The sequence below is a fragment of the Loxodonta africana genome, chromosome 11, assembly GCF_030014295.1.
Source record: "Loxodonta africana isolate mLoxAfr1 chromosome 11, mLoxAfr1.hap2, whole genome shotgun sequence".
In the NCBI taxonomy this organism is placed as follows: Eukaryota; Metazoa; Chordata; class Mammalia; order Proboscidea; family Elephantidae; genus Loxodonta; species Loxodonta africana.
In genome coordinates, this window is record NC_087352.1 from 67,390,425 (window position 1) to 67,534,603 (window position 144,179).

The window sequence follows — 144,179 nt, forward strand, 5'->3', positions numbered from 1 at the left end:
TCTGCTATTTATAAGGTGCCTTGGGTCATGTTATATGGCATAAGACTAAAAGCAGAATGACTTAAACAACCCAAGAAGTGCAATAATCCCTAACAAATGTACAGCCGGGAGTGTCTTATTGCTGTTATGGAATGAAATTCATACATTAAGCTAAGAAAAATGGTCAGACCCAGAGCATTTATTGGGAATAATAAACATGTCTGTCTACCCATTGATACATTTTTTTCAGCCTGTAGGAATAGGAAGTGATTGTCCCAGCCCCATGGATTATCTACTGTGTCTTAGATACAAACTGCATCAGTCTTGCTGGTTTCAGACTTCTCTAGTCATTGCAAAAAGGACCCATTACACCAACACGTCTTAAGTCGGTAGGTTACTTTCCCTAACATTTTCCTTGTTTCCACTATGTTTGATTTTAAGAATGATCCATCTAGAGTTGAGAAAAACAGCAGATTCAGTATGTAATGAAAATGTATTTGCAAAATATAGTCCAAATTGACTTGGGAAAGAATATAGTTACATTGACTGCTTGGCTCATGGCAAACTGAGAGCAATGATGAATTGAAATGCGTGCTACTTGCGAAAGACATTGAATGACAGGATCAGTAGTTACTTAATACCTTTGCTAATGACCAGGAAGAGACAAGGGTCACACACAAATGAAAACATCAAGCAACATTAAATTGAAAGGTGTGGCAAGTGCTATGAGGACAGAAAATAATACAAATCTCATTAAAGAGCTTATAAATGTCAAGAAAAAGATAACCAACTTAAATTCAGCTTGTTAATGTATAGACACTCAATGGGAAACATAACAACCAAGCCATGTCTATATGAAAATTCAGGTCTTGCCCACATTGAATTCATAAGTGTTACCAAATGCCTAGTTTTGCTTTTTTTTTTTTTCTTTTGGGAATCTTTGTGCTATAATATTAAGAGTCTGTGACTCCACTTTTGGTAATTGATTATTTATTTGGAATATATACAATAGTATTTTTTTTTTTTTTGCCCAGTGCCATCAGTGACGAATTTTATTCTGATGTCAAGATGTTATTCAATGTCAAGGTGGTATAAATATCACACTGAAAAAGAAATTTTCATTCCTGGGCAACAGTAGCTATACAGAAAGAAATGGAGTATAAGAAACAATATATACATATGGCTTCAAAAGACCCAAAATATATATGTAAGGACTAAAAACATTCATTCACATGGATTCAGATTGTAAAGAATATATATTTATTAGTAGTATTTTATTTTATCATGTGCGTGTGAGAGAGAGAATGTGGATGTATGTGTATACAAACGTTTTCACTCCAGGCATCATTTAAAAAGCAAGTTTCCCTCAAGTATGCTTAATATTTCATGCGACCTCTTACTACTCTCTCATTTCCAAAATACAAGAGAAGATTTTGGAATCATTCAGAACCAGTGTTTGGTTGCAGTGAGATGTACTCTTCTTCTCTCATAGAGAGCAAAGCCTCTCTTGCATGCAGAAAGCAGTACTCTGTTTTCTTGTTTCAGCTATCATACTAGAAACAAGTGTTTTGTGTTTTTTTGTTTTGTTTCTTTTTTGCTGCTTATTTAGTGTCTTTTTTTTTGCATATTTGTGCTTTTTTTTTTGGCAATTTCACTGTTTAAAATGGCCTGCAGGCATAGTTTATAGTGTTTCTAAAAGCAAGAAGGCTCTGATGTGCTTTATGGAGAAAACATATCTGTTAAACTTTATTCAGGTATGAGTTATAGTGCTATTGGCTATGAGCTCAAGGTTAAGGAATCAACCATATATATTAAATAAGATGATTTTAAACAGAAAAACACATGAAAATATTATGTATTGATCAATTAATGGGAATGTTGTGACCAGAAGCTTACACAAATCTAACCCTGTATTTCCCCCAGGAGCAATGAATGACTGAGTATTCACTAACTCAGGATATATGGTGACTTTGTAGAACTTAACTACCACCAAAATCTGAAAAAAACAAACCCGGTGCCGTTGAGTCTATTCCGACTCATAGTGACCCTATAGTACAGAGTAGAACTGTCCCACAGGGTTTCCAGGACCTGCCTGGTGGATTCGAACTGCCGACCCCTTGGCCAGCAACCATAGCTCTTAACCACTACGCTGCCAGGTTTGCCTTTACTACAACAGATAATGAGAATTGACTATAGTCAGCTCAACATATCCTTGGACAACCAAATACTACCCCAAAGGTTTTAGTACATTCTCTGGAGTTTTTGTTTTTATTTTGTTGCATAATCACCAGAACCTCCAGAAAACTGCTTGTATATTCTCTCTACACGTACTAGCCCCATTGCTAAACAAGCACTTGACAGTGTTGTAGTCTTTGCTGAAGGAATTTTTTGGAAACAGGGATAAGAAAGGAGAAGAGAAAGAGTTTGTACTAAAATAAAGCAAAGAACTACAAATTCAATCATGTACATCCTTATTTGTAAAATTTACTTGTCCAAAAATCAGGAACTTCCTTCCCTGTCTTTATTATTCCTTTTCAGCCCCCTATTTTCCTGTATTTCCCAATATCTGAGGAGCAAAATTACCTATTCCTTTTCTTTTTCTTTCTTTCTTTTTGTATTTTTTCTATGCAGAACGGCTTAACCAGCTGCTTAATTGCTTAGGATTCTAGGAACATACGTGTCCCCATGTCTCCCTATGGACCCAAAGTAATTTAAAAATATTTTCTTTCAAAAAGATAGTTTATTCCCTAAGGGGTGGGGGAGGAATTCTGGTAGCACTTTGTAAAATAGTGTACTTTCCACTTCTGTCCCATATGTGTGATTATAAACTCTACCAGTAAAGAGATATGAAGGACAAGATATAAAAAAAAAAAAAAAGAAGCCTAAAAAGTCAGCTGACTTTTCCAGTGTCACACAAGTTTGTGACAAAACCCAGGTCTACCATCCAGTATTTTTCTCCTAATCAAAGCTGTTTCCCCAACATACTGGTATTGGGAAATCAGATGCAGCCTGCACACACAACTGATCTAACCATTTAAATGAAATCAACCAGAAGTTCCATTAATCAATTGTCTTCAGTAAACAAACGAGTAGACTTAGTATCCAAATATATTTATTGATTAAATTCACCAATTCACTAAGCAGATTTGGCAATTTCATCTAAAGGAGTCAAGTGAGTAGAGTATGTGTCAACAGTTATTAACTGGAGAGCACTGTTATACACCATACCATAGAGTTATATATTTTTAAAATCTGCTTCAGGCTGTGAAACAAATTGTTGGACATTCACAGAAATGTTGTTGCAAAACGAACGAATTTGTCACCAAACAAGAAACACATAATCAGACTGGCTGAATGCACCCTAATTAGATCTCAGCCTTGGGTTGACACTGACACATGTGTTGCACCACATTTTCAGGGAGCTGAAGTCTCATTATATGGGTGGTCAGAGCTCTTGCTATTCTATTATAATTTTACCTCATTTTTTGAAGTGTGCTTCATGTTTCTTTTCTTTAACTTCAGCCTGAGTAAATGAGATGGAATTGTAAGTAATTCATAGAAATGTATAATATTCAAAAACTTTGAAATGCACTGCAGTGATGCAATGTGGTTACAATGTTGTACAAACAACCACATAAGCCGACTAGTAACAAGACAAAGATTGACATTCTAAAACTAAAACAAAGACCCCCATTAAATTGCCTAGCTTTGTGTCTGGCTTACCAATTGATTTAGGTGTCATGAAGTGCAGTGGAGTTACCAGATATAAAGAAAATTCAATGTGTGCCAGGGCAATAGACAGCTCAAGTCTTTAGTCAAAAATTTTCCATACATGTAGAACAAATCCAAGCATTCTTTGGACAAGAGTAAGTTAAGACCAAGGAAGAGTTGGATAGTCAAGCAATTTATGGTTGTCCAGAATCTACATATGGTAAAATGTGACGGAAGATGGAGTATGAGCACTACCCAGAAAACTGGAGACCAACAGGTTCAGAAGACCAAGGCAGGAGCAAATGGCATTGCATCTAAAATTAGTGGACCTTGGGAGTCCTTTGTGGAGTAAATGTTCTCAGGTGCAAACAGAAAGGTTGAAGGTTCAAGTCCACCCACAGGCACTTTGGAAGAAAGGCCTGGCAATCTACTTAGGAAAAATCAACCATTGAGAATCCTATGGTACACAGCTCTATTCTGACACAAATGGGGTCACTATGAATTGGAATTGACTCCACAGCAAAAAAAAAAAAAAAATTTGAGGGGAGGTGCATATGATAGCTTGCGTTGGACCAGGATGACTAAGGGTATGCATACCTGTGGAAATCTGTCTCAGAGGATAAGCACTTGATTGAGTAGGGGCACACCAAGTACCAGAAATGAATGGTTTGCTGGATAGTTCTAATTACCCTGGACTGTTTCTAATAAAGCAACACTTAGTCCTAGCAGGATCTCAGATATAACTATGTCATTCTAAAATTTGCTTTTGTTCCACATTAACTATCAAAAATATACAATTATTAGGTCAAATTTTCTTTGTGAGTAAAACTAAAGTTTTGTTTATTTATCTGTCCGCTTAAAGACTGAACGATGGCTGGCACACATATCCAAAGAGGCAAAATGTATTTACTTTTATAGTTTTTCAATATAATTGAATTAATGAGCAGAGGTTATGAAAGGCTAAATTTATACTGAGAAAAAACTAAAGGTCACAGAACAACTAGATTAACACAAGGGAAAATAACAAACAAGGAAATGTTAGAATAAAATATCGTTTAAAAGACATACATTGGTAGAAATTCTGGAGTCCATGAGAATTTAAATTTCTGTTCTAAATATTCCCCCTTTTGATCAAGATTCTTCTAATAGAATCTTTGATCAAAATGTTCAGTAATTGTAGCTAGGCACCATCCAGTTCTTCTGGTCTCATGCAAAAGAAACACTTGTTCATGGAGACATTTAGCCATCCATTCCATTTCCTCCTCCTACTCTTGACTCTCCTTCTTCCCCTGTTGCTTCAGGTGAATAGAGATAATTTTTGTGCCTTGGATGGCCACTTGCAAGCTTTTCAGATCCCAAGAACTAAGCTGGGAGGTAGAACAGAAGCACTAAACATGTTATTAGGCCAATTAACTTGGATGAAACCATGATCTTAAGTACCCAAACCAAGGAACCAAATCCCTCGAGGTGTTTGGGTTGTATGACAGCAGCTACTCTCTCTCTCTTTTTTTTTGTAAATATATCTTTAAATCTTAAACCAAAAATATCCCCTAATGTCTTCTTAAAACCAAACAGTAGTTTAGCTTTACTGGTAAAATATGTCTGCCTTGAGAATTATGCTTTCTATAGAACTATCTATATGGGATCAAATTGACAAGAGCAACTGGAAAGATTAGATAGGAAACTTAGGGGGCAATAAGTTTGAGTTAATGGGTTAGAAACAACTCAGAAAAGGAGGGTGAGAATCTTTGCACAACTTGAAGAATGTAGTCCATGTCACTGAATTGTACAAGCAGGAATTATTGAATTGGTATGTTTCGTATATTCCCAACAACAAAAAATAAGAAAAATTTTGAAAAAAGACAGTACACCTACACTACAAAATGAGAACTAAGAATAAAATCAATACAGACAAAATCACCCCCCATTGCCTCCCCCCCAAAAAGACATACATTGTTTTGGAAATAAAACTTTATTCCATGATCATATTTTTGGTCAATATTGTGGATATATCACTATTGCACTCCACAGATGTCGATCATCTTTGAAAGGATACATGTTGGTCTTCTAGGTACATTGTTCACACATATTATATTTCCTTTTCAAATAATAAAAAGAGAGGTAAAATAGGTAGTAAAATCCAGATCACTGCTTGCAGTGGGGAGTCCCAAATTACCTTCAAGATAGAATTTCCCTAGTGGTACACTCACCTGAGAAATGGCTTCATGCTGTTAATTAAAAGATTCATAAACATCATATATCAAGTACCAGTTCACAGAGGGAGAAAATCAACAGCTACCTGAGATACACAGTATGAGCCTCTTAAACCCACCAGGCTTACAGGTGGTGAAGAAGATATCTAAGTAAGGTAAACTACCTTCTAAATCTAAAGTGGCACTTTGTTAAATGAATAAATGAACAAAGGAAAAACTACAGTCTCATTCCATGTAAAACTAAGAATCCTGCTGCAAATTACTCAGTTTACCTAAAGATTAAGTTGATGCAATGAATACTGTGGGGATATGTATTTTCAATTGCTTTAGAGTCATTGCAAAGAGGGAGAAAAATTCCCACTAAAGTTCTGCTTAGTCAAGAGTTGGGGGGGGCGGGGGCCAAGATGGCGGACTAGGTGGACGCTCCCGCGGATCCCTCTTGCAACAAAGACTCGGAAAAACAAGGGAATCGATCACATACATAACAATCTACGAACTCTGAACAACAAGCACAGACTTAGAGACGGAGGACGAACAAATACGGGCAGACAGCGACTGTTTTCAGAACTAGGAGCCAGCGCACCAGGCAGGTGACCTTCGGAGCTCGATCTGGGGCAGAGCCCAGGGGGGCAGACGGCACAGAAAGGGGGCCCACCCCTTCCCCCCCGAACCCATCCCGGGAGGAAGCCTAGCAGGTTGGCGCGGGCTGCATAGGGGCGCAGCCGGAGGGAGAAGCACCCGGGAGGCAGTGACTGATCTAGGAGGGGGGAGAACAGCGTCCCAGCTGGGGTGCCGTCCCGCCGGGAGTTAGGCGAGAAGCCGACGGGGCGCGAGCGGGGGGGGGGGTCAGCTGTGTTTCCCTGGAGTGACCCCAGGGCGGGGCCCACGCGTTCGTGCGGGAAGACGTGCACCCAGTCCGCGCGTGTGGCACGGCACACCAGAGGGAGAAATCCCCGGAAGTGTCTGGTCTCAAAGCAGGGAAAGCAGCATCCCAGACGGGCAGCCATTCCGCTGGGATCTGGGCGCGCGCGCGCGCGCGCGGGGCATGAGCGCGGGGTCCATTTTTATTACCCTGAATTGACCCAGGGGGCGGGACCACCTGGTCGTGCAAGTGACGCCCTCCCAGTTTGCGCGAGAGGTGTGGCACACCAGAAGGAGAAGTCCCCGGGAGGAACTGATTGGTCCCGAAGCGCAGAAAGTAGCGTCCCAGACAGGGTGCTGTCCTGCCGGGGCTTGGGCGCGCGCGCGGGTGGGGCATGAGCGCGGAGTCCATTTTTATTGCCCCGAATTGACCCAGGGGGCGGGCCCACCTGGCCGTGCAGGTGACGCCAAACCAGTTCGCGCGAGAGGTGTGGCGCTCCGGAAGGAGAAATCCCGGGGAGGAAGTGACTGGTTCCCGAACAGGGAAAGCAGCGTCTCAACCCGGAAGTCATCCCGCTGGGATTTGGGCGCGCGCACACGCGGGGCGTGACCGCAGGACCTAATTATAATCGCCTGAATAGACCCTGGGGGCGGGCCCACCCGTTCGTGCAGGAAACGCCCACCCAGTGCCCACGAGCGGTGCCGCGCACCGGAGGAAGTCCCCAGGAGGAAGTGACTGGTTTCCGAGCAAGGAAAGCAGTGTCCTAGCCAGGGACCCGTCCAGCCCGGATTTTGGTGAACGGGGGCGGAGCGTGAACGTGGTGTTCAGCTCTATATTCTGTGGTGCTACACTCCTAGCTCTCAGATCCCTCCCCCACCCTCCCCAGGCGACCCCATTAACATCCGAATACCCGGAGCCAGAGAGAGAATTCAGATAGGGATCTGACTGCATTTTTTTTTTAGCTGACTACTTGGAAAATCTAGTTTCCCAGTGATGGCTCGGAGACAGCAGTCCATATCAAACCACGTAAAGAAACAAACCATGACAGCTTCTCCAACCCCCCAAACAAAAGAATCAAAATCTTTCCCAAATGAAGATACAATCCTGGAATTATCAGATACAGAATATAAAAAACTAATTTACAGAATGCTTAAAGATATCACAAATGAAATTAGGATAAATGCAGAAAAAGCCAAGGAACACACTGATAAAATTGTTGAAGAACTCAAAAAGATTATTCAAGAACATAGTGGAAAAATTAACAAGTTGCAAGAATCCATAGAGAGACAGCATGTAGAAATCCAAAAGATTAACAATAAAATTACAGAATTTGACAACGCAATAGAAAGTCAGAGGAGCAGACTCGAGCAATTAGAATGTAGACTGGGACTTCTGGAGGACCAGGGAAACAACACCAACATAGCTGAAAAAAAATCAGATAAAAGAATTAAAAAAAATGAAGAAACCCTAAGAATCATGTGGGACTCTATCAAGAAGGATAACTTACGAGTAATTGGAGTCCCAGAACAGGGAGGGGGGACAGAAAACACAGAGAAAATAGTTGAAGAACTCCTGACACAAAACTTCCCTGACATCATGAAAGAAGAAAGGATATCTATCCAAGATGCTCATCGAACCCCATTTAAGATTGATCCAAAAAGAAAAACACCAAGACATATCATCATCAAACTTGCCAAAACCAAAGACAAACAGAAAATTTTAAAAGCAGCCAGGGAAAAAAGAAAGGTTTCCTTCAAGGGAGAATCAATAAGAATAAGTTCAGACTACTCAGCAGAAACCATGCAGGCAAGAAGGGAATGGGACGACATATACAGAGCACTAAACGAGAAAAACTGCCAACCAAGGATCATATATCCAGCAAAACTCTCTCTGAAATATGAAGGAGAAATTAAGATATTTACAGATAAACACAAGTTTAGAGAATTTGCAAAAACTAAACCAAGACTGCAAGAAATGCTAAAGGAGATTGTTTGGCCTGATGACCAATAATATCAGGTACCAGCACAATACAAGGTCACAAAACAGAACGTCCTGATATCAACGCAACTCAAACAGGGAAAGCACAAAAACAAACAAATTAAGACTAATTCTAAAAAATAAATAAATAAACAAAATAATACACACAACAGGAAATCATGGAAATCAATAGATAAACGATCAAAATAATCAAAAAGAGGGACTAAATATAGGAGGCATTGAACTGCCAGATGGAGAGTGATACAAGGCGAAATAGAAGGATACAAGTTAGGTTTTTACTTAGAAAAATAGGGGTAAATAAAAAGGTAACCACAAAAAGGAATATTAATTCCATAACTCAAGAAAAAAGCCAAGAAAAACGTAATGACTCAATAAACACAAAGTTAAACATTATGAAAATGAGGATCTCACAAGCTACTAAGAAAAACGTCTCAGCACAAAAAAGCATGTGGAAAAATGAAATGGCCAACAACACACATGAAAAGGCATCAAAATGACTGCACTAAAAACTTACTTATCTATAATTACGCTGAATGTAAATGGACTAAATGCACCAATAAACAGACAGAGAGTCACGGACTGGATAAAAAAACACGATCCATCTATATGCTGCCTACAAGAGACACACCTTAGACTTAGAGACACAAACAAACTAAAACTCAAAGGATGGAAAAAAATATATCAAGCAAACAATAAGCAAAAAAGAAGAGGAGTAGCAATATTAATTTCTGACAAAATAGACTTTAGACTTAAATCCGCCACAAAGGATAAAGAAGGACACTATATAATGATAAAAGGGACAATTGATCAGGAAGACATAACCGTATTAAATATTTACGCACCTAATGACAGGGCTGCAAGATACATAAATCAAATTTTAACAGAATTGAAAAGTGAGATAGACACCTCCACATATATAGTAGGAGACTTCAACACACCACTTTCGGAGAAGGACAGGACATCCAGTAAGAAGCTCAATAGAGACACGGAAGACCTACTTACAACAATCAACCAACTTGACCTCATTGACTTATACAGAACTCTCCACCCAACTGCTGCAAAATATACTTTTTTTTCTAGCGCACATGGAACATTCTCTAGAATAGACCACATATTAGGGCATAAAACAAATCTTTGCAGAATCCAAAACATCGAAATATTACAAAGCATCTTCTCAGACCACAAGGCAATGAAGCTAGAAATCAATAACAGAAAAACTAGGGAAAAGAAATCAAATACTTGGAAAATGAACAATACCCTCCTGAAAAAAGACTGGGTTATAGAAGACATCAAGGAGGGAATAAGGAAATTCTTAGAAAGCAACGAGAATGAAAATACTTCCTATCAAAACCTCTGGGACACAGCAAAAGCAGTGCTCAGAGGCCAATTTATATCAATAAATGCACACATACAAAAAGAAGAAAGAGCCAAAATCAGAGAACTGTCCCGACAACTTGAGCAAATAGAAAGCGAGCAACAAAAGAATCCATCAGGCACCCGAAGAAAACAAATAATAAAAATTAGAGCTGAACTAAATGAATTAGAGAACAGAAAAACAATTGAAAGAATTAACAAAGCCAAAAGCTGGTTCTTTGAAAAAATTAACAAAATTGATAAACCATTGGCTAGACTGACTAAAGAAATACAGGAAAGGAAACAAATAACCCGAATAAGAAACGAGAAGGACCACATCACAACAGAACCAAATGAAATCAAAAGAATCATATCAGATTACTACATAAAATTGTACTCTAACAAATTTGAAAACCTAGAAGAAATGGATAAATTCTTGGAACAATACTACTTACCTAAACTAACACATTCAGAAGTAGAACAACTAAATAGACCCATAACAAAAAAAGAGATTGAAACGGTAATCAAAAAACTCCCAACAAAAAAAAGTCCTGGCCCAGATGGCTTCACTGCAGAGTTCTACCAAACCTTCAGAGAAGACTTAACACTATTACTATTGAAGGTATTTCAAAGTATAGAAAAAGACGAAATACTACCCAACTCATTCTATGAAGCTACCATCTCCCTGATACCAAAACCAGGTAAAGACATTACAAAAAAAGAAAATTTAAACCTATATCCCTCATGAACATAGATGCAAAAATCCTTAATAAAATTCTAGCCAATAGAATCCAACAACACATCAAAAAAAATAATTCACCCTGATCAAGTGGGATTTATACCAGGTATGCAAGGCTGGTTTAATATCAGAAAAACCATTAATGTAATCCATCACATAAATAAAACAAAAGACAAAAACCACATGATCTTATCAATTGATGCAGAAAAGGCATTTGACAAAGTCCAACACCCATTTATGATAAAAACTCTCACCAAAATAGGAATTGAAGGAAAATTCCTCAACATAATAAAGGGCATATATGCAAAGCCAACGGCCAATATCACTCTAAATGGAGAGAACCTGAAAGCATTTCCCTTGAGAACGGGAACCAGACAAGGATGCCCTTTATCACCGCTCTTATTCAACATCGTACTTGAAGTCCTAGCCAGGGCAATTAGGCTAGACAAAGAAATAAAGGGTATCCAGATTGGTAAGGAGGAAGTAAAGCTATCACTATTTGCAGATGACATGATCGTATACATGGAAAACCCTAAGAAATCCTCCAGAAAACTACTGAAACTAATAGAAGAGTTTGGAAGAGTCTCAGGATATAAAATAAACATACAAAAATCACCTGGATTCCTCTACATCAACAAAAAGAACACCGAAGAGGAAATAACCAAATCAATACCATTCACAGTAGCCCCCAGGAAGAAAAAATACTTAGGAATAAATCTTACCAAGGATGTAAAAGACCTATACAAAGAAAACTATAAAACTCTGCTACAAGAAATTCAAAAGGACACACTTAAATGGAAAAACATACCCTGCTCATGGATAGGAAGACTTAACATAGTAAAAATGTCTATTCTACCAAAAGCCATTTATACATACAACGCACTTCCAATCCAAATACCAATGTCATACTTTAAGGGAATAGAGAAACAAATCACTAATTTCATATGGAAAGGAAAGAACCCCCGGATAAGCAAAACATTACTGAAAAAGAGGAAGAAAGTGGGAGGCCTCACCCTACCTGATTTCAGAACCTATTATATAGCTACAGTAGTCAAAACAGCCTGGTACTGGTACAACAACAGGCACATAGACCAATGGAACAGAATTGAGAATCCAGATATAAATCCATCCACGTATGAGCAGCTGATATTTGATAAAGGACCAGTGTCAGTCAATTGGGGAAATAATAGTCTTTTTAACAAATGGTGCTGGCATACCTGGATATCCATTTGCAAAAGAATGAAACAGGACCCATACCTCACACCATGCACAAAAACTAACTCCAAGTGGATCAAAGCCCTAAACATAAAGACTAAAACGATAAAAATCATGGAAGAAAAAATAGGATCTACCCTAGGAGCCCTAATACAGGGCATAAACAGAATACAAAACATTACCAAAAATGATGAAGAGAAACCAGATAACTGGGAGCTCCTAAAAATCAAACACCTATGCTCATCTAAAGACTTCACCAAAAGAGTAAAAAGACCACCTACAGACTGGGAAAGAATATTCAGCTATGACATCTCAGACCAGCGCCTGATCTCTAAAATCTACATGATTCTGTCAAAACTCAACCACAAAAAGACAAACAACCCAATCAAGAAGTGGGCAAAGGATATGAACACACATTTCACTAAGGAAGATATTCAGGCAGCCAACAGATACATGAGAAAATGCTCTCGATCATTAGTCATTAGAGAAATGCAAATTAAAACTACGATGAGATTCCATCTGACACCAACTAGACTGGCATTAATTCAAAAATCACAAAATAATAAATGTTGGAGAGGCTGCGGAGAGACTGGAACTCTCATACACTGCTGGTGGGATTGTAAAATGGTACAACCACTTTGGAAATCCATCTGGCGTTATCTTAAACAGTTAGAAATAGAACTACCATACAACCCAGAAATCCCACTCCTCGGAATATACCCTAAAAATACAAGAGCCTTCATACAAACAGATATATGCACACCCATGTTTATTGTAGCTCTGTTTACAATAGCAAAAAGCTGGAAGCAACCAAGATGTCCATCAACGGACGAATGGGTAAATAAATTGTGGTATATTCACACAATGGAATACTATGCATCGATAAAGAACAGTGACGAATCTCTGAAACATTTCATAACATGGAGGAATCTGGAAGGCATTATGCTGAGTGAAATGAGTCAGTTGCAAAAGGACAAATATTGTATAAGACCACTATTATAAGATCTTGAGAAATAGAAAAAACGGAAAAGAACACATACTTTTGTGGTTACAAAGGGGGGAGGGAGGGAGGGAGGGAGGGAGGGAGGGAGAGGGCTTTTTATTGATCAATCTGTAGATGGGAACTGCTTTGGGTGAAGGGAAAGACAACACTCAAAACAAGGAAGGTCAGCCTAATTGGACAGGATTAAAAGTAAAGAGGTTTCCGAGATAAAATGAAAGCTTCAAAGGATAGCGAAGCAGGGGCTGGGGTCTGGGGAACTTGGTTTGAGAGGACTTCTAAATCAATGGGCAAAACAATTCTATTTTGAAAACACTCTGCATCCCACTTTGAATTGAGGCACCTGGGGTCCTAAATGCCAACAAGCAGCCATCTAAAATACATTAATAGGTCTCAACCCACCGGGAGCAAAGGCAAAGGAAGAACACCAAGGTCACACGACAACTAAGAACCCAAGAGACAGAAAGGGCCACTTGAACCAGAGACCTACAATATCCTGAGACCAGAAGAACTAGTTGGTGCCCAGCCACAATCGATGTCTGCCCTGTCAGGGAACACAACAGACAACTCCTGAGGGATCGGGAGACCAATGGGATGCAGACCCCAAATTCTCATTAAAAGACCACACCTAATGGTATGATTGCGACTAGAGGAATCCCAGAGACAATGCTCCCCAGAACTTCTGATGGCACAGGACGGGAACCATCCCCGAAGACAAATCATCAGGCATGAAAAGGACTGGTCAGTGGGGGGGAGAGAGATACTGATGAAGAGTGAGCTAATTAAATCAGGTGGACACGGGAGAGTGTGTTGGCAACTCTTGACTGGAGGGGGGATGGGAAGATAGAGAGAGAGGGAAGAAGGTAAAATTGGCACGAAACGAGAGACTGTAAGGGCTGACTCAATAGGGGGAGAGCAAGTGGGAGAAGGGAGTAAGATGTATGTAAACCTATATGTGACAGACTGATTGAAATGGTAAATGTTCACTTGAAGCTTAATAAAAATTAAAAAAAAAAAAAAAAAAGAGTTGGGGGACTATTTCAAGAAAGACCCCTAAGAAATTGTGTGATTTCCATTTGCAAGGCCAATGTTCAATTTATTCAGTGAACTGATTTTTTGGAACAGTAATGCTAAATGGAGAGTATTCAGGATGACAACAAGCAAGGAAGAAGACCCTGAGATGGTCTCAGCTCATGGAGGTTCTTAACTCCGCAAGGGAACTTGGGGGTAATCACTAAGCATGAATTGTCTTATAAGCAAACATCTTAAAAATTTTTAGCAGACACTAACACATATCATTAAAGGTGTATCACCTATTGCATTGTACATTTTCTCCTGATAGAAATGGATATCTGCTCTTTTTTGTTCTTTAAGTGAAAGGTAGTTGCTACTTGACAACTGGCAATCAAGCAATGCATTCGATTCAATTAGTGTTAACCCTGGTTGACATATTTGACAACCCTATGATTTGGGGCAGGTAAACTGAACTCCTCTTTGAGGCTCTGTGTCATCACTTATGAAGCTACTCTTCAGAGAATTTCAAACTCTGCTCTTCAGAGTCCTGGGAATTCTCTAAAGAAATGGGCAAACAGGAAAAACAGAATAGGTCAGTGTGGCTAGTTACCCAGCTGGGATTTATTCTAATTTTAGGCTTCTTTGTTTGTCACTAATAGCAACAGTTTTATACTATTGGGAAACCATTCAAATGATCTTTCATACTCCTTCTAGCTCACATCATTGGGTTTTAGGAACAGAGGGTTTGTGTGACATGATTGGTGCTGTTAGAGAACTCTCAGATGTAATAGATTAAAACAGAAACATAAAAATAGGCAACAGCAGAGTATTTCAGACCATTTAAGAACTAGAGCTGTCTTTAAGGTCAGATGGCAAAGCTTCTAAGGGCTCAGAGATGAACTAGGGAAGGTAGATTTCTGCAAGGATGGACAGGAAGGTCTGGCCCAGGAAAGGAGGAGTGAAGTTGCATGAATGGATACATTGCAAATCAGGAAACAAAATGTAGAGTGTGGAATAGAGGAATGGAAATGGCGTTTGAAAGCTGCAAAGCCTAACCTGAAATATAAATGGGAAGAAACATTGTCCAGAAATTCCTCAGCCAAATGCTAGAGAATGTTAAGCTAGAGAACAAGGAAAATCCTCAGAATCTTGAGAAAGGCTCTGAACAAATTAGTCTGACTGAGCTAATTAGACAGGGTACAAAATGAATGGAGGGGGTATATAGCCGGGAAAACATTTAACAATAAGGCTAGAGGTTGGTGAAGAACAGAGGAAGAACAAAGCACCGTTTTGTTGAGATGGCACCATTGTTTACTGAAGCCCATGGTATGATCATCTAAACTTCTTTGATTTCTTATTTACTGCTGAGCAAGTGATCTTTTACCCACCTTTCTACTCAAAGCAACAGGTCACATATCATGAGCTGTAACTGATATTAGACAAGCTCTTGGAATCTGATGACCAGTGGATAACAAGTCAGTCTAAGACTGGGCTTATATATCATGCCCTCATTCTCACTTTGTTTTCTCTCATATGCAAATCAAAATCATGTCTTAACTCATTTCCACTTTCTGATATATAAATAGATAAATTATAAAGCCTTACCCACGAGAGGATTGCTAGATAGAAAAATCAAAGGAAAAAATGTATAAAATATGTGGCTGATATACTGCTCACCTTAAATGGTAAATATGATTTAGCTAAACCAAAAAAATCCAAACCCAGTGCCATCGAGTCAATTCCAACTCATAGCGACCCTATACGACAGAGTAAAACTGTGCCATAGAGTTTCCAAGGAGGGCCTGGAGGATTTGAACTGCCGACCGTTTGGTTGGCAGCCATAGCGCTTAACCACTACTCCACCAGGGTTTCCATGATTTAGCTAGAGAGTGATAATTACCCAGAAAATCACTGGGGAAAAATAAACATTGAACCTGTTTTTTTACCTTGAAACAAAGAACAGTTTGTCTAACTCGCAAACGAAAAATGTTCAATACTGTATCTGTGGGGGAAGGGCTGTAGAAGGGGCATGGGGAAGCTCTTATATAAGAGTTTTACATTTCAAAATGTGCCCATTTATAAATTGATGTTGGGGAGACTCTTTTGACATGAAAAAGGAAGTATTCTCAGATGACGAAGCTTAGCTTTATAGAGCTGACTCAATTTGTCAAAGGTGGGAATTACCAGTGAGGAAAAGTTTGAACCAGGAATCTTATCAGGCTCTGAAAATGAAGATAGTAGGGAAAATATAATAATTGTGTGAATAATACTAAGCAATAATAGAGGCAGCATTAACTGAATAGTTATTAAGTATTAGAAAATGTTGTCTCACAATGACATGCTTGGGGTTACTGCTATTTTCTTCACTATAAAAAAAACTAACTTTTTTTTAGTTTTTTTTTTTTTTTCTTCACTGTGGATTTTAGAAAAATTAAATGCTTGAGTAGATTTTTAAAAATTGCTCTATTCCAGCTCCAGCTCATTAAGTGGTGGACTCAGGTTTTGGTCCTACGGTTGTCTGACTCCAGAATCTGTATTCTTAACCACATCAAAACCTACAAAGTTTTGTCCAAATAGGATGCCAGAAAGAGACTGTACAAAAGTGGTTCAATTAATGTCTGGGAAAAATAGACACATGTGTGTGTGTGTTTGCACCTGGAAGTATGTGTGTCTGTGTGTGCATGTGAGTGTGTACATATATGTATGTCGTGTGTTGCTTATACTTGGACTTCTGTGCCCTTGGAGTTTCAACAGTCATTTTAGCACTTCTCCTAGTGTGGTGTTAGGGCAAGAAGTGCTTGCTGCAATCAAAGTTTGGTTTCAGAAATTATATTTGTTCTGCTGAGGTTTTTCTACTCTTGTAGTTGGAGTCCAGATCATGTCCCAGAGTCCAGAGAATAGGGTATGTTGCCCAATGTCATGGTTAAAGCTGTGTATCAACTTGGCTGGACCACGATTCTCAGTGGTTTGGCTGTTATGTAATGAAGTAGTTTGACAGTTATATAACAATGCAATTTGGCAGTTATGCTATGACGTAGTCATGCTCCATAATGTGATCAGATGTGAACTCTCAGTCAGTTGCAAGGGGAGTTTCCTTGGGGTTGTGGCCTTCATCAAATACAGACAGAGAGAGAGAGAGATGTTTTCGTAAAGCTGGCTTGTTTGCTCTGAACTCCACATCTGGCTCATCATCGTGGGACCTCCTGTTCTTGGACCTTGAGCCAACTGCCTGCTGTATTGCCTGCCAATCTCATGATTCATCAGAGTTCACAGCTTTTGAGCGCATGGTCTCCAGTGCTCTCTACCAATCTTGGGATTTGTTAGCTGCCACAGCCTGTGAGCCAGCAGCCTGGCATCTTATCTGCTGATCTTGGGTCCGTCAGCCCCTGTAGCTACTTGAGTCAGGAGAAGACTCTAGCCTGATGCCTGATCTGTGGACTTGGGGCTTACCAGCCTCTAAAATCATGTGAGTCATTTCCCTAAGATGAACCTCTCTTTATAGAGAAAGAGATTTACATGTACACTTCACTGGTTTTGCCTCTCTAGAGAACTGGTCTAAGGCATTTGGTACCAGGAGTGGTTCGGAGAAACAAAATCGTAAGGATGAGTTTTCCAAATTGGTTCTTAATTCTGACTACTGTTAAAGGCACTGATGACTGCTTCTAGTAGTGAAGAGGTGCTAATCCATGGCATTAGGTGACAATATAAAAATGCACAAAAATACCACCAGTAGGTCAAGTATTGGCGAGAAATGAGGCTCCTGGTGAGCGCATGTTTGATATTTTTCTATAATTTTATTAGAAAGAAAAATATAAAGAAACTAGTTGGTTGATCTTACTTTCAGTACAAAAAGTGGTAAAAGAAAGAGATGTGCTCAGGGCTTCAGGGTAACAGCTCAAGTGTTGCATAAAAGACCTCAAATTTGTCACTTGTGCCAGGAAAGAAGGCCTTATTTTTTATAGTAATAGAGCTGATATTGCTGAAAATCAAAATCACAGTCTTATTGTAAGAATGGCTGAATTACAATGCCAACTGAATTCCCAACCCTGAGTGGTGTCTGAAGTTACAGTGAGGGCATTCATTTGGAAGAAATGGGATCCTGCAATTTGGGCTGGGTACGTTATGGGCAGACAATCAGGAAGCCCGTAAATTCCATTGAATTATTCCTACCAACATAACCAGCTCACTTACTCTCATCTGAAAAGATTATTCCATCTTTGTCTGCCAAACCACCATCCCCTGTAATACAATTATCCCCTACACCTCCATCTGATGAGATTAACCCAGCTATGTCTGAAGAGCCTTTGTCTGAGCCATCGGCATGAGGTGGCATCTGAGTCATTGCCTGGAGCATTGCTTCGGGTAGATGCCTTACAAAACATTTCTGAATGTTCCCAGGACCCACCCTCATCACACACTTTTGCTTTTAGACCTATAACTGAACTTAAGTTCCACCGAGCCCCAAAAGGTGAAGTACAAAATGTGAACCAGGAGGAGGTACACAACAGTCCAAAAGAACTGCTTGACTTTTCTAATACTTAAAAATAGAACCCTGAGGATATGTGTGGGAATTTCTATTAAGGGTGTGGGAGAATGGCACAAGGAACATAAACTTGAATCAGCCTAAATGTATTGATAAGGTCACAATAAGCACAAATTCTTTATTCAGTGTTTCAGTGCAAGAGGTTAGGAAATGATCTAATAGTTATTTAGTCGGTTTGCCGAAGCATGGATTACACGTTAGCCTACACTAAATCGAGTTGATGTACCAGACCTGCCTTGGTATACTGTAGAAGATGGCATCCAAAGGCTTAGGGAAATGGGCATGTTAAAGTGAATTTATCAGGCTAGACCCACAGACCCACACATGTAGTGCTCAAATGCCACACTGGTCCATTACTTTGATGATCCTATGCTGAATGGACCTAGTAAGGAAGAAGTATCCAAGAGTCTAGACTTATTGCATTTGTGTACTAAAAAAAAAAAAAAAAAAATTTTTTTTTTTTTTTTTGCGTACTAGAGGGTGTGAAATTAACCTCATAAAAATTCAGGCACCTTCTAGCTCAGTAAAATTTCTAGGAGGTCAGTAGTATGGGACATATTCCTTCTAAAATGAGGGATAAATTTTTACATACGCCACCTCCTACAAAAAAAAAGAAGAAACAGTGCCTGGTGAGTTTCTTTGAATTTTAGAGGCAATGTATCCCTCATTTTGGTGTACTATTCCAGCCTATTTATCAAGTCACTTGAAAAGCTGCGAGTTTTGAGTGTGGCCCAGAAGACAAGAAAGGTCTGCAACAGGTTCAGACTACCATGCAAGCCACTCTACCACTTGTGCCATATGACCTTGCTGAACCAGCAATGCATGAAGTGTCAGTGGCAGATAGAGATACTGTTTGGAGTTTGGGCAGGTCGCTATTAGTGAATCACTCCCAAACTCCTGTCAGTCTGTCATACTATGTGGGCTTGGGTGTTGCTGTGATGCTTGAAACTATGCCACTGGTACTTCAAATACCAGCAAGGTCACCCATGGTGAATAAGTTTCAGCTGAGCATTCAGATTAAGATAGACTAGGAAGAAGGACATGGCAGTTTACTTTTGAAAAGAATTAGCCAGTGAAAACCTTACGAATAGCAGCAGAATATTGTTTGATACAGTACAGGAAGATAAGCCCCCCAGGTTGGAACGCACTCAAAAGACAACTGGTAAGAGCTGCCTCCTCAAAGGAAAGTCAACCTTAATGATGTGGATGAAGTCAAGCTTTTGGGACCTTCATTTGCTGATGTGGCTTGACTCAAAATGAGAAGAAACAGCTGCAAACATCCATTAATAGTCAGAACCTGTAATGTGTGAAGTATGAATCTAGGAAAATTGGAAATCTTCAAAAAATGAAATGGAATGCATAACATCAACATCCTAGGCATTAGTGAGCTGAAATGGACTGATACTGATCATCTTGAATCAGACAGTCATGTGGTGGACTACGCTGGAAATGACAAATTGAAGAAGAATGGAGTTGCATTCATTGTCAAAAAACATTTTGAGATCTACTCTGAAGTACAGTGCTGTCAGTGATATGATAATATCCATACACCTACAAGGAAGACCAGTTAATACGACTATTATTCAAATTTAAACACCAATCACTAAGGCGAAACATGAAGAAATAGAAGATTTTTACCAAATTTTGCAGCCTGAAATTAATCAAATATGCAATCAGGATGCATTCCTAATTACTGGTGATTGGAATAAAAAAGTTGAAACAAAGATAAGGATTGGTAGTTTGAAAATACGGCCTTGATGATAGAAACAATGCCGGAGAGCACATAACAGAATTTTGCAAGACCAGTGATGTCTTCATTACAAATACCATTATTCAGCAACATAAATGATGACTATATATGTGGACCTGGACAGATGGAATATATAGGAATCAAATCCACTACATCTGTGGAAAAAAGTTGATGGATAATCACAATATCATCGGTCAGAACAAGGCCAGGGGCCAACTTCAGAACAGACAATCAATTCTTCATGTGTGATTTCAAGTTGAAGCTGAATTAGCACAAGACCTTAACAACCAAAGTACTATCCTGAGTATATCCCACCTGAATTTACAGACCATCTCAAGAATATATTCGACGCACTGAAAACCAAAGACCAGACAAATTTTGGAATGACATCAAGGATACCATACATGAAGAAAGCAAGGGTCATTAAAAAGACAGGAAAGAAAGAAAAGACCAAAATGAATGTCAGAAAAAACTCTGAAACTTGCTCTCGAGTAGCTAATGCAAATGGAAGAAATGATGAAGTAAAAAAGCTGAACAGAAGATTCCAAAGGGTGGCTCAAGAAGATAAAGTGTTATAATGAAATGTGCAAAGACCTGGAGTTAGAAAACCTAAAGGAAAGAATTTGCTCAACATTTCTCAAGCAGAAAGAACTGAAGAAAAATTCAAGCCCCAAGTTGGGGTAGTGGAGGATTCTATAAGCAAAATACTTAAGGAAGCAGGAAGCATCCAAAGAAGATGGAAAGAATACACAGAGTAATTGTACCAAAGGAACTGGTCAGTGTTCAGTCATTTCAGTAGTTAGCATATGATCAAGAAGTCCAAGCTGCACTGAAAACATTGGCAAAAAATAAGGCTCCAGAATTGATAGAATGCCAACTGAAACGTTTCAACTAAAAGATGCAGCACTGGAAGTGCTCACTCATCTATACCGAGAACTTTGGAAGACAGCTACCTGGCCAACGGACTGAAAGAGATCCATATTTATGCCTATTCCAAAGAAAGGTGAGCCAATCGAATGAGGAAATCATCAAAAAATATCATTAATATCACATGCAAGTAAAATTTTGTTGAATATCATTCAAAAGTGGTTGCAGCAGTATGTCAGAGAACTGCCAGAAATTCAAGCTGGATTCAGAAGAGGATATGGAACTAGGGATATCATTGCTGATGTCAGTTGGACCTTGGCTGAAAGTAAAGAATACAAGAAAGATGTTTACCTGTGTTTTATTGACCACGCAAAGGCATTCAACTGTGTGGATTATAACAAATTATGGGTAACATTGTGAAGAATGGGAACTCCAGACCACTTAATTGTCCACATAAGGAAACTGTACATAGACCAAGAGGTGGTCATTGGAACTGAACAAGGGAATACTGCATGATTTAAAGTCAGGAAAGGTGTGTGTCAGGGTTGTATCCTTTTACCATACTTATTCAACCCGTATTCTGAGCAAATAATCTGAGAAGGTATACTATACGAAGAAGAATTGGGCATTAGCATTGGAGGAAGACTCATTAACAACCTGAGTTATGCAGGTAACATGACTTTGCTTGCTGAAAGTGAAGAGGACTTGAAGCACTTACTAATGAAGACCAAAGAGCGCAGCCTTCAGTATGGATTACACCTCAACAAAAAGAAAACAAAAATCCTCACAGCTGGACCAATAAGCAACATCATGATAAATGGAGAAAAGATTGAAGTTGTCAAGAATTTCGTTTTGCTTGGACCGGCAATCACCACCCAAGGAAGCAGCAGTCAAAAAATCAAATGACATGTTGCATTGGGCAAATCTGCTGCAACAGACCTTTTTATAAAGTGTTAAAAAGCAAAGATATCACTTTAAGTACTAAGGTGTGCCTGACTCAAGTCATGGTGTTTTCTATTGGCCCATACGCATGTAAAAGCTGGGCAAAGAATAAGAAGGACTGAAAAATTGCTGCCTTTGAAGTATGATGCTGGTGAAGATTACTGAATATACCCTGGAGTACCAAAAAAATGAATGAATCTGTCTTGCAAGAAGTACAGTCAGAATGCTCCTTAGAAGCAAGGATGGTGAGACTGTATCTTACATACTTTGGACATGTTGTCAGGAGGGATCGGTCCCTGGAGAAGGACATCATGCTTGGCAAAGTATAGGGTCAGCAGAAAAAAGGAAGACCCTCAACAAGATGGATTGACACAGTGGTTGCAACAATGGGCTCAAGTATAATACCAATTATAAGGATAGCACAGGACCGGGCAGTGTTTCTTTCTGTGGTGCATGGGTCACTATGAGTTGGAACCAACTCAATGGCACCTAACAACGACAACAATGTCCTCTGCAGAAAACTACTCTCCTTTTGAGAAATGTCTTTTGACTTGTTACTGGGCCTTAGTAGAGACTGAACACTTAACCATGAACCAAGTCAACATGTGGCCTGAGCTAGCATCATGACCTGGGTGTTGTCTGAACCACAGAGTTATAAAGTCAGACATGCTCAAAAGCACTCCATCATGAAATGTAAGTAGCATATATGAGATCTGGCTCAAGCAGAACCTGAAGACACAAGTAAGTTCCTTGGGGAAGTGGCCCAAATTCCCTCGGTTTCTACTCATGTCACATTGCCTACATTCTCCCACCCTACACTATTGTCTCATGCGGAGTCCCTTATGATCATTTGACTGAGGAAGAGAAAACTTGTGTCTGGATAACAAATGGTTCTGCACATATGCTGGCACCAATCAAAAGTGGCAACACTGCAGCCCGCTTTTCTGGGATCTGCCTAAAAGGATAGTGGTGAAAGAAAATCCTACCAATGGACAGAATTTCAATAGTGAACCTAGTTGTTTACTTTACTTGGAAGGAGAAATAGCCCAATGTGTGATTGTACACTGATTCATGGACTGTGGCCAATGGTTTGGCTGGATGGTCAGGCACTTGGAAGGAACATAGTTGGAGAACTGGTGACAAGGAGGTATGAGGAAGAGGTATATGGATAGACCTGTCTGAATAGATTGAGGAAGTGAATGCTCACCAAAAGGTGCCCTTGTCAGAGGAGGATTTTAACAATCAAGTGGTTAAGATAATGTGTTCTGTGGAAATCAGCATCCTCTTTCCCCAACCACTCCCGACACTGCCAATGGGCTCATGAACGAAATGGCCATGGTGGCAGGGATGGTAATTATGCATGGGCTTAGAACAATGGACTTCAACTCAATGCAACTGACTTGGCTACACCCACTGCTTAAGGACCAATCTACTAGCAGCAAAGACCAACACTGAGTCCCCAATATGACACCACTCCTCAAGATGATTACCCAGGAACCTGGTGGCAGGTTGATTACATCGGATTGCTTTCATCATGGAAAAGGCAGTATTTTGTTCTTGCTGGGATAGACACTCTGGATATGAATTTGCCTTCTCTGCACACTATGCCTCTGCAAAAACTACCATCTATGGGCTCATGGAATGCATCTTCCGCCATCATGGTATCCCACACAGCATTGCATCGGATCAAAGGACTTACTTCACAGCAAATGAAATACAGAAATGGGTTCATGCTCATGGCATTCACTGGTCTTACCATGTTCCCCTTTTGCTTTAGCTACTCGACATTCATGAGCAAGTTTCAGAGTCTCCTCTAACATCCATCTTGGTCTTTTCTTTCTTTCCTGACTTTTCAATGACCTCTTGCTTTCTTCATGTATGATGTCCTTGATGTCATTCCACAACTCGTCTGGTCTTCAGTCACTAGTGTTCAATGCGTCAAATCTGTTCTTGAGATGGTCTCTAAATTCAGGTGGAATATACTCAAGGCCATATTTTCGCTCTCACAGACTTACTCTGCTTTTCTTCAGTTTCAGCTTGAACTTGCATATGAGCAATTGATGGTCTGTTCCACAGTCAGCCCCTGGCCTTGTTCTGACTGATGATATTGAGCATTTCCATCGTCTCTTTCCACAGATGTGGTCAATTTGGTTCCTGTGTGTTCCATCTGGTGAGGTCCAAGTGTATAGTTGCTGTTTATGCTGGTGAAAGAAGGTATTTGCAATGAAGAAGTTGTTGTTCTTGCAAAATTCTATCATTCAATCTCTGGCATTGTTTCTATCACCAAGGCCATATTTTCCAACTGCTGATCCTTCTTCTTTGTTTCCAACTTTTGCATTCCAATCATCAGGGATTATCAATGCATCCTGATTGCATATTTGATCAATTTCAGACTGCAGCAGCTGATAAAAAATCTTCTATTTCTTCATCCTTGACCTTAGTGGTTGGTGCATATATTTGAACAATAGTCGTATTAACTGGTCTTCCTTGTACACATATGGATATTATCCTATCACTGACAGTTTTGTACTACAGGATAGATCTTGAAACGTTCTTTTTGACAATGAATGCAACACCATTCCTCTTCAAGTTGTCATTCCCAGCATAGTAGACTATATTATTATCTGATTCAAAATGGCCAGTACCAGTCCATTTAACCTCACTAATGCCTAGGATATCAATGTTTATGTGGTCATTTAATTTTTGATGATTTCCAGTTTTCCCAGATTCATACTTCACACACTCCAGGTTCTGATTATTAATGGATATTTGCAGCCATTTCTTCTCATTTTGAGTTGTGCAACATCAGCAAATGAAGGTGCCTAAAGCTTTACTCCATTCACGTCAGTAAGGTCAACTGTACTTTGAGGAGGCAGCTCTTCACCAGTTGTGTTTTGAGTGCTTTCCAATCTGGGGCTCATCTTCCAGCATTATATCAGACAGTGTTCCACTGCTATTCATAAGGTTTTCACTGGCTAATGCTTTTCAGAAGTAGATTGCCAGGTGCTTCTTCCTAGTCTGTCTTAGTCTGGAAGCTCAGCTGAAACCTGTCCTTCATGGGTGACCCTGCTGGTATCTGAAAACCAGTGGCATAGCTTCCAGGATCACAGCAACACGCAAGCCCCCAGAGTACGACAAACAGACAAGTGGTCATGAACATTGAGCAGCTAAAGCAAAAGGAAGAAATGACGAAGGAAAAGAACTGAACAGAAGATTTCAAAGGGCAGCTCGAGAAGACAAAGTATTACAATGACGTGTGCAAAGAGCTGGAGATAGAAAACCAAAAGGGAAGAACAAGTTCAGCGTTTCTCAAGCTGAAAGAACTGCAGAAAAAATTTAAGCCTCGAGTTGCAATAGTGAAGAATTCTATAGGGGAAATATTAAACCATGCAGGAAGCATCAAAAGAAGATGGAAGGAATATAAAGAGTCATTATATCAAAAAGAATTAGTCGATGTTCAACCATTTCAAGAGGTAGCATATTATCAGGAACCGATGGTACTGAAGGAAGAAGTCCAATCTGCTCTGAAGGCATTGGTGAAAAATAAGCCTCCAGGAATTGAAGGAATATCAACTGAGATGTCTCAACAAATGGATGTAACCCTGGAGGTGCTCACTCGTCTATCCCAAGAAATGTGGAAGATAGCTTCCTGGCCAAGTAACTGGAAGAGATCCCTATTAATGCCTATTCCCAAGAAAAGTGATCCAACTAAATGTGGAAATTATAGAACAATATCATTAATATCACATGCAAGCAAAATTTTGCCGAAGATCATTCAAAAACAGCTGCACCAGTATATTTACAGGGAACTGCCAGAAATTCAGCCTGGTTTTACAAGAGGATGTGGAAACAGGGATATCATTGCTGATGTCAGATTGATCCTGGCTAAAAGCAGAGTATACCAGAAGGGTGTTTACCTGTGTTTTATTGACTATGCAAAGGCATTCGGCTGTGTGGATCATAACAAATTATGGGTAACATTAGGAAGAATGGGAATTCCAGAACACTTAATTTTGCTTGTGAGGAACCTTTACATAGATCAAGAGGCAGTTGTTCGAACAGAACAAGGAGATACCAATTGGTTTAAATTCAGGAAAGGTGTGTGTCAGGGTTGTGTTCTTCCATCATACCTATTCAATATGTATGCTGAGCAAATAATCCAGGAAGCTGGACTAAATGAGGAAGAACGGGGCATCAGGATTGGAGGAAGACTCATTAACAACCTGAGTTATGCAGATGACACAACCTCGCTCCTTGAAAGTAAAGAGGACTTGAATCACTTGCTAATGAAGGTCAAAGACCACAGCCTTCAGTATGGATTACACCTCAACATAAAGAAAACAAAAATCCTCACAACTGGACCAATGAGGAACATCATGATAAATGGAGAAAAAAATTGAAGTTGCCAAGGATTTCATTTTACTTGGATTCAAAATCAACAGCCATGGAAACAGCAGCCAAGAAATCAAATGATGCATTGCATTAGGTAAATCTGCTGCAAAGGACCTCTTTGAAGTGTTGAAAAGCAAAGATATCACCTTGAAGACTAAGGTGTGTCTGACCCAAGCCATGGTATTTTCAATGGCATCATATGCATGTGAAAGCAGGACAATGAATAAGGAAGACTGAAGAAGAATTGATGCCTTTGAATTGTGGTGTTGGTGAAGAATATTGAATATACCATGGACTGCCAAAAGAACGAGCAAATCTGTCTTAGAAGAAGTGCAATCAGAATGCTCCTTAGAAGCAAGGATGGCAAGACTGCATCTTACATGTTTTGGACATGCCATCAGGAGGGATCAGTCCCTGGAGAAGGGCATCATGCTTGGAAAAGTACAGGGTCAGTGGAAAAGAAGAAAGCCCTTCATGAAGTGGATTGACACAGTGGCTGCAAAAATGGCCTCAAGTGTAAAAATGACCGTAAAGACGGCACAGGATTGGGTGTGTTTCACTCTGCTGTGCATAGGGCTGCTATGAGTCAGAACAAATTCGGTGGCACCTAACAACAACACCATGTCACCCATCATCCTGAATCAGCTGGCTTGATAGAATGACGGGATGGCCTTCTAAAGACACAATTATGGCACCAGCTGGGTGGCGACACTTTGCAGGGTTGGAATAGTGTTCTTCGGGAGGCTGTATATGTGCTAAACCAGCATCAAATACATGGTGCTGTGTCTTCTATAGCCAGGATTCATGGTTCCAGGAATCAAGGGGTGGAGACGGGAGTGGTACCACTCACTGTTACCCTAGGAACCCACTTGCAAAATTTTTGCTTCTTGTCCCCACAACCTTATTCTCTGTAGGTGTAGAGGTCTTAGTTTCAAAGAGAGGAATGCTCCTACCTGGAAAAACAACATGGATTCCATTGAACTAGAAGTTACAAGTGCCACCTGGCCACTTTTAGCTTTTCATGCCTTTAAATCAACACTCAAAAAAGGGAGTTACTTTATTGTCTGGTGTGGTAGACTCTGACTACCATGGGAAAATTGGATTGATATTGCATAAAAGAGGTAGAAAAGAGTATGTCTGGAATACGGGAGATCCCTTATGGCATCTCTTTGTACTAACATGCCCTCTGATTAAAGTTAATGGAAAACTACAGCAACCCAATTCTGACTAATGGCCCAGTATCTTCAGGAATGTAGGTTTGGGTTATTCTGCCAGGCAAAGAACCACGACCAGCTGAGGTGCTTGCTGAAGATATAGAAAATATAGAATGGGTGGTTAAAGGAGGTTGTTCTGAATACCAGTTACAACCATATGGCCAGTTACAGAAATGAGGACGGTAATTGTTGCTTATATGTGTGCATGAAATATTTTTTGTTTTCTTTACTTATAAAATATAAGATGTAAGTAGTGCTAGTACATTTTCAATTGTACACATGATTATTGAATCATGTTAGGCACAAGTATGACTTTGCAATTGGCTTTATTTAGTGGTTGAGCATGGTTTAAGGAGATGTGTACAGCTGCCAAGTTGACAAAGGGTGCGCTGTGATGAGTAAGTTTGTGTGTCAACTTGGCTGGGCCATGATTCTCAGTGGTTTGGCTGTTATGCAATGATGTAATTTGGCAGTTATGTAATGATGTAGTTATTCTCCATGATGTAATCTTATGTGATCAGCCAATTATAGTTGTAAGGGGAGTTTCCTCTTGGTTGTGGTCCACATCCAATATATATATGGACATTTTGCCAAAGTTCCTTGCTTGTTCTGGATCCTGTATCTGGTTCAACATCATCTGACCTCTGATTCTTGGAACTTGAGCCAGCTGCCTGCCATATTGCTTACTGATCTTGGGATTCATCAGCCTCTGCAGGGTGCTCCCTTACCTGTCAATCTTTTATTCATTAACCTCCACAGCCCATGAGCCAGTGGCCTGTCATTTGACTTGCTGATCTCGGGTTCATCAGCCCCCGCAGCTACTTGAGTCCAGAGAAGCTTCCAGCCTGATGCCTATTCCATGGACTTGTGACTTTCTGGTCTCTAAAATCACATCAGCTATTTCCTTGAGATAAATCCCAATGTTTCTCTCTCTCTGTCTCTGTGCGTGTGTGTGTGTGTATATGTATATATACACACACACACATGCTTCACTGGTTTTGCTTCTTTAGAGAACCCAGCCTAAGACACCCAAGGAGAAAGATCCTAATGATTATTGCTTGTCCAACCACTCCCGGTACTGACAACCATTTACCTTATTTGAACCCCACCACTCTCACCTCTCACTCTATGACTTGACCCTTGTCTGAATCTTGACAAACTCTTTCAGTGCGTTAATCCTCTTAAGTCTCAACTCATCCCACATGTTCCACCAACAACTATTCAGTCTGTACTAAATGGTGATAGCTCTAGCTTTGAAAGTTAGACAGTGCTGAGTTTTACACCTATGAGGAAGACACTATTTTACAGACAGAAATCAGAGGCTTAAAGGTTAACTATTTTCCCAAGGTGGCATAGCCAATATATGATAGATCTGAGACTCAAAATTTTGTGTTTTCTATAAGTCCAAACTCCCACAGTGATATTAAAAAAAAAAAAAAAAAATCATTCAGTGCTGGACCTTAAGAAGGACAAAATTTGAATTGTTTGAAAGTGTGAACAAAAACAATATGATTTGAACCCATATGGCTCTGTCGATATCAATCAATCATTTGTGCTAGTCAATTTTCATTCAAATGGAAGAGACCAGCATGTAATTTATTGAACAGTCTACCATTTCTACTAAATACATTAGGACTGTAATAGTGAGTACTACCTGGCTACTTTAGCAAGAATCTGGAAGTTCATTGGCACCAGTTCGAGGTGAAATGTGGTCCTGGTTGATTGGGATAGAAAGCCAGGCCCGTTCAGTGTGGAACCATTTAGTTCCTACCCTCGCCACTTTCTCATCTGCAAATGGTTTTTTTTTTTTTTTTTCTTTTCTCCAGCTGTTATCTGTTTTTCAGCTTGCAGTTTCTCTAATGAGGTATTTGGTGCTTAATCTTTCAGGATAATGAATGAGTCTGTCTCTGTGAAAAGGTGGGGCCTGTCCTGGGAGCACTGTAGTTGCTCGTCAAAATGCCAGGCTATTGTTTGTCAGGATTCTATGAAGCGTGCTTCCAGAAATGTGCCTGACATTGAAATTACATTGCCTCACAGAGATGGGACATTTTGGGAGGTATAGAGTCTTGAAGACAACACCTCACCCAGGGGCCGATTATCCAATGGGCAAGGTAAACATGGTGCTTATCCTGGTTACCAGAGCATCTGTAGTGAACAATTTCACTTTTTTTTTTTTTTTTTACCATATCAAAGATTGTGCTTCTAGGTATGGTTGGCATCTGTCTCTCTCCCAACCCCACAGACCTTCCTACAGAATCAAAGTCTCTTTTCAAATTTACAGTCCCTGACAGGGGTGAATGACCCAGTAAGCAAAGTAAACACGTGTTTACTTGTGCTTACATACTAATGTGTAGTGAACAATTTTACATGGGTTTCACCAAAGATGTGAAATTGTTCACTACACATTAGTAAGTAAGCACAAGTAAACCTGTGTTTACCTTACCTATTGGATGATCTGCCCCTGAGTCCTCACCCCAGAGAATATTCTGGCTTAGAACCATAGGTTAGGGTCTAAGAGAAGTAAAATCCATAACATAGACCATTCTACAAATTAATTATATGAAGAAAAGAATTTTTCAAGTGTCTAAAATATTTACATGTGCATATATATACAATACTCTGAAGCTGTATACTGTAGCCACTAAAAAAAAAAAAAAATTTTTTTCACTAGACATATTTAAATGTAAAAAAAATCTGTAAAATTATAAATTTTGTGTCTTAATTGCACTAGCCACATTTCAAATGTGCGATAGCCACATGTGACTAATGGCTAGTAGGTTAGACAGCACAGAGATAGAACATTTCCATTATTCTATACAGAACTGCTCTGGAAGAATAAACAAATGAATTTATCATTCCCAACTACTACCTTGGCAATTAGATCAAGCACGTAGCAATATAAACAATAAGCAGTTGATACATATTTTATCTAAACAAGGGACAGAAATCCAGCATTATCTACCAAGTATAGGACATTTAAAAATCATACACTTGCTTGCATAGGTCTAGAGGGTAAACAATAAATGCAATTCCCCAGCCTAAATAAACCATTGCATACAACAGAGATAAGGAATTGTCCTTTCCTTAACTGCATTGGCAGAGAAGGAAAAGTCAGTCCTTCCTAGTGGTCTATCTGATGGTATGTTCTCAAGTTCACCTGCATCACAATGAACTGACTGGGGAGTTTAATAATGAAATTAAGGTGGAGCTTTGGAATCCTGCAGATATTCTCAAAAGAAATGACTTCTTGGTCTTCACACTTACTAATTTCTCAAAAGAAGACAGAGCCAGACTGCCTAGCTTGGAATGTTGGCTCATCTACCTGCAATTGTCTTACCTTGGGGAAGTTAGTTTCTGAGGAACTCCCCAGTGAGTGTCTCCTCCAGTTTTGCTGGCCCAGATTGGCTGTGTCATATGCCCTTGACTGAACTCAGAACAGGTAATGAATGGTCATAACTGCCTAGACTAATTTACTTTCTCTTAGGGCAGGTTAAAGAGGTAGAAAGTACATGGTCAGGGAGCACATGGCCGTCTAATACTAAACAACGTTAACGGTCTTTAGCAAGGAGGATATTATTTATCAAGGATGCCTGCTGGGGAGGTAAACAACAGTATCTGACACAAAATCTTCTTACTTGATGCTCAAACAAATGGTGATTGTTGCTAATCCTAAATGACAGATGAGTATAGCAAAATACAACACACTTTAAAACACCCAAGTTTGCACAGCTCGTTGGTTAGAGATTTACAATTGGAGGAACTTTCCTGTCCTCACTGTACCTTCCCCCACAGTCACATAGGTGACTTCATGCTTGTTTTTTCACTTCTGTCATAATCTGCATTTCCTTCTATCTTCCTTTACACACATACACACACACATACACACACACACATGTCCTTGCTACCAGGATCAAAAATTGTCCACTCTTTGTTCTTATCTTTCTTGAAATTTTTCTTTTACTCCCCTTTTAGTAACATTGTGGAATTTTTGAGTTATCCACTTGACCTTAACAATTAACCATATAGAAGGATAATCCTGTGCTGAATTTAGTTATATATATATATATATATACACATTTTCTACCAACAGTGTGAAATGGAAAAGAGACCCCGAAGCTTAGGAAAAGAGACTAAGAGATGCTGTAAATAGGAAGAAATTTGACATCTCTGCACCCTTGATGGGGAAACCAGACTGCAGACTTTTGAAAGTGTGATGGGAGTGCCAAACATGGAAACACATTTCTTTACAAAAGGAGAAGAACCAATGCCAGGAGTTAGAAACCCCCGAGTGCATTACAGTATTCACAACCTTCTGGCAGTGTTTCGAAACCTTGTATTTATGAGCTTACTTTCAGCTTTCCAGCTGTGCCAGGCGATGGCCTAAAAGGGAGATGATAGCTTCAGGTGGGGAATGAGGAGCAGATGGGGATGGTCACTTAAGGCATGGGGCCCTGTTATCATTGCCGTGCATTTGGTTCCTTAATTATTAAGGAATGAGGGTAGAGGAATTAAGGGAATGTAATGAGCATTTTCAAATAGGATGTGTTTTTGCAAAGTGCCCATGAGGAAGCACCTGTTCTTATTAAATTCTTTACTCCAAGAATAAGGTTGGGTTTTTTGTTTGTTTCAGGTTTTGCAGGCATTGTTACCTTTGATCATTTAATTCTGGTAACAAGGATTTCATTTGTTCTTAAAAGGAAAACTGTCCAGTAGCAGCAGCATTGACTGAGCATGTAGCATGATAGGTATTATTGCTGTTGTTGTAAGGTGCTGTCTAGTTGGTTGCAACTCATAGTGACCTTATGTACAAGAGAAGAGTTTACCGCTCAGTGCTATCCTCACAATCGTTGCTATGTTAGAGCCCAGCGTTGCAGCCACTGTGTCAATCTACCTTATTGAGGGTCTTCCTCTTTTTCACTGACCCCATACTTTACCAACTATGATGTCCTTCTCTAGGGATTGGTTCCTTCTGATAACATGTCTAAAATAGGTAAGACAAAGTCTCACTATCCTCGCTCAAAGGAACATTCTGGCTGTACTTCTTCCAAGGCAGATTTGTTCATTTTTCTGGCATCCATGTTGTATTCAATATTTCTTCGTCTACATCATAATTCAAAGGCATTAATTCTTTTTCAGTCTTCCTTATTCATTGTCCAGCTTTCACATGCACACGATAGGTAAAGCCTACAATAAAAGTGGGAATTTTTTCCAATTGTGGTGATTCACCTGCAATTTCTTGGTTTTGATGCATTTAATTGTAAAGCAGAGATAATATCAAGGCTAGTTACATAGCCAAGCTCACTCCTAAAGGTTGAGCAGATTAACTGGGATGATTACTTAATTATATAATGAAATGGGGATTATAGCTTGAACCCTCATGTGAATCAAATGATGTCAAAAGTTGCAAAACAGCACCATAACAACAATCATGACAACCATGCTTGCTGAAAGAGAACTTGAAGCACTTACTGATGAAGATCAAAGGCTACAGCCTTCCTTATGGCTTACTTCTCAACATAAAGAAAAATCCTTGCAACTGAAACAATAAGCAACATCACGATAAATGGAGAAAATATAGAAGTTGTCAAGGATTTCATTTTAGTTGGACCCATATAATCAACACCCATGGAAACAGCAGTCAAGAAATCAAACGACATATTAGATTGGGCAACTCTGTTACAAAAGATCTTTTAAAATGTTAAAAAGCAAAGATGTCACTTTGAAGACTAACATGTGCCTGATGCAAGCCATGGTATTTTCAGTTGCCTCATATGCACGAGAAAGCTGCACAACATATAAAGAAGTCCAAAGAAGAATTGACGCATTTAAATAAGGGTGTTGGCGAAGAATATTGAATATACCATAGACTGCCAGAAGAATGAACAAATCTGTCTTGGAAAAAGTACAGCCTGAACATTCTTTAGAAGTAAGGATGGCAAGACTTCACTTCACATACTTTGGACATGTTATTAGGAGGGACCAGTCTCTGGAGAAGGACATCATGGTTGGTAAAGCACAGGGTCAGTGAAAAAGAGGAAGAGAAGACCTCAAAGAGATGGATTGACACAGTGGCTGCAATAATGAGCTCAGACAGTAATGATGGTGAGGATGGTGCAGGACTGGGCAGTGTTTCATTCTGTTGTGCTGCATGGGGTCCCTATAAGTTGGAATTGGCTCAATAGCACCTAACAATAACATATTGACCTCCAAGTTTAGTCTGATATTCTGTTCAGCCATCTCATAGATGATCAGTTCCCTGCACTAAATTGGTATTATGACTACTATCTTCAGAATTTGCCTTAAAAAAGAAAAAAAAATCAAACCCACTGCCATAGTGTCAATTCCAGCTCATAGCAACCTTAAAGGACAGAGTAGAACTGCTTGGGAAAAGTGATTTAAAATGTGACGCCTTTTTTTTCCAAAGAGCTGCTTATGAGACCAAGTAAAGACACCACCTTGAGACTATGGAGACATAAGAAAGTAGAGTTAGGTTTGAAGTCCTGAAGATAGGAGAGGGCAAGATATAGAAAGAAGTAGCCAATGATGGAAACTAACTGTCACTAGGTGGGGGGGAGGAGGGAGGGGATATGGGACATAGATTAACCTTACAAGATTGAAAAGGATCTAGCTGAAAGAGAAGGATAGACACTAGGTGCGAGACACCTACCATAGAACAGGAGCATGGCCTGAGTAAAAGCCATGTGCATATAGGGTACAGGAAGAAAGCCATTTTTGTAGTAGATGTTCACATTTGGTTATAGTGGTATAATCTCAGAGATGCATTTTAAGGTCCAACTTTTTGTCAGATGAAATGACACTGAACGGCAAAAAAAAAAAAAAAAAAATTCTGGGCTATTTTCTTGGTGTCATTAAAGATATGTGAGGTTTACTGACATCTCTGCACCCTCGATGGGGAAACCATACTGCAGACTTTTGAGAATGTGGTGGGAGCACCAAATGTGGAAATACATTTCTTTACAAAAGGAAAGGAAGCCAATACCAGGAGTTATAAACCAAAACAAAAAAACACATTGCCATTGACTCCATTCTGACTCATAGAAAACCCACCCAGTGCCCAGTGCCGTGAAGTTGATTCCTAGAGATCCTAAAATGTATATTTGTTTGTTTTGTTTTTAACATTACTCTGATGAGGCATTTTTTTATACTAAATTTCAAAGTTGCTGTAAAAAATACTAAATTCGTTAAACTCCTTCAGTTAGTTTATTATAGCTATTTTGAAATTGGAGGCAATAAAAAAGAAACCATTTCCTACCATCTCCTAACACGTATTAACATGCCTTTCAACACCCTATGGACTCAAAAGAACAGGAATTGGCAAACTACAATTCATGGACCAAACCCAGCCTGCTGCCTGTTTTCATAAATACAGTTTTATAAGAACACCGTTATGCCCATTTATTTACATAGTTTCTGTGGGTACTTTGGTGCTAAAACAGCAGGATTGAGTAGTTAAGGCAGAACAAGTGGTTTTCAAAGCTTTAAACATTTACTGTCCACCCTTTACAGAAAAAAAAAAAAAAAAAGTCAATCCCTTCTCTAGATGGCAGCGCGTGCTAGAATTATCAGGAAAGAAAATTGGGCAATTAAATATGAATTAGTCAGGTTTTAAGATAGCTAAATGCCAGAAGGCATTACTCTGTAGGCTGAAATCTCTCTTTCTTCCTTTCTCTGTCACTCTTTTTTCTCTCAGAGGCTACTACTTCTTCCTATTATCTGTTATCCATTAATATACTAAAAGAGAAATAAATTACACAGGTAGAGAATAGAAGACAGTGCTGATGATCACATTTACAAACAGAAAATGTTTAGACACACTTGGGGTGTGAAGTGACTTATGCTGATACAATTGCCAAATGACACACATTTGATTATCAATTTCTAAACATGGTTACTTTTTATAAATTTTAAATATCTTCTGTAATTTTTTTTTTCTTTTATTATGACCTCCACAGGTGTAGCTCAGCCGTTAATTATTGGTGCCATACATGGACAAAGTTCCGTGTTTCAGGGTGAGACAACCTTTAGAAATGAGTTTTCACCCAACCACTTCTTATGTGGCTCTTAGAAAACTCTTAGGCTATCTGGGGGGTAAATGAACATGTAATGGTATAATTATGTTAGTTTTGTTCCTATTTCTTCTGCAATATTGTCCGGCTGTGCCACTGGACAAGGTCACCAAACAGCCATAGACTAAAAATGAAAATAGGCTGATTGGAGAAGCTGCCGAGAACTACCTGCTGTGGACACTTATGTGCAGGCATGAAGCCTCATGAGATGGCCTCCTAAATTAAGATTCCTCTGTAATTTCACCCAACCTTCTCCTAATGTTGTTTTTCTTGTTCTTCATCACTTACTTTTTGGCAGAATGGGAAGTCACCCAAGTAATTTGATTTAAAAGATAGAAGAAAGCCTCTAATTCCAGAAGAAAACTTACCCCACGGCCTGCCCTAGAACTTAAAACTACATTTTTTGTGTATCATTCCTTAGCACTACAAAGCCAGGGTCAGAGTGGGGGGCCAATAAAATTCAGCACCTGGTGACCAACCTTGGGCCACCCCACTATAAACTATCTTCCTCTAAATTATCCCTTTTACCTGATCCATAGTTTCTCCAGATGTGAGGCTGAAATATGAATAATATTTGAAAACTATTTTAAAGATCAAATTAGAGAAAGCATATGAACTGTTCATGATGAATTATGAAGTTATTATGAAGTTATAATTAAGCCCTTATTTCTCTAAGTGTCCTGTTTCAAATCCCAGCTGCCTAATGGAGGCAAGTATCATTCTCACACATCTTGACAGGTTAAGGGCAGACCAGTGAGCGATAATCCTCTAAAGGTGGGGAAGGGAGTAGAGAGAGAAAACTGGCGGTGGGGGTGGGGGGGGGTGGGGCAATACCTCTAAAAAACAGTGGCTGCAACAATAGGCTTAAACATAGCAATGATTGTGAGGATGGTGCAGGACCCGGGCAGTGTTTTGTTTTGTTGTGCACAGGGTGGCTGCGAGTCAGAACCAATCTCATGACACCTAACAACAACAATGCATTTCAAGGGAAAGTATAACAACAGGGTTGAGTAACAAGAAGAAAATACAGGCATAGAATGGTGACTCCACAGCCGATATATACGAATTCCATCTAATTCAAAATTTTACCAAAGAGATGTCCCGATTTCAGCTACTTTTTTGTTGTAGTCAAGCAGAAGAGATGGAGTCTAATTAGGTACAAATTCCTATCCAAATGGTAAGATTTCAGTTTTAAAAAAAATTGATTTCCCAGGGAATGAATGAGCCCTGGGAATATAACTCTGCCCTTGCATAAATCAAAAAGGAAACAGAGTAGAAGGGCAGGCTTGCCAAATGCTTATAAATCAAATGTGCCCCCAAATAAGCTGCATTCCTAATAAAGGCATGACATAGCCCAGGAAAGAGGCGTGCAAATCACTCTGCATGTAAATCACACTAAGTGGGTGCTAATAAATTTCAGCTTGACTGTAATGGCAAAATTTCAGAGGAATTAGTAGAAGGTGGGAATATTTAGAAAGCAGATGGAATACCGTTAATCATTTGACCAAGTACAACTGGACCCTATAAATTATTTTAACACATTTTCTGTATTTTCCACCATTACCAGCGAATCATTCCCACACTAGGTCCCTTTTGTAGGTCTAAATTATACTTTATTTTACATGAATTTCCTCCATATTAAAAGCTTTTCATTCTTACTGTAAAGTCCCCAGTTTGGGATAAAGTCCATTGTTCCGCAGGTGCCTGTAACTAGAATTTCCTTCTTGTTTTTTTCTAACCTTATGGATTCTCCAGGCTAAAACTCCAGGCTACCATTCTGAAAATGGAAACCATTCCATTTTTTCCTTTCCTGAATCATGTATTCTCCTCTCTTCCTGCCTTATCTATTAAGGCATTTATTATTTAACTGAGTAATTGTATAATGTAACTCTGGGGCACATTTAAGGGGGCCTTGAAAGATAAAACTGACATTTGGTTAGGCTTTGCTTCCACCTACTTCAGTAGCATTTATGTGCCTGTGCCTATCTAAATGTCTGCTGATGTCTTCATTCTCTTAAGATTCTGGAGAATAATAATATATGACATGCTCACTGGTATTTGACATGAAGAGCCGTGGAAAAGAGGGCTGAATTCCAAAAGGTTTTAATGGTAATTGATTTATATTAGCTTTGAGTCACACGTGAGTTTGTCTTTTAAACACATTGTTCATGGTTGGAACACATTTCAGGTGGTTGGATGGTTACCTGAAGGAAAATGTGGCTTTGCAGCCATCTTTGATCACCAAAGTCATCTGCCGAATACTACGAACGAGTTTTACTGGCTCAGGCTCAGGCAGACTGAGCTGCTTAATCTGCTGTTCAACTTACTCTGGAAGCAGTGATTTGAAGAAAGAATTGCTTTGTCAAAGGTTCTAAATAGTTTGATTCTCCTAGACATACTATCATACTCTTCTCTCTAGAAGGTACAGTGTCCATTACAAGCCTACAAAGGACAGTGGTTTTATAGAAGGTTGTCTGCTTGCATTTTACACGATTCCTAAGCTGTTCAAATACAGGCAACTCAATTAATTTTGCAGGACATTCGAGAGGAGGTGAGGCACATCTGAAATATGTTCTTCTTCGGCTTCTACTGTGGAAAAATCTCTGTTCTGGGGCAATCGAGAACATGGAGAAGGCTTGACATGGCTGGGAAATGGAGCCTTCTTTGTGTTGCTGGTAGGTGCTGTCAAGTTGGAAAACCCTATATGGCAGTTCAACTGTGTCACATGGGATTATTGGAGCCACTGAATAGGTTTGAACCACCAACCTTTTGGTTAGCAACCAAACACTTAACCATTGCACCACATAGTCTCCTTTGTAACCTCAACTAATTCTGGCCTGTTGGTGTTGTGTGCTGTCTAGTTGATTTCCACCCATAGTGACCCCATGTGACAAAGTAGAACTTCTCCATAGGCTTTCCTATGCTGTAATCTTTACAGGAGCAGATAGCCAGGTCTTTCTCCTGTGGATCTGCTATGGGTTAGAAACACCAACTTTTGGGTTAGCAGCCAAACACTTAACCATTGCATTATCAGGGTTCCTTAATTTTTGCCTAGACCTATTAAAAAAAAAAAAAAAGGCAATGAAAAGAAAAAAAAAAACAAAAAGGTGCCCCACTGTGTTCTGCCTAATCTAAACTTTTTTCCAGCTCCTATGATTTAAAATCTACCCTTTACAAGAAGCACATAATTAGATAATGAATGGCCCTTCTAATGTTCTGCAGTCACATGTATGCTTGTGCACACATGCACTCAATTTGCTCACATGTGCTAAGTATCAGTGCCTCTATATCCAAGAGTGGAGAGAAGAGAAGAATCTCCAATTTCTGAGAAAACTTTAGGCTTTATCTGGGCCTGGGGGGATCGCTTTGGGCAAATCAAAGAAAGGGGATAGGTTCTTGCATGCAGTATGGTCCTTGTATTTGAGTAGAATGTTAAGCTGGAAATGAAATGAATGCAGGCATCTGAGGGGCAATGGGAAGTCATAGCTGTTTGAGACAGAGGCAGACCCAGGTGAACTGTATCTGTGATCAGATGTTTGCAGCACTAGGCTAGATCTAGGAATGTGATGGAATGGAAATAAGCATCCGAATTTGTTTAGACTTGGGAACAGATCTCCTGTTGCTAAGGATTTATTCTTGCACTGAGTCACAGCCCTCCTGAAGTGGCTTGAGGTTTTTCCCTAGCCTCTCTGAAATGTGTGTTCCTACTGACCCTTATGTCCTAAACCAGAGCTATATTTGACATGTTATCCTAAGCTTCTGTTATGGATTGAATTTTGCCCTCAAAAAATATGTATTGAAAATCTTAACCTCTATACCTGTGATTATAATCCCATTTGTGAATGAGTTTTTGTTATGTTGATGAGGCAGGATTAGTGTAGGGTGTGTTTTGAGTCAATCTCTTGCAAGAGCTAAAAGGAGCAATTAGAGTTGGAGGATGAGAGATGCCAAGCCACATGAAGATTACCCAGGAGCAGAAGTTGAAAAAGACAAGGACCTTTCTCCAGAGACTACAGAGGGAGAAAGCCATTCCTATAGAGCCAGCACCCCTGAATTTGGACTTCTAGCCTCCTGAACTGTGAGAAAATAAATTTATGTTTCTTAAAGCCACCCATCTGTGGTATTTCTGTTATAGCAGCACTAGATAACTAAGACAGTATCCCTTGAGTTTCTCATTTATTATTTTAGTAAAAAAAAAAAAGTTGTCATTGAGTCAATTCTGACTCATGATGACTTCCTGTGTGTCAGAGTAGAACAGTGCTCCGTAAGGTTTTCAATAGGTTAATTTTTGGAAGTAGATTGCCAGGCCTTTCTCTGAAGGTACCTCTGGGTAGAACTCAAACTTTCAACCTTTGGGATAACAGCAGAGTATGTTAACCATCTGCAACACTGAAGGACTCCATTGTTTTGGTAAGATTAACTAACTTGATTTGTTAGTTGACACCATGGAGATTAAATACTGGAAAGACGTTTCAGTGAGCACAGGGGTCTGTGTACACACATGAAATGAATATCATGCAATGTTGCATAGTCAAGTGCTACATAGGTTTTATAGACAATGTATTTTGTGTGAATTAGGAAATTTGTGAACGTATAACTCAAGCTTTTGGGAAGAGCCATGGTCAGAGAGACTAGGTCTAATTGACAGATAAAGTGGCAGACCAAATTATAAAAAAGATAAAGGAAAACTAAAGAAAGCCAGCTTTGCTTTCCCCACTCCTCTGGCTGGGCCAGCTGTACTCAGGCTGACAAATCTCCTTGTATTCAAACCTACCTAGTCTTCTCAAAGTAGCCAGTTCCCATCCACCTTGACGGTTTTTCTGATCACCCCATCAAAGACTGTTTCTCTCTTCCATAAAGAGCTCTAGCACTCACTAAGGTTTTACTCCTTTGGCAAATAATGATATGCTTACTACCACGTGATACTCCTTTAGTCTTTAAGTGTTATTTAAAATTTTGTTTTATGCACAGTTATCATCTGTCTCCCACATTAAACATCAAGCTACTTGAGGACAAAGACAAAGATTCACTGTTCTACATTCGTTGAAGCTTCAGAGTACTGGGCACAGTGGATGTCACAGGAAAGGCTAATCATTCAACTTGCTGATCTCCTCTAAGCGTAAAGGAAAATATGAACCTACTCTTTGACATGAAGTCCCAAAGATACAATATTTAATCTCTAGCCCACCTGATATAACTCTGTTCTTGGTTGACCTTCCAGTCCCAGGAAAGGTGTATTTTTTCAGCACGAGCAGTTCAGGTGGCCACGAGGAGGGGCTGGATCATCACCAGTGCATTAGACAGAAACAACCCTGAATTATTTTCACCTGTCTGAGCTGAAACTGTAGCTGAGAATTCTGTAGCCCCATGGGAGAACTTGTCACCCATGGCCAATCTCTTTGACAAGACTAATGTTCTTTTAAAATAAGTTAGAATTCTAAAGTGATATGGTCTATATGTTGACAAAGGAAACTTTTGTTTCTAGGAAGAAAGGCGTTGAACCAAAAGGCTTTGGTTTCTGTATTAAACCAACTAATATCAGCAAATATTTATTGAGCACTTATTAGGTATAGTGTTGTGTTGCGATAAGAAAATATTAATACCCAGTCTTCACTTGGAAATTACTTGGGAGGAGCTGATATACATCTTAATTGAAAGTTCACCCTAGCTAAGCTATGAGCTGATTTTTTGATACAGACATTATCATCATAGGATTTTAGAACTGAGAGAATGACTGTGATAGTGTTTCTAATATAATCACCTATGATGATTATCAAAATTCAGATTCCCAAGCTACACCCCAGCTATAATAAATCAGAATAAATCAGATGACTAGGTATCTGCTGTTTATACATATCTATGTTTAAGAAGCATTATCCTATCAACTAAGATGCAAAGGAGGACATCAAGAAAGAGATAAGATGAAAAAGTCTGAAGACAGACTTCTCACTCTTTCTGTCCCTTTTGTATCCTATGTCCTGTATCACTAATCAGTTGAAAGAAACTGTGGTGGGCTGAGGGGAGAAATGCATAGGTAATTGCCTAGGAATATTTTTGATTTGACGCATTAACTCCATGATGAACATACCAACTAGAAGTCTAATTATTTTCCTCTAAAGTTAACTGCACCTTTCTCTAGAAATGTATTTTACCAGTGAGAATGAAGTTTTATACGAAACATTCTCGTTACAATAGACACAGTGGTCTTATCTCCAAGCACAGCTACAGGAAAGTTGGAGAGAGAAAAATTGGGTACCTGTTGAACCAACTACTATACATTTGACTATGGTTTTTAAACTTCTGACTTAACATTTCTGGACTGAGAGATTAATGAAAATGTCAACTCCTAATTAAATAAACAGCAGTACAGTGAGTGTACATGTGGGTATACATGCACACACAAACACACACACAGGCACACATACACACACGATAGCCCTGATGAGTAGTCTTTATAAACCCAGAGCCAAGTTAAGGCAACAGTTTTTTGTAGCTGTGCGGCATGCATGAGCAGGCACAGCCATGCACATGCTTTGGTTTCCTTTTAATGGTCACAAACTTTAGTCTAATTTCTTAGGTGAGTGAGATGCTAATCAAGCAGTTGAAGACAGAGAGCCTAGTGAAAATAATCAAATGTGAATTTGTCCAGGGGGACTCTCAACATGAAGAGGGAAAGAAGAAATTGTCACGTTGGTTCTACTGGAGACAGCCTTCCTGTTACTAAGCGGCCCCTGGGGATTCGCTACCTGATTTGCTCTTCGTCAGGCTGGCATCTCAGTGACAGGGCAATTGTAATTAGAATGAATAAAATGAGAGATGTGCCAACTCTCTGCTTATAATTCAGGCTGTGACATTAAAGAAACATTGCAGTTTTATTATTTTTAAAATTTTTTTTTTAAGGAGTTACAAACAGATAGTAGGTCTTTGCCTACTGGGATGCCTTCCATAAAACTCAAGAACTGTCTTGCTAAAGAAAAGGAAATATGATGTGCTTGTTGTACTCCAGATGGTTATATCATACCTTTTGGGATTTTAGACAGTCTTTGGAAATTGTCTTATTTTTTCATGCTTGTTCTTGCAGTGCACAGGCAATAAAGACTAGGGGTAAAGAGGAGACGTGAAGGAAGACTCCTGCCATTTTATAAGCTCTAAGCTCATTGCTGATCGAAAACAGTTGGTTGCAGGTAATTTGGGCTGCAATAATAAAAACTATAGCCACTTGAATATGATGATAGATAGATATGCAAAAAGGGTGGTAAAACCTGTCTGATTTGACTTCTCATTTCTTTCTATTGAAGGAAGACTGAGGAATCACTCAGAATTCTGAGGGGATTCCAGGAGATGATTTATCATTTAGAATCTTCAGGACAACTGCAATCTTAAAACGATAAAAAGCCATTACGCTAAAATGCTTAGCTTCTTTCTGTTCTTGTATCTATTATGAACTTTTTAGAGGCAGTGAAGAGCTTCTTATTTGTCCTTCTTTATCATATTTGGAGGTAAAATGTACTATTTTCCATCTTTGAAATAAGATTCCCATTTATCTTAATGGTACTGTGACTTTCCGTTTTCTACTGGTTAATCTATACTGTGAATGTGTGCAAATCTGTTCATGTGTGTGTATTTCTCCTTTCCCGTTTCCCAAATTTAAACTATCTTTAAAGCTCGACTCAGGCCACACCCATTCCAGTTTGCCGCTATAGTCTTTAACTAAATCTCCTGCAGCTGGGAATACTTACGGCATTATCATGGAAGTATTAAAAGACAATGTGGTATTTAAGTACAAATAATGGGACAGATACATGCTTTTTCTAATCCTTCCTAAGCAGTATATGCTTATTCAATAAATATTTACTTAAATAACTACTATGAGCCAGGTACTATTCCAGGAGCTGGGGACAAAGCAGTGAACAAAACAGGTTATCCTCACTTTTCTGTAACTTGCACACTTCTGGGGAAATGCAGACATTAAACACTGCACCTAATATATAAGTAAGTTTTATTGCGTATTATATAGTAAGCTTTGAAAAAAGTTTTTGCAAGATAAAAAAGAATCAAGATACCAGAGATGGGCAGAAACAGAGTTATGGGTTGAATATTTAGATAAGGGTTCAAGTTTGACCTCATTGAGAAGATGCCATTTGGTAAAAAAGAATTTTTGTAGTAACAGTTTTTGTTCACCACGTCCCTCTTTGATAGAGGCTCTCTTAGATGGTGCAGGATTGAACCATGGGCACAAGTGTGAAAATATTGTTCTATGTAGAGAAAATCGCTAGTGCCGATTTCTCAAGTGGGTCTATGTCCTTTCTTGAAGAGCAGCCAGGAAGGCAATGGGGAGTGGATCGGGTTGAACAAAGGGGTACAGAGTAATAGATACGACATAATAGAGGTAAAAAGGTAGGTATGTGTTGGGGGAGGGGATCTCATAAACCAGAGGGCCCTTGTAAAGACTTTGCTTTTATTCTTAGTAAATGGAAGGCCTTCGATGGTTTTGAGCAGAGTAGTGCCACAATCTTACTGACATTTTTAAAGAATCTCTCTGGCTACCATCTTAAGATAGGCTTACAGGTGTCGGGGTTGAGGAGGGATGAAAGCAGAAAATACAGTAAGGAGACAATTCCAGTGATGCAGGTGAGAGAAGGTGGCAGCTCAGGTGACCATAACACTGGAGGAAAAAAAAAAAAACTGGAGGAAGTGGTAAGAAATGAACAGTTTCTGGATATATTTTAAAGATTGAAAGATTATATTGGGATGTTAAAGAGAACAGTCAAAAATGCTTCCACTATGTTTGGTCTGAACAAATAGAAAGATAGACTTACTTGAGAGTTGCGATGGGGAAGACTGATGCTGGAATACATGGAGGGAGGAAGGTCCAAAGCTCAGTTTTAACCATATGTCTGTTGTTGTTGTTAGATGTCATTGAGTCGGTTCCAACGCATAACGACCCTATGCACGACAGAACGAAACACTGCCCGGTCCTGCGCCATCCTTACAATCATTGTTACGCTTGAGCTCATTGTTGCAGCCACTGTGTCAATCCACCTTGTTGAGGGTCTTCCTCTTTTCCGCTGACCCTGAACTTTGCCAAGCATGATGTTCTTTTCCAGGACTGATCCCTCCTGAAAATGTGTCAAAAGTGTGTAAGACACAGTCTCACCATCCTTGCTTCTAAGGAGTATTCTGGTTGCACTTCTTCCAAGATAGATTTGTTCATTCTTTTGACAGTCCGTGGTATATTCAATATTCTTTGTCAACACCACAATTGAAAGGAATTAATTCTTCTTCGGTCTTCCTTATTCATTCCATTTTTCACATGCATGTGATGCGATTGAAGATACCACGGCTTGGGTCAGGCACACCTTAGTCCTCAAGGTGACATCTTTGCTTTTCAACACTTTAAAGAGGTCCTTTGCAGCAGATTTACCCAATACAATGTATCATCTGATTTCTTGACTGTTTTTTCCGTGACTGTTGATTGTGGATCCAATAAAACGAAATCCTTGAAACTTCAGTCTTTTCTCTGTTTATCATGATATTGCTTATTGGTCCAGTTGTGAAGATTTTTGTTTTCTTTATGTTAAGTTGCAATCCCTACTGAAGGCTGTGGTCCCTGATCTTCATTAATAAGTGCTTCAAGTCATACCATATGTCTAGTATATACCAAAACAGGAAATGTTAATTAGGTGGTTGGATGAATATGTCTGAAACTCATGAGAAAAATATGGGCTGGAGAAACCACTTGTTATCACTTACATGATGTTTGAAGTCCTGAGACTGAATAAGATCACCAGGATGAAATGAGGCCTTCTCATATCTGTGATTACTCTATTTCTTCCCTACACTAGGCATTACCAATATTTTTAGGCTCTCCACCACTTTTGAAGGCATATGATCATATGGCCCACCAGCTGCTTGGTTTAAAAGTTTTCAGTTTCATTTCCCCCCTCATGAAACCAATTGCTATTATGACTAAACACCCAGGCAATTAAGTTCAAATATGGCCACACATGGTATAGTGACAGTTTTGGGGCCATCACTTCCCTCTTTAAAAGAACACTCTCTAGCCAACTACTTTTCTTATTGGGGCTTGACATGGATTACTATTTGTAGATGCATTTAATCACTCCATTGAAAGGTGCCTTCACACTGTTACATTTTATCTCTAGGTGTAAGTCAATCATCTGCCACATGGACTCAAAGTCATTTGCCTGCCCAGCTGTAACAAAAGAGATTTTATCAATTTTTTTCACTCCCAGAACACTAAGGTTACTTATAGATTAGATAGATAGATAGACAGACAGACAGACAGATAGATAGATAGATGATTGATAGATAGATGATAGATGATGGTAGATGATGATAGCTAGCTAGCTAGCTAGCTAGATTATATGAAGCCAAAATATAGTTTAATATTTATATTAAGTATTTTGGAGGAATTTTTTTATATATATAAGTAATCTCTCTGCTGTCTTAAATAGATAATTATGAGTATAGTTTTACCTGTTCTTGCTGTCTTGGAGTCCTGGTTATGAACTAGAAATGTGGGTTTAGGTAGTACAACTCTGTAGACTTGTCCCTCCGGTAATGGCCCTGCCTTCTGCACTCTGTGGCTCTTTTATTTCATGTTAACAATTCTGTTTCCTTCCTCTGCAGTCTTCTGTCACCAGCCATGTCTTTTATCAGCATATCTTTACTACTTCTAATTGGCTGCCTTATTTTATACATAATTTTTTGAGTAAGGACCTGAGGAGGTTATACCCCTCTTCCCTGCAACAGAGTTAAGAGCATGGAAATTGTTCCGTTATGGATGAAAACCTTTGCTTTATTAAAAAAGTAACTTTTTACGTACCAACTGTTAAGTGGGCCATTGCTATAACTGACACAAACATAAGCTTTCCCATATTACAAAGGACTTATGTACATGTTATCATATGATATCTGAAACAACCCATGTGCAAGAAAATACATTGTAAAAAACAACTTCCAGTTCAAATAGCATAAATTAAGGAGGTGGCCTAAATATTAATTTTTTTCGCAAAGTCAACTTTCACTTTTGCAAAAGATAGTATCCTACACCTAAGAATTCTCTTTAAAATTTCCCAAGGATTTTTTTTTTTTTTTTAACTAGTTCGGTATGTACCATATGGGCATGAGTTTTAGCTCTCACTTCTTTAGTGTTCCTCAAAATATATGTTTTATTTATCTATTAAATGGATTAGTATTACATGTGAAACATGCTGCAGTGAGTGAGAGTAGCCCTCTGAAGTCAGATGGTGCGGACACTACCGGTGAGCTGTGTAACTTTGGGCACATAATTGATGTCTGTAAGCCTCATAGAAGGACAGTACTAATGCAAACTCATAAAGCTGGTTAATGCAAGAATAAATGACAAATCATTGATAAATACATAACACATCAGACTTTAATATTCTAATCGTCGACTGCTGTCACTTCTTTGTGGGCATAGCTGCCGACCCCATTCACAGAGGAGGGAAAATAACCCAACGGACTCACGGGGCAGGTTGTGTGTCAGAGGCTGTACCATCAGGCCCTGGGCCTCTAATTCTTCCTGGATGATACTAAATGGAAGATCACAAGAAAAAGAAGGAGATAAGCAAAGCAGAGAACAATACCTCCAACTATTTATATTCTATTTAAACCTTGCTTTCCTTAATTATGAACTTTCTCATCAGTATTTCTGAATAATTATAATTGTTTCCCCCCTAAGCAATCAACATGTAAACTTACAGATGGTACTAACCTCTCCAGCGCCTTTTTCATTGCTCTGAACTTCTGGTGCCTCTGGAGGAGTCTGGCTTATGGCTTTGTTTTGCCTCTAATGAGTCTCCTTTCTCGTCTGCAATAAAACTAATTTCTTTCCTGCACCACCCTCCTATCCCATACTCTGAAAGGGTGTGTTAGTTTTGAATAGTAGGTGCCACGCCCTATGAATCCTACACTTGTCCTCAACTGATCATCCTTTGTTAAATCCAGATGATCCCTCAGAGATTTCAGAATCACCTGAGGGAAAACACCGTCACCAGCAAGTTGCAAGTACCTATCAACCTATCCCCCATCACATTCTGAATGCTGAAAGAGTTGGCACGTTAGTTACTCAATCAAACATTTAGTACCTTGTGTATGCTCAGCCTTGCCTGGAAGCTATGAATATGTTCAAGAGATGGCCCCCATATTCAAATAACATCTATTAAGACAGTAAGAATAATAATAAAAAAAAAAAAAACTCACTGTCGATAGATCTCAATAATCAAATGCACAGCTACCTATGAGTTGAATAGTAATATGACAGTGTTACAAATAATAAAGCTAGTAACTAGTTGCCGATTCAGAGTTACCAGATGTTGAACTATGAGTTCAGAGGAGGCAGGTGCCACATGAGTCAGAATTGAAGTGATGGCAGTGGGTTTTTTTTTTGGCGAATGTAGGGAAAAATTAAAGATGAATTAAGCTGAAGTTGAATCTTCAGGTTGACATTAAGTTTAAAATGTCATATAGAATTAATTTAATGTCTCCACTATTAGGGCTTTTGTGACTTTTGTTGTTGCAAGTGTAGTTACCCCAAAAAACCCACTGCTATCGAGTCGATTCTGACTCATAGCGACCCCATAGGGTTTCAAAGGCTATAAATCTCTACAGAAGCAGACTGCCACATCTTTCTCCCGTGGAGATGCTAGTGGTTTCAAACTATTGGACTTTCGGTTAGCAGCCAATCACTTTAACCTCTGAGCCATTAGTTTCATTAATTCTTTCATTTATGTTTCTATAGATGTCATATATTTAACTGTACTTTTAAACACAGTATTTTAATCACAAATAATTAGTAAAATAAAGTGTTACATTATTTTATATACCCAATGCTTCAAACACAAAGAATTGTTCTACTGGCTTTTTCTGTGCATTAGAATACTGTAACTTTTTAAATCCCCTTCCAAACTTGGCAAAGGGCAGATGTGAATCCATGGGATCACTGAGTGGTGGTCAGACACCTCTAGATAAAAAGGCAATGTCTCATGTGTGGGGAAGAAAGCAGGCGAAACTAGTAGGTTTCTCAACTCCCTCAGCAGTAAAATCACTTACAAGACCAAAAAACACAATGCAAGCATAGCCCCTGACTTCAAATTCATTTAAACTAAGCCCTATCTACGGGCATATCTTCCTAATTTCATAACAAAGTTGCACAAAATAAAAGCAAAGATTTTTCAGAATTGTTTTCACAGTAACCAACTTATCTGAGATGATGACTGAGCCCAATAAAGATAACAGGGCCTGCCGTTTTCTTTTTTGACACTATAAGTGACACCATACAGTTAAAGCCATTTCAGTTTATTTGGGAAATTCCAAATTCAAAGATCTGAAAACTCTTGTGCTTTGTTCATTTGCAGAACAAGTTGCTTTAAAACTAGCACTTTTTCAGTTATCTGCTGGTGCCTACCAGGGTGGTAGGGTCAGAGACCAAAACAGAAAATCAAACTTGCATCCTCTGTGTGTCCAGCGGGCCATAGGGGTCTAAGGGCTTATTAGTGATTCTATCACTTCCATCCATCATTTTCCACGCACCATGGCGTGCACACCCGCCAAGAGAACTTTAAAATAAGAAATAAAACTCAATGAACTCACATTCAATTAATATGAGTCATATTATTAATCCTTGCTGGTGCAGGGCTTATCAGGAGATAATTGACCTTGTCAGTGTTCCGAGCCTGCTGCATTGCCGTAGGATCTCTCGCCCCCATCATGCTTAATTAGAATGCAATAAAAGCAAAAGGAAAAAGAATTTTTTTTTCTTTTTTTCTGCTTAGCCATGAAATGCCCACCTCCCTCTTCCACCCCCTCCCCAAGAAGGGAAGGAGAAAAAACTAGTGGCTATCATGGATGTATAATCTTCTCAATTAATAAAGTGAAACGAGTGTCATTGCTCCCCAGGGCATGACAAATGCACCTGTCTGCAGAACCAGACGACTGATGTCCCTTACGTGCCCAGACAGCTCCTTCTTTTTGTGTATGTTTAAAGAAAACAGGATTTTAATTGGACTGTGAAAGAGGCACAGGTGGAGAGGAGGGGGTCTTGTCTATTGACTTTCATGTACAGGGTGATGCTTCATGACACTGATCAACGTGGTATCAGGATTGGGATCATTTCTCTTCTTCCAATTTTCTAAAAGTCAATTGTCCTTCATTCTCCCAGGTTTCTGGGATCTCTTTTCTTTTCCTGTTATTTCACATTTAACACACAGACCTTGAATTTCTACTTTTAAAATTCCGTTGTTCCAGACTCTTTCAGATTACCACTTATCGGACATAGGAAAAATTTCATGTTTCAAGACCAAGGATGGGCAATAGGAACCCTAAGGGCATTTTCAGAAGAGAAAGTTTCTGATTAATTTTGAGAGTGATGAGGGTCCATCTTTTTGGAGTAGACAGATAATAGATCTCCTGCTCAAAGTAGGAACCCAAACATAGGTCTTCAGACAATAGGCAAGCATTCCAAAGATGCTTTTCCTGGCTGATCCTATGCCTCACTCTGGTAGTTGTTTATGAGATACTTCAAAATCCTTTGAGAATATATGACTTAAATAGAACAAGTTCACCTAGGATTTGCCTAATACCATAGCCAAGCTCACGGCATTTTTAAATGTTTTAAACACTGATATAATAGGATAGATATAACGCTTTACATTCTAGAAGAGACATGACATGCCCAGCGAAAAATATCCATCTCTCCACACACACATATATACATACACACACGCACCCACACACACATACAAGCACACATGCACACACACGTACACTTGGCATTGGAATATATGAATAAATGTTTATCTGAGGGTGTACAAGCATGGTATGTTTGTGGTGTGTGATTTCAGCAATAGACAACTAAACCCTTGCTTATATTTTCTTTGATCTTGTATTTTAGTATCCAATTTCCTGATCACACAGACAGTTTCAGTAAAACCTAAAGATAGGTGCCAAGGGGAAGTCCGAATAGTCTTAATTCTCCAATATATGTGTATCTCATATTTACTATCCACAGCCATATAATTGAAAGCTGACTAGAAATGGATAATCCACTTCCTCTGAGTATTAGCTGAAAATAAAGAGAGGTTAATTATAATAATTATTATTACAAGTCTTTTACTTTATATCTTATATGCGTAGGGATTTCTTTCCTGTTATGGATGGTGTGCAAGAAGAGTATGTCATTTATCAGAATTTGTATTTAATGAATATCCCCTTTGTGACCAATCCTATGATATTTTCTCTGGCCTGGCTAATTGTGATTGTTTTGGGTTAAACAGGTGTAAAGTTGGTGCCTTGTATCATCAACACGATACAACACAGAAAAAGGAAAAAAAAAATCACTTAAGCTGTCACAGATTACGTCAGTAGGTAATGGGGTCAATGTCGGGGGCTGAGAAAACAAATGCATTTAGCGCTGTTCTCTGGTAGGTTCAAGGAGAATTCTGTCACATTTAGGCTGAAGACTCTGGGATCAACCTGCTCTGCCCCAGGTAACCTAGCCAACCTCCATGGATTTAAAAGATTTTCTCTGAAAATTGATGAGGTGGACTCTCATAATGATCTGTTTTCTCTGGGAGGGCAACTTTTTTTTCTGTATATTCTTTTGTTCACTCAAAAATATTTACTGAGTACTCCTAAACTCTAGATGCTGTTTCAATTACTAGGGTTACATTATGAATGAAACAAAACTCTGCCCTAATACAACTTGCATTCTAGTGAAGAGAGAAAGAAAATAATTGCATATCAAGTTCTCAAGCCCTTATAATTACCCCACTATTACTTCCTGAAATTGCTCCAGGGCTTTGCTCTTAGGAGGCCACAAGTCACTTGGAGGGAATAAAAAAAATCAAGCAAGCAAGCCAATACTCAAAAAATTCACATACAGAATATATGGGGCGGGGGGGGGAACACACACACACACAGAAATACAACTGAGGCACAAAATAAAGTATCTAAATGTCCAAATGTACCAGTAAGGTAATAAGTACTGAGGGCAGTAAAAAAAAACAGGCAAGGACACTAGGGGTGGAATTATTAGGATAGGTTCCTTGAAGAAGATATGACTAAAACGAAACAAGTTCACACTGGGTTTGCCTTTATGCCATAGCCAAGTTCATGATATTTTTGGATGTTTCAAACCCTGCTATCATGATAATATAGACGGATTGCAGAGCTAATTGGGGCAGGGCAGATTTTTTCACTTCTCCTTATGCTGTTTAATCAGCCCTGATTTCTGAAGCTGCAAACTGACACGACTACTCACCCATATGTATGTACACTCGAAAGTGGTTCTGCCTCACCGGCTGTTCTGGAAGTCCCGTCATGCCGAACACTACAGCATTTCTGGTTCTGCATGCAACTTGCTTTCCCTGCCGGGAACTCATAAAGAGTTCCTGCATCAGTGCCACTGAATTCAGTTATTTTTTATTGCCTAATTATTATTATTATTGGTTATTATGACTTAAAATTTATTGAGTGCAAACAATATGCTGCATGCTATTACAGGCAACATTAGATGACCACGTATTTAACAGTACTGGACAGAACTTTTTGAACATGGTCTCAGACCATGGTTAATTTGGTGCCATCCACATAATTTCCAGGCAGACAACTTGTAGGATCATTCCAGATATATGGTTATTACAAAGATTTGCCCAAGTTGTCACTGCAAGAACGCCGCTGTTTCTTGAGAGGGTCCAGGGGAAGTCAGCCTCAGGCTCTCATTGATCCTATAAGATGGTCAGAAGGAGAAAAGAGGGAAGAGAGAAAATGTTCATGAAGTTTGATATATGTTGTTGAATACATTTTGTTCTAAAATATTTTATTTTTCTGATTGTAAAAGTAATGCTTGTTGACAGGAATTTGGAAATAGAAATCATGTATAGTTATGTCACCCAAAGACAACATGTAAATAGCAAATCCCTTCTGGTTAGGCATTGAAGTTGTCCACAAATTTTCTGCTGTTATATATAAACCTCAGATAAGCATTCTCATCTAGTCTACTTTGACTTTTGATTCCTAGGTTGTATTCCTAGGAGTGAAATAATACGCTGACAATTACTACTATAAGGGAATCCATGTTTAGACCCTCAAGGGGGGTGTGAGTGCACCCTTTTCCCCATAGCCTCATCAGGACTGAGTCATAGAATTTGAAAGCTAGAAAGGGCTATAGAATTCTAACAAATCCACTTCTTTTATTTCAAAGAATTTATAAAAGAAGTGTTAAGACATGTAATGAGGTCAACTGAGCCAGGAATGAGAACATCACTATAGCATTGTGCTTAAGAGCTCCGCTACTTGCCTGGGTTTAAAACCTGGCTCCAATAACTACTCCAGTGTGACCTGAACAAATAACTTCTTTTTGCCTGAGGGTTTTTTTTTTTAAATCATTAATTTCCATTTTATATGTTGTATTGAAAAATAGTACATTAAAAGTTGTAACTATGTAAAAGTTCTAAATGTCAAAGGGTTGATAAAAGGAGTATATTGGTAATGTGATACGGTATTGTCCTTATCAGATAGATAAGACTATCTTTCTACCTGATGTTTCCAAAGCCATATTGAAGCACTGGACTCTGTACACTTAAAACCACTCTTTCATTTTTGGAGATGGTCTCTCTCAATGAATTCATATTTCATTCTCTGCCCGGGCCTCTTTAACAAGTCTGAAATGGCCCTTATATAGAAACTGCTTAGAACAGTCTAAAACATCATAAAGGTTCACAATACCTAGTTATTATTAATATCGATCAAGACGTCTGAACTGTAAGCTGATGTTACACTTGTAAAGGGAACCACAGGAACTAAGGTTTACTGTCTAGAAAGGCCTGTTCTCCTTGGAGGCTATCACATGGAAAGGGCAAGAGTATAGAGCCTAAGGATACTTTTATGGACAACCCAACTGCCTTCCTCTGCTTTTTTCATATTTTACTGACATTTCTTTATCTTTGCATGCTCTTTTTTTTGTGTGTGTGTGCTCTGGCTGCTGCATAAACATTATTGTTATTATTTTTTATTTTTTTATGTTTTGTTTTACTTTGTTTCCTCAGTATCTCTAAAAAACAGAATGATTTATTTTAATTGCTGTCATGTTATTTACTCAAATTTAATCATTTCATGTGTCCAGAAGAAGTCAGGAATGCTGCCTTATATCTTTCCCCAAAAGTAAATCTAGATCATCCTAAATAAATCCACATAAGCCGTATAGGTGTAAATCTTCCCCACTGTCCAGTTAGTACACACATGCATTGCAGGACAGGCCACTAGCTCAGTTAGCACATGAGATGACAGAGACATCTCTGAAAGTCTCACTGTCCCCAGAATATTATACAACACCCCTCTGTGCTGCCTCCCCTAAAACTTCTACCTAGCAATGCCCCATGGTTCAGGCCTTTGCTGGTTTTTCACTTTGTAAATATTCTTCCTGGAGTCTGCCCCACATTATCTAATGGTCCTTCTCTTTCTCAGAGTAAATTTGACTAAATAATTAGTAATACAATATTAATGCCAAATAACATCTGAATTTTAATAAGGAATGCTCATGTCTTAACTGAAGAGAATGTCTAATGATGGACAATTTAGAATTTCGCCAGCCAGATAGGTAAGATGCGCTTGAACAGAGGACCATCTGACTGCTCTCAGATTATGGCCCTTGCTGATTAAGGGTGTGTTGCATAGAACCAGGAAAAAAAAAAAAGTTTGTGTGTCTGTGTGTGTGTGTGTATATATACATATTTTATATATATACATATTTTATATATATATACATATTTTATATATAAATTATATATATCATGTCAGTCTCTCTTAGAGACTTTTGAATTGATGAAACACATGCTTCATCTGGGAAAACTTTTATTCTCCCCTTTTCTGAACAAATGTAAACACAGGTACCAGCTACTCGTGTTAGTCCTTGCTTACCCTAAAATGGTAAGGCCTTCCCTCCATCTCATGGTAAAATAATTTAGACTTCTGGAAAACAGGTTTGAAAAAAACTACCTGTTTATCATATTATTTCAATCCTGTTTTGGAAAGTTCCAGTGTTTAGAGCATTTTTTGCTGTGGAAATTCCCAAGAATTTCAAGAATGTTTGAAAGAATAGTTTTAAAATATGAACCAATTTTGTGAGTATGGTAAAATAATAGCTTCTCTATGCTTTTACTTGCCTTTGACTAGTACTGAGACCCAAGTGCTGTTGAATACATATGGTGTTTCATAATCTTAAAAAATACAAATTACATTTCATTGTGATTCAATGAAATGAAATTGTCAGGCTTCTCTTCATATTTCTTTGTCTTTATTTAGCTTGCTCCCTCTTAAGATAGAAATATAATAAGATGGTAATTATCTACTGAATGATGAATGGTAGATAACTAGATATAAAAAAAGGCAACAAAGCAGGTAACAGATCTGTACGGCAATGTGTAATCTCACATTGAGCGTGGGAATAGTATTGTTGTGCTGTCAAAATGCATTCACTTCAAACACTATCCTCAGGAACTATACAACTGTAAATAAAAGCAAATTGGAGTGATTTAATCATCTTAAAGCTTATTTCCACATATTTCTTTCTTTGTGGAACACGGTCAGGTAAAGGGCACGTCATAGACTCACCATGGAGTCATCCCTGAATCTGAAAGCACTGATCTTCAACCACTTTGACCTGTTAGAGTATTTTTTGCTTGCACTACTTTGCTGTTTCATGAAAAAAAATAGTTACAGTATTTTTTTTTTTTCCATTTTCACAGGACCTAGAAAAGTTCTGGAATTGGAAACACTATTCAATCATTTCTTACATTTTAGTTTCCTGACCCCTTCACCTACAGATATTTTTGGGTGGTTATCAAGAATCCAATGAGATTGGGCCACTGGAAAATTGGAATTTTGATCAAGGACGTAGAGACAGAGCTGATTAATTTGTTTATCCATTTTTATTTCATCACTTCTTAATTCCTTTTGGCCAAGGAACCCAAATCTTCAATATCCTTTCTCTCAAAAGAGAGGAATAAGAAAAAGTAGTAGACTGGCTCCTAAACAAGGTGTACTCGGGAAATGTATACTCCAGATAGGACTGCTGGGTGGTACAAACAGTTAAGCCTTTGGCTACCAACAAAAACTTAGGCAGTTTGAAAGCCTTAGGAGATACCTCAGGAGAAAGTTCTAGTGATCTACTTCCAAAAGATCATAGCCATAGAAAACCCTATGGAGTGCAGTTCTACTCTGACACACATGGGGTTGCCATAAGCTGGAATCACCTGGACAGCAACTGGTTTAAGAAATATAGGATCTCTAGATTATATAATAAGAGGGCTGCCTCAATATAACCTCACCCTAAATAATGCTGTCCCCATCCCAATGGACAAATCATAATGTTATAAGATCTTACACTTTCTATTATTTATAATTTTAAAATACATTCATGTGTTGCTTAATGTCCATAATACATTCTGTGAAATAGGACATTATGCAAACACCATATTATGGATGAAGATCTTTTCCGGAATTTGCTTCCAGAATAAGGAGGTTTTGTCCATAATAAAAATTTCCTGGGGAAAATAACATCCCTCTACAATTAGTTTATCTAAGGTTTCAACAAATTCTTCTGTTGTCTTCCCATCAGCACTCACAGACTCACCACTCAGTTTCACATCATGCAGCGAAAAACGTTTGAAGCTCTTGAACCACCCAGAGCTAGCACTAAACTCAGTATCGAAGTCTGCCCCTGCTTTTTCATTTAGAACCTTGAGCAAGCTTCATGCCTTGGTAGTGATTGTAGACATGCTGAAAAGGATATGCTTCTGTGTTAAGTTCTTTATCCACATCATTAGCAATTTCTCCAGATCCAATATAGGACCCTCTCACATTTTCCTTAGTTTTGCAGCTTTGATTGGAGCCATTCCTTTAACAGCTTGGAGAATTTTTTCTTTGTTTCTGAGGACCGTCTTGACTGTCCAGTGTGACATGCCTAAATCTGCTTTATCCCATTCTCTGATTGGGATTCCTGAACTCTATTATAACATGGAACCAACACGGATGTATGTACTGTTGGATGTTGTCCCAGTGGACATTATGCGGCTCATGACTATATCCTATTAATATGATGTCTATTATCAGAGAGGGGTCATACATCATTGAGGAACACACTAGTAATAATTAATTTTTTCATCATATTTTCCTTAAAATGCAATAAAACTCTTCTGGGGGGAAAGAATCTTTTTTTTTTTGGTTAATTTTTATTGTGCTTTAAGTGAAAGTTTACAAATCAAGTCAGTCTCTCATACAAAAATTTATACACTCTTTGCTATATACTCTTAATTGCTCTCCCCTAATGAGACAATTCCCTCCAGTCTCTCTTTTCTAGTCCATTCAGCCAGCTTCTGACCCTCTGCACACTCCCATCTCCCCTCCAGACAGGAGATGCCAACACAGTCTCTTGTGTCTACTTGATTCAAGAGTCTCACTCTTCACCAGTATCATTTTCTATCCCATTGTCCAGGCCAATCCATGTCTGAAGAGTTGGTTTTGGAAATGGATCCTGTCTTGGGCTAACAGAAGGTCTGGGGACCATGACCATCGGGGTCCTTCTAGTCTTAGTCAGACCATTAAGTCTGGTCTTTTTACTAGACTTTGGGGTCTGCATCGTGCTGCACTCCTGTCCCCTCAGGGGTTCTGTCGTGTTCTCTGTCAGAGCAGTCATTGGTTGTAGACGGGCACCATCTAGTTCTTCTGGTCTCAGGCAGATGTAGTCTCTGGTTTATGTGGTCCTTTCTGTCTCTTGGGCTCATAATTACCTTGTGTCTTTCGTGTACATCATTAATTTTTGAAGGACTCAATTTGGGCAAGAAAAGTTCAAGTATGGATATAAATAAGGTCATGGAGAATAGGTAACCTGTAAGTTATTCATCTAGATAATACCACTGTTGAGTATACGTCTGGTACAGAGTAAGTGTTAAATAAGTATTTATTGAATAAATACATAAATAAATTACCCACACAGGAGTATGAAGTCATTAGTTGCCCAGGTACAGGTATGTTCAAAAAGGAGAAGAGACTAGTGAAGGAGGAATAGAGGATATCCCTCTAATATTTAGCAACTTTATAATTTTGCCTAGAGCTAGAACTGATTTCAAATAATGATAAAAAAAGGATTCTTTCATTATCTGTGAATTTGATTTGTCCAGGTTCACACTGTGGTACAATGAGTCAATGAAAAGTAACTCTATCTGGAGTTCCTATTGTCAGTTTTTATACTACAGGAAATTTCTAAAATCATTCTTTTGGATTCTTATGCTACCCAGACAATCATATATTGTGTTTGCTCATGGCTATGACCAGTTTCATTGTATTCCAGAAAACACAGCACACAAAAAGGAAACCATTTGACTATAAAAGTATATAAATAAATAACAGCCAGGTTTGCTAAGGCATGTGGTATATATTTTTTTTTAATAATGGAATTTTAAGCCTGTAACTCAAATTGAAACATCTCTGTGTTCTTGTCCTTTGATGTGTAAATATATTTAATGCAACAGAAATCAATACGTGTATTTTCTTTGTTTCCTTTAAATTTAGTCTAGTTCTGACAACAGAATGTGCACTGGTGCCCCTGGATATGTGTGTGTCCTCATCATCTGTAGAGCAAACATGAGGTGCAGCACTGCAGGGCACAACGCTCTAAGCAACCCTGGCATAATGGTGCCTCCAGTTTCATGGAGATTCTCCCCTTATATGCATTACATATGACAACTACTGTAGAAACATTCCAGCCTCTGGCCTTTGCATTGTACTTTGGAATTTTTTTTTTTTTTTAATTATTATACTATGGTATCACTAGAAGAATTGAGTTGTAGTTTTCATTAGGTAATGTCAATAGAGTATGTGGCTATTGCAAATACATTAAGGTATTTGGTTGATAATAATCTAATCTCTCCTTTTCTGAAATTCTAATCAAATGAAATTAATTCCCAAAATGTTTCACTTGGTTTAAAACAATGGTTTTCCACCTAGGGTGATTATGATGCCTCCCCCACCAAAACAGTGGTAATTTTATAATATCTGAAGACAGTTTTGGTTGCCTTAATCTGATGGGCGGTGAAACTGACATCTAGTGGATAGAGGCCAGAGATGCTGCTAAACACTCTACGATGCACAGTAGCTCCATTCTCCTGCTGCTGGAAGAATTATTCAGTCCACAAAGACAGTAGTGCCAAAGTTGAGGAACCCTGATTTAATCTGTATGCCCAGGTATTCCCAGCTACAGGGAAACATTGTTTTGTCTCTGTTTCAACCCTAGCCTTCATTCACCTTTCCATTCAATCATGAAGCCAGTATTGTATGAATAATTCTTGGGGTCAAGCACTAAACCAGATGATAGGAAAAAAAAAAAGCATATATATATATATAGATATATAGATATATAGATATATAGATATATAGATATATAGATATATAGATATATAGATATATAGATATATAGATATATAGATATATAGATATATATAGATAGATGCAGGAAGCAACAAAAGAAAATGGAAAGAATACACAGAGTCACTGTACCAAAAAGAATTGGCCAATATTCAACCATTTTAGGAGGTAGCATATGATAAAGAACTGATGGTATTGCAGGAAGAAGACCAAGCTGCACTGAGAAAAGGGCATTAGCAAAAAAACAAGGCTCCAGGAATTAACTGAAGACCAGTTGAGATGTCTAATCAAACAAGTGTGCCTATTCTTCTATGCCAAGAAATTTGGAAGAGAGCTACCTGGCCAAATGACAGGAGGAGGTCCATATTTTATGTCCATTCTAAAGAAAGGTGATCCAATGGGATGTGGAAATTATCGAACAATACCATTAATATCACATGCAAGTAAAATTATGCTGAATATAATTTGAAAAAGGTTTCAGCAGTATATTGACAGGGAACTGCCAAAATTTCAAGCCAGATTCAGAAGAGGAAGTGAAATGAGGAATATCATTGTTGACATTGGATGGATCTTGGCTAAAAACAGAGAATAGCAGAAACATGTTTACCTGTGTTTTATTGACTATGTAAAGGCATTCAACTGTGTGGATCATAACAAATTAGGGATACCATTGAGAAGAATGGGAATTCCAGACCACTGAAGTGCCCTCATGAGGAATCTGTACATAGACCCAAAGGCAGTCATTCAAATGGAACAAGGGGATATTGCATGGTTTAAAATCAGGAAACGTGTATCAGTGTTGTATCCTTTACACGATACTTATTCAATCTGTATGTTGAGCAAATAATCTGAGAAGCTGGACTATATGAAGACAGCATCAGGATTGGAGGAAGACTCACTAACAACCTGCAATATGCAGACATCACAACCTTGCTTTCTGAAAGAGAAAAGGACTTGAATCAAAGACTACAGTCTTTAGTATGGATTACACTTTAACATAAAGAAAATAAAAATCCTCACAACTGGACCAATAAGCAACATCATGATAAATGGAGAAAATACTGAATTTGTCAAGGATTTCATTTTACTTGGATCCATAATCAATGCCCATAGAAGCGGCAGTCAAGAAATCAAATGACACATTGCATTGGGCAAATCTGCTACAAAAGACCTCTTTAAAGCATTCAAAAGCAAAGATGTCACCTTGTAGACTAAGGTGGAGCTGACCCAAGCGATAGTATTTTCAATCACCTCATATGCATGTGAAAGCTAGACAATGAATAAGTAAGACCAAAGAATTAATGCCTTTGAATTATGATGTTGGTGAAGAATATTGAATATATCATGGACTGCCAGAGGACAAAGAAATCTGTCTTGGAGGAAGTACATCTAGAATGCTCCTTGAAAATGAGGATGGTGAGGCTTTGTCTTGCCTACTTTGGACATGTTATCAGGATGTACAATTCCCTGGAGAAGGACATCATGCTTGGTAAAGTAAAGGGTCATCGATAAAGCGGAAGACCCTTGTCTTAGTTATCTAGTGCTGCTATAACAGAAAGACCACAAGCGGAGGCTTTAACAAACAAGTTTATTCTCTCACAGTCTAGTAGGCTTGAAGTCCGAAACCAGGGTGCCAGCTCCACAGGAAGGCTTTGTCTTTCTGTCAGCTCTGGAGGAAGGTCCTTGTCATCAGCCTATGCTGGTCTAGGAGCTTCTCAGCACAAGGATCCTGGGTCCAAAGGACATGCTTCACTCCTGACACTACTTTCTTGGTGGTATGCGGTCCCACTGTCTCTCTGCTTTCTTCTCTCTTTTATATCCCAAAGAGATTGACTTAAGGCACAACCTAATCTTGTAGATTGACTCCTGCCTCATTAACATAACTGCCTCTAATCCTGCCATATTAGCATCATAGAGGTAGGATTTACAACACATAAGAAAATCACAACAGATGACAAAATGGTGGACAATCACAGAATACTGGAAATCATGACCTAGCCAAGTTGACAGATATTTTGTGGGGACACGATTCAATCCATGACAACCCTCAATAAAACAGATTGATACAGTGGCTACAACAGTGAGATCAAAAATAACAATGATTGTGAGGATGGTGGAGGACTGGGCAGTGTTTCATTCTTTGTCCATGGGGTCACTTAGAGTTGGAACCAACTCAATGGTACCTAAAACAATTACAACATATGTATATATAGATATATATATACATCTCCATATATACACACACATACGTATATATACATAAATATATATACACATATACATATATGTATATACACATACATGTATACAAACCCATTGCCATCCAGTCAGTTCCAACTCATAGTGACCCTAAAGGACAGAGTAGAACTGTAGAACTGCCCCGCAGGGTTTCCAAGAGACAAGAGAGCGGTTGGTGGATTTGAATTGCCGATCATTTAATTAGGAGCCATAGCTCTTAACCACTTCACCACCAGGGTGTAATATATAACATATATATTGGAAACCCTGGTGGCGTAGTGGTTAAGAGCTAAGGTTCCTAACCAAAACGTTGGCAGTTTGAATCCACCAGGTGCTCCTTGGAAACTCTATGGAGCAGTTTTACTCTGTCCTTCAGAGTTGCTATGAGTTGGAATGGACATGACGGCAAAGGGTTTGGTTTGGTTTTGGTTTATGTATTACACACAGATATGTTTATGTGTATATGCTTGTGTGTGTGAAAAAGATGGCATTTAGGGAAGTGTCCTTCGTCTTCACGGACTTCCTACTCTATACAATATATACTCAGTCTATTATTCTAATACCTTAGTCTTTCATGCACCCTGTGTGTTCTGTTCTATTAGTAGCCTGACTACATTTTCCTACTTTTCTCTACTACCACACACGTCCTGTTTCCATTTCACTTTGCATACTTTACCTGTGAGCCCCACCAAACCAAACCTTTTGTATGAAAGCCTGTCATGCCCTTGATTAATGCCTGTTTTGAACAGCTCTAGCATTTATGATTACCAGCAAGTATTTGCTACTTCTCTAGTTTTCTTTTATGCATCTAAATTTTAACTCACCAATTAGATTGTATGCTTCTGAAAACAGAAGCTATGCTTTATGGTGTTTGTAACCCTCAGAGTAACTGTCACTTTATTTTAAACAAATTATAGGCTTATTTATTTAATAAAAATAATTATAAAATAATTTATTGAGAATTTTTAAGTCCAAACTGTCCTAATGTTTTATCTACTCTATTCTACTTAATCACCATGACAATTTTGCACAATACTAGTCATACATATCCCCAATTAACACATGGGGAAACTGAAATATAGAGAGAGGGGTACATAATTTGTTCAAGATGACTCAGCTAGTAAGGACTGTGAACTGAGCTCTGTCTAATCACAAAATTCTAAACCATGATGGTCCCTTTAACTACAGCAAAAACAAGAGTAGCTGGAGATGTAGGCTTATAATTGCCCCCAAAAGATATGAGGTCCTAATATCTGAAACCTAAAAATGTTACCTTATTTGAAAAAGGGTCTTTGTGTATATAATTAAGTTAAAGATCTTCAGTTGGAGGATTATACTGGATATTTGGGTATCCCATAAATGCAATCACTCCTGCCTTTGTAAGAGAGAGGCAGAGGGAGATATGACACAGAGACAAATGAGGAGAAGGCAATGTGACTACAATAGAGATAGGAGTTATTCAGGTACAAGCCAAAACATACTAGGACCATAAAGCCTGGAAAAGATAAGAAATGAATTCTCTCCTAGAACCTCCAGAGGGAGCGCAGGCCTGCTGACACCTTGGTTTTGACCAAGTGATACTGATTTTGGCGTTCTAAACCCCAGAACTGTGAAAGAATAAATTTCAGTTGTTTCAAGAAACAGAGTTTGTGGTAAATTGTTACAACAGCCATGGGAAACTAATACAGCTGCTATCTATATGTCCACTTTGTGTCAGTCTAACGAGATCACAGACTGACTGATCATAGAGCACACCATGTAATTTCTCATGTGATCTAGGATGGTTTCTAAAAACTGTGAGTTTATGCTGTAATTGCTCTTGCTTTCTTTTAACTTTAATAGTTAGATAAGGTGCATGAAAATAAGGTGCATGAAAACCTTGCAGAGGATTGGTTATTTTTGTCATTCCACTAGGTTTAAAAACAGCCAATCCCAAAAAGTGAAGGGACCTCACGCTACCGTCAAGAAGAAGAGCCAGGAGTGGAGTGCATCTTTTGAACTCAGGACCCCTATGCTGAGAACCACCTAGACTCAGGAGACAGAGAGTTGTAACACTAGAGAGCAGTAATACTGGAGACAGCATGAGGCAGCACTGTGGGCTTCCCAGCCCATGGAGTGAGGTGGCTACAGTGGACTTGCTGATCCACAGAGCGAGACAGCTGAGCTCCTTTGGGCAGGAAGCTTCCTGTTGAAGTGGGGTGCCTCTGGGCATTTATCAGTGGAACTAAAGAGCTTTGTAACACTTGCCCAAGCAGGGCTGAGGTCAAGAAACATATCCTTTAGACCTGGAGTCCCTGCTCTGAAAAGCTTGCAGAGCAGAGGGAGGTTGATAACAAGAACCTTCTCCAAAACTGAGAGAGAAAGAAAGGCTTCCCTGGGAGTTAGTGCCCTGAGTTCTGACTTCTAGCCTCCTAGAACGTAACAGAATAAATTTCTGTCTGTTTAAGCCATCCACTTGTGGTATTTCCGTTATAGCAGCACTAGATAAATTAGCCCCCCTCCAAAAAAAAATATTGCCATCAATTGCAACCTATGGTGATAACCTATAAGACAGAGTAGAACTGCCCTATAGGGTTTCCAAGGATTGGCTCGCGGATTTGAACTGCTGACCTCTTGGTTAACAGCCAAACAGTTAACCACTGAGCCACCAGGGCTCCAGACATCCCATAAGTATGCTTATGGCCTGTGAGTTCTGTGTGACCATTGCAATAAATTATCAAACCCAGCAGATAAGTAGAGAGTGCCAAGGGAGGGATGATTGGTGTCAGAATTGATAAAAAGAGTTGGAGGGTGGTCTCTACCTTATAGAAATTAGCTTTTGACTTATGCTGATCTTGATTCTCTCTCCTCCTCCTGAAGTTAGGTCAGGCCTGATGCCACACCATTATTATGTTTCCTAAATATGTAAGTTTACCTTTACATCCACTAATCTTTATTTTTCTTTTTGACATTTCCAATCCATTCAATGTCTATAAAGTAGCAGGTTTCATGCATCTTCTACACTTGACCCTGAAGTAAGATTTCTTTTTTTATACTATAATTTCAATACTTTATAATTTTACATTTAATTTTATTACACTGATTTGTCATAAAAGTTCCATGCATTCTAAAAGTAATATATCAAACAACAACATATATTTATTGGGAAAGAATTATAAATAAAGGGTTGTACAAACTTCCCTTGCAAGCCAAGAACACAAGGGCTTTGCCCCTGAGAATTTTATAATTTGTTTGGGGGAAAATAGAGAATAAGTACATACCAAGAATTATTTTAGTTCAACTTCAAGACTCCATAGAATGCACCATACGATTAACCAGCAAATGATCCACACAAGCCAACAACTGGAGTAGTCAGTCAGAAGAAGGGAAGATCTCTGAAACCCACTGTATCTTCTCTGAACCTTCCTTCAGTGGGGATTCTAAATAGTCAGCAAGAAGTACATCCAAAATTCTTCATAATTATAATCTTATGATTATTTTATGTTCACCAATTCTGAGAAGTCCTTGGTTTCCAGAAACACTTTCCCTTTGAAGTCAGTTGTTTCATGGTACAAACTATCCTAGAACTCAGCATTTTTTTTACATAACTTCATTGCCAAGTACAATTCAGGACCCTGAACAGTATTTTTGTTTTTCATATCCCTTATACCTAATATGTACAGTCACATACTTTAAAGAAGGCTGTACAAAAATTGAAAATTTTATGTAATTAAATGATGGCAACATGTCTTGTCAGTAATACCACAGAACATTCTGTTCATCTATTTGTGTTCCATATAGAATTAATGGGAGCAAATCCTCCTCACAAGAGCTGAATTTTGCTGATAAAAAAGGATTCATTAAGAATTATTTAGCCATGCTCAAAACGGAAGCCATACGGAAGAGAAAAAAGGTTTTAACAGACCAGCTAGCGTCCTAAGGAACAGAGGGGGAAAAATCCTCTCTGTAGCAAACAGAAGGAAGAAGGCATTACACTTTAGTGAGATCTTCAAGAAGCCAGCTAGATTTTCAATAGCATTTTTCTGAATAGGAATCGGTGGTCTCTCACACGGGTGTTTACCCCACAGTTTAGGCATGAAAGCCATCTTTCTGAGGTAGCCACTCAAAGGAGAAATAGAGATGGCAGAAGCCAAGTGGAGCATAAAGGAGCAATAGGAAATCCTTTCACTAAAGAATAAAAATACTCAACTGTCTGGCTAAAAGAGGGAGGAGTGTCAGGCTGTAGAAAGGGCAAGAGATATATGGATGGCTAAGTGGTAAAAAATAGTCAAATGATTTCCATTTGCCACAAATATGCCTTGTGCCTTTATCACTCTTGAATTTCATTCTTGCCTTTTTTTTTTTTTATTTCTTATATTGTTTTTCACTGACCTCACCCCAGACTGTTGGTCTGGGCAATTATTTCTCTGTTTGGTCCCATATAATATTAGTTTTTGTCCTTTTTGCATACATTTAGATAGGTTTATGTATTTTTCCCACCCATGAATTACTATAACCTTTTCAGGCAAGAGCTCATTCATTCATTCATTTAAAATTACATATTGAAAGATGATTATGTGTCAGACATAGTATTAAAAAGTTGCATAAGACAGCTCAGAGATTACACAGTCAGCTGAAGGAGAGAAAAATGCAAACTGATGATTTTAATTCTCTGTAACTGAGTACAACTGAGAGGGTTTTTAAGATTCTAACCTACCTCTATGTATTAGTACTTAACTATAGCTCCTCAGTCCTTCATTTTCCTATTTCATGAGGTGAAAATCTTCTTAGTTCCAGAATATGGCAGAAAAACTGGAAGATGAAGTAGAGTATATTTTGCAGTAAAATGAGAAGAGAGCATAAAAGAAATTAAAGACTGGAATATGATTTATTAGTGTATAAAAAAAAAGAAGGGCCGGGGGGCCAAGATGGCAGACTAGGGAGACGCCACCTCGGATCCCTCTTGCAACAAAGACTCGGAAAAACAAGTGAATCGATCAAGTACATAACAATCTACGAACCCTGAATGACAAACAGAGATTTAGAGACAGAAAAAGAACAAATACGGGGAAGCAGCGATTGTTTTCGGAGCCTGGAGCCAGCGTCCCAGGCAGGTAACCTTTGGCGCCCAATTTAGGGCAGAGCCCAGGGGAGCTGATGGCGCAAACAAGGGGCGCAGCCCTACCCCCCTGAACTCACCCAGGGAGGGGGCCCAGCCAGTTTGCGCGGATGGCGTGATGATGCAGCCGGTGGGAGAAGTCCCTGGGAGGCAGTGACTGGTCTTGGAGCTGGGAGAGGAGCGTCCCAGCCAGGGAACCATCCCGCTGGGATTTTGACTGGGCGCTGGCACAGCACAAGCACGGAGAGCTGCTCCACTCCCCTGAACTAACCCCAGGAGGGGGCCCAGCCGGACCGCGAGGGCAGCGTGGCAATGGCTGGTGGGACCAGAAGTCCCCCGGAGGCAGCGACTGATTTTGGAGCCAGGAGTAAAGCGACCCAGCAGGGGAACTTTCACACCAGGATTTAGACTGGCAGCGGGTGGCTTCAGAGGGCCAGAACCCCAGGGGCAATCTCCACACAGCCAGCACACACAGGCGACACGCCCCACGGGAATCTCAGATATAATAGTCATTCCAAGCAAGACAAGCAACTCTGGCTATATTCTGAGGTGCTACTCTCCTATCTTTCTGATCCCTCCCCCACCCTTCCCAGGCGGCTTCATTAACATTAGAATTGCCTGAACCAGAGGGAGAATAGCTCCGGCTCCGCAGCGGCTTTGCTTCCCCCCACCTTTTTTTTTCTTTTGGTCATTTCCTAACCCATTCTTTCGGCCTGAGAGAAGGAAAAACAACAACAACAACAACAAAAAAACCCAGGGACCAAAAATCCACCCCTAATTGGACTAAAAACACAGAACCAGCTACAGCCAAGCATATATAATCCAAGTCTCAGACTTTCATCCTTACAGGCAACAAGGTGGCTGTTATAACCCAAAGGCAATTCTGATAGGGATCTGACTGCATTTTTTTTTAGCGGATTTTCTGGAGAAACTAGTTTCCCAGTGATGGCTCAGAGACAGCAGTCCATATCAAACCACATAAAAAAGCAGACCATGACAGCTTCTACAACCCCCCAAACAAAAGAATCAAAATCTTTCCCAAATGAAGATACAATCCTGGAATTATCAGATACAGAATATAAAAAACTAATTTACAGAATGCTTCAAGACATTAGGCAAACTGCAGAAAAAGCCAAGGAACACACTGATAAAACAGTTGAAGAACTCAAAAAGATTATTCAAGAACATAGTGGAAAAATTAATAAGCTGCAAGAATCCATAGAGAGACAGCATGTAGAAATCCAAAAGATTAACAATAAAATTACAGAATTAGACTACGCAATAGGAAGTCAGAGGAGCAGACTCGAGCAATTAGAATGCAGACTGGGACATCTGGAGGACCAGGGAATTAACACCAACCTAGCTGAAAAAAAATCAGATAAAAGAATTAAAAAAAATGAAGAAACCCTAAGAATCATGTGGGATTCTATCAAGAAGGATAACTTGTGTGTGATTAGAGTCCCAGAACAGGGAGCGAAGACAGAAAACACAGAGAAAATAGTTGAAGAACTCCTGACAAAAAACTTCCCTGACATCATGAAAGACGAAAGGATATTGATCCAAGATGCTCATCGAACCCCATTTAAGATTGATCCAAAAAGAAAAACAACAAGACATATTATCATCAAACTTGCCAAAACCAAAGATAAAGACAAAATTTTAAAAGCAGCCAGGGAGAAAAGAAAGGTTTCCTTCAAGGGAGAATCAATAAGAATAAGTTCAGACTACTCAGCAGAAACCATGCAGGCAAGAAGGGAATGGGACCACATATACAGAGCACTGAAGGAGAAAAACTGCCAGCCAAGGATCATATATCCAGCAAAACTATCTCTGAAATATGCAGGCAATATTAAGATATTTACAGATAAACACAAGTTTAGAGAATTTGCAAAAACCAAACCAAAGCTACAAGAAATACTAAAGGATATTGTTTGGTCAGAAAACCAATAATATCAGATACCAGCACAACACAAGGTCACAAAACAGAACATCCTGATATCAACTCAAATAGGGAAATCACAAAAACAAATTAAGATTAATTAAAAAAAAAAAATACTCATAACAGGGAAACACGGAAGTCAGTATGTAAAAAATCATGATAATCAAAAAGAAGGACTAAATACAGAAGGCATAGAACTGCCATGTGGAGAGTGATACAAGGCGATATAGAACAATACAAGTTAGGTTTTTACTTAGAAAAATAGGGGTAAATAATAAGGTAACCACAAAGAGGTATAACAACTCCATAACTCAAGATAAAAGCCAAGAAAAATGTAACGACTCAACAAACATAAAGTCAAACACTATGAAAATGAGGATCTCACAATTTAATAAGAAAAAATCTCAGCACAAAAAAGTATGTGGAAAAATGAAATTGTCAACAACACACATAAAAAGGCATCAAAATGACAACACTAAACACTTATTTATCTATAATTACGCTCAACATAAATGGACTAAATGCACCAATTAAGAGACAGAGAGTCTCAGACTGGATAAAGAAACACGATCCATCTATATGCTGCCTACAAGAGACACACCTTAGACTTAGAAACACAAACAAACTAAAACTCAAAGGATGGAAAAAAATATATCAAGCAAACAATAAGCAAAAAAGAAGAGAAGTAGCAATATTAATTTCTGACAAAATAGACTTTAAACTTAAATCCACCCCAAAGGATAAAGAAGGACACTACATAATGATAAAAGGGACAATTGATCAGGAAGACATAACCATATTAAATATTTATGCACCCAATGACAGGGCTACAAGATACATAAATCAAATTTTAACAGAATTGAAAAGTGAGATAGACACCTCCACAATTATAGTAGGAGACTTCAACACACCACTTTCGGAGAAGGACAGGACATCCAGTAAGAAGCTCAATAGAGACACGGAAGACCTAATTACAACAATCAACCAACTTGACCTCATTGACTTATACAGAACTCTCCACCCAACTGCTGCAAAATATACTTTTTTTTCTAGTGCACATGGAACATTCTCTAGAATAGACCACATATTAGGTCATAAAACAAACCTTTGCAGAGTCCAAAACATCGAAATTTTACAAAGCATCTTCTCAGACCACAAGGCAGTAAAACTAGAAGTCAATAACAGAAAAACTAGGGAAAAGAAATCAAATACTTGGAAAATGAACAATACCCTCCCCAAAAAAGAATGGGTTATAGAAGACATTAAGGAGGGAATAAGGAAATTCATAGAATGCAATGAGAATGAAAATACTTCCTATCAAAATCTCTGGGACACAGCAAAAGCAGTGCTCAGAGGCCAATTTATATCGATAAATGCACACATACAAAAAGAAGAAAGAGCCAAAAGCAGAGAAGTGTCCCTACAACTTGAACAAATAGAAAGTGAGCAACCAAAGAATCCATCAGGCACCAGAAGAAAACAAATAATAAAAATTAGAGCTGAACTAAATGAATTCGAAAACAGGAAAACAATTGAAAGAATTAACAAAGCCAAAAGCTGGTTCTTTGAAAAAATTAACAAAATTGATAAACCACTGGCTAGACTGAATAAAGAAATACAGGAAAGGAAACAAATAACCCAAATAAGAAATGAAAATGACCACATCACGACAGAACCAACTGAAATTAAAAGAATCATATCAGATTATTATGAAAAATTGTACTCTAACAAATTTGCAAACCTAGAAGAAATGGATGAATTCCTGGAAAAACACTACCTACCTAAACTAACACACTCAGAAGTAGAACAACTAAATAGACCCATAACAAAAAAAGAGATTGAAACGGTAATCAAAAAACTCCCAACAAAAAAAAGCCCTGGCCCGGACGGCTTCACTGCAGAGTTCTACCAAACTTTCAGAGAAGACTTAACACCACTACTACTAAAGGTATTTCAAAGCATAGAAAATGATGGAATACTACCCAACACATTCTATGAAGCCACCATCTCCCTGATACTAAAACCAGGTAGAGACATTACAAAAAGAGAAAATTATAGACCTATATCCCTCATGAACATAGATGCAAAAATCCTCAACAAAATTCTAGCCAATAGAATACAACAACATATCAAAAAAATAATTCACCCTGATCAAGTGGGATTTATACCAGGTATGCAAGGCTGGTTTAATATCAGAAAAACCATTAATGTAATCCATCACATAAATAAAACAAAAGACAAAAACCACATGATCTTATCAATTGATGCAAAAAAGGCATTTCACAAAGTCCAACACCCATTTATGATAAAAACTCTTACCAAAATAGGAATTGAAGGAAAATTCCTCAACATAATAAAGGGCATCTATGCAAAGCCAACAGCCAACAGCGCTCTAAATGGAGAGAACCTGAAAGCATTTCCCTTGAGAACGGGAACCAGACAAGGATGCCCTTTATCATCGCTCTTATTCAACATTGTGCTAGAAGTCCTAGCCAGGGCAATTAGGCTAGACAAAGAAATAAAAGGCATCTGGATTGGCAAGGAGGAAGTAAAATTATCTCTATTTGCAGATGACATGATCTCATACACAGAAAACCCTAAGGAATCCTCCAGAAAACTACTGAAAGTAATAGAAGAGTTTGGCAGAGTCTCAGGTTATAAAATAAACATACAAAAATCACTTGGATTCCTCTACATCAACAAAAAGAACACCAAAGAGGAAATAACCAAATCAATACCATTCACAGTAGCCCCCAAGAAGGTAAAATACTTAGGAATAAATCTTACCAAGGATGTAAAAGACCTATACAAAGAAAACTACAAAGCTCTACTACAAGAAATTCAAAAGGACATACTTAAGTGGAAAAACACACCTTGCTCATGGATAGGAAGATTTAACATAGTAAAAATGTCTATTCAACCAAAAGCCATCTATACATACAATGCACTTCCGATCCAAATTCCAATGGCATTTTTTAAGGTGATAGAGAAACAAATCACCAATTTCATATGGAAGGGAAAGAAGCCTCAGATAAGCAAAGCATTACTGAAAAAGAAGAAGAAAGTGGGAAGCTTCACTCTACCTGATTTCAGAAGCTATTATACAGCCACAGTAGTCAAAACAGCCTGGTACTGGTACAACAACAGGCACATAGACCAGTGGAACAGAATTGAGAACCCAGACATAGATCCATCCACGTATGAGCAGCTGATATTTGACAAAGGACCAGTGTCAGTTAAGTGGGGAAAAGATAGTCTTTTTAACAAATGGTGCTGGCATAACTGGATATCCATTTGCAAAAAAATGAAACAGGACCCATACCTCACACCATGCACAAAAACTAACTCCAAGTGGATCAAAGACCTAAACATAAAGACTAAAACGATAAAGATCAAGGAAGAAAAAATATGGACAACCCTAGGAGCCCTAATACAAGGCATAAACAGAATACAAAACATTACCAAAAATAACGAAGAGAAACCCGGTAACTGGGAGCTCCTAAAAATCAAACACCTATGCTCATCTAAAGACTTCACCAAAAGAGTAAAAAGACCACCTACAGACTGGGAAAGAATTTTCAGCTATGACATCTCCGACCAGCGCCTGATCTCTAAAATCTACATGATTCTGTCAAAACTCAACCACAAAAAGACAAACAACCCAATCAAGAAGTGGGCAAAGGATATGAACACACATTTCACTAAAGAAGATATTCAGGCAGCTAACAGATACATGAGAAAATGCTCTCGATCATTAGCCATTAGAGAAATGCAAATTAAAACTACGATGAGATTCCATCTCACTCCAACAAGGCTGGCATTAATCCAAAAAACACAAAATAATAAATGTTGGAGAGGCTGCGGAGAGATTGGAACTCTCATACACTGCTGGTGGGATTGTAAAATGGTACAACCACTTTGGAAATCTATCTGGCGTTATCTTAAACAGTTAGAAATAGAACTACCATACAACCCAGAAATGCCACTCCTCGGAATATACCCTAGAGAAACAGGAGCCTTCACAGGAACAGATATATGCACACCCATGTTTATTGCAGCTCTGTTTACAATAGCAAAAAGCTGGAAGCAACCAAGGTGTCCATCAACGGATAAATGGGTAAATAAATTGTGGTGTATTCACACAATGGAATACTACGCATCGATAAAGAAGAGTGACAAATCTGTGAAACATTTCATAACATGGAGGAACCTGGAAGGCATTATGCTGAGTGAAATCAGTCAGAGGCAAAAGGACAAATATTGTATAAGACTACTATTATAAGATCTTGAGAAATAGTAAAAACTTAGAAGAACACATACTTTTGTGGTTATGAGGGAGGGAGGGAGGGAGGGAGGGAGAGGGTTTTTTATTGATTAATTAGTAGATAAGAACTGCTTTAGGTGAAGGGAAAGACAACACTCAATACATGGAAGGTCAGCTCAGTTGGACTGGATCAAAAGCAAAGAAGTTTCTGGGATAAAATGAATGCTTCAAAGGTCAGCGGAGCAAGGGCGGGGTTTTGGGGACCATGGTTTAAGGGGACTTCTAAGTCAATTGGCAAAATAATTCTATTATGAAAATATTCTGCAGCCCACTTTGAAATGTGGCGTCTGGGGTCTTAAATGCTAACAAGCGGCCATCTAAGATGCATCAATTGGTCTCAACCCACCTAGATCAAAGGAGAATGAAGAACACCAAAGTCACACAACAACTAAGAGCCCAAGAGACAGAAAGGACCACATGAACCAGAGACCTACATCATCCTGAGACCAGAAGAACTAGTTGGTGCCCGGTCACAATCGATGACTGCCCTGACAGGGAGCACAACAGAGAACCCCTGAGGGAGCAGGAGATCAGTGGGATGCAGACCCCAAATTCTCATAAAAAGACCATACTTAATGGTCTGACTGAGACTAGAGGAATCCTGGCGGCCGTGGTCCCCAGACCTTCTGTTGGCACAGGACAGGAACCATCCCCGAAGACAACTCATCAGACATGAAAGGAACTGGACAGTGGGTGGGAGAGAGATGCTGATGAAGAGTGAACTAATTATATCAGGTGGACAGGAGATTGTTTTGGCATCTCCTGTCTGAAGGGGTGATGGGAGGATAGAGAGAGTGGGAAGCTGGCAAAATTGTCACGAAAGGAGAGACTGGAAGGGCTGACTCATTAGGGGGAGAGCAAGTGAGAGTACGGAGTAAGATGTATGTACTTATATGTGACAGAATGACTTGATTTGTAAAGGTTCACTTGAAGCTCAATAAAAGTTAATAAAAAAAGTATAATAGACATATAATAAAATACATGTATTTAAAGTATAATATTTGATTAGTTTTTTTATATGTATAATAATATGAAACTATTATCACAATCAAAATTCTAAATATACCCAACAGCCTCAAAACATGTCTTTGTTTCTTTATAAATCCTCCCTCCCAACACTTGCCAGGCAACCACTGATCTGCTATCCATCACGATAGATTAATGTACATTTATTAGAGCTTCTTATCAGTAGAATCAAGTAATATGTACTCAAAACATCATAATTATTTTGAGATTTATCTATGGTGTGTGTATCAATAGTCCATTACATTTTCTTGCTGAGTAACATTTCTTTATGTCTATACAGTAAAATTTGTGTATTCATTTAACTATTTGAATTGTTTCCAGGTTTTGACTATTACAGACAGAGCTTCTATGATCATCTCTGTAAAAGTCTTTAAAAGGACATAGACTTCTTTTTGGGGGGAGAGGGTGTTGGAGGAGGATTGTAAGTATTTGACTGAGTGAAATGCCTGGATAATATGGTAAGTGCATATATTTGACTTCTAAAGAAACTGTCAAACTGTTGTCCAGAGCGGTTGTACTTTCCTACCAAGTGTATGAGTTCGAGTGACTCTGCATCCTTACCGACACGTGGCATTGTTTTGTTTTTAACTTTGTCTTTATTTTAATAGGTGTGTAGTAGTATATTTTTAAAATATTTAAATAATTAGAAAAATCTTGTATTTACTCATCTAGTTACCATATTCAGTGCTTTATTACTTTGTGAGAATTTGCATCTCCATCTGTTATTATTTTCCTTCTAGGTGAGTAATTTTCTTGAACATTTCTTGTAGTGTAGAAGTTGTTATTAGGTGCTGTTGAGTCCGTTCCAACTCATAGTGACCCTATGTACAACAGAATGAAACACTGCCTGGTCATGTACCATACTCACAATTGTTAATGTGGTTGAGCCCATCGTTGCAGCCTCTGTGTCAAGCCATCTTGTTGAGTGTCTTCTTCTTTTCCACTGACCTTGTACTTTACCAAGCATGATGTCCTTCTTCAGGTTCTCATCCCCCCTGACAACATGTCCAAAGTATGTAAGATGCAGTCTTACCATCCTTGCTTCTAAAGAGCACTCTGGCTGCATTTCTTCTAAGACAGGCTTGTTTGTTCTTTTGGCAGTCCATGGTATACTCAATATTCTTCCCCAACACCACAGTTCAAAGGTGTCAGTTCTTCTTTGATCTTCCTTATTCATTGTCCAGCTTTTGCATGCATATGAGGCTATTGAAAACATCATAGCTTGGGTCAGGGGAACCTTATTCCTCAAGGTGACACCTTTGCTTTTCAACACTTTAAAGAGGTCTTTTGCACCCTGGTGGTATAGTTCGAATCCAGCAGGTGCTCCTTGAAAACTCTATGAGACAGTTCTACTCTATCCCATAGGGTTGCTATGAGTCAGAATCAACTCGACAGCAATGGTTTGTTTTGTTTGCAGTCGATTTTCCCAATGCAGTGAGTCTTTTGATTTCTTGATTGCTGTTTCCATGGGTGTTGTTTGAGGACCCAAGTAAAATGAAATCTTTGACAACGTCAATCTTTTTTCCATTTATCATGATGTTGCTTATTGGTCTAGTTGTGAGGATTTTTGCCTTCTTTATGTTGAGGTCTAATCCATACTGAAGGCTGTAATCTTTGATCTTCATCAGTAAGTGCTTCAAGTCCTCTTTGCTTTCAACGGGCAAGATTGTGCCATCTGCATATTGCAGGTTGTTAATGAATCTTCCTCCAAACGTGAAGCTTCATTCTTGTCATAAAGTCCGGCTTCTCGGATTATTTTCTCAGCATACAGATTGAATAAATACGGTGAAAGAATACCCTGATGCACACCCTTCTTCTATTTTCTCATTTTAGTAAGTCCATGAGACTCTTTCTGGAATTCTCGAGCCCCAGAAACTCTGAAGGCATTACAGGGGAAAGTGCAGGACTCACTGTTTATTTCTTTTCTCCAGAGATCACATTTGATTGTTTCCTGATGCCCAGGGACATTAAACATTAGTTTTGTTTGTTTTGTTGTTGTTAATATACTTGTCGTTTTTTGTTATATTGTTTCAGGGAGGAGGAGAAATCTGGTTCCTGTTATTCCACCTTGGGCAAGTAGTCTGGTGATAAATTCTTTCTGCTTTTGTGTGTCTGAAATATGTTTTTGTTTTTGAAATATAGCTTTTTTTTTCTTTCTAACAGCTCTTAAAATTTTATTTTATTATTGGTTTTGAGCAATTTGATTATGATGTACTTTAGTGCAGTTTATGTTTCTTTTTCTTGGGGCTCATTGAGTTCCTTGGATGTGTGGGTTTATAGTTTTCATCAAATTCAAAAACTTCTGATAATTATTTCTTTAATTATTTTTCTGCCCACCCCACTTTTTTTTTTGTTGTTGTTGTTACTTCCATTACATGTGTACTAAAGAGCTTGATGTGCCTCAGCTCGCTGTTGCTCTTTATATATATATGGTTTCTTTCTTTTTTCCTTCTGTGTTTTATTTTGCATCATTTCTATTTCTATATCTTCAGGTTAGGTAATCTTTTCTTCTGCCTTTAATTCCATTCAGTGTAATTTTCATTTCAGGCATTGTAGTTACCATTGACTGAAGTTTTTATGTCATTTTATATTTTTCATCCTTTTACTTAACTTTTTGAACATGAAGAGTAGAGTTATAAGAACTGTTTTAACATCTTTCTCTGCTAATTCTAGTATCCATATCAGTTTTTTTTTCCAGTTTTGAATGACTGATTGTGTGCCTCACGTTAGATCATATTTTCCTGTATGCTTAGTATTATTCAAATGTATGTCCACATTTTAAATTTTACCTTTATGAGCACTAGATGTAAATATTCCTGAACTTTGTTCTGGGAGGCATTTAACTTACTTAGAAACAGTTTGATCCTTCCCAGTTTTGATTTTATAATTTGCTAAACAGGTCCAGAGCAGTGTTCCATCTAGGGTTGATTATTTCTGGCTATAGAGGCAAGAACTTCTTGAGTGGTCTACCTAATGACCCAGGAACTATGATATTTTTTCCCCCATTTCATTTAGTTTTACTGAATGGCTTGAGTGCTGGGCACTGTTCTTTCAAATTACTTCAGTTGATATTTACTTTAGTTTCAGATATTTTCCTCTGTGGTAGTGGGAAAAGACCCTAGACTCAAATTTAATTAAAAGGGATTTTTTTATTAAGCCAAGACAAGGCCAATCATTCAAATGAGGGATCTGCCAGCGTTCACCAGGCACAAGAGACCAGCAGAATCCATTGAATCACAGTCAGGGAATAGCCAATATACTATCATGGAAGGAAGTAAAGTTAAGAAAAACCCTGACTGGTTATTCATTAATAGATTATTGTCAAAGGAAGGATTACAAAAGTGGGAAATTTACATTGACAGGTTTAAAGAGTTTTTGTTGACTAGTTTCTGCTTAGTGACCGTAAGTGGTTTACAGGAGGGGAGTTTTACAGGACATTTGTCAGACATTCAGTTCTGGATATGTAGAAGTTACATAGAGACTCCCTGCTAACAAATTAACAACATTGTTCTTGGCAGGCAGACTGCCCTAACTAGTTCAATTTTCTGGTACTATAGGTTACCCACAAAAAAAAAAAAAAAAGAATTTCTAGGCCTGGACCCCATCCCAGCTTCTTTTACTCTGGTTAAGCACGCTAGATGGTTTTAGAGTCTCTAAAAAAAAAAAAAAAATTTTTTTATTGTGTATGGGATCACCTCACATAGATACGTTTATTAGTACTCTGCTGAATATTTGAGGGGAATACTCTACAGATCTCCAGAATTGTCTCTGTGCATAGTGTGTCCTTTCTGATACTCTATCCTGTGAACTCCAGCTTCCTTAATCTCCCGGAAAAGTAAGAAGAGGAAATTGTCAGTTTGTTCACTGTTTGTTCTTTTCTCTCAGAGATCACATTTCATCATTTCCTGATGGCCAGTGACTTAAAAAAAACTATTTTTATTATTGTTGTTAATAAGCTTTGTCTTTTTATTATTGTTATTATTATTTTAGGAATGAGGGTAAATCTGATTTCTGTTACTCCATCTTGAACAGAATCTAAAATTACTAGCACAAATATTGAGGTAGCCCAGAAATGAGTTTAGATTAAGGAAAACAACATATTTTAATTCCAGGGGAAAGAACTAGGTTAAGTTGTTTTTGAATCCTCTAGATTCATAAAGATGAGAAAGCTAAGAGAAAAGAAGAGAGTGCTTTGATGCAATTATTTATAACATTACCTATTGCTTGTCATATGAGCTCCAAACTCCTTTATCTCACAGGAATTTTCTTCTATACTTTATCCATACTTTATACCCCTGACATTACCATTGAAGAGTTAGGACACAGACAAAAAGGCAGCTCTGATGAAGGTAAATTAACGGTATACCTTTTCTTTTTTTTTTTTTAACCAAGATTGCATCAAAGGAAAGATAGAATTGGTGATGAATAAATATCTTATCAACAACTTAGTATCATTATATATGTAAAGTACTTTGCTGAATATTCTCTGTTTTTCTCTTTTGGATTTATTACCTACCCTTCTCTCCCTGCTCAGTGTCAGGGAGTTTACTCTCTATTTAGTGAATCAGCCAGCTGTTCTCTCTCATCTTCTGGCTTCTGGTTGGGTGTAGTCTATGGAAAGAATCAGCAGAAGATCAGAAGAGGGGAGGAAAGATGAGGCATTTATTCCCCAGCTTGCTTTCTGCAAGACTGCGGCCACACACTAGCTGAGTTCCTTTTCCAAAAGTCACATAGCTCCTATCTGGTTTCCTACTAGTACAATTATAGTATGACTCTCTCTAGTTCACCTAATTGCTCCCTATACTCATCCCTCTAAGCTTGGGGTTATTAATGACTCTGAAGTAGGTAGCTGCAAAGAGCTTCACTATCCTTTGTTGGTTTTTTCTCAATCCTTTCCACTTCTTTTTAAAATTGTCCTTTTTGTTAAAATATCTTCAATTACTTCTTTGTGTATGCCATCTGTTTTTAAAGGGGCCCTGACTAAATCAGGTATTAATAATTTTGTTTTGATTCTTCTTTTTGCTAGAGCTGGAATCTTGGTGAGTATTAAATATTTCAAAATAAAAAATATTTCAAATTAAACAAAAAAGTAATGAAAATATATTACTATATTCTCACATACGCTTGTATTGGAAGTTCACATATTTAAAAACAAAATAACACACAAACCTGTAACTTCTACTTGAGATTAGAGAAAAAGTTTAACTGTTGTCATAAGGTAGTTTGATAAGCCCATAAGAAGTTTCTAAAAGTAAACACTTCTCTCATTACTCAAGTGTTTGAGTCCTATTGACTGAAAAATATTACTATACACAATTTATCTTCTCATTATTATATTCATGTATGATCCGCATTCCCATGCTTTCTTTCTGTCTCTCTCTCTCTCTTATTTAATTCCATGGCCCTGGAAACTTTATGTTTCCACATTATAGTATAGAATGAACCCATCTGCCCATCCGTACCTCTCTTTCCTATCTATCAAGGCTCAGCTTAATGGTCACTTTCATTAAGATTTTGGGACTAGAGCATCACACATTAACTATTTCAGTGGATTTAGGTTAGAACCACATGAAGTCACAAAGAGTCATCTGTTGTTGCCTGTGTGTTTTGTAGACACAATTACGTTATTAAGGAAAAAATATTACGCCTTTTACTTCTTTTGTAGAACAGCTCTAGGTTTCTGTTGAAATGAATAGAATTCAGTTTCCGAATGGAGTATATGCTTGTGCAAAGTTATAAACCTGGATTCTTATTTCAGATCTTCCACTAAATAACTGTGTGATCTTGGGTAAATCATTTGCAGACCTTCTTATAAAATGAACTCATTAAATCAGATTATCTTCACAGTACCTTTTAGCTCTGCAGTAGTATTAATTTTCTATATAAATATTAGGTAATAACAGAGACGTAGAGTCACATGGCATCTTCTGTATATTGAACTTCTTTTCTTCTCAGAAATCCTCAAAGCATATTCATCAATCTACTCTAAATTTATAACTCATGGTTTTGATCTTGAATATTTAGAAGTTTATTATGAATAAATAGCCTGAAACTGGTAAACTTATTTGAAACTCTGGAAACTACTGGTAGCTAACCTCTTGGATTTGCAAAATTGGGCAGTAAATTGTATGCCAAGGGGTTTTCTCCTGAGATTTTCTGTTTTTGCTGCTTCTGGCATGTTGAAATTAGCGTGAGAAAAGCCAGTTTTGTGATACCTTGTTACTGTTGCTCCCAGGTGGAGTTCAGAAGTGTAGACACAATGACAAAGGTGATGAAAACATAATAACAAGAAAAGAAGAATTTAATCAAAGCTTATCAGCTCTCTAAAAGCTTTCAGGTCTAGCTCTCCTGGTGCCTTTATTTATTTGTATATTGCATTTGTAATATAGACTCTTTCCTTGGAAGGAGGAGGGAGTTACATAACTGCCAGTTGGAAATGACTGAATCTGTACCAGTGAAGCAAATTATGGACCTCTGGTGGCTCGGTGGTTAACAGTTTGGCTGCTAACAAAAAGGTGGGCAGTTCGAATCCACCAGTTGCTTGTTGGAAACTTTATAAGGCAGTTCTACTCTGTCTTATAGGGTTGCTGTTGGGTCAGATTCAACTTGATTGCAACATGTTTTTAGTTTTTATTCTAAGCGTAGGCTGAATGTAATATTAAAGAGGGATCCTATTAACCCTCTTTGTTAAAATCTTTAATATCTGATAACAAGACTATCTAAAACTTTTCCACCATGCTCATTAGTGTCAACCTTGACTAGATTCTCCTGATTCAGTCTTTTCCAGTTTTCCTCAGCCACACGAACTTATAACACCATTCAACACCTCATACTGGTTTTCTGGCCAGTTTAAACCAAAATAGTTCCTTTCCCAGAGCAGGGATCTTGTGTTCCAGTAGTTACTGCAAGCCTCTCTTCAAATAGTCATTGCCTAGATGATGTGTCTATGTTATCTTGACCAAGGTGAAAAATAAAACTTTTGTCCTCCTCTTAATTCCTGTGTCCTGAAAAGTTTTTGTTGTGTGTTTATTTGTTTTCTCCAGAACTGGAGTCTAGCTCTGAATCACATTGCCAACTCTTCTGCCATGGAAAGGTTTTTTTTTTTTTTTTTTTTGAGATTAAATGTCTTCCAGCTTGTTCTAAATATCACTGACTCTACTCATCTTTGTGTTCTGTGCACTTGGGAAAGCTACCCTACAACTCATGTCTCTATCTCAGCTAAAGCATGTCTGAATCCACTCTATCTTTTTTATTTAGCGGCTTAATCCTACCCCCATTCCTTTTCTTTCCTAAGAAAAAGGTTTTGTTCCAAGGCCTCGTGAATATTCCTTTTCGACACTATCTTAACGTTGATTCTTATTTCCCATCTTGATTTGGACCCACAAACAAAATTATAATCATTACCATCTCCATCTATGATGCCACTATTGTGGTCTATCTCCAAGGGAAACCATTCCCTATGCTCACAGTCATCTCAACCATTGCAGCTGTGCAAGTGTCTATGTGTAATTTAGTTCCTTTTAGAATATACTTTGTCATCTGGTTTGTGTATGTCTATTTTCCAATCAAAATCGCAAACTCTTTAAGGGTTGGGATTATGTTTTCTATCAACCACTATATCTAGCATGACATGAGTGCTTAGAAAAAAGTCCCAGCATGACTTTTAGAGATGAAACGGTTGAATGATTTAATGTAAGTTGTAGATTTTATTTAGAATATCGTGTTGTGTATTTACCTTTGGTTCAGTTCAATGAATATTTATTGAACAATAGACACAGTGTCTTATACATAGTAAACTTCTGATAAATATTTAGGGACATAAAATTGTTCCCAATATTAGACAGTTATCTGCAAAGTGACTGGAGCCCTACCAGGAGAGGAGGAAATACGTACCTTTTTAAGCAGTTTCTGGTTTGTTAATCCCAGTTTTCTGTGATTTCGTTCTAAAATGGATTGCAAAAAAGAAAAAAAAGAGAAGAAGGAAAAGATGTGCAGAACCTTATTCGAGGAGCTGATACAAGATTCCATTGCCAAAATTAGTACTCCACTGAACTTAAGATCACCACAGACATTACAGAGGGGAATAGGCTTTTGTGAGGCTGATTTTCTCACCTTAATCTTGATGACAGGGCATTTCTTGAGTGATCCTCAGTAAGAGGTTTTAATGGATGTGAATCCAGATGCATTTTTACACCCACATTGTGTAGCGGGTATCAAGAATGTCACTGATTATTTCATCATGCAGACCAAAAAGGAAGCTAAAAAGTCTAAATGGCATCTCCTAAAGAAGATATACCAAAGGAAAATAAATACATGCAAAGATGCTGAACATCATCAGCCATTAGTGAAATGCAACTTAAAACCACATTGAGATACTACCATATATCCATTAGAATAGAACACAAAACAAACAAAAATAACTGACAGTACAAAATGCTCGCAAGGATGTAGAACAATAGGAACACTGCTGGTGTGACAGCAAACTGGTGTAGCCAGTTTGGAAGACATTTTCTGGAAAAGTTATACATGTATATTTTCATATGACTAGATAATCCTACTCCTAAGTATTTATTCAAAAGTATGACAACGTATGTTCACCTGTAAACCTCTACATGGATGTTTATAGCAGCTTGGCAACACTACAAATGTCCCTCAATTGTTAGACAAATTAAGTAAAGTATGCCCCAAAATGAAATAGTACTCAGTAAAAAAGAAAAGAAAGGAACTACTGATACAGCTAAAATCTTGAATGCATCTTGAACACACTATGGTAATTGAAAGAAGCCAGACTCCAAAGGCTGCATACTGCATGATATCGTTTATATGACATCCTAAAAAATCAAATTTATGACAACATATATCAGCCAGTGGTGACCAAGGACCAGGTTAAAGAGAGAGGTTGACTACAAAAGGTCAACGGGAGGGAATTTTATACAGGTTGATGAAACTATTCTCTAATCTAATTGTGGTGATGGTTGTATGTATTTTCAGCATTTATGAAAATATAGACTAAAAAAGGAATTTTACCCTGTATAAAGTGTTTGAAAAGTGAGATGACTAATTTGAGTGTTTTTAGGTACAATTGTGGGGGTACATCAATTGAACATAATCCACATTGTGGCCTTTAGAACTGAAGACAGGTAAACATGGGCTCAAGTATAGCCTCTGAAAGTTGGTTTTAGGATGAAATGTTGTTAATGCATCTATCTTTATGGAGGAAGGGTTTGCTGTGCAATGGAAATCTCTCCATTTTGTGGATCAAAACAGATAACTACTTACGAGTTTAGGAGCAGATCAGATATTTGGCTGTGTTCTCCTTGTGCCGTGCATGGAGTACAGAATATTTCTCACTTGGGGTATTCTCTTTGGATCTTTGAACTGAATTTTTCTACAGTGTTTGCTCTTTGCTGAAATACTTCTAAGCTCCTAGATACAGAAGAGCAACCCTATCCTATGTGGATACATATCGGCTGGATAGTTTGTTTTGCCGCTATCGTAATATAACCAGGTTGAGATTCTCATTTTGAAAAGGAGGAAGGCTGGATCTCAGATGATTTTTTGGCTTATCCACTGGACCCAACCCTTAGATATCATAGTCTTAGAGGAAACGGAAGCTTAAAAGAAGAAATAATGTTCTTGTCATTAAAAAAAAAAAAAAAGGACTGGTAGAGCTGTTATGTACAGTTAAGTTTTGAGCATATTTCTAATTCGCTTTAAACAACTCTGAAGGTATTGATAAAATTTAAACTACCCATAATCAGAATGTTCTAATTTTTATATCATTTTCATTCTTCTTTATATACCTTAAATGTATGCTCTTTTAATCAGTATACTTAAAAATTTCATCATACTGTACACATTCTTTTGTATTTTGCTTTTCTTATTTGCCAAAAAATTAGAGCCATTTATTTTTCAACTTGAAGCTTTTCAGCCCATACTTATTAATAACCTACAATATCCTAGGCTCAAAGGATACATTAATATAAGACACAGTTCTTGTCCACAGGGGGTTCATGGTCAAGTGGGAAAAATAGTCAAGTCACACTCATAATATACTGGGAAGTATACTATGATGGAGAATTCTCGAGGGTGCTACATAACCCAGGCAGTACATAAAAGCTTTCAGAGGATATTTACATTTGGGCTGCACAGGAAGAAGTGGTTTGAAATGGAGATTGAAGAGGTGTGGTCACGGAGGTAGAAAATAATAGAGAGAATTTTATATCTTTTAATATTTCATACAATTTAATCAATTCAAAACAGCATAACGTGCTTAACCTTCTTTTTCTGGACATTTACTTTTAGCCAATTTTATCTGTTATAAATAATGTTGCAATGAATGCTTTTGTGCATGTAGTTTTTATCTTATTCTGAATTATCACCTTAAAATGTATTCCCAAGTGCAGAATTACTGGGATGAGTATACATATATATTTTTTCCTGGCATATGTTATATAATCCCAAATTGCTTTTGAAAAGGCTTATAGTAATTTACAGTGTCATGAGCAATATATGAATGTGCAGGTTTTGCCAATACTCTCTAGCTTTGTGTAATCTTATACTTCTTTAAATTTTGTTAATCTAATAGTTGAAAAGAAGTAAAAGTAATTTCTGGAAGGACAAAATATTTGACCAAAAAATGGATGAGGAGAGGAACACAACACATTTGGAGTATAGTGACAAAGTCTGATATGGCATGCTGAAAATGAAGCACTTTAATCATACAAATCATAAAATTTTAGAGTGTAATTTTGTGATTTGAAACAAGAAGTAAACTCTGATAGACCAATGTTCTTTAATGGGATTTCAGATTTATGCATTGAGTCTTGACAAGATACAGCCTTCAGGAGAAATTCACCACTGGTATGTTTTATTTCTACTCTTATTTATGGACAATATAGAACAATCTACTGCTGGTGCAAGTCTGTGTTCTTCTACATTCATTTATCTCTTGGTAACGTGGGTAGTTCTTTCAGATGAGCCGTGTACCTAATGGGAGAACTTGGAATGAGATTTTTTCTAGAGTAAGTCCCACTAAGTCCTTAGTCACCTGGAAGTGTCAGAGAGAAAGGACTCTGACAGGCAGCTCTGTCAACATGAACAGAGAGTTTTAGATCAAGCCCAGGAACATTCCTGTCAAAAATACAACCTCTGCGTTGACATAAATGTTGACAGCACCATTTTCACGGATAGTGTTATCAGAGCAGATTATGATTCACAAAGGACTGCCCAACAAGCAATGATTTAGGTGAAATGCTCCGAAATAAGTGTAGAGCTATGAAGAGGAGAAGCGAAATATGGAGACTGCAGGTACAATGTTTTATCAAGACAACATCAAACTATGGCAGCATACATCTCTCCTTCCTGGTAATGAGGGCTGGCCTCAAACTCATAAAAAGAGACTCATAAAAATAGAAATTCAGACTCTCCACTGTTTTCTGCTTCTCTTTCAATTCATCCCTGTTATACATTCGAGCCTGTGAAATACTTTGAAAGAATGACGATGGTGTATAGTCAATAGAGCACGTGACCAACTCTTCCCGGGCACCAGCAAAATGTTTTCAAGAAATCAAGACTATTAGGACAGCAAACTGACATTTTGTAATGAGAGGGAGGGACACATTTCCTTTCTTTATATCTAGAAAGGAGCCCTGGTGGTACAGTGGTTAAGAGCTTGACTGATAACCAAAAGTCATCAGTTCAAACCTACCAGAAGCTCCTTGGATATACATATAAAGGAGCTCTGGTGGTACAGTGGTTAAGAGTATGGTTGCTACCCAAAAAGGTCAGCAACTTGAATCTACCAACCGCTCCCTGAAAGCCATATGGGGCAGTTCTGCTCTGTCTTATAAGATCACCATGAGTTGGAATTAACTTGGTGGCAACGGGTTTGGTTTGGCTTTGGTATATATAAATACCATTAATTCATCAAGGCTCATCGTACCTTTTCCCAGAAACTCCAATGTTAATTTTTTGATTCCTAATATCCCAGACATTGTGACACTGAAAGATACATTATGAGGCATTGTATAATGTCTTAATTTGTTTTCAAAACTAGTTCTAATAATTTTTTTACCCCACTTAAATTTAAATGCTTTTTGACTATTTTTTATTCCCTCAAAGCAATAAGGAGAGATTTGGTATGTAGAAAACGGGAGATAAATTGAAACATTTGAATTAAAATGAGTTGAGGTATCTGGTAGAAATAAAAAAATACCTGTGAATCACACAACTTCACCAAATATGTCTTCTGCTTTATTTCCTTTCGGGAAAAATAAAATTACTTCAACTAAGTATTTCATACAAAACATATTTTTTGAGCAGTTTTTGAAAGATTCATAAATTATGTCTCAAGATCCCTTGGACAAATTTTCTAAAGTGTCAAGTGAGGTTAAATGAACCCAAAGTGGGGAAAAATGTCTATAGTCAGTTTCAATCTCAAAGGTTTACTCTTGTTTCTTAATTTCAGGGTACATACAGCAGATGGCATTCTAGAAAGCATAGTTTCTTTACCCCATGATAGGACCTAGTCATACTGCTTTCTAGTAAACTATATAATTATCTTATACTCACTGGAAATTAAACCCTTTGAGTGAAGGGAATGTATTTTGTGGATTGTGTTCTTCAATATCTATGAGTATAATTAGGATATGAAAAGTGCTTAATCAATATTTTGGTAATCTATACTGAAAGAATTGACAAATCAATGTTGCTCCCCTTAATTCCTTTGGAAGCAAGAAGGGTATAATTCAGCAGAAAAAACTCAGTGTGAAAGATGGAATGGAAGAATGAACAACTGATAGAGACTGGTCTACATAAGCACAATTTATTAAAAAAATGGATTTTCTTACATGTAATCATGACAAGCAAATGTCAGTTGGTTACAGATATTTTTATATATTATCCAGAGAGAGGGGCCATGAGACATGATGGACTTACATTAAAAAAAAAAAACTGGAAAGATTATTGAGAAGTGATAATCTTCTTTAGATTATCTCTCAAATTTTACCTTAATAAATATTCACTTACTAGTGTCTGGGGTCTTAAAAGCCTGTGAGAGGCCATCTAGGACACTTCACTGGTCTCACCCCTTCGAGAGCAAGGAATAATGAAGAAAACTAAAGACACAAGGGAAAGATTAGTCCAAAGGACTAATGGACCACATCTACCACAGCCCTCACGAGAGTGAGTCCACTGCAACTTGTTGGTGCCTAGTTACCACCACTGACTGCTCTGACAGAGATCACAATAGAGGGACCCGGACAAAGATGGAGAAAAATATAGAACAAAATTCTAACTCAAAAAGAAAGACCAGACTTGCAGGCCTGACCAAAACTGGAGAAATCTTGAGAGCATGGACCCTAAACACCCTTTCAGCTCAGTAATGAAGTTACTCCTGAGCTTCGCCCTTCAACCAAAGATTGGACAGGCCCATAAAAAAATGACACTAAAGGGGCACATGAGCCCAGGGACAAGGACTAGAAGACAGGAGGGAACAGGAAAGCTGGAAATAGGGAACCCAAGGTCAGGAAGGAGAGTATTGACATGCTGTGGTGTTGTTAACCAATGTCATAAAGCAATATGTGTATAAACTGTTTAATGAGAAAATAGCTTGTTCTATAAAGCTTCATCTAAAGCAAAATAAAAAATGTAATTAATTAATTTAAACATATATTCACTCACTAAATAAAAAGAACAGTCTGATCAACCTCCTTTTCCAAATAGATTTCAGGTCTTTCCAGCAGGCTGTGTGTCGAAGACCTTACCACAATTATGAACATCACTTAATTTTGTCCTGGATTTGTCTTCATGGAAAACTTATTAGTCTTTCCAAAAATCAGTTGGATTAGGTAATTACTTCCATGTCATTTATTACATTTACTTTTCTTTCATAAAAATATTGTTTGCCTATTTTTCTAAAAATTAAAATGTGAGCACTGGAAAGAAAAATTTTATAGTGCAGAATAATATGGTAAAATAAAAAAGCAATTAAAATCCTTCTAACTAAAAATAAAAGCTGTCAACATTTTACCACTTTTTCAGGTGTTTTCCTATTTGTAAAATATTCTTCAGAAAAATATTTTGTAATAGTTGCAAAATGTTCCTTAGTAAGGATAATCTTTTACTTAAGATTGCCTAATTACTTAAAAATAAAAAAAAAAAAAATTAGGTAATCTTAAGTCATCCTATATATCTTCTAATGTAAATTATACCTCATATTTGGCCCCACTGAGTATTTCCAACAAAATTATGCTCCAAAGATGTGATTATGTGAATTCCAAGACTTTGAGAACATCAGGAGAAGAGTGGGTAGATTGGGAAAGATGGGGCATGTAAAACGGAAAATTTAGCTAATAAAACATCTAACACAAGACTAAGAATTGTGCATTGACAATAATGATGATAATAATAATCATAACTAGTAATATCTACGTAAAAAACCTTGGTGGCAAAATGGTTAAGTGCTTGGCTGCTAACAGAAAAGTCAGCAGTTTGAACCCATCATTGGATCTAAGGGAGAAAATGACTGGTGATTCGCTCCCATAAAGATTACAGTCTAGAAAACCCATAGGGCAGTTCTACTCTGTCATATAGGGATGCTGCAACAACAACATCTATGTGTTGATCCTCATGACAATATTGTATGTTAGATTACTATTAAAATACTCAACATATAACTGAGAAAACTGATGCAGAGGAATTAAGAAAATTTCCCAAAGTCACAGATAAAAAAAAAAAAAAGTAATTAAGAAAATCCAGGCAGTCTGCCTTATATGCATATATATATTTCCTTCCCAAAACAAAAACCTGTTTATGATAACGTGATTTAAGGATTTTTGCTGACGATCAAAACCACTTTTGTCTCAATTCTGTGAACTAAGAAATAAAAATTACACAAAAAGAACAAGTTAAGAGGGATTAAATAATAAATTCCATGCATATCAGTGTAAATTTGGTGTGGTAGATCAAATTTTGGAAGTTCAAACTACTTAAAAATAATTTCGTAGACTATGCGTCTTGATTAGATGCGATGACTTAGGGAGTTCTCCAGGGTCCGTGGACCGTAACTACTCATAGTTACAGATTCATTTCAAAAACACCAACTGACGTAGCCCTACTTAAGTGACTTGAGAGATGGTGGTGATGGTTTTTTACTGGGGAGGTGTGTTATGTTCTAGACAAAAGGAGCCATGAAGAGTGACTTGGATGGGTTGTAGGCTGAAATGGTTGAGATGAACCAGTTTTAACAGCCTTCGATTCCAGGCCTTAAAAAAGTGCATGATCTGGATTGAAAGCATTTCTCAAGCTTGAGTCCTTTCTCTAACAAACAGTCCTGATCCTGCAGAGTGTAGAAAAGAAGGCATCTCCTCCACCAGACACTCCTCCTCTCTTATTCAGTTCCTTTTTCCAAAATACATAGCCTGAATCTCTTATTCTGTCCTTTCAGTCGCTCATTATTTGGGATGGAAAAAAAGCGTTTTACCAAGTGACACTTTGATGAACATGTTTACCAAGCCTGCAACTGATGGCCTTTAAAAGCCCAGGAAGAGAAAGAGAAACACATTTCTGCAAAATGCTACTTTTGTCTTAGAAATTCAGACTCCTGGGGCAGATGCCATGTTGATTCTTTGGTCACAGAGAGAATTCCTCTGAGCTATGGAGAGGGTTAAAGACAGCAACTGAGTGGGCTGGAAGCTTGGCCGCCGCAGGTGTAGGACTTAATTGGGGGATCAGGTGCTCATAAAGAGAGTGCACAGAGGGTGTAGAAGTCTACCGACTCAGAGAATAGAGCCACATGGAGACCACGCTCAGGAACCCAAATAAAGGCCACTTTAAACTCTTCTCCTCCAAAGCTTTGTTCCATCTCAGCTGCACTTAATGAGGTTATAAATAATTCCATTCTCTGCATTGCAGAATGACCAGTCAGCCATTGTCATCTGAAATTCTACTCTTTTATACGTGCCTTTACTATTGTTGGTATTCTTGTTTATATGATTAGCAATAATATACTATTACTATAGAAATAATGATAGTAGTTTCTAGGAAGCTGAACATAATAAATTCTAAGGGGGTGAAATATATCATGCTTTGGATTCATATAGCTGGGAAAATAGTTTTTACTGTTTTTATGAGGAAAAACATGTAATGAAAGAGGAAAAAAGGTGGAGAGAAGGTAAGAGGTAGTACAAACAACTTAATAATATTGTATTTGTCTATTTATCAGATGGATTTGGGTCTCGTTACTAAAAAAATTCACATTCTGTAATAATTAGACTTTTTTAATGTAAAAGTAAAAAAAAATAACAGCGTCAGCCAAATAGCTGTCTATTTCCTATAATTTACACTTTGTTAGCATCTATAGTTGGCCATGTCCTTGAAGGGACAGTTTTGACAAAATTATTTACCGCCCATTCAGAGGATTAAATAATTTTGGCTAAAGAGAAAATACCCTGGGCTTACAGTATTTTGTGGCTACTGAGAATCACATCTATTTTTCTTTCTTCATATCCTGTCTACTTCTTTCTCTCTCTTTCTCAAACAATATGAAAACTCCAAAGCTAACACAAAGCAAAATTGGAAAAGAGAAAAATGCTTGAAGTTTTTTCCCATTTCCAAATTTTTTTATCCCCACATTAAGCTAACATTTATTGTAAATTGTCTTGTTTAATTTTCACAACAACCACAGAGGTACCTATGATGGATTCAATTAAAATAAAGTAATTGAGAGTCACGATGGGTACATGATGTGCCTATTACAATATAACTGGTAAGTAGCATAGGAAGACTTCACAGTCACAACAGAACCCAAGGATTATATTTTCAGATGATCCTTTTTTGGTTTTTTTGGACTACCCATTACTATGTGTCCTCATAATTCATACTGACTTTCTGTATTTTCTTCACCCTTGTGTTGGAAGAGTTCTACCTCTAGACAGTTATATTTGGTTATGTATTTTCCCTTTCACTTTTTTTGAGGAAAACTTTTCTTATTTAAAAATTTAACATATACAGAAGACTACACTAAATGTAATAAACACCATCCATGGATTAATTACCTCACTGAGTTTTTAGTTGGAATTGCTCTCATTACTAAGGTAATTGAGTACCTTTGGTCATTTGGAGATTAGATAGAGAGAGAGAGAGATGATAGATAGGTAGATAGATAGATAGACCAGTAGATGATAGAGAGATAGGGAGAGAGATGATAGATATAGATAGGCAGGCAGGCAGGCAGATGATAGATTAGATAGATAGATAGATGATAGATGATAGATAGATAGATAGATAGATAGATAGATAGATAGATAGATAGATAGATAGATAGATGATAGATAGATAGATAGATAGATAGATGATAGACAGATAGATGATAGATAGATTACTTAGGTTACATATACTAATTATGTCCTTCAAAATGTCTATCTCCTAAATATTTTTCTATAATTTTCTATCAGTAACTACATAAAGTTATTTTTTATTCTAGTTCTATAATTTTTGCTCATTATTTATTGAGGCTGTTATTAGTTACATATGTTTGCAATTATTTATCTTTTCTTCTTATGTGTTGAATTATTCTTGATTGTGTGCCAGAAATTTTATTTGCAAAATTACTTGTAAAAATAATTGAAGGCGTAAGATCATGCTATTTCCTTCCAGAGACGATTTATGTTTGCTTTTTCTAGGTACCTGGTAGCACAAGCACCTGGAATCATAATAATACAATTTCACAAATTGAAGTGATGAAAAATTAAACTGCAGTCAGGGCTTGCTGCTCAGTTAAAGAGTAAACAAAACAAATGAATAAACATTCAAGTAGCTGACCACCCCCACCACAATAACAAAACCAGCATGTTCAATTTACTAAATAATAGAGTGAATTTCTTACATTAAACCATAAAAGCCCCTCTGATTATTGACACTTGGAAGAAAAAACATTATTATTATTATGGCAAATAGGAGTACCAAATGATAACTATTACTTCCAGCCCAATATATGTATCCTAAATTTTTTTTTTTTTTAAAAGAAAGCAAAGAAGTCAAAAAGCCCTGGCCTAAATCAGTTAGCTTTCCTGTTTCTTTTTTTTTTTTTTCTTAAATGCGACTAAGCAAAACTCAGAACATATTTGAGAAAAAAAGGTCAAAATAAACAATAGAAAATAATGACCCTTAAGGAAAAATAAATCCGTAAAGTAAAAAAAGGGATATATATATATATATAATTTTTAAGTACTCTCAGATAGACTTCAAAGTATATGAAACCCCATTAAAAAAAAGAGAACAGGATGTTATAGAAAAAGAACAACTAGAGGGGGACAAAGAGATCTTTAAAGTAAAAATATGATTTCTAATTTTAAAGAAAAGTACAATAAAATATTAGAGATAATGTTGAAAAAATGTCCCCAGAAGTTTAACAGAAAGACAAAGATACAAAACATGATAGAAAAGTTGGGATACTTAAAACAATTCTGTATGGATTGCAGAAAGAGAGGGCACAGGAAACAGAGTAGAGAAAATTATGAAGGAACAAATAGAAGAGTATTTTCCAAAATTGGCATCAGTATTTAATCTGAAAAGGAATCACTGTCTGTACAATAAATGGAAAAGAGATCACTACCTCAATACATAAAATTTAGAATAACAAGAAGTAAAAGGAAGATATAAGCAGCTTTCATTGAGTAAAAGCATGCAACCTTTGAAGGAATGGAAAATCATTCTGCCATGAAATTTTTAATAGAAAGATAGATTGCAGAAATTAATAGCAGCAATAATTTCAAAGTTCTGAGAATACTTCTCAAATTATATTTTTTATACCCAATCAAACTATTTAGCAATTTCATGAGCAGAGCAAATACTTCATCAAACAAGCAAGAACTCAGAACATCATTTCTTAAAACTATTCATTAGATCATGGGCTGCAGCAAAAGCCGATGAGTTTATCTACAAAAAGAAAAAAACAGTAACAGAAAGAAAGGCTCCAACTTTGGAAAGAAGCAAAAAAGAAATCCCAGGAAGACATTCTGTAGCAGTCTACATATTCAACCAGTTCAGACTTAGGCCAGAGGATACAAAGCTCTAGGAGGTAGATCTCTAAGAATAAGATCCAGATTAATAAAATAAATGATGAAGCATTTGGGATGAAATGAAACAAAGACTGGGGAAAAAAAAAAAAAAGAAATTTCAAGAAAAAACGCTGAACGAAAGAGAATATGCAGTCATATAACAACTGCTGCTGACCCAAAAAATACTTATGACCAATCAATGGAGAAAGATATCATGCTTAGTAGAGGGTCAGCAAAAAAGAGGGAGGCCTTCAATGAGCAGGACTGACGCAGTAGCTGCAACAATGGGATTAAACTTAGCAGCAGTTGTGAGGATGGCACATTAGACTTAAGGCCGCTATAAGTAAGAGCCAAATGGATGGCATCTAACAACAATAACAAATTATGTAAAATCTATTTATTGGCATTTCACTTATAGAATCACTGTCTTGACAGTGTTTCTTGGTCTTGCTTTCACATTAGAATCTCTGTGGAGCTTTGAAGGCTACACTTCTATTTATTAAAAGAGAAGACTGGGGTAAAACCTGACCATTTGTATTTTTCGACATGCCCAGGTGACTCTGATGTGCAGCCAGTTTGAGAAATGTTGCTATAGACGAAACATAAAATATTTAATTATGGCTACAAGTTGTTGTTGTTAGGTGTCATCAAGTAGGTTCAGACTCATAGCCACCCTATGTTCAACAGAATGAAACACTGCCTGGTCCTGTGCTGCCTAAAGGGTATCAGTTTACTGACCAGCGTAGGAAGGCAGAGCAGTGACTGAAGACGCAAGGAAACTTGGAGATAATGATGTCCTCAGCTTTAAAAGTGGAAGTTAAGGGATGTTATCTTTTATTACTAAATAAAAAATAATAGCCAATGGACTTATAAACAATAGCTAACAACAACAATGGTAGCTTAACTACTGCAAAACCTTTATAGAGAGAGTCAGTCAGTAGACTAATCAATAGGTGAGGGGCAATGAGAACCTGAGTCAGAATGGGAGTGAGGAACAAAATGGAGGACACTTTTTAAAATGGTGGTGTAGACATAGATTCAGGTAGATCACCTAGCACAGTCATTACAAGTGCTGTCTCTGTAGTTATTTAGCCTGTCTTTGATCCTGGCTCTATCTCTTAAGTAAATAAACATACACTGGTTAACTTGTGTTATGTGTGAGTTCCTCACTGATGAAGTGGGAATTCATAGGGTCCATGTGAAGTTCATACACCATAATATATATATATGAAGTCTTTAGTTTTTTTTTAGTTCTTTTTTTAGTTCTGCCTGGAATATAGTGAATGCTTGAGAAATATACTTATCATTCATAACTTATTTTTCATACCTTGGAAGTTATCATTTGTGGTTTTTTTTTTTTTTTTTTTTTACTTTTCTTCGTAGAATTAATAAAGTTCTCCAACCTTTTTTGGCCATGACCCAGTTGAAATTTAGCTTCCTTTGCCCTCATTTGCTGCAAATATAATAGCTCTCCAGATCCCGAATGAGGCTATCCTGAATTCATCCTGTCATGTACTGAATCGTGTCCCCCCAAAATGTGTCAACTTGGTTAGGCCATGATTCCCACTATTGTGTGGTTGTCTACCATTTTGTGATCTGATGCGATTATCCTATGTGCTGTAAATCCTAACCTCTATGATGTTAATGAGATAGGAGTAGAAGCAGTTATGTTAATGAGGCAGGACTCAATCCACAAGATTATGTTATATCTTGACTCAATCTCTTTTGAGATATAAAAGAGAGGAAGGGGACCTTCTACCACCAAGAATGAAGAACCAAGAAAGAAGCACATCCTTTGGACTTGAGGTCCCTGCACTGAGAAGCTCCCAGACCAGGGGAAGATTGATGAAAAGGACCTTTCCCCAGAGCCCGTAGAGAGAGAAAGCTTCCCCAGGTGCTGGCACCCTGAATTCAGACTTCTAGCCTCCTAGACTGTGAGAGAACAAATTTCTCTTTGTTAAAACAATCTACTTGTGGTATTTCTGATATAGCAACACTGGCTAACCAAGACACATTGTCATGGATTGAATTATGTCCCTCAAAATATGTGTGTATCAAGTTGGCTGGGCCATGATTCCCAGTATTGTGTGGTTATCCTACATTTTGTGATTGTAATTTTACATTAAAGAGGATTAGTGTGGGCTTGTAACACCCTTACTATGGTTACATCCCTGATCCAATGTAAACAGAGTTTTTCTGACGTGTGACCTGTACCACCATTTATTTTACAAGAGATAAAAGGAAATGGAAGCAAGCGAAGAATTGGGGACCTCACGGCACCAAGAAAGCAATGCTGGGAGCAGAGTGTGTCCTTTGGACTCAGGGTTCCTGGGCAGAGAAGCTCCTCATCCAGGGGAACGTTGATGAGAAGCCCGAAGAAAGACTTCCCCTGGAGCTGACACCCTGAATTTGGACTTTCAGCTTACTTTACTGTAAAGAAATAAACTCTTTGTTCAAGCCATCTATGCATGGTATTTCTGTTATAGCAGCGTTAGATGACTAAGACAGAAGTTGGTACTGAGAGAGTGGGTACTGCACTAACAGATACCTAAAATATGGAAGCGATTTTGAAACTGTGAATGCATAGGAGACTCAGAATAAAGTGAGGAGAACTGTTAACACATGAGAAGGTACAGATGGTGAGAAAGAGTAGCAGAGGATTGGCAGCAGCAGTGAACCAGCAGCAGCAGGGAACCAGCAGCAGCAGAACCAGGAGACCAGTGCCAGAAAGCCCTGGATCCAACCCACGGAGCAAAAGCTGAGTGCCTGTGTGTAGGAGGCTTCCTGGCAGAGTGGGCTGTCTCCAGGCACTTATCTGTGGAACTAGGCTTGCCGACGCACAGAGCAAGAGAGCTAAGTGCCTGTGAGCAGGAGGCTTCCTGGCGGAGTGGGATGACTCCAGGCACTTATCAGCGAAGCTACAGAGCTTGCATCACAGGGAAGATGCGGATGAGTGGCCTGAGGAGCTGAGAGGTCAAGAACCCTGGAAGTAGAAGCTGAAGGGACAAGGAACACGAGAAGGTAAGCTGCTTCAGTCTCAAAAGGTATGGCCAGGACCTCTGGGTTTCAAAGAGTGGTCTCTGGTGTTTCTAAGGGTGGAGCTGTCACTCAGATAGGCTAGGAGAATGATGCTCCTAAAGCCAAGGGAGCATAGTGGCTGTCCTAGTGGGCCTGGAAGGTAGAGATGAAGCCCAGGCCCGAGGGGTCTCCACTCAGAATCTGGGGAGTGTAGTCATTACCTAGAGTCTGGAGGGCAGGGCCATTGTGTAAATGGCCTCAGAGAACAGAGAATTATTTTCCAAGCCTTGAGGGCTAATGTAATGTGTTCTGTTGGTTTGCTTGATGCCTATTATGCCTTCTTTCACTCCAGTTTCTCCCATTTGTAGTGAAAATGTCTACCTTGTGCCTGTTCTGCCATTGTAGCTTTGGAAGCAAATAACTTGTCTTCTAGATTTCACAGATGAGGAGGAATTTCAGGATTTTGGACTTGCTGTGATATGATGGGATGAATATGTTTTGCATGTTGCAAGGATGTGATGGGGTGGCAAGGGGTGGAATGTCATGGACTAAATTACGTTCCCCCAAAAATGTGTGCATCAATTTGGCTGGGCCATGATTCTCAGTATTGTGTAGTTGTCCTTCATTTTGTGATTGTAATTTTATGTTAAAGAGGATCAGGGTAGGATTGTAACACTTTTTTTTTTTTTTACTAAGTTCACATCCCTGATCCAATGTAAAGGGAGTTTCCCTGGGATGTGGCCTGCACCACCTTTATCTTACATGAGATAAAAGGAAAGGGAAGCACACAGAGATTGGGGACCTCATGCCACCAAGAAAGTAGTGCAGGGAGCAGAGCATGTCATTTGGACCTGGGGCCCCTGCACAGAAAAGCTCCTAGTCAAGGGGAAGATTGATGAGAAGGCCAACAGAGAAAGAAAGAGCCCCAAACTTGGACTTTTAGCCTACTTTACTGTGAGGAAATAAAATTCTCTTTGTTAAAGCTATCTACGTGTAGTATTTCTGTTATAGCAGAACTAGATGACTAAGACACACATCTTATGTGGTGTGATGGGTGAATTCACTTGCTTGCCAGCAGTTTCAACCTATGGGAGATTAACACAGGTACTACTAAGAACCTAAGGTGACTCTTCAATAGTAAAGATTGCTGAAAAAACCCTGTGCCTTTGAGTCAATTCCGACTCATAGCGACCCTATAGGACAGAGTAGATTGCTAGCTAATTTTTATTCTGGTGATGATAATTTATAAATTGTACAAATGATAGTTTGCAGTATTAGTTAGCTAGATAAAACCAAACCAACCTGTTGCTGTCGAGCAGATTTCAACTCAGAGTGACCCTATATAGATATCCTGAAATATCAGCTCTATCATAGGTAGTAGAAGCATGGAAGCCTCCTGATTGTGGTAATTGCAGTTTTATTTTCCTAGAACATTAAAAGACACTTGATTAGAGTTTTGCACAGGTGTGGATTACCCAATAAGCAAGGTAAGCACATATTTAGGGTACCAACAAACCGGGAAACCAGTTGTCCAAAACAAAGGACCATAGAATGCCAAGCAGACAGGATACAGGAAAAGTGAATGCTGCAGTGGAAGGGAACTGGCAGGGCACTGAACGAAACTGATACCATCTCCAGTGTGTGAGAATGTGCCAGCCAGAAATAAATCTCACACAGGGTCATGAAGACGCCCACACGCAAGGTTATATACGCTATGAGGCCCCTACCACTTCAATACATTTATTGACATCTGTCTGCTATAGTCCCCTCCCATGTAATTGAAACTCCTTATCTAGGCAGGTCTGTTGGGAATATACTATTTCTTTCTAATAAACAAGAAGTGGGGGTGGGCTGGCAAGTTTAACTCTTGCTACATTCACTTAATATGCAACTGGATCCAATATGAGCAGATACTGGGCAAGGAAATTAGTTCAGGCTTAACCTAATTACTTAAATACGAAGCCTTAAGAATAACTGCAACAATTTCATTCTTACATGAGAAACCAGCGTATATATAGCTGTGGCATACAGTATCTTAGAAAACCTGGTGACATAGTGGTTAAGAGCTATAGCTGCTAACCAAAATGTCGGCAGTTTGAATCCACCAGGTGCTCCTTGGAAACCCTATGGGGTAGTTTTACTCTGTCCTATAGGGTTGCTGTGAGTCACAATCGACTCGATGGTAATGGGTTTTTTTTTTTTTTATAGTATCTCCTGATAAAGAACAAAGTCACTTGGTTTAATGAAAATGTATATGAAAAAAAAAAAAAAAAACCTAGATAGAAACAGGAATCAGAATTGTGAAGACTCATTTATTTAGGAAATCGCTTTATAAGAGCACAACTCCTTTTACTTTTCCTGTTTTCCCATTATTATCACTTTGTCATTGTAATTCCCAAAGACTGGACTGCAGCCTTCCTTCCTCCCTGTTATGTATACACTAACTAATTAAAAGGGGGAGGAGTAGTCACAATTCCAGCGGGAACGCTAAGATTTTCCAGCTATTTATATCTCCTAGCCGGAATCAACTGGACGGCAGTGGGTTTAGTTGTCAACCTAATAGTCACTTTTCATTCCTCAATCCTCTTTAGCCCTCTGTAGCATATCATTTGTGTGTCAGTTCCCTTCTTTTGACTCTCTTTTCCATTTTCCTTTTCACACTCCGGCCACTTGCTCTGCATCAGTACCTCCTCTACTTACACAATAACTCCTCTTACTCCCAATTTTTAACTGTTCGTGTTTTAGAAGACTCTATCTGTAACATCCTTATTTCTCGCTCTATCCACTCACTAAGTCTTAAGACATCAACAAATCTATTTCTTTATCTGCATGTGTCTATTCTGAGCTACAGGTCCTATTTTGTAAATAAGAAATGTGTATGGACTTTGAAGTCATAAAATATTGTCATTCTTTCTATATGGGTTGTTCAGGTAAGTTACTATCATTGAACCTCAGTTTTATTATCTATATAATGGGTACAATTACACTAATCTGTTAGGTAGTTAGAAAATATATATGTAAAGGTCTTTGTAGAAGTATCCGGCCAATATTAAGTGCTTGTTAAAGAATGAGCCCCCAGGTTGGAAGATACTCAAAAGACGACTGTGGAAGAGCTGCCTCCTGAAAGTAGAGTTGACCTTAATGATGTGTATGGAGTACAGGGTCAGTGGCAAAGAGGAAGACCCTCAGTGAGGAAATTGACACAGTTAGCTGCAACAATGGTCTCAAGCATAACAACGATTGTAAGGATAGTGCAGGACCGGGCAGTGTTTTGTTCAGTTGTGCATAGGGTCGCTATGAGTTGGAACTGACTCGATGGCACTTAACAACAACAACAAAAGAATGATAACTGTTTTACCCTTCTCACACATGCTCTTCATCTGTAGAGGAAAAATATTCTTTTCTTTCCCACTGCCTTTTCCTGTCTTGTTGTAGGTCACTATCATCTATCAAAATCTCAGAAGACAAACCCGAGAGCCACCTTTGCCTTCTATGTTATGCTTCTGTCCTTTGAATTTAACAGGTTACAAAATTTTACTGATGTTGCCTCGGAAGTATGTCTGGAATTCAACCTCCACTATCTATTCCCTCTTCTACTGTTTTAATGCCAGCTATTCCCCTCTCATAATCCTTACCACCAAATCTCCAATCTCTTTCTACTCAGTCCATTGTTCACATAACCAAGAGTTTTTATTTAAATTTCAAATCTTCTGTGCTTTCAAGATATTGCCCAGTGTCCACAGAAAAATGTACAAGGCACTTCAAAATCACACCTAGCTTTCTCTAGTTCCTTGTCTGACATGGTATCTTAGTTACCTAGTGCTGCTATAACAGAAATACCACAAGTGGGTGGCTTTAACAAAAGAAATTTTATTTTCTCACAGTTTAGAAGGCTAGAAGCCTGAATTCAGTGCACTAGCTCTAGGGGAAGGCTTTTTGTCTCCATCAGCTCTGGAGGAAGGTCCTTGACTCTTTTCAGCTTCTGTTCCTGGGTTCCTTGATGATCTTCATTTGATGGTGTGGCATCTATCTAACCCCATCAGTGCGTGCTTGCTTCTGTGCCTAATCTGCAATTTTTGTACCTCAAAAGTGGTTTAAAACACACCCTACACTGATCTGGCCTCATTAACATAACAAAGTAAACCCTATTCCAAATGTGATATACTTCAATATGGATTGCATCCATAGGTGTACCAAAAAAAAAAAAAAAAATTGCCATCGAGTCAATTCCAACTCATAGTGATCCTATAGAGATATAAAGATTTACAACAACTATTTTGGGGGAACATAATTGAATCCCTAATACACGGCCACTCACACCCCTCATGCCTTTTCTAAAGCTACCCACAACTTCTCCTGATTCTTTCTACCAGCCATTTCCTTTAATACCCAACATATTTCTCTCATACATTGGTGTCTAGAGTTCCACATTCCTACACTTATCAGGAACGCCCATTTCCAAACTTACCCTTTCCTAATCGGCAAACACTCATCATTCAAGTCTCAGTTGAAATAGCTTCCACCATAATAGCTCCTTTCTTCTGTCTCAGAGTTAGTCACTTCCTTTTCTATGCCTCCAAGACCTCTTGCTATGAGACTATCTTAATCCTCAAAGTAACCTACAGCATAGTTAACTATTATCATTCACACTTTGAAAATGAGAAAATTGAGCCTCAGGAAGCTTAAGTATCTTTCTCAAAGTCACACTGCTGGTAAGTAGATTATCTATTGCTCTAATTACCTGTTGCTGCATCATAAATCACCTCAAAATTTAGTGGCTTAAAACACCAGCGGTTTATTATATCTCACAATTCTGTGGGTTAGCTGGGGCCTAGCTGGGAGGTCCCTCTGCTAGTCTATCTTGGACTCTATCATGAAGTTGCATCAAAATGCCAGATGGTGTCAGATGCCTGAATAGTGGGGGCCTCAGTACTCCACTGGGTGGTCTTTCTTTCCACACTATGTCTCACTTTCCAGGACCTCTTCACATGTCCTCTGCCTTACAACAGGATAGCCTGCAGTTTTTCCCTAGTGGGTGGTGCTCCAAGGACACAATCAGAAGCTGCCAGGCTTTCTGTCACCTGGTTCAGGATTCCCAGAACATCACTTTTTCCACCTTCTTTTGTGGGTTTTTATTGGTCAAAGCAGTCACAGATCCTAACTAGATTTCAAGGAAGGGGGAGCTGCATGTACATGGAGGGCAGAACAGTGTTTGTGGCCATCTTTCAAGATTTTCTACCTCACTAACCAACAAAACCAAACCAGTTTCCATTAAGTTAATTCTGAGTCATGGTGACCCTATGTGTTGTGGAGTAGAACTCTACACCATAGACTTTTCAAGGTTGTGACTTGTTCAGAAGCAGATCACTGGGCCTTTCTTCTGAGGTGTCTCTGGATGGGTTTGACCTGCCAACCTGTCAGTTAGTATTACTGTTTGCACCATGCAGCGGGGACTCCTGTACCTCACTAAAAAGACCAAAACTCTTTAACTCTTCTCTATTTATTGCAGGAAATTATAATAGTAATGGAATCACTTAGGATTCTTAAAGTGCTGAAAATAGAATTAAGGTCTCCTTTCTCCTACACTGGTTTAATCCTCATGAAGGCACTTAATAGATACGGAAATACCTTTTTTTACCAGTAACCTGATAAAAATTATACTTAAGTTTCTGAAGAGGGTGTTAAAACAGCACAGAAGAAAGAGATAAGGCAAATAGAGCTTGTAGAAATAGGGCCTTAGGAGAGAAGCTGCCTGACAGGAGCTGTGGAGTAGAAGGGTCAACAACTTCCACAACCACGGCAATGCTGGAAGAAATGAGGGGATACATATCCTAATCTCACTCTCCTTCTGCCATTCAGTCCCCTGCTAGTAACTTCCATTGGCTGAATCCAATCCGTATCCAGAGAACAATGAGGCCAGGAGATACAGTCAACAGGGCCAGTCTTCCAGTGCAAAAAGCAGGGCAGAGAATGAAGGTGGAGGTAAAGGCATAAATGGAAGATTACCAGCATGTTATGATTGTTGGTGTTGACTTGCTTTTGCTGTTGCTGATGTTATCATTTTCCTTTATCCTCTCTTTATCTTGAAAACAAAACAAAACAAATAAGCTTTTTTGATATTCTAAGTAGTTGAACTCTGATTAATTGAGGGTTTATTTGAAATGAGTATATGTTCTCACCTGGGTGGTACAAATGGTTTGTTCTCCATTATTAACCTGGTGGAGCAGTGGTTAAGGACTTGGCTGCCAACCAAAAGATTGGCAGTTAGAATCCACCTCTTTGGAAACCCCATGGGGTAGTTCTATTCCATCCTATAGGGTCACTATGAGTCAGAATCAACTTGATGGCAATGGGTTTTTATTATCATTATTACTGTTTTCTCTTTTTTGTTGGTAATTGTTGTTTCTTTTGTTGGAAACCTAAAAGTTGGTAGTTTGAACTCACCCACTGTCTCCATGAAAGAAAGACCTGGTAATCTACTTCTATAAGATTATACCTATTGAAGACCTACAGAATGCAGTTCTACCATGAAACACATGGGCTCACAAAGAATAGGAAGGAAATGGCTTGACAGTCATCAGTTTGTTTTTTTGTTTGTCTGTTTTGGTTATAGGGCAATTAAGATCGCTCTTCTCCTTATCCCTTTGTCCTTCTATCCCCATTTTCCTCCTTCTCACTATTTGCTCATCAAAGGATCTTGTGATCCAGAGGAGCTGATTTAGAAAGAAATTCTCACAATGAAAATTTACTGAATGTCTATTCATGCCTCCTAGGTAGAAAAATGAACAGAAAACCTTTTTTAGCTCTTTATATACAAGGAACTTCACCAACATCTCAAATATGGTTTTCTGGTCCTTGTCTAATCAAAGCATAAGCCAGAAAGGAAAATGATATAAAGCTTCTTTTTTTCCCCACTGTGATTTTTATTCTAGGTCACCATATCTCTCTTACATACCATTTTATACTTTAAATATTTCTGTCAAATTAACTTCTGAAATTAGAACAGACACTGTCCTGGAACAACCTCAAGAGGCATAATTTTTCATAGGTTGGTGTCTTTAATTTCAATGTTTAATTAATGAAATCTATCATGGTGATTCATGTTGTTTTACTGTTTGGGCCCATTTTATCCTCTTTCCTTGTTTCCACTGCTCTACTGCATTCATTAAGGTCGGACATAAACAAAATCAAAGGCAGGTGGGCGAGGGGAAAATGAATGGGATAAATTGTTATTACTATGGAAAGTCCTCAAACCACACTGCTGTCTTCCAATAAATGTGACTATGCTGATGGCATCCTAATGGAGTCACCAATCTCCATTCTTCACCTGAATCACCACAGAAATCCTCCCACTTCTACATTTTCTTTGTTTGTTTCGTATACATCTCCACAGAGATTGTTTCACTTAGAATGCCCATTGCAGATCCATGTAAGTTTTCTTTCATCTCCCACATAGAATTAATTTTGTGAAACTACATGAATGGTCCATATCATTATAAGGAAAATTATGCTCAAAAAGAAGCTATCAACATATTAAAATACATCACCTCAGAGACTCAAGGCAGCCCTGCATAAGGCAGTACCCCTTACCTAAACTCGATACTGTCGAGTTGACCCCGACTCACAGCGACCTTATGGAACAAAGTAGAACTGCCCTGTAGGGTTTCTGAGGCTGTAATCTATGGAAGCAGACAGCCACATCTTTCTTCTGCAGAGCGGCTGGTGGGTTCAACCGCTGACCTTTTGGTTAGCTGCTGAGTGCTTAACCACTGTACCACCAGGACTTCTAAGTTAGCACCAAAACCAAACCAAACTCCTTGGAGTCAATTCTGACTCATAGTGACTCTATAGGATAGAGTAGAACTGCCCCATAGGGTTTCCAAGGCTGTAATCTTTATGGAAGCTGACTGCCACATCTTTCTCCTGCTAAGTCAGCATAGCCTCCCATAAAACTCAAGACTGACTCAGCACACATGGGCAGCCATTAATTCTCCAAAGCATCTTTCTATTTCCTTTATGACTTAGCAGCCAGCTTTTAAGAAGTCCATAACCAGAGGAATCAAACTGGCTTCTTAATTACTGAGATCAGAAAAAGGGTTGATGGCCCTATTAGGAGTAAATGAAGCCTTGACATATAAACTCCTGCAGTTGGGCTCCTTGAGTCTCCCTGGCTTCCTTTCCTGCGTTTGGTACCAGAAATAAAAGGCATCATTTGTATGATGTTCATGCCATTTTACTTTGCTCTCTAGGAACACAGAGTATCATCCACGATTCAAGGGAAAACTCTCAATCATTTTTTGGTTGCTATTATTTTGAAAGCTTTCTCAAAAGTCAGATCCAATTAATGGAATTTAATATAGGTATGATAACGAAAAAAAATCCTTTAAAAGTATAGCCTTCACTTAGAAAATGACACATAATATGTTTATATATTTAAAATAAAGAAAATTTGTGATTATAAAGCAATGTAAATTAATAAAAAAAAATATGTGAGTTTATTTGCATTTATTCTCTGATCACCTTTCCAACCTGTCATGGAGGAATAATCCAAATCCCACCTTTTCCATAAGGGCTTCACAGTCCTTCAAAACCTGTGAAATATTTGAATTCACATGACTATTCCCTGCCTTTACCACTTACTTACCTTAGAAAAGAAATAAAACGCCATCTTGTTTTGATGCATTTTGTGTAACATAAATTTTATTTCCTTAATTGCACTGAAGCCAGTGACTACAGTATTGTGAGAGTTTGCCTTATATACTACACAGTACTCTGAGGGCATTCAATTATTTTAATCATATATATATATGTATATATATACATATATATTCTTTCAGCTGAAAATTGAAAAAAATATGAATAAGACAATTAGTTGCTTATATTTATAAAACAAGCAACCACCCTGATTAAGTTTTCATGAACTATTACAGTATCATATTAATAAAACTGTAAAAGGAGAGCTGGGTTTGAAGAAAAGATGCTATAATTATCTCCTATGTTTATTGATAATATGCAATCTTCCCTTATAATAACATAAGTGCTGGTTTAATTGAGTTATTTCTGTATATGACTTATCCTTGTTAAGGATCTGATCTGTCATCCCTATCTTCTAAGAGCTTAACAATTCTAAAATGATTTTCTTCTCTCTTCTTTTTAAATCAAGGAACTATTTGTTCAAAATTATCTTACTCAGATGCCAACTAACAAAACAGATGAAAGGAAAGCTCTTCTGGTTGAAGAAGGAGTTGAACCCAAGAGACCCATTTGGTTCTGCAGCCTCCTCTACCTGGGAATGTAATATGACCACAATTTAAAAATCACTGCTCTACACCTTTCCAGGACTGTTTAAACTAGTTACCTGAAAGTTACCTGTTGAAACAAGGGGTCTTCTGGCCTGAGATTTTATATTTCCTACACTCTCTGATTTATTTTCTTACATAGAGTAGTCTCACCCAATAGTCTCATTGACTGGCCTTTATTTCATCTACTCTCCCTCTAAATTTTCTTCTCCACTCTCATCTGTCCCTCTTTAGGCCACATCACACACACATACACAGGCACCACACACACATACACACACACACACACACACACAATGATTTATTACATCTATTCACCAAACATTCACCTGGATCACCATGTCCATGATGTGATTTAGTTGGTTGTAAAGGAAGCCAAAACTATTTAATCCCACTACTTTGCAATCTGATTATTTCAATTGTTTCAACCGCTGAATCACATCAACCTATGGAAACTCATCGCTAGGTCATCTACCTGCAATGGTCAATTTTGTAATCCGCACTGACAGTAAAGGCTGAAAATGACCATGATCACGGAATACTGGAAAATGAAAGTGCACTGAGCATTCACGTTAGTGAGACTGAATGCATTTGAGGCTGAAAGAGCTAGCTGAAACTTCAAAACAAAACAAGAGCTAAGAAAGCCAGTGTGTTGTTCATATTTCCAATACCTAAAACCATTCACATTTTTTCCCCCTTTCTTTTTTTTTTTTCCTCTGAATCGGAAGTTACAGTATTTTATTAGTAAAAGCTGGGAAATAAAATAACACCTCCTTTATCTGAAATGGCCAAGAAATTGTGTGTTATGAGTGACTGCATTTGGCATCACTGAAACATTTTTAAATCATTTATATACATTTTTTTTATTTTTGCCTTAGCTAACATATTATATTGAATGTATTAAAAAGTATTTTTGTAGGTTTTACCATCAGCATCACGAATCAAATCAAACAAACCAATCAAATTGAGCCTTGAAATTTTTGGTTATGGCAGCAAAGGGAAGTGGACATGTGAACAGTCCCATAGATCACAAGAGTAAAAATGTGGATAGAATATATTATAAAAGCTATTTTAAGACACTGGGTAGCATCCAAAGCAAAGAGAAGCAAGAAGAGTTACCTCAAAAAACTGAAAATGGAAAAGAAAGGAGGTACAATTATATGCCTTTTGGGCTTAGGGTATTGTCCATCTTCCTATATGGCTTTGGTGGCAATGGAAAATTTTAAGGAGAAATAGGATATTTGCCACAGCCTCAAGTTATCTCCCCAAAATATTTAGTAAACACTGTGGTGTTTAAAACATATATCCACTAATTCTTTGATATTCTTTCTTTCAGAAAATTATTAAGCTTAATTCAGCCAAATTGCCCTGTTCTTGAGTGTGGGCTGGAGAAACCTTGATGATATCACTTTAACCAAGTTACGAAGTTAACATCACCAGTTATAAGTCATGCTGATATTATGCACCCACTGATAGGATGTGATGAGGGAGCACTTCAACTATGTGGTATTCTTTCACTGAATTCATAGCTGTAGTTTAATCGTGAGAAAATATCAGACAAACAAAAATTGAGAAACATTGTACAAAATACTTGACCAGTGCTCTTCAAAAGTGTCAAGGTCAGGAAAGACAAGGCAAAACAGAGAGACTGCCACAAATTTGAGGAGACTAAGAAGTTTTCTTAGTCTGGGTTCTCTAGAGAAAGAAAACCAGTAAAGTGTATTAAGTATATATAGAGAGAGATTTTTATCAAGAAAATAGCTCACATGGTTGTAGAGGTTGGAATGTCCCAAGTCTGTGGGTCAGGACAGAGGCTACTGCTGATTCACATAGTGGCTAGTGAACCCAAGATTGGTAGGTCAGAGGATAGGGCTCTTGCTCACAGGCTGCAAAGATCCACAAATCTCAAAATCAGCAGGCAAGATAGTAAGTAAGCTGCTAGCTGGAGTCCTAAGAGCCAGAGGTCAGAGAAACAGGAGCCAGCTGCAGGATCCAGAGTGCATGAAAGCCCTGCTCTCTGACCTGCCCATCTTGGGTTCACCAGCTCCTGCAGCTACATAAATCAGGAGAATCCTCTGCCCTGACCCACAGACTCGGGACGTTCCAGCCTCTACAACAGTGTGAGCTATTTCCTTCATATAAATATCTCTCTGTATATATTTATACACTTTACTGGTTTTGTTCTCTAGATAATCCAGCCTAATACATTTGGTACCAAGAGGGTAGGGTGCTGCTCTGACCAAACCAAAAGACCTAAACCTGTTGTCAAGTCAATTCTAATTCACAGAGACCCTATAGGACATAGTAGAACTGCCCCATAGGGTTTTCAAGGAGCAGCTGGTAGATTTCAACTGCCAGCCTGTTGGTTAGCAGCCAAATGCTTAACTACTGCACCACCAGGCTCCGTTGCTCTGATAGATCCCTAAGATGTGAAAGCAGTTTTGAAACTGTGAATGGATAGAGGCAGGAAGAGTTTTAAAGTACCTAATGGTGAATCCTAAATTGCTTTAAAGAAATTGTTGGCAGAATTATAGACATCAAAGACAATTCTGGTGAGGACTCAGAAAGAAATGAGGAGAGCTGTTATATCAGAGACGGAGCAGATGGGGAGATGCAGCAGCAAAGAAATGGCAGCAGCAGAGAAGAGGCAGCAGAACCAGGAGACCAGTGTGAGGCAGTGCTAGAGCTGACCCAGGGAGCAAGGGAACTGGGTGCCTTTGTATAGGAGGCTTACCTGGTGAAGTGGGGTGTCTCTGAGCCCTTCTCAGTGGAGCTAGGCCAGCCAACCTATGGAGCAAGTAAGCTGAGTGCCTCCTGGCCGAAGTTTACTGGCAGAGTAGAGTGCTTCCAGGCACTTATTGGTGAAGCTACAGGGCTTAGCAACACTTGCCTGAGCTGGGCAGATGTGGTGGTGAGGCACCACGGGCCGAGAGGCCAAGGAACCAGGAAGCAGAAGCTGAAGAGACAAGGAACACAGGAAGCAGAAGCTGAAGAGACAAGGAACATAGGAAGCAGAGCCGCTTCATTCTCAAAGGGTAGACCCATGTTCTCTGGAGTTTCTAAGGGTGGAGTTGCCACTTAGATGGACTAGGAGAATGGGGCTACCCAAATTCAAGAGAGTGGGGTTGCCATTCCAGTGGGCCTGGAAGGCAGAGCCGAAGCCCAGGGTCTAAGGTCCTCCACTCAAAACCTGAAGGGTGTGGCCAAACCCAGAGTCTGGAAGGTAGGACCATTTTGCAAATGTTTTCAGAGATCAGAAAATTATTTTGAGGGCTTGAGAGCTAATGTAATGTGTCCTGCTGAGTTGCTTGGCTCCTGTTATCCCTTATTTCTCTCCAATTTCTCCTATTTGTAATGAAAATATCTAGCTTGTGTCTGCCTGTTGCAACATTGTACTTTGGAAGCAGATAACAGGCATCAAGTTACTAGGTGGTCTCTAGCCAGGAGGGAGAGAACATTCATTTGCATAAATGCTCAGGTATCCTCTAGAGATTTTATAGTAATGAAAGGACCTCAACTGCTCAGGAAATTCCAAAGATTTAGAATTGTTTTCTCAGGAAACAATGATAAAGACTGGTTTACTTTTTTTTTTCTTGTGTTTTTAGTGAAAGTTTATATAGCAAGTTAGTTTCCCTTTTGGCAATTTCTACACAAATTGATTAATGACATTACTTACATTTTTTACATTGTGTCAACATTTTCTTTAATTGTTTTCTTGTTGTTCCATTTCTAGTACTCTAGCTTTCCTACGCCTTTATCTTCTCATCTTTGCTTTGGATTAATTGTTGACCTTTTGGACTCATACAGATTTTTTTGTTTGTTTTTTGTTTGTTTAGTAGAGTGCAGATCTAACAGGTAATATCTTCATTTTGTGTGTTACTTTAATTTTCTGCTAAAAGGTGATCTCAGGGGATAGTTTTAGTTCAAGGTTTAAAGATATCTCAGGGCAATAGTCTAAAGGAGTCCTCTGGTCTCATCTGGTCCGGTTAGTCTGGACTTTTTTAAAAATTTGAATTTTGTTCTGCATTTTTCTCCCATTCAAAATGGAATCATCTATTGTGCCCAAAGTCAGATCGGTCAGTGGTGGTAGCTGGGCACCTTCTAATTCTTCTAGTCTCAGGGTGGCTGAGGTTGTGGCTCATGTAGGCTATCAGCCTTATAGACTTGATTCTTCTCTGCAATTTTGGTAACCTTCTTACCCTTTTGCTCCTGACAAGTAGACACCAATAGCTGTATCTTAGATGGTCACTTGCAAGCTTTTAAGACCCCAGACATTACTCCACTAGGATGCAGAACATGAACTTTGTGAGCTATATCTTGCCAGTTGGCTGAGTTGCCCATGAGGCTATGGTCCTAAGTTTTCAACCCTAGGACTTTTAAATTTGACACAATCGTGTAGGTAGTTGGCCTCATTCCTGTTATGAGTGTTCCTGTATTGTAGGGTATAAAGGAGAAATGGAAGTATAGTCAAGTCTAAGTGGTTCATTTGTGGGATGAAAATTGCTAGTTGTGACTTCCCTTAAATCTTTCAATCAGAAAATTATGGAACAAGTTCTCTAGTCTGAGTTTCACAACTCTTTGTCTATACAACATAACATTAGCCTAGTTTTTGCATTAAAGAACAGTACATAGTTATTAAGGAGAAAAACAAAGTACTATTTGTGCTACTCCCATTGTATATTTTTAACATGAAAATAGCCATTTCTAGAGTTTTCAGAAAATGTTTGTCCTTTTAAGCAAATATTCCACCTTACAAACATTTTTGTAAGCTGCCTATGTTCAAAATAAAGTTCAGTTTACTCTATGCCTAAATTGGTACACTGTCTAAACAAATGAAGCCTGAACAGCTGACCCTTTCTGGTTTTTGATAAGAAGAAAAGGAAGGGAGAAAACACTGAGGAAAAGAAAAAGGAAGTTAGAAAAGGAGGTAGGGAGGGAGTGCAAAAAATAAAGGAGTAAGGAAAGAAGGATGGGGAGGAAGGGAGAAAGGAAGGCAAGGAGGGAAGAAGGAAAAAAGGAAGGAAGGAAGGAGTGAAGAGAGGATCAAAAACCTAAATAGTGTAACAGAATGTATTTATTGTGAGTAGATATGACTCGAATCATGCAGCTTCAACAGGAAGGTGCTCCTAAGAGGGGACAGTGAAAGGGAGCTATGTAGATCATTGTTATGTTAATTTCTCAGGAGATGACATTCAAAACACATGCAGAATTCCAGGTTGTTGGAGAAAGAGTCATAAGGACACACCATACATTTTCTAGTCAGACCCTGGGATTCCTGCTCCTCAAAGCTAGCTGCACATAAATTATTCTCTAAAAGTGCCCAAAGGCTAAGGCAAAAAAAAATCTCAGCTAAGCTGCTTGCTAGGCTATTGTTTGACCTAAAAGTGACTCCAGGAAAACAGTTCCTTAAAGGATCACTATTCAAAAGGACACCTAAGGACATACGGCCTGGGTGGGCCACACCAATATGAAAAAAAAAAAATTCGAGGAACCCAGAAATCTGGATTCCAAGAAAATCAAAGTGGTTTTGTCAGAGGGAAGGAGAAAGAAAGAAGAGAAGGAAGGAAGGAAGGAAGGAGGGAAGGAAGGAGGGAGGGAGGGAGGGACGGACGGAGGGAGGAAGGAAGCAAGGAAGGAACGAAGAAAAAAGGAAGTAGTTTTACAAAGGAGTTAGTCTGGATCCTTTACGGACCAATATGCACGTAAAATGAACACATATATAAGCTCCTTTTTTATCTTTTTTAATTCAAAAGTGTCCAGACCAGATAGAAGTACTTTCAAGCCACAAAACTCTACTTCCCAAAGAGGATGAGATGACAAAGACAAAATAAAAACTTTAGATATTCATTTTGCCTTTTTTTTTTCAGAGAGTCCCAGTATATATAACATTCAAGATTACGATTCCCATATGAAAGATGAAGAGACTGAGAGAGAAATGAAATTCCTGAGCTTAAATAGAATTTGTTAATAAAACGTTTCCTTTGAATGTGTTTCCTGTAATGACTACAGATTAAACGCATTGCCGTCAAGTTAATTCCAGCTTATAGTGACCCTACAGAACAGAATAGAACTACCCCTATAGGGTTTCCAAGGAGCAGCTGGTGGATTTGAACTGCAGACCTTTTGGTTAGCAGCCGAACGCTTAACAACTGTGCCACCAGGGCTCCAATGACTACAGATTACATTACCAGAATTTAAATAATTTTGAGGTCCTCAAAGATCCAGATTACTTCTTGCATGCAAATCTTTTCAAAATAAAATTAGCTTATTTTGGAATTTATATCGAACTACCAGTAATTCCAGTAATTAAATATACATTGATTATTCTTAACTACAGTTTGTAGTTTAATTAACTTTGTGAAATCATTGCCAAAATGATTACTCTTGCCTACATTTCCCAGTGATTCTAATTATCTCTCCACCACTCCCCCTTTCCTCACTACCTTCAGGGAGTCTGATAGGTTGGGAATGGGTGAAAGAGAAGTATGCTGTTAAAGTATACTATGTGATTAGCGGAGTACATGTCTTTGTAGTCATCATGCATCCCTCCCTGGATGCCTCTCCATTTCCCATATTTCTTTGCTTGTATAGGTCTTCTAACAGGTACACTCTTCACTATTCCACCTCACAGGAAGATCCACTTCCTCAAACTCTCATACTGCACTTAACATCTGCACAATCTGTACATACCAATTAGTAGCGATTAATTAAGTATAATCTTATATAGAAATGCTGTATATGGATTGTTGACTTATGGAGATCACGTTGATTTTCTACATCCATTAGAGAACTACGTGCCAGACTTAAAATTAAAAAAAAAAAAGTAAAAATATGTATATTACTTGCCATCAAGGCTTAAGGTAATAAACTAAGAAGGTCTTAGCCTTTCAAATAGACATGGCAAAGTCATGAACATAATTGGAGGTAATGGTAGTAGTGATGTAGACCATGAGGATTAATTGTAGTTTTTTTTTTTTACTTTTTTTTTTATTAACTTTTATTGAGCACGTTTACAAATCAAGTCAGACTGTCACATATAAGTTTACATACACCTTACTCCGTTCTCCCACTTGCTCTCCCCCTAATGAGTCAGCCCTTCCAGTCTCTCCTTTCATGACAATTTTGCCAGCTTCCAACTCTCTCTATCCTCCCGTCCCCCCTCCAGACAGGAGATGCCAACACAGTCTCAAGTGTCCACCTGATATAATTAACTCACTCTTCATCAGCATCTCTCTCCTATCCACTGTCCAGTCCCTTTCATGTCTGATGAATTGTCTTCGAGAATGGTTCCTGTCCTGTGCCAACAGAAGGTTTGGGGACCATGACCGCCGGGATTCCTCTGGTCTCAGTCAGACCATTAAGTATGGTCTTTTTATGAGAATTTGAGATCTGCATCCCTCTGATATCCTCCTCCCTCAGGGGTTCTCTGTTGTGCTCCCTGTCAGGGCAGTCATCGATTGTGGCCGGGCACCAACTGGTTCTTCTGGTCTCAGGATGATGTAGGTCTCTGGTTCATGTGGCCCTTTCTGTCTCTTGGGCTCTTAGCTATCGTGTGACCTTGGTGTTCCTCTTTCTCTTTTGATCCAGGTGGGTGGAGACCAATTGATGCCTCTTAGTTGGCCGCTTGTTAGCATTTAAGACCCCAGACGCCACATTTCAAAGTGGGATGCAGAATGTTTTCATAATAGAATTATTTTGCCAATTGACTTAGAAATCCCCTTAAACCATGGTCCCCAAACCCCCGCCTTTGCTCTGCTGACCTTTGAAGCATTCAGTTTATCCCGGAAACTTCTTTGCTTTTGGTCCAGACCAGTTGAGCTGACCTTCCATGTATTGAGTATTGTCCTTCCCTTCACCTAAAGCAGTTCTTAGCTACTAATTAATCAGTAAAAAACCCTCTCCCACCCTCCCTCCCTCGCCCCCAAGTAACCACAAAAGTATGTGTTCTTCTCAGTTTATACTATTTCTCAAGATCTTATAATAGTGGTCTTATACAATATTTGTCCTTTTGCCTCTGACTAATTTCGCTCAGCATAATGCCTTCCAGGTTCCTCCATGTTATGAAATGTTTCAGAGATTCGTCACTGTTCTTTATCAATGCGTAGTATTCCATTGTGTGAATATACCACAATTTATTTACCCATTCATCCGTTGATGGACACCTTGGTTGCTTCCAGCTTTTTGCTATTGTAAGCAGAGCTGCAATAAACATGGGTGTGCATATATCTGTTTGTGTGAAGGCTCTTATTTCTCTAGGGTATATTCCGAGGAGTGGGATTTCTGGGTTATATGGTAGTTCTATTTCTAACTGTTTAAGATAATGCCAGATAGATTTCCAAAGTGGTTGTACCATTTGGCATTCCCACCAGCAGTGTATAAGAGTTCCAATCTCTCTGCAGCCTCTCCAACATTTATTATTTTGTGTTTTTTGGATTAATGCCAGCCCTGTTGGAGTGACATGGAATCTCATTGTAGTTTTAATTTGCATTTCTCTAATGGCTAATGATCGAGAGCATTTTCTCATGTATCTGTTAGCTGCCTGAATATCTTCTTTAGTGAAGTGTGTGTTCATATCCTTTGCCCACTTCTTGATTGGGTTGTTTGTCTTTTTGTGGTTGAGTTTTGACAGAATCATATAGATTTTAGAGATCAGGTGCTGGTTGGAGATGTCATAGCTGAAAATTCTTTCCCAATCTGTAGGTGGTCTTTTTACTCTTTTGGTGAAGTCTTTAGATGAACATAGGTGTTTGATTTTTGGGAGCTCCCAGTTATCTGGTTTCTCTTCATCATTTTTGGTAATGTTTTGTATTCTGTTTATGCCTTGTATTAGGGCTCCTAAGGTTGTCCCTATTTTTTCTTCCATGATCTTTATCGTTTTAGTCTTTATGTTTAGGTCTTTGATCCACTTGGAGTTAGTTTTTGTGCATGGTGTGAGGTATGGGTCCTGTTTCATTTTTTTGCAAATGGATATCCAGTTATGCCAGCACCATTTGTTAAAAAGACTATCTTTTCCCCACTTAACTGACACTGGGCCTTTGTCAAATATCAGCTGCTCATACGTGGATGGATTTATATCTGGGTTCTCAATTCTGTTCCATTGGTCTATGTGCCTGTTGTTGTACCAGTACCAGGCTGTTTTGACTACTGTGGCTGTATAATAGGTTCTGAAATCAGGTAAGGTGAGGCCTCCCACTTTCTTCTTCTTTTTCAGTAATGCTTTGCTTATCTGAGGCTTCTTTCCCTTCCATATGAAGTTGGTGATTTGTTTCTCTATCACCTTAAAAAATGCCATTGGAATTTGGATCGGAAGTGCATTCTATGTATAGATGGCTTTTGGTAGAATAGACATTTTTACTATGTTAACTCTTCCTATCCATGAGCAAGGTGTGTTTTTCCACTTAAGTATGCCCTTTTGAATTTCTTGTAATAGAGCTTTGTAGTTTTCTTTGTATAGGTCTTTTACACCCTTGGTAAGATTTATTCCTAAGTATTTTATCTTCTTGGGGGCTACTGTGAATGGTATTGATTTGGTTTTTTCGTCTTCGATGTTCTTTTTGTTGATGTAGAGGAATCCAAGTGATTTTTGTATGTTTATCTTATAACCTGAGACTCTGCCAAACTCTTCTATTAGTTTCAGTAGTTTCCTGGAGGATTCGTTGGGGTTTTCTGCGTATAAGATCATGTCATCTGCAAATAGAGATAATTTTACTTCCTCTTGCCAATCCGGATGCCCTTTATTTCTTTGTCTAGCCTAATTGCTCTGGCTAGGACTTCTAGCACGATGTTGAATAAGAGCGGTGATAAAGGGCATCCTTGTCTGGTTCCCGTTCTCAAGGGAAATGCTTTCAGGCTCTCTCCATTTAGAGTGCTGTTGGCTGTTGGCTTTGCATGCCCTTTATTATGTTGAGGAATTTTCCTTCAATTCCTATTTTGTTGGGAGTTTTTATCATAAATGGGTGTTGGACTTTGTCAAATGCCTTTTCTACATCAATTGATAAGATCATGTGGTTTTTGTCTTTTGTTTCATTTATATGGTGGGTTACACTAATGGTTTTTCTAATATTAAACCAGCCTTGCATACCTGGTATAAATCCCACTTGGTCGTGGCAGATTATTTTTTTGATATGTTGTTGAATTCTATTGGCTAGAATTTTGTTGAGGATTTTTGCATCTATGTTCATGAGGGATATAGGTCTATAATTTTCTTTTTTTGTAATGCCTTTATCTGGTTTTGGTATCAGGGAGATGGTGGCTTCATAGAATGAGTTGGGTAGTATTCCATCATTTTCTATGCTTTGGAATACCTTCAGAAGTAGTGGTGTTAACTCTTCTCTGAAAGTTTGGTAGAACTCTGCAGTATAGCCATCCGGGCCAGGGCTTTTTTTTGTTGGGAGTTTTTTGATTACCGTTTCAATCTCTTTTTTTGTTATGGGTCTATTTAGTTGTTCTGATTGTATTATTTTAGTTAGGTAGTGTTTTTCCAGGAATTCGTCCATTTCTTCTAGGTTTGCAAATTTGTTAGAGTACAATTTTTTGTAATAATCTGATATGATTCTTTTAATTTCAGTTGGGTCTGTTGTAATGTGGCCCTTCTCATTTCTTTTTCGGGTTATTTGCTTCCTTTCCTGTATTTCTTTAGTCGGTCTAGCCAATGGTTTATCAATTTTGTTAATTTTTTCAAAGAACCAGCTTTTTGGCTTTGTTAATTCTTTCAATTGTTTTCCTGTTCTCTAATTCATTTAGTTCAGCTCTAATTTTTATTATTTGTTTTCTTCTGGTGCCTGATGGATTCTTTTGTTGCTCACTTTCTATTTCTTCAAGTTGTAGGGACAGTTCTCTGCTTTTGGCTCTTTCTTCTTTTTGTATGTGTGCATTTATCGATATAAATTGGCCTCTGAGCACTGCTTTTGCTGTGTCCCAGAGGTTTTGATAGGAAGTATTTTCATTCTCGTTGCATTCTATGAATTTCCTTCTTCCCTCCTTAATGTCTTCTATAACCCAGTCTTTTTTTCAGGAGGGTATTGTTCATTTTCCAAGTATTTGATTTCTTTTCCCTAGTTTTTCTGTTATTGATTTCTAGTTTTATGGCCTTGTGGTCTGAGAAGATGCTTTGTAATATTTCGATGTTTTGGATTCTGCAAAGGTTTGTTTTATGACCTAATATGTGGTCTATTCTGGAGAATGTTCCATGTGCGCTAGAAAAAAATGTATACTTTGCAGCAGTTGGGTGGAGAGTTCTGTATAAGCCAGTGAGGTCAAGTTGGTTGACTGTTGTAATTAGGTCTTCCGTGTCTCTATTGAGCTTCTTGCTGGATGTCCCGTCCTTCTCCGAAAGTGGTGTGTTGAAGTCTCCTACTATAATTGTGGAGGTGTCTATCTCACTTTTCAGTTCTGTTAAAATCTGGTTTATGTATCTTGCAGCCCTGTCATTGGGTGCATAAATATTTAATATGGTTATATCTTTCTGATCAGTTCTCCCTTTTATCATTATATAGTGTCCTTCTTTATCCTTTATGGTGGATTTAAGTTTAAAGTCTATTTTGTCAGAAATTAATATTGTTACTCCTCTTCTTTTTTGCTTATTGTTTGCTTGATATATTTTTTTCCATCCTTTGAGTTTTAGTTTGTTTGTGTCTCTAAGTCTAAGGTGTGTCTCTTGTAGGCAGCATATAGACGGATCGTGTTTCTTTATCCAGTCCGAGACTCTCTGTCTCTTTACTGGTGCATTTAGTCCATTTACATTCAGCGTAATTATAGATAAGTGTTTAGTGTTGTCATTTTGATGCCTTTTTATGTGTGTTGTTGACAATTTCATTTTTCCACTTTTTTGTGCTGAGACGTTTTTCTTAGTAAATTGTGAGATCCTCATTTTCATAGTATTTGACTTTATGTTTGTTGAGTCTTTACGTTTTTCTTGGCTTTTATTTTGAGTTATGGAGTTGTTATACCTCTTTGTGGTTACCTTAATATTTAACCCTATTTTTCTAAGTAAAAACCTAATTTGTATTGTCCTATATCGCCTTGTATCCCTCTCCATATGGCAGTTCTGTGCCACCTGTATTTAGTCCCTCTTTTTGATTATTGTGATGTTTTACATATTGACTTCAATGATTCTCTGTTTTGAGCATTTTTTTTTTAATTAATCTTAATTTGTTTCTGTGATTTCCCTATTTGAGTTGATATCAGGATGTTCTGTTTTGTGACCTTGTGTTGTGCTGGTATCTGATATTATTGGTTTTCTGACCAAACAATTTTCTTTAGTATTTCTTGTAGCTTTGGTTTGGTTTTTGCAAATTCTCTAAGCTTGTGTTTATCTGTAGATATCTTAATTTCGCCTTCATATTTCAGAGAGAGTTTTGCTGGATATATGATCCTTGGCTGGCAGTTTTTCTCGTTCAGTGCTCTGTATATGTCATCCCATTCCCTTCTTGCCTGCATGGTTTCTGGTGAGTAGTCTGAACTTATTCTTATTGATTCTCCCTTGAAGGAGACTTTTCTTTTCTCCCTGGCTGCTTTTAAAATTTTGTCTTTATCTTTGGTTTTGGCAAGTTTGATGATAATATGTCTTGGTGATATTCTTTTTGGGTCAATCTTAAATGGAGTTCGATGAGCATCTTGGATAGATATCCTTTCGTCTTTCATGATGTCAGGGAAGTTTTCTGCCAACAGATCTTCAACTATTTTCTCTGTGTTTTCTGTCCTCCCTCCCTGCTCTGGGACTCCAATCACACGCAAGTTATCCTTCTTGATAGAGTCCCACATGATTCTTAGGGTTTCTTCATTTTTTTTAATTCTTTTATCTGATTTTTTTCCAGCTATGTTGGTGTTGATTCCCTGGTCCTCCAGATTTCCCAGTCTGCATTCTAATTGCTCAAGTCTGCTCCTCTGACTTCCTATTGCATTGTCTAATTCTGTAATTTCATTGTTAATCTTTTGGATTTCTGCATGCTCTCTCTCTATGGATTCTTGCAACTTATTAATTTTTCCACTATGTTCTTGAATAATCTTTTTGAGTTCTTCAACTGTTTTATCAGTGTGTTCCTTGGCTTTTTCTGCAGTTTGCCTTATTTCGTTTCTGAGGTCATCCCTGATGTCTTGAAGCATTCTGTAAATTAGTTTTTTATATTCTGTATCTGATAATTCCAGGATCGTATCTTCATTTGGGAAAGATTTTGATTCTTTTGTTTGGGGGGTTGTAGAAGCTGTCATGGTCTGCTTCTTTATGTGGTTTGATATCGATTGCTGTCTCCGAGCCATCACTAAGATATTGTAGTGGTTTATTCTATAATTGCTCACTGAGTCTTATCTTGTTTTGTTTTCTTTCAATATACATGGATGGGCTACTAGTTTGAGCTGTCTTGTTTGTTGTAGCCCTTGACTTACTTATGACCTATTACCAGCTGGTTTGGGCTGTTGCCAGATATATATGCCTGAATCTATTCACTATTCTTGAGTAGAATCTGATTTTGGGTCATCAAGTTTGTGCTGCACCCTAACACCTATCCACCTTGAGAAGTAGTGGTGATAGTTGTGTGCACCAGATTCTATTAGCAGCTGGGGTTCACCCTCCAGGGGGGACAGGATGCTGACAGGCTTCCCCCAAGTGTCAGTGAGGTAGGTGTGTCTGTATTCCTATAGCACCTTAGTTGGAGGGCTCTGCAGCTGTACCTTAGGCCCCCAATGCAAGTACCTCTACTGATTGGTAGGTGTCACCCTCCTTAGACCCCTAAGGCAAGAGGCTAGGTGGTCTGGGGGGAGCTTCAGCCCTCAGTTCCCTGTTGTGGGTCAGTTAGGGCTCTGTTGAATAAGCAGAGATATCAGACCTAGGAAACTTGTTTTCCAGTAAATCTGCTAAAAAAAATGCAGTCAGATCCCTATCAGAACTGCCTTTGCATTTTAACAGCCACCTTGTTCCCTGTAAGGATGAAAGCCCGAGATTTGGATCATATATGCTTGGCTGGAGCTGGTTCTGTGTTTTTAGTCCAATTAGGGAAGGATTTTTGGTCCCTGGGTTTTTTGTGGTTGCTTCTCTCAGGCCAGAAGAATGGGTTAGGAAAAGACAAAAAAAAAGGGGGGGGAGGGAAGCAAAGCTGCGGAGCCGGAGCTGTTCTCCCTCTGGCTCAGAAAATTCCAATGTTAATGAAGCCGACTGGGAAGGGGAGGGGAGGGTTCAGGAAAAAAGCAGAGAGTAGCACCCCGGAATATAGCCAAAGTTGCTTATCTTACTTGGGATGACTATTTTATCTGAGATTCCCGAGGGGCGTGTCACCTATGTGTGCTGGCTGTGTGGAGATTGTCCCCGAGGGTCTGGCCCGCTGAAGCCGCAGTCAGATCCTCTGCTGCCAGCTCAAAGCCCAGCGTCAAGGTTCCCCTGCTGGGACGCTGCACTCCCTGCTCCAAAATCAGTCGCTGCCTCCCAGGGACTTCTCATCCCGCCAGCCGCGTCACCACGCCGCCCCCTCAGACTGGCTGGGCCTCCTCCCAGGGTCAGTTCAGGGGGATAGGGCTGCGCCCCGTGTTTGCGCCATCACAAGATGTTGTGTTCAGCTCCCCTGCGCCGAGTCCTAAGCCCGGCGCCAAGGTTACCTGACTGGGACGCTGGCTCCAGACTCCGAAAACAGTCGCTGCTTCCCCGTAGTTGTTCGTTCTCTGTCTCTGTCACTCAGGTCAACTCTTTAAATCTGTGTTTGTTGTTCAGGGTTTGTAGATTGTCATGTATGTGATCGATTCACTTGTCTTTCCGAGTCTTTGTTGCAAGAGGGATCCGAGGTAGCGTCTACCTAGTCAGCCATCTTGGCCCCGCCTCTCTAATTGTAGTTTTCTTTGCAACAAAATTGTATATGCTAACTTTTAAGTAGTTAAAAGATAATTTTCACAGCAGAAATTCAATGTGTGTAATGTTTTCATGGCTTAATACACAGAAAACATCACTAGTTTCCCTGATGCGAAGAGCAAAGTACTAGCTGTTTGTGTTCCCCTCAGCTACAGTGAGTTACATCGTTCATGCCACACATCAGACTTGACAGAATCACTTCCCATGCAGATTTGAGCTGGTATTTAATGTTACCTCAACTCAACATAAAAAGTTAACTTAAGTACTGTTTTAACTGCCTCATCCTGTTTCCAAGGAGCAGCTGGTGGATTCGAACTGCTGAGATTTTGGTTAACAGCTGAGCCCTTAACCACTGTACCACCAGGGCTCCTCTTAGTTATCTAAAAAAAAAAAAAAAAACTAGTGCCACTATAATAGAAGTACTACAAGTGCATGACTGTAGCAAACAGAATTTTTTTTTCTCACAGTTTAGGAGGCTGGAATAACAAATTCAGGATGCTGGCTCCAGGAGAAAGCTTTCTCTGTTGGCTCTGGGGGAAGGTCCTTTGCTCTTCAACTTCCGTTTCCTGGTTCATGGAAATCTTCATGTGTCTTGGCATCTATCTTTCCTGATCTCACTTGCTTAATCTGTTCCTTTTATATCTTGTAAGAGAGTGATTCAAGACATGCTTAATCTGTTCTTTTATATCTTGTAAGAGAGTGACTCAAGACATACTCCAGGCTAATCCTGCCTCATTAGCATAATAAAGACAACCCATTCCCAAATGGGATTATAACCACAGGCATAGAGGTTAGGATTTACAACACGTTTTGGGGGGACTTAATCCATAGCAAGCATAGAAAATGCATATTTTTTTAATAAAATAATTTTGCTTAGGAGTATGATTTTTAAAAAGTATATATTTAAAGAAGTAACAAAAATAAATGAGAAAACTAAATTTATAAACTCTTTTATATTAAGCTGAATACCATTTCTTCCTGTGGAAATGAACTGTGTTATTTTCTTTCATCCTGAAGGACTTGATTTAGTATTTATTTTCATGGCAGATCTGCTAGCAATGGATTCTCTTAGTCACTGTTTACTTGAGAATGACTTTATTTTACCTTCATATTTAAAGGATAGTTTTTCTGGATATAGAATTCTTGCTTGATTTTTTTTTTTTTTTTTTTTAATTTTGTTTATGTCATCACTTTGCCTCTGGTTCAGATGTAAAGTCAGGAATTAATCATCTTGATGCATTCATGTATGTGATTTCTTTTCTTTTCTTTTTTTTGCCTTGTGCTTTCAAGATTTTCTATTTGTATTTAGCTTTCATAAGTTTGGCTATCCAGGTGTGGATCTGTTTGTATATATACTAACTGAGGTTCATTTGAGATCTCTTTCAAAGGAAATCATCATTTTAACTGATGATGATACTGGACCTAGACATCATCCACTGCTCCAAATAGAGCAAGGCCCCTTTGATAAAACTGCTAGTCCCTTTGCCATGCTTAGCTCTGGCAGAATGCTAATGCTGATCAAGGAAGGTGTGACAGTAGCCACATGAAAAACTTCCAGTTTTCTTACTGTAAGTTTAGAAATATTTCAAGCATAGATACTTTTTTAGATTGTTGTAGTATGCCTTTAGTTGATTTTCAATCTTCTAAAATTATTGATCTTGTCATTTTTTTCTATATTTTTTTTTTCCTTGGGAGAGAGTTTGCTAATCTCACTCAGCAATAGCTCAAAGTTAGTTCCCTTATCTTTTTATTTATTTATTTTTTAAGAATATTTTTGTTGGAAATGATATTTTAAAATGACAGGTTTTGTTGTTTCATTTTGTTTTGTTTTTCTTCTTTCAAGGTATTGTAAATTGTCTTCTCTTCCTGCTTCCATCTTTTTCCTCATGAATTCAGCCATTTTTCTCATTCCACTGCATATAAAGTATCTTTTCCTCTGTATTTTTTCATATTTTCTTTCTCTTTAGTTTTATTACTATTTATTTATTTTCCTTGGAGTTTATGATGCTAAATTTTTTGAACACGTGTTTTGATGACTTTCATAAAATTTGGAAGGTTTTCAGCCTCTATTTTTTCCTATATATATATATATATATATATATATTTCTGCTTTAATTTCTCTAACTTCTTCTCGGTCACCAATTAAATAAAGCTTAGACCGTTGGATTTGTATTGCACAGATCTCAAATCGCTGTTTTATTTTTTTCTTTCTTTTTTCTCTTTGGATAATTTTTACTGATCTGCTTTTAGCTTTACTGATTACATGTTATATCTTTTATGCTGATGAGCTCAGCAAAATTATTTTTCATCGGTGTGCTCAATTTTTTCTTCATTTCTAGAATTTTTGGTTCTTTATTTCTATTTGTTATCTCTCTACTGAAATTACTCATCTGTTCATTCATGCTGTATGCATTTTTATTATATCCTTTATTATATATATATTATTATTAATTTAGATTCTTTGATAATTCTAATATATGGGGTATCTGTATATCTGGTTGTATTATTTCCCTTCTTGATGATAGGCTACATCATTTTTCTTTGCGTGTATTGTGATTTTATACTGAATGCAGGCATTATGTAAAAGAACCATAAATAATTAAGTAAACAATAATATGCCTAGAAAAGAGCAAATTCCTTTTTAAATCAGCCTGTTACCATGAAGGAGAAGATGCTCAGTCAATCTATGCTATAGTTGAGCTTGGTCTGGGCTTTGCTCTTGCATTAACTAAATTTAGTTCAGCAAAGTTTCAAACAATGTAAGGGTTGAATCAAAACCTTCTCTTTAGTAGAACTTGGGATCTGGGTTCTTGGAGTGATTTTCTCTGTTCTCCTACCCCTGTACTAGGCTTCAGCTTACTCTGCACACCTGCATCTTAGCTGGGGAGAGGCTCTTTTTCTTCTCTTTCCCCTCCACTCAAAGATAGCTGCTGCCTGGTTCCAAGTAAGTTTTCCTAAATGAAAGTTAAAACTCCCTCGATGTCTTAATCTCCAAGTCATTTATAATCTCCCTTAAAAGCATTTATCAAAATGATCTCCTTTTCCTCTTAACGCAAAGACAACTTCCTTAATGTAATCTTAATCTTTCAATCAATATGTTTATTTACTTACTCATTCAAATTTATTGAATACTTCTTATGTGTCAACTTCATAGTAAGTGCTTTGGGTACATCAACAACAACAACAACAACAAAAATGTGGTTCCTTACTTTAGGAAACCTACAGCCAAATAGAAGAAAAGGGCATCAGGATTGAAGGAAGACTCGTTAACAACCTACATTATGCAGATGATACAACTTTGCTTGCTGAAAGTGAAGAGAATTTGAAGCACTTACTGATGAAGATCAAAAGACCATAACCTTCAGTATGGATTTACACCTCAACATAAAGAAAACAAAAATCTTCACAACTGGACCAATAAGCCACATCATGATAAATGGAGAAAAGATTGAAGTTGTCAAGGACTTCATTTTACTAGGATCTTCGATGAATGCTGGTGGAAGCAGCAGTTGAGAAATCAAACAATATTGGCCCAGGACAGGAACCATTCCCAAATCCAACTCTTCAGACAGGGATTGGACTGGACAATAGGTTGAAGAGGGATGCTGGTGAGGAGTGAGCTTCTTGAATGAGGTGGACACTTGAGTCTGTGTTGGCATCTCCTGCCTCGAGGGCAGATGAGAGGGTAGAGGGGGTTAGAAGCTCACCAAATGGACACAAAAAGAGAGTGTGGAGGGAGGGAGCAGGCTGTCTTATTAGTGGGGGAGCAATTGGGAGTATGTAGCAAGGTGTATATAAGTTGTGTGAGACTGACTTGATTTGTTAACTTTCACTTAAAGCACAATAAAAATTAAAAAAGATGAATCAAAAAACATATTGAACAATCTACCAGAAGAATGAACAAAACGGTCTTAGAAGAAGTACAACCAGAATGCCTTAGAAGTGAAAATGGTGAGACTTTGGCTTGCTTATTTTGAACACATCATCAGGAAGGACCAATCGCTAGTAAAGGACCCTATGATTGATAAATTAGAGGGTCAGTAAAGACGAGGAAAACCCTCAATGAGATGAATTGACATAACAGTGACAAGAATGGATTCAAGTATTAGCAATTATCTTGAAGATAGTGCAGACTGGGTGACATTTTGTTCTGTTGTACGTAAGGTCCCCATGAGTCAAAGAAAAATAACAACAAAGTCCTCCTTATTCATTTTATCTCATGCTGAACTGCCCCATAGAGTTTCCAAGGAGAGGCTGGTGGATTTGAACTGCCAACCTTTTCGTTAGCAGCCAAACGCTTAACCATAGCACCATGAGGGCCTGGGCAGATGTTATGTTGTTGTTAGGTGCCATCGAATGGCATAGTGACCCTACATACAACAGAACAAAACACTGTCTGGTCCTGTGCCATCCTCACAATAGTTGCTATGTTTAAGCCCATCGTTACAACCTTGTCAATCCATCTTTTTGAGGATTTTCCTCTTTTTTGCTGACCCTCTACCTTACTAAGCATGATGTGCTTATCCAGGGACTGATCTGTCCTGATAACATGCCCAAAGTATGTGAGACAAAGACTTTCCACCCTGGCTTCCAAAGAGCACTCCAACTGTACTTCTTTCAAGACAGACTTGTTCGTTCTTCTAGGCACCCATATTCTTCACCAACATCATACATTCAAAGGCACACATTCTTCTTTAGTCTTCCTTATTCATTGTTCAACTTTCACACGCATATGAAGTCATTGAAAATGTCACGGCTTGGGTCAGGCACACCTTCATCCTCAGAGTGAAATCTTTGCTTTTCAACACTTCAAAGAGATGTTTTGCAACAGATTTGCCCAATGCAATGCGTCATTTGATTTCTTACCTGCTGCTTCCATCCATGGGTGTTGATTGTAGATCCAGGTAAAATGAAATTCTTGACAACTTCAATCTTTTCTCCATTTATCATGATATTGCTTATTGTTCTAGCTGTGAGGATTTTTTTTTCTTTATGTTGATGCGTAATCCATACTGAAAGCTATAGTCTTTGATCTTCATCAGTAGGTGTTTCAAGTCCTCTTTGTTTTCAGCAAACGAGGTTGTATCATCTGCATATCACAGGTTGTTAATGACTCTTCCTCTTCTGATGCTGTCTCCTTCTTCATATAGTTCAGCTTCTTGGATTATTTGCTTAGCACACAAGTTGAACAAACAAGGTGAAAGAATACAACCCTGTTACACATCTTACCTGATTTTAAACCATGCAGTATCCCTTTGTTCTGTTTGAACAACTTCTTCTTGGTGTATGTACAGGTTCCTCATAAGCACAATTAAGTGTTCCAGAGTTCTCAGCCTTCACAATGTTATCCATAATTTGTTATGAGCCAAACAGTTGAATGCCTTTGCAGAGTCAATAATATACAGGTAAACATCTTTCTGGTTTTCTCTGCTTTCAGCTGAGATTGATCTGATATCAGCAGTGATGTCCCTTGTTCTCTTCTGAATCTAGCTTGACTTTCTATGTACTGTTCCAATCATTTTTTAATTATCTTCAGCAAAATTTTACTTGCATGTGATGTTAGTGATATTGTTCAATAATTTCCAAATTCTGTTGGATCACTTTTTTTTGGAATGGGCACAAAAATGGAACTCTTCCAATCGATTGACCAGGTAGCTATTTTCCAAATTTCTTGGCTTAGATTAGCGAGCACCTCCAATGAAGTATCCGTTTGTTGAAATATCCCAGCTGGTATCCCATCAATTCCTGAAGCCTTGTTTTTCACCAGTGCCTTCAGTGTAGCTTGGACTTCTTCCTTCAATACCATTGGTTCTTGATCATATGCTATCTTCTGAAATGTTTGAATGTCAACCTGGACAGATACCTAGATGAAATCCTCAATGTCTTTCTCTTCTCTCACTTTCACTGAAGTTCTATGTACTCTAACTGACATACGGGTCTAAAATATGTTTACATTTCTTTGTCAACGAACTAAATACTGTTGTCAAATGACTAACTCTTGACTTGAACACTGTCATAACTTCTAACTTGTCTTCCTGCTTCTACTCATACATCCTTCTAATACATTTTCAAAACTTAGTCAGGCTGAACTGAAAACTCAAACCTATCATATCAATCCTAAAAAATGCTCCATTGCTCTTATAATACGTATAAAAAAGTCACCACCTCCCTCATCTGTAAGCTTCATGGCACGCATTCTTCCACTTGGTCTTCACACACCAGTCACAGTGTTCTTTGTTCATTCCATGATATTTTTGCAATGCTTCATTAATCTGTCCAATTGAACAAAATGTGGACTGCCAGAAGAATGAACAAAATGGTCTTAGAAGAAGTACAACCAGAATGCCTTAGAAGTGAAAATGGTGAGACTTTGGCTTGCCTATTTTGAACACGTCATGAGGAAAGACCAATCACTAGTAAAGGACACTATGTTTGATAAATTAGAGGGTCAGTAAAAATGAGGAACACTCTCAATGAGATGAATTGACATAACAGTGAAGAATGGATTCAAGCATTAGCAATGATCATGAAGATGGTGCAGACTGGGTGACATTTTATTCTGTTGTATGTAAGGACACCAAGAGTCAAAGAAAAATAACAACGAAGTCCTCCTTATTCATTGTATCTCATGCTGAAAATTATTTCCTAAGGGAAGCCCTCCTTAGCAACTTTTATCATTCTCAATTAGGTCAAGTCTTAACATCCTGTGCTTCTCCCCAGCATATATCAAAATTGGCAAGTAATTAACTGGAATTTATTTCTTATTGTATTTGATCAATTTTGTTCTCTTCATTAAAAAAGCGTTTATGTCTCTTTTGTAAACAGTATCCCAGCTATAACTATGCCAGTGCTATAACTACACCAGGCACTGAATGAAAATGAATTTAATAAATAATTATTTTTGTAGAAGAAGAACACTCTTTGACTTTGCCTAACCACCTCTAATGGTTCTCTAAAATCTAAACTGGGCTTCTTCTTGCTTGGAGCCTATAGGCCAGTTTGCACTTGCTATCCATTGAAGGCCAAACCTCACTGAAGGCTATATGAATATCAACTGTTGTATATAATGACAGCCTTCAACAATAGCTAAGAGCAGATTGGAGCCCAGAGCTCTCTGAATGCATGAAGGGCAAGAAGAAAGTGTCAATTGACATTAGAAATTACAATCCTCATCACCCACCAGCTTTAAAGCTAAGTCTAAAAGCATTATAGCTTCAAATGCAACCAGAGTTTTAATGCTCTTCCTGACTCTTTGATATCAATGATGACAATAAGAGAAAAGTGAAAATCACAGTGAAATAAAACAAAGGATAAAAGAAACCAGTCTGTAGTTTTTTCATCAGACATACCACCTATATTTTTCCACTGAATAATTTTCCCCACAAGGATATAATGAATATATCCTTCTCAATACTATCTCCTGGGAAACCTATTCTGCATATAAACAAAGGATATCAGTGAGTTAACAGATTGTTTCCCTATTTTAATGGCCTTGGAAGCAGTATTAGAATGTGCAGGTATTATGTGGTATATTTTCTCTCTTCTCTTCTCTGTGAAAAACTGCCCTCTGTATTTAAGATAAATTGTTTCATCTGTGCAATGTATAAACTTTCTATTTAACAAATCTGTTCAGTATTCAACATTCTATACATTTGAGCAAAGAGAGATTAGGTCATCGTTGCCAATAACTGTACCATCCACTTAGATATTCCATCACTTGATTTTTCTGTGGGATTAGGTTTATTTATTTACTTTTCCTTTATGCCTCTTAAATTTTGACAACCTTTCATGACATTAACTCATTACTTGCTTCTCAATATAATTGAAAATTTAGTTGGTTTAAATGAAAGTGATGGATGTGAAGTGTGCATTTAAAATGAATTTAACATGTAGGAGAATAACGATAGTTTTTTTTTTTTTTTTTTTTGCTGACATAGCAACAGGTAAAGATATTAGTCTTTACTTTTCTCCAAAGTAATCCAAGCCTGGCTTTCTGCTCTTGAAGCCAGAGTCAGGATAATGCAGTCATTCAGTTAGGCTAAATAAACTGAATAGGTTGGATATATGTATGGATATATATATATATATATGTACATATGCAAATATGTATTGCACATTCTATTGACTTTGGTTCTGTTTGGGATTTTGAGTCTTGAAAATGCTTTATGTTAAAATTAAAAACAGATCACTAGAAGCATTAATAGTTTGTCCTCTGTAGTATAGGGAATCCCTGGATGGTGCAAAAGGTTAGCAGACTTGGGTACTAATCAAAAGTTTGGAGATTCAAATCCACCAAGAGGTGCCTCAGAAGAAAGACTCGTAGGTCAAATTCTGAAAAATCAGTCATTGAAAACTTTTTGGAGCATAGCTCTACTCTGACACACGTGGGGTCACCATGAACTGGAATCAACTCAATGGCAACTGGTTTTCTGTAATGTAGAGATGTGTACTGGTGTAAGAGAAAGTGCTACTTTTAATCCAGTAACAAACAACTGTTTATTAAAATAATAATATAATTATTTTTACACATTCCACCTCTACTTCCTGTAAAGTTTTTGCTCTTTGGCTTAGCCTGGGTTAGCTCCTAACTTCTCCTTGATCTATGGTTCTTTACTCAGCTTTTCTGATGATATTCAACCAACACTGTCCAAGATCAAATGCCTTTCCGTTCTAGTCATTCCTAGGTCCCATAACTTGTTCTGCCTTCTACTTCTCCAGCTACCACCAGGTAACAAAAACAGTGGGGACATAAGGATTTAGTTTTAGCATTTTAGCTCAAATTTGAGCAAAATGTTTTACAATTTACAAGGTGAATTATGTATACCATTTTGTTCATCCTCAAGTAGTGCCTGAATGATTTATAAAAAGAGAAAAATGAGATTCTGGTAGATCAAATGATTACACAATTATATAACTGGCCTGTGACTAACAATTTAGTACTTCTTAATCAAAATTCTCATTTACTTTGCATTACATTATACCTTCCCTACTTCTAGAACAATCACTTTAAACACTGCCTAATATAATTATGACTGGCTGGCAAATTTGACTTCAGGAGGTCAAGGAACAAAAACAATTGATTTTCCATCACTGAGTCTAGGAAAGGAGAGATATCCTGACGTACCATTACTTGATGTTGTGTGATATCTTTGCAAAATAAAAATATGAATCAAATGACTGGAAAAGAGGAAGGAGGTGATATTGGTGAATGGATGATGAAGGAAGATGCTTGAAAACAAGAGAATGACAACTGAAGAGAAGGGAAAAAGTATGGTGATGAAAAAAAGAGAAAGCCAAGATTTTTCTCCCTCACCTTTCTGAAACGGGAGGAGGTGCTACGTGTTGTCCTTTGATGCATTTTTATTTATCATTTTGTTTTGTTTTGAGGACAGAGAATTTGTGTGGCTGAGGACATTCATTTGGTCATGTAGACCAAGGATTTCCTGAGTGGAAAGGGTAGCCTAACTACTTTTGGCTTAAAAACACGACTGTAGTACTGGGCAATACAAAATGGAAGAACTTCTTATATGCTCATTCCTCTCAAATGAGCTGAGAACACGTATGTAATCAGGGGCATGGCACTATGACATCATAGCATGGACCAAAAAGTTATTTGCCAGGTTTCTACAAGAGCCGTTGCATTAATGTCAGTCTTGTGTGTATGTGTGTGTGTGTGTGTATGTTTGATTAAATATGCTATTTTAATTCTGCGTCTGTAAGCATCTATAATATTTACACAATACTTACATTCCCCAAATGGATCGATATGATGGATATTACCAGGTATAATATATATAAACAAATGGGATATTTCTAAGATTCTCATTCTGAGCTCTCTGTGCCTGCATCTATAGGTTACACTGGCAATTTCAAGTACAGATTCCCAAAGGAAGAAAACATTAAGGGCATTCAGATATCTTTGCCACTCATGTTCCCATTTCTGCCCTCATCTCTGGCCTCAATGAAAGTGTGAAATGACTTTTTTATTCTACAGAAAGGGTCGCCTTGATATTGAAGAGCAATCAACACATAGACCTTGGAGAAGAGCTTGTTGTGCCCCACGTGAATGAACTACAATCTACTTTTAGAACAGTTTTCCTATGATACTGCTTCTGATTTCAGTGGCCTAAAAATAAAGCCTTTCTTTAGAATGTGACTCATTTGGAGCCAAAGTTCTAAAGACTTATGAATCTGAATGCCATTGAATAATTTAATGGGAATGTGCAAAGCAAATAGAGCAGTTCAAGTCCTTGCCAGTGGAGTAGAGGAAAACTGAACACTAGAAGCTTAATCTGCACAAGCAAACTGTCCTACTCAAACACGCACATAAAGAATCAGACGATTAGCCAGCAGCTGCTTTTTATATATAGCAAACAAACCCAATTACATGGGGAGGAATATTCAAGCATGGCATAAAAAGTTATCAGAGGGCCTGCAGAGATTCCCCCTGGAGCTTCCAAGCACAGATCCAGTAGCCAGTAATTTCCACTTTCTTAGATAATGTGCAAGGACCATGGTGCTGATTAGCCCTTAAATCATACTCTCCCAGGAAAAGTAAAGCCTTTAATTTCCTTAATGGGCAGAGACGTGTTCCTGGTTTCCTCTTTTTCACCTTCAACACTTCCCTGGCAGTTGTAAGGCACAATGTGAGGGTGTGTGTTTGTGTGTTGATGTGTCTGTCTGTGTAAGAAACAAGGCTGAGGAGTTTGTTCCTCTGAGGTCTATTATCAAGTCTGGTTATTAAATTAATAGGAAAACTTTTCCATTCATGTCAATTAGGAATCAGTGTTTGCGTTTGGGTGATGGGAAAGACTGTATTATTATTATTTCTTATTATCATTCATAACTAAACCCTCAAGCCCTTGTCATATATAAGTTCTATGCTGCTTAGTTGGAAAAGAGGACAGAGGACAAGAGAGGGAAGATGAAGTTATTGTTGAAACACTTATCTTTGTTAACTAAGCTGTGAAACTCTGAAAGACGTTCAAAGACTTGGTCCAGTGAACCAAGTATGACCATGGTTTGTTATGATGCCCAGTGTCTAGTAAATACTCAGCACAAACATACTTTTGGTGTTCACAATTCAGGAAGATGAAAAGCGCTTCGAACCATGCAAGTGAAGAAAGAAGTCAAATAGAAGAAAAACAACACTTTTGACTACTTAAAAAAAAAGTATATGAGAATTGTAAACAAAAATTAAAAAAAATAATGACATCAAATAAGATAAATTTTTATCACTTTAATATGCAAGTTGGCGCCATACAACTCAACAATACACCAGTCACATAAACAAACAATTCACAGGGAAGATAAAAACAAACAAAAATATTCAGCCTCACCATCAAAAAAGTGTCATTTTCAATTTTCTGTTTAGAGTTACCATCAGCTGATCTAATACGTTAACAAATATAAAAAGGAAAATATGACATTTATTTATAGTTATCATTGAAATAGCCACCGGTATTGACCATGGTATATAACCATTAAACAATATCAACAAATACATACTAATATAATTGTTCTGTTTTTATTTTTTCTGTGGGTCTTAGTCCAACTTTCCTATAATCACAAATTAACAGATTTATTTTCCTGAGGACTATAGATGGATATATGATAGGTGTCTTTTTCATGGAGAAAATGAGATCTCTTCCTCTCTCTCTGTCTCTGTCTCTCTCTCTCTATATATATACACATGCAATATAGCTTCATAAACACATCTGCCTTTCTTCTCTCACACAGAGCATGGTCCAGTTACCTGCATTGACACAGAGCATTACTGAGAACTCAGTTCAGGAAAAATAATAGAGTGAAAACATACATCAAGCTAGCCCTCTAGAGTTTTCATGGTCTACTTCTTTGCTGGAAGCAAAGATGGATAAAAGTATTTACCTCTTAAATGTTTACCTAATACAGTATGAAGCAATGACCTTAAGTGGTCTTTACAGCTCATAGACCACACACACAAAATTATAAATGAGCAATTTTTATTCCCCTGAAACTAATGGTTCTGGCACGCTCTCCCCCTCTTGCAGTGGATTGCAAGCAATATGCTCTGGTGAAATTACTATAATTCATAGATGGCAGGGACCAGGTTTCTGAATTTAGGCTAAGGTGGGAGAGGTAGAAGAATAAATAGCAAAGAAAGACAGTCACGGCTTTATTAGAGAAGGCTGACTCAGTTGACTTGGGACTCTAAACTTGACCTTGAGTAATACGTCAACTCACAAACATTCAACCAGAGCTTCCTATATGTCAGGGATCTAAACTCAAATTCTTTCAAATGCCAGACAGGTAAAGCCAATGAGCCAAAGTGCAGCAGTGGATCTGTGCTGAATTATTAGTGTGAGTCCCATCTACAGATAACAGCAGCTACTCAACTCCATTCCCCCGCATACAAGAATACAAAGTCCAGTGATCTCATAATGTCTGATATTTTCAGAGAAGTCAGAAATGTAAAACCAAGTCCAAAATTTTCATTAAAATAAATTTTGGCAAGAGATTCATTTTGTTTCTAATATAACACGTTGCCCGTTGCCGTCGAGTTGGTTCTGACTCATTGTGACCCTATAGGACAGAGTAGAACTGCCCCATACAGTTTCCAAGGAGTGTCTGGTGGATTCGAACTGCCGATCTTTTGGTTAGCAGCCGTAGCTCTTAACCACTATGCTATCAGGGTTTCCGGTTTTTATACTGCAGGCTAAATAAAATGCATCTGGTGATGGGGGAGTCAGCTGTTTGATTTCCTGTTCCAAATTTTTGGTAAAACATTGTACTAGAAATTGTAGAGAGACACGTTGGCATATAGAATTTAGTCCTTTGACTCAAAAGTCTTTCACTAGCAATAAGAAAATGGAGAATACATAGAAAGATGTCATAAATAATACAGGGCAATCTTCTTTCATTCCTTCGCTTCTTCCTTCATTCCTTTGTTAAAAACCGTTCTCCGTTGCCCAAAAGAAGTTGAAGACCCAATAAGGAGAAAAACTAGCAGCAATGCGGTTCATGCAAGAAAGGCAAGCCCCACCAAGATGGAGAACTGGCCTCGTGCAATTAAGGCCCATGCTAGTGAGAATTAGGAGAATGGAGATGATAGAATGCAGGTTTCTAAGTGTTGAATTGCACAGTTACAAATATAGAAAGAGGGACAATTATAATGAACCTATGATCTTGGATTGGAATGGAGGTACTGGTGTAAACAAAACCCCCCTGCCATCAAGTCAATTCTGACTCATAGCAACCCTACAGGACAGAGTAGAAATGCTCCATATGGTTTCCAAGGAGAGCCTGGTGGATTTGAACTGCCAACCTTTTGATTTGCAGCCAAACATACACTGTGCCACCAGGGCTCTAATAGACAGCTAGAGCAATATATTAACCATGACTTTACACCAATGGTGGCATAGTGGTTAAGAGTCACAGCTGCTAACCAAAAGGTTGGCAGTTCGAATCCACTAGCCACTCCTTGGAAATCCTATGGGGCAGTTCTACTCTGTCCTATAGGGTCGCTGTGAGTTGGAACTGACTCGACAGCAATGCGTTTAGTGCAGTTATCTGTCTATCTGAATAGAGATACATACAGATAGCTATAGAATTTACACACATGTAAATGTGTTGTAGGTATGTGCGTGTTCGTTCACACATATTTTCTACCTGTCTTCACTGAGAGAACTGGGAGCAGAGATACCTCAGTAGCAATGAGCCCATTGAATGTTTGTTTCCATATACTATTCCCATTAAAAGAAACCAAGGTTAGGGCAGGGAATATGTAAGATACACCTGGAACTTTTTTGTTCAGCCAGAAACTAAGAAAGTGCTCAAAGAACAATAGGGATAAGTTAAAAGGAAGAAAACACAAGGTTTAAGGGGCACCCATTGATAAAATCTGAGGCAATTTCTGAGTCATGCTTATTTTTATTCTCTTTGAATAAAACGAAAAGCCACACATCCACACTTTCTAAATAAATAAATAAACACAGTGCAAGGGAAACTCTTTCTTACAACAGAATGACAACTAATAAATGTAGAAGAACTGGTAGAATTAAAATATTACTATTTTGCAACCACCCTCATTGTGGTTAAATAAATGGATACTAATGTGACATAGTGAAAGTATATGAAGATTGGTGTATTTACAGTCTCAAGATACCACAACACAGCATACTTATTACAAAGAATAACTTTAGTGTAGAAAAACCTAGTAGATATAAACTTAATCCTGTAGTAAAAGTTAATCTTAAAATTAACCAGACAAGAAGACATCATGAAAAATCTGATAGGCTGCACCCCTTCCGTGATGTTGCAGTCAGATAAGATCATAATATGAATCTAATCCTGAGGAAACACCTGACTGATGCTTTGGCAGCATGTGAAGCTGTTGACTGCCCCTTTTTCTTGATTCATTCTCTTCCCTCAGCTTCTGTTATCCAGTAGTTTACCATTTTACCGTCCTGACCATTCCGTCTCCTAACATACTCTCCTGAGGCCAGCTCCTCCTCTCCAGGGTTCGTTTCCATGACTTTTCTTCCCACATCATAAATGCAGACTCCAGTGTCTAAGTTTCTACTGTATGGTTTCTCCTGGGCATCTAATAGGCAGCTGAGGGCTGAGTTTATCTTCTCTTTTAGACTGCATATCCTCCTGACTTCCCTATTCTAAGGAATGGTGTCATCTGTAGTTGCCTAAGCCAGAACCTTCACCCACCTCTTGCCTTCCTGCTCTGTCCTGACCATATGCGATTGGTCACCAGGGCCTGTCCATGTTCCTTAAGACCCAGTTCAGCTGGGTTGCTTCAAACATCCACTAACTGCTTCTCTTGTTTATACTTCTGCATCTCTCTGATCCATTTCCCACTCTATAGCCAATTTTCGCAATAAATCCCTTCAATCCCTTTCCTCTGAGTCCAAAGTAAAACTAATCACTGAAGCTACAAGGCTCACCTGACACTTCCTCCCACCCGTGCACTTTATGTTCCACTCATATAAAATTTTATCATTTTTCCTAGAATATGCCCTGTTCTTTTTAGTCTCTGTGACTTTGCACCTGCTGATCTTTACCTCCTCCTTGCTCACCCTAAGACCAACCTTCCTTTCCCAACTTGAGCATCACTTTCACCAGATGTTGTTGTGTGCTGTCAAGCCGATTCAGACTCATAACGACCCTACACAACAAAGGAGAACTGCCTCATAGAGTTTCCTAGGCTGGAATCATCAAGTGAGCAGATCGCCAGGTCTTCTCCCATGGAGTCACTAGTGGGTTTGAACCACTGACCTTTCGGTTAGCAGCCAGTTGCTTAACCACTGCACTACCAGGGCTCCTTTTCACCGATAACCAGAAACCAAAACCAAGCCCTTTGCCATCGAGTCAATTCCGACTCATAGTGACCCTATAGGACAGAGTAGAGCTGCCCCATAGAGTTTCCAAGGAGTGTGCCTGATGGATCCCAACTGCCCAGCTTTTGGTTAGCAGCCATAGCACTTAACCACTATGCCACCAGGGTTTCCCAGATTAAAAAAAAAAAAAAAAATTTTTTTTTTCCCCCAGATAAAACCAGATAGTGTTCCCTAATTCCCCGACTAGATCAGGTACCTCTTCTATGTGTTCCTACAGCACTCCTTTCACATTGTGTGACACTCATTTATCTCCCTCTTCAATAGACTGTCTATTTTTTAAGTTTTCTTATTTTTCTGAACTGTGTCAGGGATGCAGTATGAATTTGGCTTGAACGCTTAATAACATTTGCATTTTTTTATGGAGGTGTGGTTCAGGAGCAAGCTGTCTGCAGGGAGAGCAGCAGTTGTGAGGACAAGAGCCTATGTTTAGATCTAGCATGCTGGATTTAAGAGTGATCACTAAGGCAAAAGGCAATCACTCTGCATCAATGTCCAGATGACACTCAGCATAATGTTGTAAAAACAATTTGGAAAAATCTTCTTCTTGTCTGGATGAATGACTTTTATGCATCTTTAGAGGCAGAGAATTCTCTGAACTCTGTAATAAAAATGAAAAACTTTCCCATTCTGAGAAAACAGAAAGCACACATGAGATGATACAATCTTTAAGTTTTCCATAAAACGCTGCCTTCTCCAAGGGTTACTTCTGCCTCCCAGATAATACCCTTTGTGATCTTTTTATAGAACTTAAACTCAGAAGCATCTTAGCATCTAGAATTTGATCTTAGCCTATCCTATATATTGTTCTGTATATATTCTATATATCCTTTACTGGAAATGTTCTTCCCATGTCACTCTCATGTTGGTTATCTTGAAAATTTCCAATGCATTCTTAAGTCTCAATTTAAAAGTCACCTTCTTTCTGTATCTTTCTCTGATGTATCTCCTACTCCAATTGATTCTAAGTACTTCTCAACTCAGTCCATATTCTATAATGAAGCTTAGTAAACTTTAACCATGCATATATCTCTATCCTCCGCCTGACCTTGAGCTCATTGAAGGCAGGAATTTAAACTCATCCTTGTACCCACTGGTAGCCTGAAAGTGCCTGGCATAAGGATAATATTGTAAAGGAATTTATCACCTTCATCTGAAAGATGAAAAACTTTCCAGTGATATCTTGTGGGTAGAAATTGCATTTTATATAGCACATTTATTAAGATATAATTCACATAGTAAAATAATTCATCCATATAAAGTTCACAATCAAGTGGTTTTTAATATTTTTGCAGAGTACTACAACCATCACTGCTTTTTAATTTTCTAATTTTAGAACACATTCATGTCTCCCTCCCCCCCCACAAAAAAAGAAAAACATATGCTCATCAGCAGCCATTCCCTATTCTCAAATCCCTCAACCCCTGGTAACCAATAATCTACTCTCTGTCTGTATAAATTTGCCTATTATGGACATTTCCTATAACTGGAACCATACAATAGGTGGACTTTTGTTCCTGATTTATTTCACTTACTATAATGTTTTCAGGGTTCATCCATGATCTAGCATGTATCAGTACTTCATTCTTTTATTCATCCAAAGTATTCCATTATAAGGAAATATCAGATTTTATGTGCTTATTCATTAGTTGATGGACATTGAGGTTGTTCCCAATTTTGGCTATTATAAGTAATGCTGTAACGAACATTTGTGGGCACCTTTTTATGTAGACATATATTTTCAATTCTCTAGTGTATGTATCTAAGAGCGGAATTGCTAGTTCATTTGATAATTCTGTGTTTAATATTTTGAACAACTGCCAAATTGTTTTCTAAAGTGCTGTATCTTTTTACATTCCCCAGCAATGTACGAGGGTTCCAAAATCTCCACATTTTCACCAACATTTGGCCATCCTAGTGGATGTGAAGGAGTACCTCATTTTGGTTTTAAATTTAATTTCCCTAATGACAAACAATGTTGAGTGTAGTTCCATCTACTTATTACTTGTATATCTTCTCTGAGGAAATGTAGAGTCAGTCCTTTGACTGACTATATTATTATATTATATTATATTAGTTTTTCATTTTCATATTAGTTTTTTCATTTTTCATTAGTTTTTAATTGAATTATAATTCTTTATATATTCTGTATAAAATTCCACTATAAAAACCAAATAATAAATAATTATAAAAAATAATAAATAATAAAATTAAATAAATAATAAAAATAATTATAAAAAATGTATAATTCCATTATACATTTTATAAATATTTTCTGATTCTATGGTTTGTATTTTCACTCTTCTGATGATGCCTTTGAAGAACAAATATTTTTTAATTTGATGAAGTCCAGTGTATCTATTTTTTTCCTTTTTTTTGTGCTTCTGGTGTCATATATAAGAAACTATTGCTTAAACCAAGTTAACACAGATTAGCTCATATGGTTTCTTCTTAAGTTTTATAGTTCATTTCTTGCATTTATATCTGTAATCCATTTTGAGCTATATGTATTTTTTTCTATATCATATTAGATAGAGGTCCTACTTCATTCTTTTGAATGTGCTGTTGAGACAACTGTTGAGAAATTTTACGTTTACAAGAAACGTTGGTATGTACTTTTCTTTGATGTGTTTGTCTTGTTTTTACATTGGAGTAATACTGGCCTCGATACTCAGCAACGCATTTTATAAGTCCACCTTAGCCTTCATTTTGAATTTGCACAGAGTGTTAAGTTCAGGAAGTGGTGAAAATTTAGGGCCTTCTCAGTTCTTTCCAGATCATGCATACAGCCCTGGGCATACACAAAGCCTTGTATATGCATGCGACCTTCTAGATTCCCACAAATATGTCAAAGCTTTCAAAGCCACCTATGAACATCTGATTTCTCAGTTTTTCCTTTTAAGTTTTGTTGTCAGGCTCTCACTAGCACCAAGTGGTGTAGCTACCTATGAAAATTACAATGCTAAACAATTGATGCTAATTTTTTATTCTACAAATGTCCTAGTAATAGGTCCGTTCCTACAGAGAAAGCTCTGAGTCAGATAAAATAGAGGTAAATCCTGAAAATGATTTTCAGGGAGATGACAGAGAGAAACGATAGTGACAGTTTTCTGTGGATGGGTCTTTTGTGGAACTCCGTATCTGTATACCCCTTTTAGCAGCTGTTAGGCTGCTGTTTTTCATAGCTACCATAGTTGTGAGGCTGCTGGTTTTCAAGACTACCATGTAGCTGGAAACCAGGAGGTGGGAATAGAGAAGTAAATGCGCCACAAACTCATTGTTTTTACTGAGAATCAGCTGTTTTTCTTAAACACTTCTAAGATAGTTGGACACCTTTTGTCAATTTCTTGGGTTTTAAAAATTTGATTTTAACAATTTTGGCCAGTGTTCTTGTTGTTTTTATGGAGATACGAATTTTTAGAAGTCCTTACTCTGCATTTTCAAAAGTTCTTGGGGCAATTCCATTTCTATTTTCTATGCTATCCAGGCCTTCACCCCAAAGGTACATTTCCTGTGTGGTGTTTTGTCAAGTGGTACACTTAGAAGCTGCTCCCTGGCACTAGGACAGCATTCAGTTCATATTTGGTCTGTGTTTGGAATTTCTGGACATTGTTTTCTATTTTCTCTCCAATAGCACAGCAGAGATCATTTATTGAAATATCCCTTTAATCATCATACTATTACTACGTAAAAATGCATGTCTGAATATAACTGTCTTTACTTTCCCTCTACACAGAAAAATTCTTCATTAAGGTAAAACCTCACATAGGGTCCCCTTCTCTGTCGGACCCCAGTCTCCAACTGAACTCTTTTGCCTGAGTTTTTGTACCTCTTTGAAAAGCTTTAACTATTTCTAGCCTCCTCAAGTGAAATTTCATTAGCCATCAGGAAATTCCATCTTCTTCACACAGTAATATTCTCTCCCCGTGATTCTTGCTTCTCCAGACAACAGTAGACTCCCTGAGGCTTGACACACGTGGGGAGGTAGTAGGAAAATTTCAGGAGCATGGTCAGCACTAGCTCTTGAGGAGCCCTATTCTTTGGAAGAATTGGAAGGGGGTTTCACTCTGCAATCTTGAAAGATGGATAGTTACAAGTTCTTCAAAACTTATCCCCCATTAAAAACCCATTGCTGTTGTGTTGGTTCCAACTCCTAGTGACCCTATAGGACAGAGTAGAACGGCTCCATAGGGTTTCCAGGGAGTGCCTGGTTGATTCAAACAGCTGACCTTTTGGTTAACAGCCATAGCTCTTAACCACTACAACACCCGGGTTTCCGATTTATCCTCATTACTAATAATTTCAAGTTGGCTGGCTTATTATTCCAAATATTCCACAGTTGAGTTATGGACTAAATATGTACAAATATACATGTAGGCCCCCTAAAGACAAATAGCAATAATTAAAGTTAACAAAATCAAAACCCAAAAAGAGACAGAAAAGGATTTTTCCAACAGACTTATAATTTGGCCATCTTCTGGCTTCTTCATATTATTGTTGTTGTTAGGTGCCGTCCAGTAGGATCTAACTTACATCGACCCTATGAACAACAGAACAAAACACTGGCTGGTCCTGCACCATCCTCACAATCATCATTATGCTTGAGCTCCTTGTTGAGGGCCACTCTGTCACTCCATCTCATTGAGAGTCTTCCTCTTTCCACTGACCTTCTGCTTTACCAAGCATGATGTCCTTCTCCAGGGACTGATCCCTCCTGATAACACGGGCAAAGTACATGAGATGAAGCCTTGCCATCCTTGCTTCTAAGGAGCATTCTGGCTGTACTCCTTCCAAGACAGGTTTGTTTGTTCTTTTGGCAGTCCCTGATATATACAATATCCTTCATCACATCATAATTCAAAAGCATCAATTCTTCTCCAATCTTACTTGTTCATTGTCCAGCTTTTGCATGCGTATGAGGCAATTGAAAACACCACGATTTGAGGCAGGCATACCTTAGCTCTCAAGGTGACATCCTGGCTTTTCAACACTCTAAACAGATCTTCTGCAGAGGAATTGCCCAATGCAATGCATTGTTTGATTTCTTGAGTGCTGCTTCCATGGGTGTTGATTGTGGATCATAGTAAAATGAAATCCTTGACAACTTTAAACTTTTCTCCATTTATCATGATGTTGCTTGTTGGCCTATTTGTGAAGATTTTTTTTTTTTTTTAAGTTGGTGTAGTATACTGAAGGCTGTAGTCTTTGATCTTCATCTTTAAGTGTTTCAAGTCCTCTTCACTTTCGGCAAGCAAGGGTATATCATCTGCATATTGTAGATTGTTAATGAGTCTTCTTCCAACCTTGGTGCCCCATTCTTCGTCATGTAGTCCAGGTTCTTGGATTATTTGCTCAGCATACAGATTGAATATGTATGGTGAAAGGATACAACCCTGACACACACTTTTCTTGATTTTAAACAACACAGTATCCCTTTGTTCTGTTCAAATGACTGTCTCATGGTCTATGAACAGGTTCTGCATGAGCACAATTATGCATTCTGGAATTCCCTTTCTTTTCAGTGTTATCCATAATTTGTTATGATCCACACAGTCAAATGCCTTTGCATAGTCAATAAAACACAGGTAAACATCTTTCTGGCATTCTCTGCTTTCAACCAAGATTCATCTGGCATCAACAATGATATCCCTTATTTCATGTCCTGTTCTGAATCTGACTTGAACATCTGGTAGTTCCCTGTTGATGTACTTTTTCAATCACTTTTGAATGATCTTCATCTAATTTTATTTATTTATGATATTAATGATATTGTTTGATAATTTCCACATTCTGTTGGATCACCTTTCTTTGGAATGGGCACATACTTGGATCTCTCCCAGTTGGCCAGGTACCTGTCTTACAAATTTCTTAGCATAGATAAGTGAGCACTTCCAGCATTGCATCCTTTTGTTGACACATCTCAGTTGGTATTCTGTCAATTCCTGGGGCCTTGTTTTTCACCAATGCCTTCAGTGCAGCTTAGATTTCTTCCTTTAGTATCATTAGTTCTTGATCATATGCTACCTCCTTGAAATGGTTGAACATAGACCAATTCTTTTTGGTACAGAGACTCTGTATAATCCTTCCATCTTGTTTTGATGCTTCCTGCATCATTCAATATTTTCCCCCTAGAATCTTTCAATATTGCAACTCGAGGCTTTAATTTTTTCTTTAATTCTTTCAGCTTGAGAAATTCTGAGCATGTTCTCCCCTTTTGGTTTTCTAACTCCAGGTTTTTGCACATTTCAACATAATACTTTACCATGTCTTCCTGCACCTCCTTTTGAAATCTTCTGTTCAGCTCTTTTACTTCATCATTTCTTCTGTTCACTTTAGCTACTTAATGTTTAAAAGCAAATTTCAGAGTCTCTTCTGACATCCGTTTTGGTCTTCTTTCTTCCCTGTCTTTTTAATAACTTTTTGCTTTCTTCGTGTATAATGTCCTTGATTTCTTTCCACAAATCATCTGATCTTTGGTCATTAATGTTCAAAGTGTCAAATCTATTCTCGGGATGATTGCTAAATTCAGCTGTGATATACTCAAGATCATATATTGGCTTTCATGGGCTTGCTCTAATTTTCTTCAAATTCAGCTTGAACTTGTACATGAGCAATTGATGGTCTGTACTGCAGTCAGCCCCTGGCCTTGTTCTGACTGATTATGTCAAACTTCTTCTTTGTCTCTTTCCACAGATATGGTTGATTTGATTTGTGTGTATTCTATCCAGCAAGGTCCTCATGTATAGTCACTGTTTATGTTGGTGCAAAAAGATAATTGCAGTGAAGAAGTCGTTGGTCTTGCAAATTCCATTTTGTGATATCCAGCATCATTTCTATCACAAAGGCCATATTTTCCAACTACCAATCCTTTGTTTTGAACTTTCACATTCCAATCACCAGTAATTATCAATGCATTTTTATTGCATGTTCGATCAACTTCAGACTGCAGAAGTTGGTACAAACCTTCAAATTCTTCATCTTTGGACTCAGTAGTTGGTGCATAAATTTGAATAATAGTCGTATTAAGTAGTCTTCCTTGTAAGTGTATGGGTATTATCCTACCACTGACATCATTGTGCTTCAGGATAGATTTTGAAATGTCCTTTTTGACCATGAATGCGATGTCATTCTTCTTCAATTTGCCATTCCCTACATAGTAGATCATATGATTATCTGATTCAAAATGGCCAATACCAGTCCATTTTAGCTCACTAATGCCTAGGATATCAATGCTTATTCATTCCATCTCATTTTTTTTTTTAATAACTTTTATTAAGCTTCAAGTGAACGTTTACAAATCCAATCAGTCTGTCACATATAAGTTTACATACATCTCACTCCCTACTCCCACTTGCTCTCCCCCTCTTGAGTCAGCCCTTTCAGTCTCTCCTTTCTTGACAATTTTGCCGGCTTCCCTCTCTCTCTACCCTCCCATCCCCACTCCAGACAAGAGTTACCAACACAATCTCAAGTGCCCACCTGATATAATTAGCTCACTCTTCATCAGCGTCTCTCTCCCACCCGCTGACCAGTCCCTTTCATTTCTGATGAGTTGTCTTCGGGGATGGTTCCTGTCCTGTGTCAACTGAAAGTCTGGGGAGCATGGCCGCCGGGGTTCCTCCAGTCTCAGTCAGACCATTAAGTTTGGTCTTTTTATGAGAATTTGGGGTCTGCATCCCACTGATCTCCTGCTCCCTCAGGGGTCCTCTGCTGTGCTCCCTGTCAGGGCAGTCATCGATTGTGGCCGGGCACCAACTAGTTCTTCTGGTCTCAGGATGATGTAGGTCTCTGGTTCATGTGGCCCTTTCTGTCTCTTGGGCTCTTAGTTGTCGTGTGGCCTTGGTGTTCTTCATTTTCCTTTGATCCAGGTGGGTTGAGACCAATTGATGCATCTTAGATGGCCGCTTGTTAGCATTTAAGACCCCAGACACCACATTTCAAAGTGGGATGCAGAATGATTTCATAATAGAATTATTTTGCCAATTGACTTAGAAGTCCCCGCAAACCATGTTCCCCAGACCCCCGCCCTTGCTCCGCTGACCTTTGAAGCATTCATTTTATCCCTGAAACTTCTTTGCTTTTGGTCCAGTCCAATTGAGCTGACCTTCCATGTATTGAGTGTTGTCTTTCCCTTCACCTAAAGCAGTTCTTATCTACTGATTAATCAATAAAAAACCCTCTCCCACCCTCCCTTCCTCCCCCTCTCGTAACCACAAAAGTATGTGTTCTTCTCAGGTTTACTATTTCTCAAGATCTTATAATTGTGGTCTTATACAATATTTGTCCTTTTGCCTCTGACTAATTTCGCTCAGCATAATGCCTTCCAGGTTCCTCCATGTTATGAAATGTTTCAGAGATTCGTCACTGTTCTTTATCGATGCGTAGTATTCCATTGTGTGAATATACCACAATTTATTTACCCATTCATCCGTTGATGGACACCTTGGTTGCTTCCAGCTTTTTGCTATTGTAAACAGAGCTGCGATAAACATGGGTGTGCATGTATCTGTTTGTATGAAGGCTCTTGTATCTCTAGGGTATATTCCGAGGAGTGGGATTTCTGGGTTGTATGGTAGTTCTATTTCTAACTGTTTAAGATAACGCCAGATAGA